Source organism: Lytechinus pictus, chromosome 12 (genome assembly GCF_037042905.1).
Source record: "Lytechinus pictus isolate F3 Inbred chromosome 12, Lp3.0, whole genome shotgun sequence".
Classification (NCBI taxonomy): Eukaryota; Metazoa; Echinodermata; class Echinoidea; order Temnopleuroida; family Toxopneustidae; genus Lytechinus; species Lytechinus pictus.
This window is the reverse complement of record NC_087256.1, coordinates 3,503,084-3,646,311: the sequence shown is the minus strand read 5'-3', so window position 1 is coordinate 3,646,311 and position 143,228 is coordinate 3,503,084. Positions and strand designations below refer to the sequence as shown.

The 143,228-nt window shown below is 35.9% G+C and overlaps 6 protein-coding genes across 8 annotated transcripts; 3 read left to right on the top strand and 3 right to left on the bottom strand.

The window, feature by feature from the left end:
- The first annotated feature begins 549 nt into the window (after window positions 1–549).
- On the top strand, window positions 550–17,781 carry LOC129273379 (G protein-coupled receptor kinase 5-like). The gene is made up of 8 exons (XM_054910406.2): window positions 550–2,527; window positions 3,455–3,544; window positions 4,239–4,327; window positions 5,240–5,359; window positions 6,417–6,554; window positions 7,313–7,450; window positions 12,967–13,098; window positions 13,367–17,781. Exons 1-8 carry the CDS (start codon window positions 2,323–2,325, stop codon window positions 13,385–13,387), a joined length of 933 nt encoding a protein of 310 aa, XP_054766381.2. The 5' UTR covers window positions 550–2,322; the 3' UTR covers window positions 13,388–17,781.
- Window positions 17,782–23,131: 5,350 nt separating this feature from the next.
- Window positions 23,132–37,693, bottom strand: LOC129273378 (short/branched chain specific acyl-CoA dehydrogenase, mitochondrial-like). Its single transcript, XM_064107927.1, has 9 exons — window positions 37,602–37,693; window positions 30,321–30,554; window positions 29,280–29,486; window positions 28,591–28,761; window positions 27,975–28,100; window positions 27,561–27,653; window positions 26,819–26,908; window positions 26,330–26,567; window positions 23,132–25,879 (listed from the first exon to the last, which is right to left on the bottom strand). Exons 1-9 carry the CDS (start codon window positions 37,629–37,631, stop codon window positions 25,800–25,802), a joined length of 1,269 nt encoding a protein of 422 aa, XP_063963997.1. The 5' UTR covers window positions 37,632–37,693; the 3' UTR covers window positions 23,132–25,799.
- A 3,189-nt stretch (window positions 37,694–40,882) lies between these two features.
- LOC129273377 (large ribosomal subunit protein uL24-like) lies at window positions 40,883–53,828 on the top strand. Its single transcript, XM_054910403.2, has 4 exons — window positions 40,883–40,935; window positions 50,336–50,507; window positions 52,517–52,657; window positions 53,517–53,828. The coding sequence occupies exons 2-4, from the start codon at window positions 50,340–50,342 to the stop codon at window positions 53,649–53,651; spliced, it is 444 nt and encodes a 147-aa protein (XP_054766378.1). The 5' UTR covers window positions 40,883–40,935; window positions 50,336–50,339; the 3' UTR covers window positions 53,652–53,828.
- Window positions 53,829–57,422: 3,594 nt separating this feature from the next.
- LOC129273374 (pyridine nucleotide-disulfide oxidoreductase domain-containing protein 2-like) lies at window positions 57,423–72,742 on the bottom strand. Of its 2 annotated transcripts, XR_010295348.1 has the most exons (15): window positions 72,576–72,742; window positions 70,689–70,891; window positions 69,590–69,683; window positions 68,979–69,052; window positions 68,520–68,675; window positions 67,918–68,071; window positions 66,914–66,975; window positions 66,361–66,458; window positions 65,370–65,511; window positions 64,620–64,827; window positions 63,999–64,155; window positions 63,437–63,591; window positions 61,096–61,202; window positions 59,167–60,194; window positions 57,423–58,564 (listed from the first exon to the last, which is right to left on the bottom strand). XR_010295348.1 is itself a non-coding variant. In XM_064107926.1 (14 exons), the coding sequence occupies exons 2-14, from the start codon at window positions 70,863–70,865 to the stop codon at window positions 60,009–60,011; spliced, it is 1,770 nt and encodes a 589-aa protein (XP_063963996.1). In that variant the 5' UTR covers window positions 70,866–70,891; window positions 72,576–72,742; the 3' UTR covers window positions 58,742–60,008. The 2 variants fall into 2 exon arrangements, 1 of the variants encoding a protein (XP_063963996.1); XM_064107926.1 differs by lacking the exon at window positions 57,423–58,564 and having other exon boundaries at window positions 58,742–60,194.
- Window positions 72,743–73,290: 548 nt separating this feature from the next.
- On the top strand, window positions 73,291–81,493 carry LOC135156124 (V-type proton ATPase subunit e 2-like). The gene is made up of 4 exons (XM_064107490.1): window positions 73,291–73,536; window positions 76,926–76,973; window positions 77,900–77,990; window positions 79,203–81,493. Exons 1-4 carry the CDS (start codon window positions 73,439–73,441, stop codon window positions 79,212–79,214), a joined length of 249 nt encoding a protein of 82 aa, XP_063963560.1. The 5' UTR covers window positions 73,291–73,438; the 3' UTR covers window positions 79,215–81,493.
- A 1,072-nt stretch (window positions 81,494–82,565) lies between these two features.
- Window positions 82,566–102,644, bottom strand: LOC129273373 (cilia- and flagella-associated protein 99-like). Of its 2 annotated transcripts, XR_010295256.1 has the most exons (17): window positions 102,592–102,644; window positions 99,457–99,570; window positions 98,708–98,852; window positions 97,666–97,760; window positions 96,891–97,003; window positions 95,966–96,057; window positions 95,310–95,395; window positions 94,806–94,886; window positions 93,741–93,982; window positions 92,985–93,189; window positions 92,129–92,270; window positions 91,660–91,712; window positions 90,771–90,911; window positions 88,264–88,427; window positions 86,687–86,864; window positions 83,720–84,530; window positions 82,566–83,218 (listed from the first exon to the last, which is right to left on the bottom strand). XR_010295256.1 is itself a non-coding variant. In XM_064107488.1 (16 exons), the coding sequence occupies exons 1-16, from the start codon at window positions 102,613–102,615 to the stop codon at window positions 84,375–84,377; spliced, it is 2,031 nt and encodes a 676-aa protein (XP_063963558.1). In that variant the 5' UTR covers window positions 102,616–102,644; the 3' UTR covers window positions 82,566–84,374. The 2 variants fall into 2 exon arrangements, 1 of the variants encoding a protein (XP_063963558.1); XM_064107488.1 differs by having other exon boundaries at window positions 82,566–84,530.
- Window positions 102,645–143,228: the final 40,584 nt, after the last annotated feature.

The window sequence follows — 143,228 nt, the reverse complement described above, 5'->3', positions numbered from 1 at the left end:
CTTTATAACTCATGTTTACATGTATCTTGACTTGTCATTTATATTGTGATGAATTGTACAGATCTATATTGTAACGATAATTGCCCTATTCATTATATGATTTATTCACAGATAGAGCTATATTAATCCTGTAGATAGATTTAAAACCAATATTTAAAAAAAATATAATTTAGAATGAAGAATCAAACTATCAATCGGAAGACATATTGGCCCTGACTCATAAAAAAATCAAAGTTTTTGTGGTAGTTGCCATTATTGCAAGGTCATGTTAATCACATCTTTATGAAGTGGGACCCTTATTTGAATCATATTGTTTAATGTGAGCAACTGAAATTTGCTGTATTTTTTGCTAACACTGCTTTTTAACTGGATATACGCAATGACCATGCTTGTTGCGATAGATAGCCGTCCCACCTCATGATGTCTCCTGTGTGATACGTAGATACATGTAGTACACTGTCACATTTCATTGCAGTATAGCACATTAGGCGGTGCTGCACCATCCCGAGTTTGCTCAATCTCGAGATTTTAGCCCGATCAGCCCTCTTCGCGATTAATCTCGAGATTCAAGAAACCCCGTCTGCACCATCCCACGAGGAGCTATATCTGCTCGAGCGAGGCAACAAGCCCGATATTCCGGGCATGCGCACTTTCGGATCTTGGAGTTTCAACGGCCCGCGCTTTTGAATAACTTCCCGCGATATGCAAGCAATGAACTCCTTTCACTAGTACTTTCGCCGAATTCAACCGGTGTTATGCAACAATCCTTTCAGCTCAGCGAGTGAAGAAGTGATGTATTCTTCGTGAAATATGATGGCGGAGTAGGAGGCAACGACAGAGAGAGAGAGAGAGAGGGAGAAGGAGGAAAGAAATGCTATTTGCTCACATTTTGCGAAGGAATAAGACAACACTGCTGTCAGTGTTGTTATTGAATATGACCATCGTCGATGCGATGAGCGCCTCCCCCTTCGGTCTGGTCTCTCCCGGGGTCTCTCCCAAAATCCATTCACTGGTGGGGACACCATCGTTGCTTATGAACGCTATTCGCATGTATAAAGTTGACTTTCGCACGTGTTTATGTTTTGACCAAGGCGGAAGTGGAACGCGAATTGCATTATGGACTGACGTCATGAATAAATTACCCCGAGTCCAATCTCGAGTGCGTCTGCACCGACGAATTAGCGGGATAATTCGTAAAATAGCGCGCTATTTTGCAAATAAACCCGAGTTGACTTGGGATTGCAATCTCGAGATTAATCCTACGAACTAGCGCGATAATTGCGTCTGCACCGCCAACTATCTCGAGATTTTTCAGATCGGGATAATTTGCCGGATCAGAAATAGCGCGCTAATTTGAAACTTCGGGATGGTGCAGACGGCCCTATTGTTTTCTTTTGATGACATGACAGCAACCTTATGTTTGGTCATGTGATGCTATATTGTCCAATCACTGAATAGGATAAAGTATATGAAATAAGACACAATCATGTCTATTCCTTTGGGATGAAAGAATAATTGTATTTTCTCATAAACCTCATTAATGGAGGTGGTGTCAATTTGCAATATAATTGATATTGAACGTCTTGGAAGTCTTTACATGAGGTAACATCCCTTCACAACATTTAAAAATCATGAAGATTTTGGCATATAACAGCTAACCACTTATTGATTAATGAACGTGCATGTATGTGCGCTTTAGCATCAATTTTCAATTTAAATGGTTTTTTAAAAAGTTCATCATGTTTGTGCTGACTTTTATTGAATTTACCGGTAAACCAAGTTCATCGAGATGCCCCCTTAGAAATGACCACATACCTCATTTTTACTGAAATACTAACAATTTTTAGGAGATTGTTGCAGGATATGACATGCTATATATTTATTATGTAGAAAGGCCTTCAGGTTTGAATAAAGAGCTAGGCTTTCTAAACATTCCTTTTCTCTTTTGACATTATAGTCACAGATCCTCTGTACATTCACCTTGTGGAATTGTGGAGGTTGGTCTTGTGAATACTTTTGAAATAAAAGAAGCCCTGTGTGGGGTTCTGACAATTATGATCTCATGCTCTACATTGAGAAGTCTTTGAGCTTTAAGGAAGAGGAGGCTCGAATGAAAATTCTTGCCTGTCCCTTTTAGATGAAAGAAGACGCTCACATTTGGAAATTATCTGAAATTTCATATATGAAGGTTAAGAATTGTAAGCTGTGAAGTAGAGGCACTAGATTTCCTCTGAGTTCCTACTTTCTCCTGTTTGATATCACAAAAAACATTCTTCATTTGTATTTTATCGACTTCAGGTTAGTCTTGCCTATGCCTTCGAGATGAAAGAAGCCCTGTGTTTGGTCCTGACGATTATGAACGGAGGTGATCTTAAGTTCCACATACACAACATGGGCAGTCCTGGGTTTGAGGAGGAGAGGGGTAGGTTCTACGCGGCTGAGATCCTCTGTGGTCTTGAGGACCTTCATCGATTAAGGATCGTCTACAGGGACATGAAACCTGAGAACATCCTTCTCGATGATGATGGTAAGTCTTATCGAAAGAATCTTTACCTCAGTTGCATAACAACAAGGTCTAGATCAGACATGGTAATACAAACCTCAGCTATATAATTATTATGGTAGTATTGTATCTGTTGACAGATTTTATTTTCATCCGTAATAGAGTGAATAGTAAAGAGATCATATTTGTGATAATTTGAATAATATGCTGATGATGTTCTGAGTTCTAGGTGCATAGTCAGAGGAGAAGGGGGCGACTGAAGAAGACATGGAAGCAATAAAGTGTACATGTTCATTCTTCACCAAAATTATTACATAGCCATTTTTCTTTTTTTTAATGTGATTTTAAACCATGAGAAATTCTGAAACCACACACCACCCTTTATAAACATGAATAGCTTTGTTTTTCCTCCTCCAGTATTGTAGATTCAAACCAAAACCAGCATTATATTGATGTTGAACGCGTCAGGATATATACCTCTCCTCCCTTCTTGCTTCATTTGATTGTCATCAGATTATATCATCTTGAAAAAGAAAAAACTGATACAATTCATTGCTTTCTTTTATTAGATTTTGTAACATGAATGATACAATCAGCTGTACAATATACATATTAAACAGTAATCCTATATCAACCCATGTACATTGTACTACGCGAGCAAATGGGACGCTGAATGTCAAACATGTACCGATGCACACGTACTGTCCGAAAAGTACCGTCCATAATGTACAATTGCATGGTCAGGAACAAGGTGACGTCTCTAGGAAAATAAGGATTCAAATTAGGTGAAAAAAAGAGACACTCTATTCAATGAGGCATAGCCAAGTTGAACAGTTCATCTTTTTTTCACCTTATGCTAAAATCTCGGACCATTGCACTCATTCCTATTCGCTGTAGATATATAAAGCAATAGTAATTATTAGTTGTATCCTTTTCTCACCCACCCTTCAGGTCATGTACGTATCTCTGATTTGGGTCTGGCAGTGGAGATACCAGAGAATGATACCATTAGGGGTAGAGTGGGGACAGTTGGCTACATGGGTAAGTATCATCGTAACATGAATTATTATCTTTTTTATTGTGAGAAACTAAGTGTATAGTTATTTATGATATTCAAAATAACATGATAATATTTACTTCTTATTGAGCGCTTTTTTAAAAGTTACAAAGCGCTAGAGAAAATACAAAAATAATCACACAATACGAAACAAAGGACAGTAATTGCCCAACTTGAAAAAAAGAAGCCCCTCCTTAATTAACATAAAGGGGGAGGGGGAATCATATATATATATATACACCTATAGTTCTACCTCAAGGGTAATAATCCTAATCATCAAATAAGCAAAACAATATTGACTACCGGGTCCAATCCAGACTATCCAGTGCAATTGTATGGTGAATTCTTTGTGCATGTATTAGATATACAGGTTGTGATCTGTCATTCATAGTTCTAATTCACATTGACAGGAGACAAACAAAACATTGAATTTGAGCTTGTTGATATCACAGTATTATAGCCAAATATGAATATGTAGCCAATTTGAGATCTCTTGGAATTAGTTAAGAACTTCCATTTCCTTGTATCTATCTATCTATGAGGCTAACTTTTGTGAAAATTTTCAGTGATATAGTGCTGTTATTATATCTGTGCATTTATCGAAGTGTAATCTTCTAGGATTCATTTTTCCTGTTTTTATTGTAATTTTGTCTCCATTTTTATCTGTAAATGATTTAGCTCCGGAGGTGGTGAGGAATGAGAGGTATACATTCAGTCCTGACTACTGGGGACTAGGATGTCTGATCTATGAGATGATTGAAGGAAGAGTAAGAAATCATTCTTTCTTTCATCTGTTTTTCTTCTATCATTCTATCCTTCATATCATGTTTGTATAAAGCAGCAAGGCTAAGTGTTCTGTAACATCACATCACAGTAGAGTATATTCATTAAGTACTTATTTAATTGAGATACAGTGAGTTATTTTTCTTAATTGCAGCATGATATTAAGGCTTTGTGGCTTTAACAATTGCAGGTGTCTTTGATTTTGTTACGAGAATCTCAAAATGGCCAAGGAGTGAGTTACGTCCCATTGTCAACTTTCACATGTACACACTATGTTTATAATGTGACATTAATGCACTGTAGCACTGAGTTTAAACACAAGTTAGAAAATCAAACGTGGGTCTTGAATAGGTGCTTTTGATTGGATGAATACCAAGTTGCAATTGATTTCAATGCTTTATGAAACAGGCTCCTGATGTTTTCATTATGTAAACTTTAATTAAATCAAAAGGAAAAAAAAATCCCTATGCTATCCCGTCAAGAGTAGATATCAGGGCCCCGTCTTACAAAGAGTTGTGATTGATCCAATCAACCACAACTATGGACGGACAGCAACATCAACATCTAAAAATATATGTTTGTTTAATATATTTGCCAGAATAGATGTATATGCATACATTCATCATTCTCTTAAAAATTCAGTGTGATTCTCTTTGTTTACTAAGGAGATTGTGCAAATTTCCTGTAGAAAAAATTATGGTATGGATGGATTTCCATACAGTTGAGAATGATCTGATCAGTTGTAACTCTTTGTAAGACAGGGCCCAGAAGAAGTGCTCTACTTAGTCTTTATAAGCTGTAACATTGCTTCAACTGTAATATTATTAGATTACCATTTTCTTGTCAATTATGATGATGTTGTCATGATAATCATGTATTTCATATCTTTGTTTCAGGCTCCATTCCGAGCAAGGAAGGAGAAGGTGAAGAGAGAGGAGGTTGATAGAAGAGTGAAAGAAGATGATGAAAAATACAGTCAGAAGTTCAGCACAGATGCACAGGATATTTGTAAAAAGGTGAGCAACTTTCTGGAGAATGCCTTTCCTCAACTTAGTGTCTATTTATTGATCAAATTCAAGTGAATGCAGGTCAAAAATGATTTTAAAACTATTACCTTGGGGCCTTTTCATAAAGGACTTGCGGTTATGGTAATTTTACCACAATGGCAAGTACCATGGAAACAGGGCTCAGCAGCCAATCAAAATAAAGGCTGCCATGGTAGTTATCATAGTGGTATTTGTTACTGTAATCATAAAGCTTTACAAAACAGGTCCTTTGAAGATGATAGCCAAGGTGTAGATGATTTGGCATTCTGTGGTAAATACATATTTAAGTATTGCTTTCTTGCTTCTACTGATATGCAGTTACCTATATTCTGTTTGAAATTAATATTCCAGTAGTGTAAGATCCATAGATCTGTCAAAGTCTGTGATCGTCATCACAAGTCATTGTCTTGTAGCACTGAATCAGTTGTCTAGGGACTAGTGATTTCTGTATACAGTGCTAGAAAGGTAATAGAAGTGGAAAATAAAAGGTACAGGTCACAAAGGCTCTCCTTAAAATTTTTGACCATTCATATTAAGGCACTGCACACCTTACGACTGTTCGCGATCCGATTTTTGAACAAATCGCATTTTGCTCATTTTCTGAAAACGTGAATGGAACATACCATTTTATTTGAGGTTAAAATTAATTGAAAGAATACTAATATAACCATTTTGAAAGATTGCAAGCCTTTATTTTGGAGCAAAGGCCAAATTAGTTTCAAATCGTAGCCAATCGTACAACTGCTATGACGTCATTACGACCAGATATTAAATTTGCTTTTGTTATAAGGATGATAGCATAGTCACAGATTTGAATATAGGTATTCGTACGATGATTTCGAACATTACACAGTAAGATATTCCAAGTCTCAATATAAGCATCAAAGTCTACTACGTTTTATTTCAAAATTGAGTCGCAGACCAATCGCAAGGTGTGCGGTCGCCTTTAAACATATGACATTTCTCAACTTTCAAGAAAGTCATCAACTGATCACTGTTTGCCACCTCTGTCGTATCTTTTCTACAGTTGTTACAGAAAGACCCATCATTAAGAATGGGCTTTGAGAACGGATCAGCACAGACTGTCAAGGATCATCCTTTCTTCAACTCAATTAGCTTCAGCAGGCTTGAAGCTGGAATACTAGCTCCGCCCTTTGAACCAGATGTAAGTTCTCTTTGTGATTCTCATGTTCATTTGTGGACTACTATGTATGTCATACGAGTCTGCTTTGTGTATGCGGCAAATAAAGACAGTGGAGTGAAGCTCTGTGATAATCAGCACTTGTTTAAGGACAGAGCCTGCCTGCTCTCCTGGCATAAGGTGTAGTTTTTTGGTTAAGAACAGGTGATATGTCAGGCAACAGTCTAGTTTGGGCATGCTCAGTGTCCTATCTTTTTTTTCACTCCACCGACTTTGTATGCTGTGAACACAAAGCAGACTATTATAGTGTACATGATTAGCAGTCCACTAGTCGATGTGCAATCAATCAGTCCTTATAGATAAATATAAGTTCTGGGCCATGTAACACATCTTTCCAATCAATAGTACATTTGATACAATTTTGATTTCATATAGATGCTTTGTGGTACACTTTGTATCTTTCCTGGACACATGTCCTGAATAGGGCTTATACAAACTCAAGAAGAATATTCTTACCATCCTTGAATGATGAGTAAAACTAAAATGCAACAAATGTGCAAGGATGTATATGACTGAAAATTTATTATTGGAACCTGTATGCTTCATAGATTCTTAAGTACACAGTATCTAATGAATAGTGTTCTTTATTTAATTTGCTTATCTCTAGTGGTCATGTTACAGAAATAGTCAGTTGTATTTTATGCAAGAAAGAGGAATTAAATGCTGGTCCTGTTGTAACGATTCCTGTCTTACCAATATTCAAATATTGTTAATCTTTGTAGAAGAGAGCTGTATACGCAAAAGATGTGCTGGACATAGAACAGTTCTCAACAGTCAAAGGAGTAAACTTGGACCAAAATGATGACAGATTCTACACCAAATTCAACTCGGGTAGTGTAGCCATTCCATGGCAAAAGGAGGTATGTTTACTGCACTGCCATTGTCTTTGTGTAAAATGAATGAGCATCAGCATATGACTTTTTCTGATATCTGCTGGCTCCCACTAATGCCAGCCTTGCTGATGCTAGGACATAAACCTCTGTTCTTCTAATCTGTTTCATAGCCTCTGACAGTCGACACCCCTCATTGGACATAAACCTCTGTTCTTCTAATCTGTCACATAGCCTCTGACAGTCTACACTCCTCATAGGACATAAACCTCTGTTCTTCTAATCTGTCACAAAGCCTTTGACAGTCTACACTCCTCATAGGACATAAACCTCTGTTCTTCTAATCTGTCACATAGCCTTTGACAGTCAACACTCCTCATTGGACATAAACCTCTGTTCTTCTAATCTGTCACATAGCCTCTGACAGTCTACACTCCTCATAGGACATAAACCTCTGTTCTTCTAATCTGTCACATAGCCTTTGACAGTCTACACTCCTCATAGGACATAAACCTCTGTTCTTCTAATCTGTCACATAGTCTTTGACAGTCAACACTCCTCATTGGACATAAACCTCTGTTCTTCTAATCTGTCACATAGCCTCTGACAGTCTACACTCCTCATAGGACATAAACCTCTGTTCTTCTAATCTGTCACAAAGCCTTTGACAGTCGACACTCCTCATAGGACATAAACCTCTGTTCTACTAATCTGTCACATAGCCTCTGACAGTCGACACCCCTCATAGGACATAAACCTCTGTTCTTCTAATCTGTCACATAGTCTTTGACAGTCTACACTCCTCATAGGACATAAACCTCTGTTCTTCTAATCTGTTACATAGCCTTTGACAGTCTACACTCCTCATAGGACATAAACCTCTGTCCTTCTAATCTGTCACATATCCTTTGACAGTCAACACTCCTCATAGGACATAAACCTCTGTTCTTCTAATCTGTTACATAGCCTTTTACAGTCGACACTCCTCATAGGACATGAACCTCTGTTCTTCTAATCTGTCACATAGCCTCTGACAGTCGACACTCCTCATAGGACATAAACCTCTGTTCTTCTAATCTGTCACAAAGCCTTTGACAGTTGACACCCCTCATAGGACATAAACCTCTGTTCTTCTAATCTGTCACATAGCCTCTGACAGTCGACACTCCTCATAGGACATAAACCTCTGTTCTTCTAATCTGTTACATAGTCTTTGACAGTCGACACTCCTCATAGGACATAAACCACTGTTCTTCTAATCTGTTACATAGCCTTTGACAGTCGACACTCCTCATAGGACATAAACCTCTGTTCTTCTTATCTGTCACATAGTCTTTGACAGTCGACACTCCTCATTGGACATAAACCTCTGTTCTTCCAATCTGTCACATAGACTTTGACAGTCTACACTCCTCATAGGACATAAACCTCTGTTCTTCTAATCTGTCACATAGACTTTGACAGTCTACACTCCTCATAGGACATAAACCACTGTTCTTCCAATCTGTCACATAGACTTTGACAGTCTACACTCCTCATAGGACATAAACCTCTGTTCTTCTAATCTGTTACATAGCCTCTGACAGTCGACACTCCTCATTGGACATAAACCTCTGTCCTTCTAATCTGTCACATAGCCTTTGACAGTCGACACCCCTCATTGGACATAAACCTCTGTCCTTCTAATCTGTCACATAGACCTTGACAGTCTACACTCCTCATAGGACATAAACCTCTGTTCTTCTTATCTGTCACATAGTCTTTGACAGTCGACACTCCTCATAGGACATAAACCACTGTTCTTCTAATCTGTTACATAGCCTTTAACAGTCGACACCCCTCATAGGACATAAACCTCTGTTCTTCTAATCTGTCACATAGCCTTTGACAGTCGACACTCCTCATAGGACATAAACCTCTGTTCTTCTAATCTGTCACAAAGCCTTTGACAGTCTACACTCCTCATAGGACATAAACCTCTGTTCTTCTAATCTGTTACATAGCCTTTGACAGTCTACACTCCTCATAGGACATAAACCTCTGTTCTTCTAATCTGTCACAAAGCCTTTGACAGTCTACACTCCTCATAGGACATAAACCTCTGTTCTTCTAATCTGTCACAAAGCCTTTGACAGTCTACACTCCTCATAGGACATAAACCTCTGTTCTTCTAATCTGTTACATAGCCTTTGACAGTCTACACTCCTCATAGGACATAAACCTCTGTCCTTCTAATCTGTCACATAGCCTTTGACAGTCGACACTCCTCATAGGACATAAACCTCTGTTCTTCTAATCTGTCACAAAGCCTTTGACAGTCGACACTCCTCATAGGACATAAACCTCTGTTCTTCTAATCTGTCACATAGCCTTTGACAGTCAACACCCCTCATTGGACATAAACCTCTGTTCTTCTAATCTGTCACATAGCCTCTGACAGTCAACACTCCTCATAGGACATAAACCTCTGTTCTTCTAATCTGTTACATAGCCTTTGACAGTCTATACTCCTCATAGGACATAAACCTCTGTTCTTCTAATCTGTCACAAAGCCTTTGACAGTCTACACTCCTCATAGGACATAAACCTCTGTTCTTCTAATCTGTCACAAAGCCTTTGACAGTCTACACTCCTCATAGGACATAAACCTCTGTTCTTCTAATCTGTTACATAGCCTTTGACAGTCTACACTCCTCATAGGACATAAACCTCTGTCCTTCTAATCTGTCACATAGCCTTTGACAGTCGACACTCCTCATAGGACATAAACCTCTGTTCTTCTAATCTGTCACAAAGCCTTTGACAGTCGACACTCCTCATAGGACATAAACCTCTGTTCTTCTAATCTGTCACATAGCCTTTGACAGTCAACACCCCTCATTGGACATAAACCTCTGTTCTTCTAATCTGTCACATAGCCTCTGACAGTCAACACTCCTCATAGGACATAAACCTCTGTTCTTCTAATCTGTCATATAGACTTTGACAGTCAACACCCCTCATTGGACATAAACCTCTGTTCTTCTAATCTGTTTCATAGACTTTGACAGTCTACACTCCTCATAGGACATAAACCTCTGTTCTTCTAATCTGTCACATAGCCTTTTACAGTCGACACTCCTCATAGGACATAAACCTCTGTTCTTCTAATCTGTTACATAGCCTTTTACAGTCGACACCCCTCATTGGACATAAACCTCTGTTCTTCTAATCTGTCACATAGCCTCTGACAGTCTACATTCCTCATAGGACATAAACCTCTGTTCTTCTAATCTGTCACATAGCCTTTAACAGTCGACACCCCTCATTGGACATAAACCTCTGTTCTTCTAATCTGTCACATAGCCTCTGACAGTCTACACCCCTCATAGGACATAAACCTCTGTTCTTCTAATCTGTCACATAGTCTTTGACAGTCTACACTCCTCATAGGACATAAACCTCTGTTCTTCTAATCTGTCACATAGCCTTTTACAGTCGACACTCCTCATAGGACATAAACCTCTGTTCTTCTAATCTGTTACATAGCCTTTTACAGTCGACACCCCTCATAGGACATAAACCTCTGTTCTTCTAATCTGTCACATAGTCTTTGACAGTCTACACTCCTCATAGGACATAAACCTCTGTTCTTCTAATCTGTCACATAGCCTTTGACAGTCAACACTCCTCATAGGACATAAACCTCTGTTCTTCTAATCTGTCACATAGCCTCTGACAGTCGACACTCCTCATAGGACATAAACCTCTGTTCTTCTAATCTGTCACATAGCCTTTGACAGTCGACACTCCTCATAGGACATAAACCTCTGTTCTTCTAATCTGTCACAAAGCCTTTGACAGTCGACACTCCTCATAGGACATGAACCTCTGTTCTTCTAATCTGTTACATAGCCTCTGACAGTCGACACTCCTCATAGGACATAAACCTCTGTTCTTCTAATCTGTCACAAAGCCTTTGACAGTCTACACTCCTCATAGGACATAAACCTCTGTTCTTCTAATCTGTCACATAGCCTTTGACAGTCAACACTCCTCATAGGACATAAACCTCTGTTCTTCTAATCTGTCATATAGACTTTGACAGTCGACACCCCTCATTGGACATAAACCTCTGTTCTTTTAATCTGTTTCATAGACTTTGACAGTCGACACCCCTCATTGGACATAAACCTCTGTTCTTCTAATCTGTTTCATAGCCTTTGACAGTCGACACTCCTCATAGGACATAAACCACTGTTCTTCTAATCTGTTACATAGCCTCTGACAGTCGACACTCCTCATTGGACATAAACCTCTGTCCTTCTAATCTGTCACATAGCCTTTGACAGTCGACACCCCTCATTGGACATAAACCTCTGTCCTTCTAATCTGTCACATAGACCTTGACAGTCTACACTCCTCATAGGACATAAACCTCTGTTCTTCTAATCTGTCACATAGCCTTTGACAGTCTACACTCCTCATTGGACATAAACCTCTGTCCTTCTAATCTGTCACATAGCCTTTGACAGTCAACACCCCTCATAGGACATAAACCTCTGTTCTTCTAATCTGTCATATAGCCTTTGACAGTCTACACTCCTCATAGGACATAAACCTCTGTCCTTCTTATCTGTCACATAGCCTTTGACAGTCGACACTCCTCATTGGACATAAACCTCTGTTCTTTTAATCTGTTTCATAGACTTTGACAGTCGACACCCCTCATTGGACATAAACCTCTGTTCTTCTAATCTGTTTCATAGCCTTTGACAGTCTACACTCCTCATAGGACATAAACCTCTGTTCTTCTAATCTGTCATATGGCCTTTGACAGTCTACACTCCTCATAGGACATAAACCTCTGTCCTTCTTATCTGTCACATAGCCTTTGACAGTCGACACTCCTCATTGGACATAAACCTCTGTTCTTTTAATCTGTTTCATAGACTTTGACAGTCGACACCCCTCATTGGACATAAACCTCTGTTCTTCTAATCTGTTTCATAGCCTTTGACAGTCGACACTCCTCATTGAACATAAACCTCTGTTCTTCTAATCTGTCACATAGTCTTTGACAGTCGACACTCCTCATAGGACATAAACCTCTGTTCCTCTAATCTATCACATAGACTTTGACAGTCTACACTCCTCATATGTAAATCAGGTATCACTTGATTCCACTTTGTCCTGACAAATATTCCAAAGGATGATCTAATTACAAGTTATTTGTTCAAATATCTTTTTATTTTAATCCACAAGACATGGATAACTTTATTAGCTATACTTGAGATAAGAATGACCTTTAAATAGATGTATTAATGCACCATATAAAGGAACTTTGGCAAGAGCTGTGGCCATGTTTTGTTGCAAAGTATCCATCTCATCAACCTTTCCCTAACATTCCTCTATTTTTTTTAGAAGACAATAAAAAAATGGTTGATTGGGTAGCCACTGTGACATTGTGCATGTAGCAAAGCCATGGATGTGTCTTTCCTTGAGGTTCCCTGAGAAGTATACCCTTACCTATATACCAAAGTATACCATTTTCTATTTCATTACAGATGATAGAAACTAGTGTATTTACAGAGCTCAATGTGTTTGGGCCTAATGGCACCCCTACAGCTGACTTGATGCCTGATCTACCACCACCACCACCTAAACAAGGCTTCTTCAAGAGGATATTTAGGATTAAGGTTTGTATTCTCAAACATTTCAGCTTCTTATTGTTGTATCATTAGAGTGAAAAATATGTACATGGTCTACAACCAGTCAAATATTACATAACAGGGTGCAAAAAATGCATAGGATAGGTAGAGTGTTGATCGTAATAAAAACAAGTTGTCTAAAGAATTGTTAAGATTCATGCAAAAGAAAAGAAAAAAAGTAAGTTCGATCTGATTTTCTATTCTTTTTTAATGATATGATTTCACCAAAATTCTTTTCTTCCTCTCTTCCTCACAGAGCAGCGATGACCGACAATGACACCTTGCCAAACAACCCTCCTGAGCAAGCGAGGGCGTTCTCATATTTCTAAACAACTGGCCGGCTCAGCTCTCGACTCAACTGGATTGAAGTAAGCGGGACCATGCTGCTTTTTAACATTACCTTATGAACACAACACAGGGCTGTCAACACTGCCACTGCTCTTGAACGTCTTGTGAACTTGACTTTGTAGGATGTACAGCGCTCTATGTGTTTCCTGACTTCGCTAAAATTGCATTCTTCTGAGATGTCCTCTACGATGCTGTTTGCTTCGCTTTTCTGAAAAGAAATCTTTGTTAGTGCAAATCACGACTACACATCGCTTGATTACACTTGATTGTAAGTTTTGAAATAGTCATTGGATGGCTGACACAGCAGATAATTTCACATGCCAAGCACAATGATGCATTGAAGTCAAAGACACGTTAGCAAGCAAAAATGTATGGTATATTTCACAAAAAAGAAGTTTCTAGCTCTACAGCTTTGTTCACACATGACAAATAAATCCCTTGGGGTCTTTTCCTACTTTAGTGTGTATTAGAGTAAAATCGTCAATAGAAAGAAACAATGAACATAAGATGTTCATAATATTGATCAATTGACTCTGGTATTCAAACGAAAAATTGGTGTAGGAGCATTTTTGTAAAAATACAAATCTATCTGTGTTCTGAAATGCAAAACTGTGAAGGGTACAAGAAATGTACAAGCCTGATTCAAAATACAAAACATGCCTATTTCATATGTGAACCAGATCACTCAAATAGTCAAATAAGTGAGCTCATCATGTAAAAATGAGTGGCTTCCTAGGAGAATCCTAAAAGATTTCTTGATATTGAATGCTCACAGTGAAAAAGTTGTTGAGTATATAGAACCAAAATCCAATCCCACGATGATAAATCCTCGTGTAGCACATGGAAAACATGCGGTGAAATGAAGGATTCCAGCTCTTCGCGCATTGTCTCAGGAGAAAGGGGCTGTGCATCAAAGTGCTTAAAGTACACCACCAAAGAGCGTCAGTGGGAACAGCCTTGCTGAGAACTTTTTTGTTTTGTAGATGACTACTGTCAGGGATTTGACGTGAACTCTTACCTCGCGTTTCAATATAGATTCCTTCAATTATGTTTTTTTTCTGAGGCTCTGTAAATACAAAGACCAGTATATCATACCTTCTTCTAGTATATCTGCTCAGTGTATGCTTTTAATGGTAGCCAAATCTTTTTTTGAATGAAGGAATATGGTGGTTTACATGTCCTTTGGTTTTCTCTTAAATTGCTCCACCTATTACTATTGCTGCAAGTATGTTGCATATTGGTCTTGTCTGTCTGTCTGTAGATAAGTACTTTGCTAAAAAAAAAGTGAAATATCATAGATTTTGAAATAGATTGATAAATCACACATAATAAAACCTACGTTATTGAACTTTGAAAGATCATTTTCTTTGATGAAGTAATTTCTGGAAGCTCTAGGTTTTCTCAATCACAACCCTTGAATTATCTCACCCTTTGATTTAAAACAAATGTTTTCTTTGAAAACTATACCTGTATTTTTTAACATATTAAATGGGTTAAGTGACCCAACTCTTATGGCATACATCTATAAATTGAATTTAGACAAGGTCTTGCAAATCTTATGAATGGAATTGTTGGTAAACCTATATTTGAATAGGATTGTGTTTTGAGTGTGTCTTGTGAGTTACAGTGGACCAAAGTATTCACTCCCGGTGAGTAGAAACAATTCTTTCTCTTGCCTAAGATTCCTCATGTATTGATACCATTTTTTGTTTTTAAATGTAGACTTATTGAACCCAGCATGTCAATACATTATCTGTTTACTGTAAATTCCTTTCCCAGTGATGTGTAGACTATTCAAGCCCGAGTCCTATTGCCTAATACTCAATATTGATGGAAGCATTGCTATTGATAATAACACCCATGGAAACCTTTGATAATGAGTTTTATTTGATGGGAGCTCGGCTTGTAAAATCTAGTTCTTTTATTCAAGGTTCCTAGTTCGTTATGTCTTTGGACTGCTGAGAATAAGAATGGCAACGTTGATTGATCGCAAGTGTCAGACTATGGAGGGCACTTGTCAAGAAAGGTGCAATGTTTCACTAGGTCAGTGCATGGATAGAACACAAATTTTGGAGAAAAAAATATTCACTTTTTAAGGTCTATATGCATTAAGAGACACCCTAAAGTCATTACAAGTACAGGGAAGTGATTCTTTGCTTATGATTGCTGAGACTTTGTGAGGGTTTCGTTAATTTGAGAGTTAAAATTTAATTCCCATGCATTGATTCCATGAGTCTGTCTTCATCATTTATGATTCATTGCACCTGTGTAACCAGTCCCAAGGTTATGTCTGACTTTATATATTGACATTTTTAAGTGCCCTGTGTTACAAAAATGAAATACAATCAATCTTATAATCAATTTTAGCTCTTTGTTACATGAATTGACATAGACGAAGAATTATATCAATCATAAGATTAATTGTATCTTCTATGTTAGAGGGCATGAATTTCCTTTTCTATAAATGAAATCATTGATTGGAATACTGACTATGCCATCATTCTTTTTGATACTTGAAACAGTTGTTTGACAATATTTGCTTTTATTAGGTAAGAGAGAAACAAAATAAATCTTCAGATCTACTCTACAAGAAACCCAATCTCTCTTGGTATTCTGCCAATTATGTAGTAAAATTCACATTTTTTAATGCTGCACAGACACCATATTCTTTGCCAATGTTCCCTTTGTAATTGCAAAGTATGGAAGACACCATAGGATTCAGTCTCAAAGACTGACCAAAGTGTGATATCTTTAAGATAATGAATGTTTAGTGGTGCTGTAAGATGATATAATTTCTAAAGATTCTTGATTCAAAGTTGCCAGAATACAAAAATAGCGTTAGACCTTTGACAGAAGTGCTATGTGGTAAAGTAATGTCTTGACTTAATAGTCGGTTTACTCCTAGTTGTAAAATCACTTTCTTTTTAGCTTTGTGTGACAGATAGATTAAGAGGTTACGGGCTTGTACAATGATAACTGGAAATATGAACCACCTAGTAAGCTGTTTTGTTGATTGAGGCTATGCATTTAAAATTTTAAAAGAAAAAAAAAGAATAAGATGATGTGCAATCGATTATTGGGTACTGTTTTATGATTGACAATAACCGGGTGATTGGGCTGTGATGTACATGTATGTAATGTTTGCAAGTAAAATTATAGATAAGCACAGTTATTTTTTTGTTGTGTTATTTTGTTGTTTTTAAGAGAGTGTCTTTAATGGTTCTATCGTCTGGAAGGGCTAATCCGTATATTCTCTCTTTTAAAAAAAGGGAGAATCCAGACTATATCATGATTTGCAAAATGTACTTTTTGAAAATCTCTGTCGAACATATTTGAATGAACACGGTTTGCTTTGTATTTGTTGCAGTTAATGCCTTTTGATTGTGTAGAACCCAATATCCAAATAAAAAATGTATCTTTCCCTTGTCATGAGAATAGTTTTCTGAAAGGGAATATTTCATTTTCTATCTTTCAATATTAAGAGGGTTTCTTTGTAAGTGATCTTTTTCTAGTCTCTCACTTCATGAACTTGGTACCTTCATTTCTTACGATTTGCTTTGAAGTTTAGCTTTCTGTAACTACATTGATAAAGACTTGTTAAACCAGGGGTGGTAATGTAAGGGCTGATAGGCAGTTTTCATGTTTCTAAAGATAACTTTGAAAGAATGAAGGAAAAATGAAAAAAAAAATATGGAAAAGAAATTGTATGGTGGTGATAATTCTATTTCTCATTTAAAATATGAATAGATTTCACCTTGTGTCTCCATTGCTCCGGTGCCCCCTCCCATAATTCCTTTGCACCACCCATACTCACCTGAATTTTAGTGTCAAATTATGGTGCAAATATCCAACTGATTGAAATGCCTGAATTTTAATAAATATTTTTGTATTGATCCATAACATTTTGCTGTAAGGAGATAGGGAGATGCCTTCAACTTGTGCAAACAAATTATACCATGTGTATTGTCACAAAGTTTTGCATCCAATTTGATCAAGCCTTTATCGTAGTAACATACTTTATTGTCCTCCCTCTCCTTATTTCCCTCACTCATCATTCTTACGTTTTTCTGTCTTTCTCTCTCTCCCTCTCCCTTCCCCTCTCTCTCCATCTATCTATGTCTTTCTGTCTTGATCTCTTACTAGGCTTTCTCCCTCTTTCTTTCTCTTTCTCTCTTTTTTCTTTTAATTTTCTTTTTTTCCTTTCTTTTTCTCTCCCTCTATTTCCTGCTTCCCTATCTCTTATCCCCTCTCTCTATTTGTTACCTCCATCTCCTCCTTATGCTAATTCAGCTCCTTCCTTTTCCATAACCCTCGCCAGTTACAGGTGACAAAAACAACAGTCATACAATTAAATTGAGTGATTGAAATTTCTGAGATTCCCACAGATTCTCACATTTATTATTTGATTAAAAATTGAAATAATCGTAAGAGTTGCTGGTTTTTCATGCCAGCTCTCCTACCAAATAGTTAAGTGGTACTGATTTTCTAGTTGTGCAAATTTTGAATGGAAAATTGAAGAATCTTTTGTGATGTAACATAATTATCTTTTGGTTTTTATTATATCCTAGATAATGTACTATAAGATTGAATGTGATTTTTCTTCTACCATGGGTGCTGTATTGAAATATTTAATGTTTTTTCTGTCCATACTACGATCAACTATAAATGTACAATGTAATTTCTGGACTGCTTTGATATATGCTTAAATGTAAACTTGCAATTATGTAAGGGAAATTCTAAGATATCCCATGTAATAAAATCTCATGCTAGCGTACCACATGTAGCTAAAAGTCTTGCAATTTCAATTTTGTCAAAGCAATATTTATTTTTTCCTTGATTTTTTTTTGCATTCTTTTTTAAGAAATAATAGTTAAAAATCTTGAATTTTGTTAAGTTGATCAAGGAATTTACAGCCAAAGTTTTAGGTGTATTTGTATAGCTAAACAACTCGGTCTTTTTGGTTTCCCTTTGTAAAATATGTGTAATATAATAATGTAAGAGATATGTAGAATTAGAATTGAAATTTACGACTGGATCACATTTTATACAAAGAAAGAAAATTGTTCTTTTGAATATCATTGCTCGGAGTAGTATGTGTGTATTGTAGAGACAAACAAAATCATTGAAATAAGAGTATCCAATTGTTGACATTTTCAGTACAGTCATGATGGTAATGTATTACTGCTACATTGCTCTGATATCTTTTTTTTTTTTAATCAAGAGCATTACCAGTGATATATGATTTGTATTGCACCCGTACTAGATTTGCCTTTTGTTTTCAGAGGTGCAATGGTAGAGGAAGAATGTCAAATCCAGGATCTAGAACAATTACGCCTATGCACTAATGTCCTTTGGATAGGAATTAATACTCTTGGTACCTCACAAATGATGTAAGATCATAACATTGGCAATGTATTCTACTCAGTCAGGTATCAATAATGAGTTTCTACTATTGGCAGGAATTTATTCCTTGAAATGCAGAGCATTTTAACAGATTTTCCTATAAAACCAAGATAATTTGTCAGACTTTATATTGTACAGCACTGAAGGACTTTTGATAAAGTGAGTGTTAGGCACTTTTTCAAGTAAAATAAGGAGATGGGGATCTACCACGCAAAATAAGTTATACTGTCGTAGGCAGCCAATGGTATCAAATATACACCTAAGGTGTATTGGATAAATAGACAAATATGGATTGGTAATCAAGCCCAGTTGTATTATGGATCAGTTGATTAATTTACAAAAATCACACTTATTGCCACTGTTAAAAGCAGTATGATTGACTGCACTCATTTGAAAATCGACTTTTGAACCCAGGGGGTATATCCCTATGTGGAATAAAAGAGAGCAGAGGGTTATAAAGCTGGCCATGATGTTATGCATGACTTTATCAATGATTGGAACATGTCCTTGTGTAAAATGAGATACAAAGAAGCAAAACCCTGATGTTTGAACAAATTGGGATATTGAATTTCGTATCTCTATTCATGTTTCAGCATCCTCTGATTTACAACCGTATACCCATGAACAGGTTTGCTTTATAAAATGGCACTCATGGTTATAGAATTCATTGTCAAATATTACAATCACCAACACATCATTGACAAGAGGCAATATTGAGTGATTGATCATTTTATTTTTGTCTAAGCAAGTATAGAAGTTTAACTACCCCCCCCCCCCTCCTCACCACCCCCCCCCCAAATTTGTTTGGAATAGTTGAAGTTGTAGATCACTGTTGGACACCTTCACTAGCTCTCAATGGCAGATCAAAACAAATAAGCACAAAATGTTTGATTTACACTTAAATTTGTTCAGCCTTCCGTACAAAAATTCTCATCTCTCGATATCTTTTTTATTACCATTACCCATAAATGTTGTCTACTTTTCCCCCCAAATACCTGAATGTGACATAAATTATATGTGCCATTTACATACAAATTGAAAATAAGATGAAAAAAAAGAAAGGAAACAAGAAAAAATATATATTGCATTCAATTGCCCTGCTTTGAACAATCAGAAATCAGAAAAATTCTAGAGGCTATTGGTAAGTTTTGAAATACTATTTCCTACCGTTCGAGTTGGTAGTTTGATAACCTACTCTAGGGAATCAAACTTAATTCTCTGAAGAATCCTAAGATCTCACAGATAAAAATTGAAAAATAATAAACAACATGTATGCAAGGTTTGTGAGGTTGGTTTTCTAGATTTTTTAAAAATCCAATCAATACTTAATTTTGACCGAATGAATGATTGTTCTGTCACATACAGCTTATCTGCAAAACATTTCCACCACTCAAACTGAAAAATGTAGCTGCATTGTGATTGTAACTGCTATTGCACTAGATTGAAATATCCTGGCATGATTATTTCATTGTTTCTCAAAATATAATATCTTTTTATTCGGATGAAATTTGAAATTTCAGGTAGTATGTAACTGACTGCAAAAAAAAGAGAAAAAACACATGTGATATATGTACCTAGTGATGTTCTTTGTTATTATTTAAATGCTTTTGTAATAAATATAAAGATGGTACTATATTATGATATATAGAATAAAGAAATGATAACAAAATGAAAATGCGAAGTGTGTGTATATATATAAATAAATATATATATACCTGATTGGGTGACATGGGCCTTTTTCAGTTAATAGTCGGGCACTTTTAGAAGATGAAATGACGGGACATGGAATTGATCCATGGACTCATTAAATGTGGATTGGTTTAGCCTATACATATTGTAATTATCTGTGAAACATAGGGAGAATATGTTGTATATGAGATACATCTGAATCTACCTGTTCAAGTTTATGTGGATACAGAAGAAGAAAAAAGGAGAGGAACTATGTTACATAAGCCTTGAAAGAGGAAGAAAAAAAAGAAGAAAATAATAAAATCAACTGTGCATCTTTACATACATGTTGTGTTAATAGTCATCCTTTATCGGGAATGTGTGTCATTGTGGATATGTGTGGAAAAATTGTAGTGTAAGGGTTGTGATTTGTGTCTCTTTTATTGTGGGTTATGGGTTCAAATCCCACCTCTTGCAATAATTGACTTCAAGTTTGTATAAGATGTTATTTACTATTTACCTGAAATTTCTACCTTTAGTTCAATTTTTTTTCCTTCGACTTTTACATTGAATGATATTCACTTTTATATACACTGTATAGCCTGCAGGCACAGATCCTTGGGTGTTCGCAATTTTAATAGTGTTTGATGCAGAGTCTGAAGTAGTGAGACTAGTTTCACTATGTACTGTGGCTGGCTCTCAGAGTTTGGCATCTAGTCTTCACTCTAGACATGATATAATTGGTTAAAGTGTCAAATGTGAGTCTATGCGTGCAGACTACACTCCATCTTCTTCATCATCTCTCTCTCCCCATCTTGCTCTCTCCCTCATTCAACTCTCAATTTCTATCCTATCTCTCTCTCTCTCCCCATCTTGCTCTCTCCCTTGTTCAACTCTCAATTTCTATCCTATCTCTCTCTCTCTCCCCATCTTGCTCTCTCCCTCATTCAACTCTCAATTTCTATCCTATCTCTCTCTCTCTCCCCATCTTGCTCTCTCCCTCGTTCAACTCTCAATTTCTATCTTATCTCTCTCTCTCTCCCCATCTTGCTCTCCCTCATTCAACTCTCAATTTCTATCCTATCTCTCTCTCTCTCCCCATCTTGCTCTCTCCCTCATTCAACTCTCAATTTCTATCCTATCTCTCTCTCTCTCCCCATCTTGCTCTCTCCCTCGTTCAACTCTCAATTTCTATCCTATCTCTCTCCCTCTCCCCATCTTGCTCTCTCCCTCGTTCAACTCTCAATTTCTATCCTATCTCTCTCTCTCTCCCCATCTTGCTCTCTCCCTCATTCAACTCTCAATTTCTATCCTATCTCTCTCCCTCTCCCCATCTTGCTCTCTCCCTCGTTCAACTCTCAATTTCTATCTTATCTCTCTCTCTCTCCCCATCTTGCTCTCCCTCATTCAACTCTCAATTTCTATCCTATCTCTCTCTCTCTCCCCATCTTGCTCTCTCCCTCATTCAACTCTCAATTTCTATCCTATCTCTCTCTCTCTCCCCATCTTGCTCTCTCCCTCGTTCAACTCTCAATTTCTATCCTATCTCTCTCCCTCTCCCCATCTTGCTCTCTCCCTCGTTCAACTCTCAATTTCTATCCTATCTCTCTCTCTCTCCCCATCTTGCTCTCTCCCTCATTCAACTCTCAATTTCTATCCTATCTCTCTCTCTCTCCCCATCTTGCTCTCTCCCTCGTTCAACTCTCAATTTCTATCCTATCTCTCTCCCTCTCCCCATCTTGCTCTCTCCCTCGTTCAACTCTCAATTTCTATCCTATCTCTCTCTCTCTCCCCATCTTGCTCTCTCCCTCATTCAACTCTCAATTTCTATCCTATCTCTCTCCCTCTCCCCATCTTGCTCTCTCCCTCGTTCAACTCTCAATTTCTATCCTATCTCTCTCCCTCATTCAACTCTCAATTTCTATCCTATCTCTCTCTCTCTCCCCATCTTGCTCTCTCCCTCATTCAACTCTCAATTTCTATCCTATCTCTCTCTCTCTCCCCATCTTGCTCTCTCCCTTGTTCAACTCTCAATTTCTATCCTATCTCTCTCTCTCTCCCCATCTTGCTCTCTCCCTCATTCAACTCTCAATTTCTATCCTATCTCTCTCTCTCTCCCCATCTTGCTCTCTCCCTCGTTCAACTCTCAATTTCTATCCTATCTCTCTTACTCTTTCCCCATTCTCTTTCCCTCTCTCTCTCCTCCCTCCATCCTTCACTTAATATACATTTCTTTACTGGGAGGGGGGGGGGGGTATATTTTACAAGTTAAGCTTCATGAAAACAATTTCCCCTACAAATTGTATTGCGATACAAATGATAAAGAAAGCTCCCTCCATAATCATGCATTCATAAGGCCCTTGAACAGGCCCTGTTGCATAAAAGTACTTTGCCATCCAAAGGTAACTTGACTGGAATCCTTGATTTTGATTGATTGGTGATCAGCGTTACCATGGTAGTTACTTGTATACAATGGGGCCCTCCGATGTTAATTCAAGTTGGTAGGGAATTCCTGTACCCCCTTGTCAAACTATCTCTATAATATGTCCACATACTTTATATGTTTCACTCATTGAAATAATTCATACACTGAGTTCATAAATTGAAAATAATTCATTGTCATTTAATGTTTCTTTACATGTACACCACAACATTTGATAAATATACTCTTTTTATACATGTACATTATTTATAACAATATTCCCAAGATACCTTGGAAGGATGGTGTGTCTCTGTGAGTCCTGACATAACAGATTCAATTCCCAAATTTTCTACATGTATATAGGGAACTGGGAGAGTTTCATGAAAAGTTAAAGGTGACTTAACCCCCCCCCCCCAGCTTTGTGCATCGTACAATAAATCTCATAATACACGGTGAAAATGTACTACTTTGCAAGTATCATTGAACATATTGTGTACATAGGTGTATTTCGAAGCATGAATAAAAGCCGCACTTAACCCTAATAAAAGATATTCCAACAACCACCAACATCATGGGACATTCCTCTGCTCTCAATATCAGAGTGAAATACATAAAAATTTAAACTATAACCTTTACCTAAACCTGAAACCCAAATGCAGCCTCATACCAAATATAAGCTAATCATGAAGCTGTGTAATAACAATATAAGAGCGAATTAATTTCACACTTTAATTTCCAATGAATGGTATATATCCCATTACCACATTGACAATAATTTCAATGTGATTACACAGTAAACATCATTCATCAAGCATTACAATAAATCTTCCTTCAATCTTTGGTAACATTCCCCCTCCCTACCCACATACAGGCATTTCATTCCATCTTTTTTGTGATTGACAGTTCATTACCCTTGTCGTATAGAAAAGATCACATTGAATAATAATATGAATACTATGAATGGATTTAGAACAACATAAAGAGACTACCAGGCAATGAACATTTCCAAACTGATACTTGTACCAAACTTTTTTTGTTCACATCTTCTAAAGATATTTATTTCAGGAAAAATAGATGGATAAGCACAATAAAAAGGAGTTTTTTAAAACTTTTCAATGCGAGCTTTAGAAAAGCAATAAACAAAAACAAAAAATCATGGTGTTCATAACACAATGACTATAAATATCATCTGGATGGATACCACATTATGACATGTACATTATATTATCAGCCAGAAAAGAAATACTTAAAAATTATTTATCACCTGCAAACGACATCTTCAAAAAATTCTTTGGGTATGTTACGTACATGTATAGCATAGAGATGAGGTATAATACCAGTAGCAACTTAAACAAAACACATCAATACTTTGGGCTTTATCTGTATCATTTTTGTTTGAATATCACTATACATTAGACAATACAAATCACCAAGGTGGAACTTGATAGTGAATACAACATAATTTATAGGTCTCATAATTGTAAATAATAATAATAATATTACTAATAATATGCAACATGTATGTAGTGCTTATACAATGATTCTACATGCTGCATACAATTAACCCAGCTTTAGCCAGCTACTCTGATAAAGCATTCAAGGAATTTCTTCTTAACCAAATTACCGGGTGCCCATTTACTATACCTGGGTAAAGAGTAGCAAAGAGAAGCGCCTTGCCACAGGATGCTACTGCCGAGGTGGAATTTGAACCCCGGACCTTGAGGTTCAAAGTTAGGAGACTTATCTACTGAGCCACAACACCTCTGTAAAATTAAATATGCCAAGTTTTGGGTGGGGTAGTATACCCTAAAAAATTGGTTTAATTTAACAAATTATAAACTATTAAATTTGATACTTGAGGTTTGCTGCACCTCAATGTTCAGAAATGGTGACGCCATCAAAGAAAACATCAAAGATACACTGTATAAGTGGGCAGAGCAGTTGCATGCACCAGCGCACTTGGCCTGAGAGACACAGAGATTATTTCTTGCTGAAAATTCTTTATAGTATGGTGGCAGGCTATTGCGACATGAATTTTCTATTGTGGATATCTTGATGCACAACCGAATGATTTATTCTGTCAAGCTCAGTCAATTCCTGTCTGTCATATAAGTTGCAATCATGATAACACTGATTTTAATAAAAAAAATCATGGACAAATATTTTTCTGAGGTACAATTTTTTCACCAGGTCACCAGGTTAACACATGTTCCCTTTCTTGTCTATCAAAAGCTTTGATGTATTGCTGAATATATACATAAGGAAAAGATATGTTATACTTCTTTACATCAGTATAGTGAGTGTGTGTCCCACCACTTCAATGCAACTCTTTGAAATGAAATGCAGCTATACCATGCTTGTTATCAGATTTCCATGACTATACTTTCCTACCAGCATGATTCAATTATTTTCAAAACCACAATAATTCACTTTTATATAGCATTTATTACTCTGGAACAATGTCTCTTAATAATATACAGATATTTATTACCATGCCTGTGAAACCACAAAACATCTGTTCAAACAAAGTCTCCAGTCAGTACACATTGCATAAAAGACACATTTTACCTATAAAAAAAATCTTTTCAGATATTGGGGAGGTTACAATGAAAGCAACAATCATTGCTAGAAAAAAGCACAATTCAATTTGGGACAATTCATCAAATTTCACATAAATACATGTATATATGAACAATTTATTGCAGGCTTTTAAGACATTCAACTCTGTCACAGTTTGATTTTCTGACATGGAGAAGAGCTACATCACTGTTATTGTTCTTACTCATATCAGAAAGTGTTATAGCACACCTCCACTGTCCATGTATATACTGCTTGATTTGTAACATCCTCATTGTCTCAAATATTCCTCCTTGATCTGCTTTGCTATTGTAGACAGCTGAATGTTATTGGTACCTTCATAAATTGCACCTACGGGAAAGAGAGCGAGAAAAGGAGAAATTAAATTGATTTGATTTTATTTACTTTTACTAATTGATTGATGGACTAGTTGCAATATAAATACAAAATAAAAAGGTTTCTTAACTTTAAAACTGATTGATTTTTAGACTGGTCACTGCACATAATCAGATCGTAAGTAATATTAACGGTATCTTTGAAGGGGTGGGGTTTTGACAAAAAACCTTTGAAATATGGATAGTTCATTGAATTTTCAGTGAGTTTTATTTCTTTCCACCAGTGAAAGTTAAATATTCACACCTGAATTATCATCAACAATCTATTTCAAAGTGAAACGTTTTGTCACAATTGAGATTTTAAGGAAATAGCCACACTTTCATCTGCATACTTGCTCTCATGTGCTCAGCTTTCACAAAAACCCCCACACTTTTTCTGAATTATAAGATCATTGACCACACCCACCTATTTTACAATCCCTGTAGAACTTCTCAACAGGATAGTCTTTGGTGAAACCGACCCCTCCCATCCACTCTATACACTTTGCTGTTGTAAGGGCGGCGACATCGGCTGACAGGAGCTTACACATAGCTGCTTCCTTGATGAACGGCTGGCCAGCTTCCCTGAGACGGATGGCGTTATAGACCATGGTCCGAGCTGCTTCTATCTGTGTGGCTACATGGGCCACCTGGTGCTGCATGCTCTGTGGGTCGGGTGACAATGGATACATAGTTTAAGAATCTTCATGCAATGAAAAAAAATCAGAATGCAGTATCAGATTATTTGTGGTCCAGCCTTCAATTCTTTTTTATTAAATAGGCTGTGTGTAAGGTTTACAGTGTCATCAAACACTTTTTGATTTCTCATCTTGTCATCTGTGTGGGTGTGTATGTGCGTGTGTGTGATCTGCAACATTTCAAGATGTGTTTCAAACAGATATTATGGATATCTTACCTGAAAGTCCCACAGCTTCTGTCCAAACTGTTCTCTCTCCATGATATAAGGCACTGTAGCATCCATACAGCCTTGAGCTAGCCCAATCATCTAGACATAAACAAAAGAATAAAGACAGGGAGAAATGAATAAACCATCATCATTATTATCATCAAATAATCAACATTTTAAAATAGCCCAAAGGAGGGATATATGTTTAAGTATTTCCATTTTCAGACACAAAGGTCATGAAAAATTTGGGCTATGTTCATTAGCAAGAATAATAAAAAATACTATATATCCATTTACAGCACTGATATCCATCAATGTGATGAGATAATACCTCAGCTTATCTAGACTACTGACTGACACATTAAAACCTGGGCAGAAAATGGAAAAACAATAATGGATAAGGTACTTTATTCATTCATAAGTAGTAGAAATTCATTAAAATTTCCTTCCCTTCTAATGATGTGATTCCTGTGAATATAATTTTTGTTTTTAAATAGATTTTGGGTGAAACGAATTTGAAGTTAATGTTAACTCACATTTTCCTTGGAGGTATTTATTTGGACTGAAGAGCATGATAAGTGCCAATGCAAATACAAGACTGCATGAAAAGGGAAGGTTAAGAAAAAGCCAATTCATTTATCTCCTCTCACAAATCAATTTTCACTGTGTGCTATCACTTAGGCTGCTATTCAAGACACTTTTGTGCAATACTTTAAATTTGTTGGACTAACCAAGAGATTGATTTGTTTACCTGTGCTCCGATACCTATCCTTCCTTCATTGAGCAGCTCAATAGAGATCTTATAACCCTTTCCTACTTCGCCAAGTACATTGCTTGCTGGAACCTGAAAGTCAAAGAGAGATCAAATAAAGTGTTTACATTGTATCCAATGTGCAATACAAAGCAAATAATCATCTTTTTATTTTCCAAGATTTGCTTTGGAAAGACAGCTTTATCCAAAGCCCTCAAAAATGATAAATAAACAAAAAAATAAAAAAGATAAATATATCATGCTCTTAACCTGCTCTTAACATGTGATACGATAGAGATTTATTTTAAACTTCAAGAAATGACATGCAAGTCATATCAACGTTGTCTCTGTTTTTCAACCAACACATAAGGTCACAGCTGAAAAAAAAATTAAAAGAATGGACCAAAATCTTACCCTGACATCTTCAAAATACACAGGGCATGTTGGTGATGCTCTGATGCCAAGTTTGTTTTCAGGTTTACCGATAATTAATCCTTCTGTATCCCGATCTACCAGGAAAGCTGTAATACCCCTATATCCCTGGATGAAGATAAGATTGAAGAATACAAGGAAGACTCACATCAATACATGAAGATAATAAAGAAAAAATTGTCAAATGATGGGGGAATAGAATAGCGAGGAATTTTCATACGGAAGACTTATTCAGTAGTACATTACATCCCCTCAATAAGAGTTTGCAGAGCACAAATTTAAACAAACTCCTTACTCAATTATTTTGGGTTCTCTAACTCCTAAATGATCTTCAGTGTTTAGACTCATTACAACATCTTATACAATGTATACAAACAATTCGAATAATATAATCATATAATTTTGATTGGTCAGGCTTTCTGCTGCTCTGCATTTTGATTTGCTAATAAGTCTTCCATGAATAGTATTGATGTTTTTACCACTGTACATACTTTTATATTGATTATGCATAAGCCACGAAAATTCCTTGAATTAACCAGAACTTTACAAGCAAGCCATAACATTCCAATCTTCAACTATTAGGTAAAATTGTGATTACCTTTGTAAAATCAGCATTTGCAAATACAAGAAATATCTTTGCAAAGGTGGCGCTTGAGATCCAACATTTCTGTCCACTGATGACATAATCATCCCCATCTCGTCTGGCTCGGGTTTTCATGGCAAAGGCATCGCTCCCTGATGATGGCTCTGACAAACAAAAACTTCCTACCTGAAAACATTAACAGAATACAAGGGTATCTTAACAACTGTTTCTGGACATGAATGTCTTCAATATCATTTAAAGTGATAACTAAGTAAGAAATTATTTTGTAGAAGAAAGAAAAAATTTTGTCACTTGTCACAAAACTATACAGGTCTGGGATGGGATATTGAATCCACTATTTTATTCAAATACATGTAGTTTTACCAGTTTTACCAGTGAAATTATAATTCCAAGTGCAGAGTTTGAACATGGCATGGTAGATGTGACCCAAAGTCATCAGAAGAGGTTCACAATGCAGGCCAAATACTGCATCATGATATTGTCTGGTATATATCATATGAAAAATATTGCTTTTGGGCATTCTGAATATGAAAAAAATGCCATATACCAAATATTTAATTCATTATTCACTGAGAAATGTATATCAGAATAGAAAGAAAAGTAAGATCATATTTACAATTACTGATGAAATCCTTGAAAATTTCCAATATCTGACAAGTAGACATACTGTCGTTTTTACTCACACTATCTGTAACAGCCATAGGTAGATACTTCTCCTTCTGTTCTTTGGTGCCATATTTTCTTAGAGCCGTGATGATGAGAGTATTATGGATGTCACAGCAAACACTGATGGCTGGGTCAACCTTGGATAATTCCTCTATCACCATGTTAGCTACAGCAAATGAAGACCCTGGACCTCCGTACTCTGGCTCCACCTCTATACCCATGAACTGAAGGTGAGGAAGAGAATGAAACAGGCCTTTTAACTCATTGTGAAAGTTAGACTGCCAATCACAATTTGTAGTCCGTCCATCCATTAATTCATCTATCCATCCAGCCATTCATTCATTCATTCATGCTTTATCTATTTCAAGTGATAAAACAAGGTCGAGGGTAGTCTGGTTCAGTTGTAAAAACGATCTGTAATATCATCCATCATATCAATTTTGACATTCTTTTAGTACATAAAAATCATATCAATTTTTACATAGTTTTAGTAAGTTTGAATAAGTTAAACATTGTCAAAGAGTGAAAGCTAGCTGAAAGGTGGGCTATTTTTAATAACGCTAAACATTGCCAACATGGGTAAGCACAGATGGGCATCTGTTGTATCATTTTGTCGCTTACTGAGCAATCACTCATTTGGTACACAATTTCTCTCTGTACATGATCACATATAAACTCTTGGTCATTTTACTGCATATTGTTCATTTTGGGTTGATATCATAGCTAATCCTAAATGGTATGTAGGTGTGAGAGAAATAATATAACACAACATTACCACCTCAATTCCCATGATCCAGGCATACAGATAAGATGAACAGCTATCATATTCCACACTTAAGATTCTATTAACAGTCAAAGGTGAAAAATTACTAATCTAGCTTTTGATTTAGAGCATAGAATGAAAACATTGGTGGGATCATCGCTTTGATCTACCATGACTACCGCTCCTCTGCATGCGTATAGTAATAAATTCACCAGAATTAAACCATAGATGGAGTGACCGGGAATTACAGGCCATCGCCTTCTTCCTGTACCAGATGATGATGATGAAGACTCACCCCATGTTCAAACATTCCCTGTAGCACATCTGGATGAGTATCACCTTTAGCATCCATCTCCTGGACATACGGAGCTATCCTTTCCTTGGCAAATTTGGCAGCGGCCTCTTTCATCATACTCTCCTCTTCGTTGAGATGAGTGACAGGTAGGGATAAATCTGCCGCTGCAGACAGGGTGGACTGACATCTCCGTGCAGGAGTTGACAACAGAGACTTGGTGACATTTGTCAGAGCCTGGTAAAGAGAAGCAGAAGACATTCATCATAGAAGAGACAAGATGTTAACATCACTGAGCCGTAACAGGAACAATGCACACACACACATACACACACACACAAAATGAATTTAAAAAACTCCCAAAGTAATATGCAGTCTTCTATTGATTGATATTAAGAAGCTTATACAGTCTTGAACACGGCCATTTATAAATTTGACCAATGGATAAACTTGTTTAGCCGAGGGTGGGTTCGTAAATTATGTGGTTGTGTGTGTGTACAGCAAAATACAGTGTAGTTGAGTATTATGGTGAAATCAAGAAACACCGGTCACTTTGTACAACAGCGCTAGATCTAACGTTAGTTAAGGTCTATGCAGTCATGCACCACATTTACAATGTATAGCAGCGAGTCCAAAATTTGCATGTGTCCATACTTTGCGGACGGTCATTATCTAAAAAACTATTCAATATCTTTTAAATCTGACATCTTCAACATGAAAAGCAACCTAAAATTACCCTCTAGCATAAGATTCTTCAGGACGAGTTTAGTATTCATGAAAATATTAATGAAAGATTGGCAAATTTGTCACCGTTAGTCCCTGTTCCGAGAATCTGAACTTCTCAACAAGCATCATGATATCACAGTAATGTTGTAAATCGGATCAAAAATCAGATCGAAAATCGGATCTGCAGTTACATGTAAGCTTCTAAAATCGAAATCGAATCGAAAATCGAATCGGCGATGTTTAAAAACAAAGGAATACATCAAAATTTTGTTCGCGGTCGCGCACATCTTTCTGACAAAGTCACAAAGACGAATGCATTGGAATGGAAGTCGCCAACATGCGCGGTCGTTTGGAACATGTTTTAAAGGGGTTTTGAGGTGCTATTGCTTTAGAATAAATCGAGTGATTTTCATGAGAAAGATAAACGAAAGACGCATCTTCCGAGCAAAGGCGCAAAGGAAAATAAAATGAAATTAATTCTCATAGTTCACTCACAGGTTAATGAACGATCGGCGGGACATCTTTTATAACTATTTTTAGGTGCTAGCGATTAAGAATTATTGGAATGATCTCTTGATCTCGTACGACGCATCATCTTTAAGTCGCAAGTGCAATTAAAATGTAGTACAAGACGCAAGCACGCACGATGATTTGAAATGTTATTAAAGTGTTTTGGGTAGCTAGCGTTTTTAAATCAATTTATTACTAATTACTATCTTGAGAACTGAACTTTTGATATCTAGGAAGAAATATAAAAGCATCTCCCGACGAAGTTGCAAAGACAAATAAATTGAGGTTGAGAAGATGTAATAATCATAAACGATGTAAGAGAGTAACTCAATGAGCTCTGTCAGTAGCATGATCTTTAAAAGATCACGGCGGGGTCGCTATCACCACGAGGTTGAAAATAAAATGTATATCATCATAAACGATGTAAGAGAGTAACGCAATGAGCTCCGTCAGGACCACGATCTTTAAAAGTTCATGGCGGGGTCCCCTATCACCACGAGGTTGAAGAGAAGATTTATATCATCATAAACGATGTAAGAGAGTAACGCAATGAGCTTCGTCAGTAGCACGATCTTTAAAAGTTCACGGCGGGGTCCGCTATCACCACAAAAGATGTCTATCATCATAAAGGGGGTAAGAGAGTAGCGCAGTGAGCTCCGTCTTTAATACGACCTTTCAAAGTTCACGGCGGCATCCGCTATCACCACGAGGTTGAAAATAGAATGTATATCATCATGAACGATGTAAGAGAGTAACGCAATGAGCTCCGTTTGTAGCACGATCTTTAAAAGTTCATGGCGGCATCCGCTATCACCACGAGGTTGAAAATAAAATGTATATCATCATAAACGATGTAAGATAGTAACGCAATGAGTTCCTTCAATAGTAAGATCTTTAAAAGTTCATGGCGGGTCCGCTATCACCACGAGGTTGAAAATAAAATGTATATCATCGTGAACGATGTAAGAGAGTAACGCAATAAGCTCCGTCAGTAGCACGATCTTTAAAGGTTTACGGCGGGGTCCGCTATCACCACGAGGTTAAAGAGAATATGTCTATCATCATAAAGGGGGTAAGAGAGTAGCGCAGTGAGCTCCGTCGTTAATACGACCTTTCAAAGTTCACGGCGGCATCCGCTATCACCACGAGGTTGAAGAGAAGATGTCTATCATCATAAACGATGTAAGAGAGTGACGCAATGAGCTCCGTCAATAGTACAATCTTTAAAACTTCATGGCGGGGTCCGCTATCACCACGTGGTTGAAGAGAAGATTATATCATCATGAACGATGTAAGAGCGTAGCGCAGTGAGCTCCGTCGGTAATACGACCTTTCAAAGTTCACGGCGGCATCCGCTATCACCACGAGGTTGAAAAGATGTATATCATCTTAAACGATGTGAGAGAGTAGCGCATGTGATCTCCGTCAGTAATACGACCTTTAAAAAATTCACGGCGGCATCCGCTGTCAGTATCACCATGAGTTGGAAGAGAAGATATCTATCCTCTTAAACATCGGAATAGATAATACCGCGTCTTTCTCCCTGAATAATGCGACCTCTAAATAGCTAACTTAGCACCTCAAAAACCATCTTGAAATATGTTCTGAACGATCACGCACTGTTACTAGATCTACGCCGATTTTTTATTTTCGATTTTTTCCTTCAAGGGGCATGATCCAAGATCGGCAAGTGATCGCCGATTGTGGTGAAATCGAATGGAATCGGTTGCCGATTTCAAAATCGGTTACAAGCTTACCGGTATATCACATCACATCAGGTAATAGATGAATAAGATTTCTCCTGCAGATATCTGGTCTTAATGATTGCTACTATCCTTCTATGGCTAATTTAAACTTGAATGTGTGTCTGGAATAAGTGGTATTTAAATTTCTCATTCCACCAAAATTTGTCAATTTGATTTTTAAAACTTTCCAATGACTTTCCCTCTACCAATTTCTCGAGGTAGATTGTTACAATCTATTACAACTCGCTGAGTAAAAAATTTACTCCTAACATTCAGTCTTGATCTTTTCATGAAAAGTTTTCAATGGTGTCCTCTGGTTATGTTCTGCACTGCAGGCGTAAAAAATATTTCCAGCAGAATTCCAAATTGGCCCGTCAGAATTTTGAAGACTGCAATCATATCACCTCTTCTATGTGTATGTCGATAATACAATGAATGTAGATTGAGTGCTTTCAAACGTTCCTCATAAGGTAGCTCTTCAACAAGCTTTGCTGCTCTACGTTGCACCATTTCAACTTTATCTTGGTCCAATTTATACCGCAAACGCCACAGAATGTTACCATATTCAAGATGAGGTTGTACAAGTGTGGTGAACAGAATGGGAAGCATTTCCTTCGATATTCTCTGAAATATTCTATTAATCATTCCAACAATTTGATTTGCTTTGTGCACTTCATTTGCCATATCCTGGTGGAAATTTAATATCTGATCAATAATTACTCCAGGTCCAAGGTCATTTTCACTCATGTCTGACTTCAACTCCTCTCCATTCAATATTTAATTATTTTGAATGTTTTTCTTTCCCATATGAACCACTTTACATTTTCCAACATTGAACTTGAGCTGACATCTTTCGGACCACTTAGTTGCATTGTACAGGTCGATTTGGATAGAAATATGATTAGCTGCAGAATTCACTTCTCCAAAGATTTTTGTATCAGCAATATGAATTACCTGATTACTGATCACCTCAGGCAGATCATTAATGAAAATTACAAATAACACAGGTCCTAGCACACTGCCCTGAGGAATTCTGCTTATGACTTTATTCCAAGTTGAACTCACTCCATTGATCACCACCCTTTGTTCTCTACCAGTGATGAAAGCTTTATCCACCATATCCTTATTGAGCAATCATTAGTGTGGGACAGAGTCATAAGCCTTACAAAAGTCCAAGTAGATAATATCTACTGGTTTCCTCTCATCAAATAGTTTGATGATTTCTTCCAATGCACAAAGCAGTTGTGAAATACAAGACTGGTCAGGTGTGAAACCATGTTGTAAGTCAGCCAGAAGGTTGTAAACCATCATCATTTTGCAAGTAGATACCATCCAAAATGTGAGTAAAACATGGTACTGACCGATTCTATAGCATTTTGCCGTCCATCTGATATAAACATCTCCCCTTTTGTTTTGAGCTTGGGTTTTGTTTAAATCTCAACAAAAATTTGGTTCGCGAAATTAGATCACAAACACATTCAGCACGATTTTAATTCCAGCTAGCACAGCTCACATTCATTGATCAAAATAGAATTTTGAGATCGCGATATCCCTTGACCTGGTACTACTTCACATTTTTCATCAATAATTTTATAGAGTAACATGCCCAATATTCGCCATGTTAAGTTTTCTGCAATATTTTTTGTTCTAAAATTTCTTTTCACAAAATATTTGCACCAATGTTTGTAAAATACATTTTACTATTTTTAATTGCAACTTTCATTTTCAAATTCCATCTCAATAATTCATAAAATCTTGAAATGAATCACATTTCATGGCCGAGATTTGACATCCCAGCCTGCCCTTCGTTCTGCATACAGTAGTGCATGCGCGAGGGTCCGATAGCAGACCCTTGCGCATGCAATGTTTTTAATCGGCAGCAAATTATTATATTACGTGTGAGGAACTCGATGTTGGCTCTAATTAGTCTAAACCACCAATTTTGAGGCTAACCCCCGACAGATATGGAGTGAAATTAGGATGAAAACTGAAAAGTAAAATATTAATCTTCTTATTCTTTTAAATAAAATTAAAAATAGTTTCGGTGTAGGATTTTTACAATAAATATGCATTTTTTCCCAGCTTTGCCACTCGGAGAATTCAGAGCGAGTTTTGGACCCTTGATGTTCGGGTAAGTGGAGCTTAGTGTAGCAGTAGTGAAGTGGAGTGGAGCCTGCACGAACAGTCTCGAGGTAAACCACTCATGGGATCAATGCATCTCGCGTGCGAAGGATTCATATGCACATGGTGCACGGGAATTTTTCACACCCTTTTTACTAAAATAACTATGCCATTCCTTTTAAAATAATGTTTCTAATTGTGCTATGACACTTACCGAACCATATGGATCGTTTCTTGTCTTCTCTTTGGTGTGTTTTTAAGAAAAAAAGCATTTTCTCGTGATCTTCATGTAGATACCGCAGGGTCATCGTGGTTGTAAACTTTTGCTTAAAGAGGGCGCGCGATATTATTCACAAGATGTTTGTTTACGGTTCTGCAGCTTGTACTGCTAGCTGCATTTTAGACGCTCAGCATTATTTTCCTCTTTCTGTTTTTTTTTTGCTGTCAAGCGGTATTTTCTATTGTAGCGCCATCAGCGATGATGAAATGTAAAGAGTCGCCTTGAAATGAAGAAAAATTATGTCACATTAATTCGTTAGTTTGTTTCCTATTTTTTTGCACTTTTTTCTTCTTCCTCATCTATGATCAAAGGTGAATACCTTTTTTTGATATCTGTTCTAAAAGCTGGACATTTTAAATATTTTGTTCAAGGAAATAAATCAACAGGATAGTAATCAAAATGCGATAGAGCTGCCCGAGCTGAAAATTCTGATACAAGGACTTGAAAATAAAACATTCTGAGCACTTTTTATAACCATGATGAGGAGACCTATATATTTTTATGGCCTCCTTTTCCCTCTCTCTCCTCTACTTTTCCCCCTCCCCTGATCTGTCTTTTATTGTCTCTCCTTTCCTTTCCCGCCCCCTCCATTCCCTTTCTCCCTTTTTCCTTTCCCTTCTTTTCTTTCCTTTCTCCCTCCCCTACTCTTTTCTCGCTCTTTCCATTTTTCTTTCTCTCTCCCTTCCCCTCTTCCTTTCCTTTGTTTTCTTTCTATTTTATGGTCTCCTTTTCCCTCTCTCTCCTCTACCTTTCCCCCTCCCCTTTTCCTTTCCCTTTCCCTCTCCTTTTTTGTGCAAACATTAACACGAATATCTTGCTTCCTACACACACACACAAACGCCCGCAATCTAACACACGTAATGCGAAACAATCGGGACATTATCATTTTGTTCATATATATATATGTATATTTTCTCAATGAACATTTTCATCTATTTAAAGCTTTGAAAATTATTAAACAATGATTCCATAGGCGAAATCTCAATGATCATTAGGAAGGTACTTTACCCATTTTCATTTTATGTCATTGTGATTATTCCATACTAAGGCAACATATTTTGGATATAAAAATACGTGAAGGATATGTTCCTCTTCTGTTTTATACTTTAACAGAAAACATTTTGTTCAACCAAATTATGATTTGTACTTCCAAGTTCCATGTAATATTTTCATTGGAAAATCTCTTAAAGGTCAAGTGCACCCCAGAAAAAATTGTTTGAATAAATAGAGAACTATGTTGATTTTTGGTACAATTTCCTATTATGCGCCGACGACTTGAATCGAGAATGTTCGATAGGAAAATTTCGCATTTCGATTGTTGTTTGCGTAATTTCCACCGCAGTACGAAGGGTGACTAAGCTAAGCCTAAGGACGGACCGAGCGAAGTATCCTGGTTGAGATTTGGAGGTAAGCGATAAAAACACTTTAATAAATAATTTATAATTTCTTTTTCAAATAAACTTACACCATACGATCAAGATTAACATAGTGGACAAATATTGAAAGGTTTGGCGTAGTTTAGTCCCTCACATTCGTGTGATGAATGAAAACGTCAAAATGCACTAGTATGAAATCACATGTGTTGTGCGAGGTTAGTATACTAACCTCGCATGTTGTGTGAGTGGAGGTAAACGAACCCTTGAGCATGTTGAGTGTCTTTATTGCCCAATAAAAAGCCCAGCTCCGCCGCGCCGCTCCGTGTTCGGCCAACGAGCATGATGCATTATGACTATGAGTATGAGCGGCAAGGCGATGTGCGTGAAGCGAATATTATTTGCACGTTTAACTTTAAGCAACAAGAATCAACACATTGCCCATACATTAGATTTCCAATATATATTTGAAATCAAATCTACAATGATGACTAGAATTCAAATACTTAAACTAGACCTTTATACTCACAAAACTTTGACGACAAACTCGGAAGGCCATCTCAGCTCAGTGATTATACAAATCGCCTTTATCTCACGTAATCTAATCAATTATAACACACAAGGCATTAGCCATACGCTACAACAGGACGAGCCCCCAAATTAGTCTTTATTCCAATCGCTTCAATAGGCAACCCCACGGAAATAATAAAATAAATATTTCCGTGGGCAACCCCCGGGGAGCGTTTCATGATTGGTTGGTTGCCTAGGTTTCATGAGCCTAATTACATCAGGAGGGCTAAATATATTCGTTCGACCCAACTCATTCGAATTTGTTTTTCAATTTGATATTGCTGATTGACAAAAGTGTATGAATATGATTCAAAATCTAACACTGATTCTAGAAATGGTAACTACTGAACTTCATTTGCCCAAATTGGGAAGATATATCAATGATTTGGAAGTATTTTTGGACTGGCAGAAGAATTGGGGCTATTTTACTGTTTCAATTGATGAATTTGATCCCATCATAGTTATTTTCATAAATGGCGATTTAGAGTGGTACCTTCAAGTCAAGAAGGTAAATTAGTGATGCAACTAAGGAGGGGGGGGGGGGCTGGCTGTAAATGGCGATTTATTTTTAAAATGAGCTGGCTACGATACGTATACCCTTCTCTGGTCAGATAAGGAATGTCAGATATATATCCTATCCACAGGTACGTTCGACCCTCTAATTTCACATTTATTTTTTATAATTTGTTCAAAAGTGCCATTTTAACACACAAGTCTATGGAGTTTTACGCGCGAGACACCTATAGGTAATACAGGCGAATTCCCTATACCTTGAACATACCGTAGTGTAGTGGTCTATATTAGTGTGGCAGGGTTTGGGGGGGGGGGGCTTTGTAGCCCGTTAACCCTATTTTGATAGTCTCTGTTTAAAGTTGAATAGTGTGTACGATTTGATGGCTTCTTCAGGGAGTTTATTCCAGCTATCAATAACTCTTTTGCTAAAAAAGTGTTTCCTTATGTCCAGTCTGAAATGAGTTTTTTAAGCTTTTGAGAATGACCTCTGGTACTCTTGATACGTTGCTTTCTGGAACATGAAGTCAGGATTGATGTTATCGATCTGTGTAGGCTTCAATGAGATCACCCCTCTTCCGCCTATGTTCCAAATGTTGTGAGGTTTAGTCTTTTCAATCTGGATTCATAGGGTAGATCTCTTAATTGGGGTATGAGTTTAGTAGCTCTAGTCTGCACCTTTTCAAGGACTTGAATGTCTTTAGATAGATATGGGCACCAAGCTTGCATACAATAGTCCAAACGTGGCCTGACAAGGGATTTGTAGAGTTTTAGGATTACATCTCTACTTCTGTAAGTGAAATTCCTTTTGATCATTCCCAAAACTCTATTGCCTTTCTTGACAGCTGCGGCACATTGGGTTGAAACCTTGAGAGACTTAATATGTATCCATACACCAAGATCCTTTTCTTCTTGGATGGCATACCTGCCCAAACTCCTCAGCAAACAATTTCTAATTGATATTAATATGTTTATAGTCATCAAGTGGTGCAAAATGGATTTAATGGCTTAGCAAGGCTATATCAGGTGAGGTCGATGTGTATGTAAGCCTAGGAATGTATATAGACTGGTCAATGAGAGTCTATAGGCCTCTTTATGTTCTAATTCATCATTGGTTTGTGCTAGTGTATGATCACCGACTTAAAGGACAAGTCCACCCCAACCATTAGTTGATTTGAATAAATAGAGAAAAATCCAACAAGCATAACACTGAAAATTTCATCAAAATCGGATGTAAAATAAGAAAGTTATGACATTTTAAAGTTTTGCTAAATTTCACAAATCAGTTATATCCCGGGGGGCGTTTCATGAAAGGACTTGTCGGACGTTTTATCCGACAAGTCCCATTTTATCCGACAGTTACCCTAGGAACAGTGCCTCTCAGCCAATCAAAATCATGGAAAGATGTCAGATCTGACAACTTGTCGGATGAAAATATTGATGAAACGCTCCCCTGGTCGGTGTGCAAATGAGGAGACTGATGACGTCATCCACTCACTATTTCTTTTGCATTTCATTATATAAAATATGACATATTCTAATTTTCTCCTCATTGTCAGGTGAAACAAAGAATAATTCATCCCTGAACATGTGGAATTAGCATTGTTTTAATACTATATGGTTCAGTCGAGTTGGTCCTTATTGTCAAATCTGTAAAAAAAAAAAGAAATATTGTATAATTCAAACAATAAAAAACAAAAGAAATAGTGAGTGATGGACATCATCGACTGTCTCATTTGCATGTCACTGAGATGTGCATATAACTGTTTTGTGAAAAATAAGTGAAACGTTAATATTTCATAACTTTCTTATTTTACATCCGATTTTGATGAAGTTTTTAGCGTTTTGCTCGTTGGATTTTCTCTATCTATTCATATCATCATTTTTCTGGGGTGAACTTGACCTGTTAAAATCATTCATTGGAAGGGGGTAGAGAGGAGATAGAACTTTGTAAACTTTACTGAAGAGAACTAGAGTGGTACCTTCAAGAAGGTATTAAGGTAAGGTATCTAATAGTGCTCAACTAAGGAGGGGGGGGTGGCTGTAAAAGGCGATTTATTTTTAAAATGAGCTGGCTACGATACCCTTAATCTCTGGTCACGGATAAGGAATGTCAGATATATATCCTATCCAAAGGTAGTAAACGTTCGACTCTCTATTTTCACATTTATTTTTTATGAATTTTTCAAAAGTGCCATTTTAACACACAAGTCTTTTACGCGCGTGACACCTATAGGTAATTCACTCATCAGTGGTTAGGTTACTATACTGGTGATCTATCCCATCGATATCCGATGATTTCCGCCCTACCTTCAAATTAGATAAGTGTTCTGAATCTGAATCTGAATAGTTGGGTCAGCAAAATGTCGTTGGGATACACATCCACGCTAACGTAGTGGAGAGAGATAGTGTTATTTGATAATATCTATATACATGTAATGATAATAATAATATGATGGTGCAATACGGAAATCTTGATTTAAAGAAAATAACATGATGGACAAAAATTGTCATTATTATTTTAAAAAAAATAATTCAGCGTGCAAAGAGTTAATTCTCCTTCTATAGCCCTTTCTTTATACAACATTTCCCCTGCATCATTCCCCCACCGGCACCGGGGCCACACCATCCATTCTGGATTTCTTCTCACTGCACTTTATTTCCCTCCCTGAGATTTACATAAAAGCCATGTGCTTGGAACTAAACTAATTCTATGACGTAACGAGTGTGGTGGGTGGCCAAACTCATCCTCTTTTACGGTGGCCTGAAAACTCCGTTGTAAGGTGTGTTGGTACCCCTCACAAAATCGATATGAAAAATACGTATTCATAAACCATCCAACATTTATAAAGCTTTAATGAAATCTTAACATTTTTCACTTACAGATGAATGCTATATTAGATAAAGAAATAGTGAGGATTTAATGTATTACTCGTTCGTTTATTGCCAACTATGTGAAACCTGTCCTTGCCCCACGTACTGATATTTGTGTCAGTGGATTGGAAGGGGTGGTATTCCTGTGTCTGTGAATTAACCAGGCATTTATTGCCAAAATGTAACCATACATTGGTGGCTGTGCTGATTTTTTCAGTCTTTCTGCTACTGTTTATTTAAAATTTGCTGCCGAATCAAAAATGGTAAACGCAAATTGCGCATACGGTATAGGCCCACTCTGGGGCTACACCGCTATTCCAACGCGTGTTGGAAAAGTCGACGCCAGACGGGTACGTTTTGGCCTTGAATTTCCAGCAAATTAATCAAAATTACGGCCTAAATTTAGGTCTATGTTATCAATTATATACTAATTTCATAATTATAATGTAAAACGGGTACTCACGGGTTCTTTTCTTTCCAAATTTTGTGTTTTCATCGCCTCTTCTGGCCAACTCTTGCGATGGATTTTGTCGCCATAGGATCCTGTACGTGCAAATCCAGGGCGAGTTGTCACATGACGCTCGCGAGTCTCTAGGGGTAATGGCCTTTAATCAAGGCGTTCTTTTTGCTATAATTTTATAATGACGCTTAAATATCGAAATCAATGTAGGGTAGACGAGTCTGTGCAGGGGCATAACAGGGGTATATAAGAGGGGGCATAGTACATGTCGCATGTGGAAGATAAAAGTTACGTAATGTAAGTCCCGAGCACTAGCGTACCTAGGGGGGGGGGCAGTCTGCCCCCCCCCCCCGATGAGTCACAAACCCATGCAAATTACATATCTCTGCCCCCGGCCCGGCCCCCCTGACGAGCTTGAAAACCTATTTTGCCCCCCCCCCCCCCGACGAGCTTGAATACCTATTTTGCCCCCCCTGGCGAGCTTGAAGACTTTTTTTTTGCTTGTCAAATTTTTTCTGGTACGATTGAAGACCTTTTTCATTGAAGAGCCTTTTTTTCCTTTTTTTTTGCTTGTCAAATTTTTTGGCGGCCGATTTTGCCCCCCTGTGGAAAATCCTAGGTACGCCATGCACTGCCCGCGCTACATGTATGTTGGTAGCCCTGGGACCTCTGGATATTAACTAATCCAATTTAATTACAGATGGCAGATTTTTTTATTATCTGAGTAGCCCCCCCCCCCCCGGATTATTTGTTCTCACATTACTTTCCTTTTTAAATTTCCTTTCGTTCTTTCTTTCATTTTTCTTTCTTTCTTCCTTCCGTTGCTCCTATGTTTTTTTTTCAGGTGAAATCCACTCGGGGGATGGCCAGCCATGCCCCCATCTGTTTATGCCTCTGAGATGTAGGCTATACTCATGATCTTAATCTTCGATTTTCCAAAGTAGGGGGGTGCAATTTCTCAAGTAAAATTTGACAACCCCCCCAAAAAGGTTATCACAGAAAAATTGTCATTTTGTCTCGCGTAAGATTTGACAAGTAAAAAGAAAAGATGGTTACTAAAAATAAAAGACTCATTTTGTCCGTGTAATATTTGGCAAGCCCCCCCCCCCCCCCAAGTTTAACATATCGGAGGCGCGATGGCTCAGTCGGTAGAGCAGGGGTTTCGGATTCCGGTGACCCGGGTTCGATTCCCAAGTGGTGCGCTAGTGCCCTTAAGGCTTATCCTCATTACCAGGTCCCTCGGAGAGGACCTTAAGCCGTTGGTCCCCTGGTTGCTTGCTCACAGGCATTCGTGCTTTTTTAGCAGTCAGGTAAAAAATCTCGATATAACATAACATTAAAAAAAAGTGAAGGTCATTTTGTCCTGCGTGAAATTTTAAAAGTAATAAAAAGATGGTCACTAAAATTGAAGTTCATTTTGTTTGTGAAATATTTGGCAAGCCCCCCTCCCAAAAAAAGGTTTTAACTAAAAATGATTGAAGGCCATTTTGTTCCTCTTAAAATTTGTCAAGTATAAAAAAAAAAATCACTAAAAAATGAAGGTCATTTGTCCCACGTAAAATTTGACAAGCCCCCCCCCCCTAAAAAAAATGAAAGGTAGCTGATAATGATTGAAGATCATTTTTTCTTGCATAACATTTTACAAAAAAAAGTGTGTCACTATTTGGCGAGCCCCCTACCCTCCAAAAAAAAGGTTTAATTAATAATGATCGAAGGTCATTTTGTCTCTCGTAAAATTTGACAAATAAAAAAAAAGTTGTCACTAAAAAAAGAAGGTCATCTTGTCGCGCGTTATATTTGGCAGGCCCCCACCCCCCTAAAAAAGTTTGTCATTAAATATAGAAAGTCGTATGTTCAAAGTAAAATAAATTTGGGAAGCAAAAAAGAAAAGGACAAAAAAGAGCAAAGAATATGAACAAAATATCCCCATTACAAATATTGCTGTGATTCTCATAAGGAGGTGGAGGGGGGGGACTTAACTTTGTACGAACGACATTTTTTTTTTACATCCAAAATATTGACTATGAATCTCAAAAGGTGGAACGGGCCAGAAATGCTCAACCCCCCCCCCCCCCCCCCCCCGATCTGCCATTGATTCCAATCGATAATGACTTTTCCCTGCAATACTGATGCTTGAAATCAAGATACTGAAGATTGATATATTGTAATATAAATTATGAACGTCTGACAAAAAGATAACCAACCGATCACCTGACCGATCAGCTGACCAGTACGTGAATCACATCGTAGTTGATCAGTCCCCACAGCGTTTGGAACGCTCACCAAGAATTCAAGAAAAAAGACTGAAAATGTAAGTTTAACCTCAATCCATTAAATTTCAAATGTCGTAGAAGTTTCCTTATCATGTTTAAAACTAATAAATACCTAAATTGTTACCATCCACTATGTATTAAGGCGTACATTTGCCAAAGTTCTTGGGTGCAAATAGAAACGGCAATGTCTAACCGGTTTTATCACTGATGTCGCCTATGAGGTCCATACATGTAATGTTTGGACCTCATTGGTACTAGGAGTGTATAGGCCTAGGGCCTAGTCACGTATTGTATTACCGGACACTCTGGGCTACACCGCTATTCCAACGCGTGTTGGAAAAGTCGACGCCAGACGGGTACGTTTTGGCCTTGAATTTCTAGCAAATTGATCAAAATTACGGCCTAAATTGAGGTCTATGTTATCAATTATATACTAATATTACTAATTTCATAATTATAATGTAAAACGGGTACTCACGGGTTCTTTTCTTTCCAAATTTTGTGTTTTCATCGCCTCTTCTGGCCAACTCGTGCGATGGCTGTTGTCGCCATAGGATCCTGTACGTGCAAATCCAAGGCGAGTTGTCACATGACGCTCGCGAGTCTCTAGGGGTAATGGCCTTTAATCAAGGCGTTCTTTTTGCTATAATTTTATAATGACGCTTAAATATCGAAATCAATGCATGTAGACGTGTCTGTGCAGGGGCATAACAGGGGTATATAAGAGGGGGCATAGTACATGTCGCATGTGGAAGATAAAAGTTACGTAATGTAAGTCCCGAGCACTAGCGTACCTAGGGGGGGGCAGTCTGCCCCCCCCCCCCCGATGAGTCACAAACCCATGCAAATTACATATCTCTGCCCCCGCGCGCCCCCTGACGAGCTTGAAAACCTATTTTGCCCCCCCCCCCCCCCGACGAGCTTGAATACCTATTTTGCCCCTCCTGACGAGCTTGAAGACCTTTTTTTTTTGCTTGTCAAATTTTTTCTGGTACGATTGAAGACCTTTTTCATTGAATGCCTTTTTTTTCTTTGTTTTTGCTTGTCAAATTTTTTGGCGGCCGATTTTGCCCCTCTGTGGAAAATCCTAGGTACGCCATGCACTGCCCGCGCTACATGTATGTTGGTAGCCCTGGGACCTCTGGATATTAACTAATCCAATTTAATTACAGATGGCAGATTTTTTTATTATCTGAGTAGCCCCCCCCCCCCCCGGATTATTTGTTCTCACATTACTTTCCTTTTTAAATTTCCTTTCGTTCTTTCATCTTTCTTTCTTCCTTCCGTTGCTCTTATGTTTTTTTTTCAGGTGAAATCCACTCGGGGGATGGCCAGCCATGCCCCCATCTGTTTATGCCTCTGAGATGTAGGCTATACTCATGATCTTAATCTTCGATTTTCCAAAGTAGGGGGGTGCAATTTCTCAAGTGAAATTTGACAACCCCCCCCCCCCCCAAAAAAAAATAAGGTTATCACAGAAAAATTGTCATTTTTTCTCGCGTAAGATTTGACAAGTAAGATGGTCACTAAAAATAAAAGACTCATTTTGTCCGTGTAATATTTGGCAAGCCTCCCCCCCCCCCCAAGTTTAACATATCGGAGGCGCGATGGCTCAGTCGGTAGAGCGGGGGTTTCGGATTCCGGTGACCCGGGTTCGATTCCCAAGAGGTGCGCTAGTGCCCTTTAGGCATTCATCCTCATTACCAGGTCCCTCGGAGAGGACCTTAAGCTGTTGGTCCCCTGGTTGCTTGCTCACAGGCATTCGTGCTTTTTTAGCAGTAGGGTAAAAAATCTCGATATAACATAACATTAAAAAAAAGTGAAGGTCATTTTGTCCTGCGTGAAATTTTAAAAGTAATAAAAAGATGGTCACTAAAATTGAAGTTCATTTTGTTTGTGAAATATTTGGCAAGCCCCCCCCCCCCAAAAAAAAAAAAGGTTTTAACTAAAAATGATTGAAGGCCATTTTGTTCCTCTTAAAATTTGTCAAGTATAAAAAAAACACTAAAAAATGAAGGTCATTTGTCCCACGTAAAATTTGACAAGCCCCCCCCCTAAAAAAAATGAAAGGTAGCTGATAATGATTGAAGATCATTTTTTCTTGATTAACATTTTACAAAAAAAGTGTGTCACTATTTGGCGAGCCCCCTACCCCCCAAAAAAAGGTTTAATTAATAATGATCGAAGGTCATTTTGTCTCTCGTAAAATTTGACAAATAAAAAAAAAGTTGTCACTAAAAAAAGAAGGTCATCTTGTCGCGCATTATATTTGGCAAGCCCCCACCCCCTAAAAGAGTTTGTCATTAAATATAGAAAGTCATATGTTCAAAGTAAAATAAATTTGGGAAGCAAAAAAGAGCAAAGAATATGAACAAAATATCCCCATTACAAATATTGCTGTGATTCTCATAAGGAGGTGGGGGGGGGGGGGGGGACTTAACTTTGTACGAACGACATTTTTTTTTACATCCAAAATATTGACTATGAATCTCAAAAGGTGGAACGGGCCAGAAATGCTCAACCACCCCCCCCCCCCGATCTGTCATTGATTCCAATCGATAATGACTTTTCCCTGCAATACTGTTGCTTGAAATCAAGATACTGAAGATTGATATATAAATTATGAACGTCTGACAAAAAGATAACCAACCGATCACCTGACCGATCAGCTGACCAGTACGTGAATCACATCATAGTTGATCAGTCCCCACAGCGTTTGGAACGCTCACCAAGAATTCAAGAAAAAAGACTGAAAATGTAAGTTTAACCTCAATCCATTAAATTTCAAATGTCGTAGAAGTTTCATTATCATGTTTAAAACTAATTAACACCTAAATTGTTACCATCCACTATGTATTAAGGCGTACATTTGCCAAAGTCCTTGGGTGCAAATAGAAACGGCAATGTCTAACTGGTTTTATCACTGATGTCGCCTATGAGGTCCATACATGTAATGTTTGGACCTCATTGGTACTAGGAGTGTTACCGGACACTATTATGATTCCGGACGCGCATATTACTGCGTTCTAAAATAAATTCGTACCGTAAGACTTCCGCAATTCAATTTCACAGAGCAATACATAGAACAAGATTGCAAAAACAAGGCGAAAAATCCAACTTTTACCTAATTATCTCTAAAAATGACAGAAAATGCTTAAAATATCATATAACATAGTTTTGTATTAACAATTGATATATTTTCTAATGGAAATATGGGCCTGATTTGCCGAATTTCAATCTCGTCCACTCCTTGATCGATCAAATGATGAGGTGTGGTGTATGTGGGTGATCGTCGACGGCTAGTTCTCAAGGTACCCGTGCGCGAGGTTTACCGTGAGTAGAGCCGTCGATCGGCAGCGCATCGATAGAACTTGATGAGCGTCACGATACGAACGCGAGCATATTATTATTGGAAAGTGCCATGGAACATGCAGCTAATAAGACAAAATAAAATAAGTTATCAAACACGAATTTATTACCAACATCTGCTCAGATTCGATATAAAAAAGCAAATAATACTTAGAATTTACTCATGATATGATATAAGAAGAAAAAAAAAATCACAAAAATTTGTTCTTACATCATTATAATCAAGGATATCTTTACCCGTCCGGCGCGCGTCCGGAATCATGATGTAATTTGTCGCGCACGAAAATAATTGTTTTTCGTGGAGGGGTATGCGGCAAGTGCGATGCAAAGAAAATGGTTGGTAAATATAAAATAATTTCATCATATTCATAATTTTCAGAATATTTGGAATAGCAAGTGTGAATTTTTCTTGATTGTATTTCCTCTAGTTGTCATTTTTAAAGCACTGAAATAAAGGTGTCCGGCAATAGGATACACTGCCATACTCGGTAGGCCTACCCGAGCAATTCGCGTTCGCCATTTGGATTGAATTTTGGATTCAGCTGTGCCAGTGATTGAGTGAATTAGGCTAGCCAGGAGGCTTCTAAGTTGGAGAATAAAAATCATTTATTAACGTAAGCTTACTCTCAAAGATAGCCAGGATTGACAGGAATTCCTTCGGCCTTCCCATTCATCTGCACTTACTGCTCAAAAACACAAAAACATTAACTTTCGCCCCCGAGATTTCTTTCCTAAAGTTTCCTTTAAAAAGATCTAGATGACAGATCTAATTTTACTCTTTAGCCCTAAAAAAAATACAAATTCATTTCCGACATTTCTACACTATTGATTTTATTTTTCAAAAAGAATTCATCAAAAATATAGAAAAATATGAAAAATGGAAGAGACTTGTCAGTAGAAACTAAACGCGCACGGCCAATATGGGAGACTCTCTCCAATAGGGGAGACTTGCTTTGCAAAAGGACAAAAGAAACAACTCCAACAAAAGTATGATTTTTTCCACCCAAAATTTTGTCTCACTGAGGTCAGAAGCCCATTTGTTTTGTGTGTGAATGACAACAAAATTCCTTATCAAAATAAAAGTAGACGGTGAATTTTTAAAGTAGACGGTGAAAAGGGGTAATTTTTCATGAGGAATCTGCTTATCACATTTTTATTTGCCGCCAAGGTAATCCTTTTGCCGCAAATGTAAACAAAGGAAATTGGACTCCAAAACTGGAGACTGTCTCTGAAATCGGATACCCAAATTCTTTACAAAAGTCTCTGATATTGGAGATAATCTCCCACATTGGAGACAGTCTCCAATAGTGGCCGTGCGCCTCTACTGCTTGTCAGATGTTTACGCCGCCATCTTGTCTCCTATTCTTCCCGAACGTTGCGCGTGCTTGGTAATATATTTTGTCACAGCCGAGCGAGAGTGCGTTGTTGTTAAAGTGCGACTTAAGCTGATGCTATTCATAGGCTTATTCACAAGGCTGTAAAAAACGATTGCAAAAATTGCCAATTTCTTTGTTTCTTGAACCTTCCTGCAATCCTTTAGATCCATCCAAAATTCATGTTGAGACATCAAAGGCTAGACAAATTCTGAAAGTGATAGTGAGGTTGTGATGTGGGGAATGTGAATGTTTTTTCTTCTCCTATGCTGAGAAAGACACAGTAGCCAGGCATAATATGTTGATATCGTAATGTGATGTATTGTATCGTACTTTGCAATGTACAAGAATGGCAGTGCTGTGTGTGTGTGTGTGTGTAACATTGTAAGGTGAGTGTGTAAGTGGCCAATGTCAGAACCTTACTTTCTTGCTATCATTTGTAGATGAATAGATCAAGAACAGCAAATTTCTGTATACCGGTAAACTCTTTATACTTTGAAATCTTAAACCTTGATTTTCATTTCTTGGTACCTCAAATATGCATGCAAATGTGAGAAGGATTTAGAAAGAGATTGTGATGATTTGTTGTTGTTGAATAGTCCAAAGTTGGAGGTGCGGTTAATCCACTGGTGCGGGTTATAGTCCGTTACGGTATATCTTTTTAATGTAAAGCAGTAGAAACAGGATTGGATATCTATTACTAGATATCCAAGTCCTTTGGAAGCGCATAGAGACATTATTCATAATCGTGATATGCGCTATACAAGAACTGTTTATTATTATTATTAGATCTAGAGTAGACCGACATTTTCCATTAGAAATGTTAGAGTTGATCAGCCTAATTTGCATATCAATGAGCCATAAATATTTTTGTCGGGTGTCCTTATTTGCCCTATCAAAATGCGGCAAATGAGGCCTTCTGATTAAAACATTTTATGTAGCTGTATTCAAAGTAAAAAATTGTTAAGTTGTGTTGATACAATCACTAAATATTTACTGGTAGCAATCATATCATTAACACTTAGTTATTCACCAAAACACCCCCATTTATGGATTGATTTTATCCAATCCAAATTATCCAATATTATGGGGGAAAAAAAGATTCTATGATTGTGTTTTCTACTGTCACAGAACTGTTATTGTGTATCTGTGTGTTTTATTGGCAGTGGACACAATATATATAATCAAGTGTGGTAATGTCTAAACTGCATTCTAAAGTTTTAACAGATAGAGTTTTAAGTATACATTAATCCGGGTTGCCTCATTTGTCCCATCGGACATGTGAGTTCATAGGCATCCAGTCAGAAAAAAAAGGGAAAGTCGTGAACTTTACTTCAGTTCTGGCATGCACAATAATACCTAAAACAAGTAAACTAAGATACCTAAAACAAGTTAACTAAGATAAATTTGATACACATTATTGGGTGGGTACAGTACTCGCCTCTCTATAGTGGCAATGCCACTTTCAAAATTTTGATTTTGAGGTGCTGCTGGGTTTGGTGCTCCTACTGGCCATGTGCACTGGGTTGTGAAGTTTGTTGATATAGTTTATGAAATGTGGACATAGGGGTAATCAAGTATCACTGACAAGTCTTAGGTGGCATGATCATGGTCAAATGTCATTTAGGGTCAATGATCGTAGTATTGTATCATCATATGAAATGTGTTTTTTGTGAATAATTATTTTAAAGTAGTTTTCAAAGTCAGCACTGCTGCTATATTGAATCACATAATGCAGGTGAGACTGCCAGAGGCGCTCCAATAAAACTGAAATTCAAATTTTATTAATTCGGTATCGGTAAAAAACTCTTTTATCGTTTTTTTTTCACTACAGCACCATGAAGCGCAATCCATTAGTGTCATCCTCAAGGAGGAAGAACCGTAAGCGTCACTTCAACGCCCCGTCCCATGTGAGGAGAAAGCTGATGAGCTCACCTCTCTCCAAGGATCTGAGGTCGAAGTACGATGTACGCAGCATCCCCATCCGCAAGGACGATGAAGTCCAGGTGAGTTATCATAAATTTATATGATCAACCTCAGTAGTACACTTCAGGGAAAAGAAATATGAATTCTATAGGCAAATTCACTCATGAAATACTCAAAAGGGCCCCCTGAAATTCCCCATTCACTGCAATGCTAAAGTTTATCCAATGTTGCAGATTTAGGTAATCTTTTGTGAAAAGTAGCCCCAAAGAATAAAAGAATATTTGTTGTGTGGTATATTTCTTTGGCCTAACCTTTGTATTTGTACATTTTGTTGTGATTCTTGTTGTCAAAGCCCTGTTACGTGTCCTTATCCAGCTGATTTTTCAATTTATTTTGATGGCCAGCAGGATTTTATATAATGAATTTGAGAAAACGGAAAATAGTTTTGATTTGCTTTAGTTTTGATTTGCTTCAAATCACATACAAGAGACCACATATTATGTTTGTATTCACGTAGCGGTTGTTGAAAGTGCAGCTGTTATTGATAACCTCTTTATTGGTAGTCCTATAGATCATTGCATGTTTTTGCTACTTAGCGATAATCAACCTTTCTCTCGTTGCCGACAATACCCACTGATATTATGTAGGGACAGTGATTTCCGCGAACGGACGGAATTGACAGAAACAGCCTTTTGAAAGTGGCTTTTCAAATGGAAAATCACAGAAAACATATTTTTCCTCAAAATGCACAGAACAGCAACAGGAATTGCTCCAAAATCTCAAAACACAAATACGTACTAGCCATAACATTCACATTCACAAGCGCAAGCCAATGTAGCGACCAAAAACAAGTACCAACTAACGAAGAAGGCAGCACACAGCCGTGTGTTGCTGCCCTCTACGTTCGAAGATGTAACAGCACGATATCAAAATGGTGGATAGTAGGCTTGGGCATCAGAGCCGAGTAATCGAGTCTACCCGATTCTTGTCACCAGAGCCGAGGAGTCGACCCCCTTTCTTTCAAGGCTCATTACTCGAGCCTGAGGGATCCACTCTACAAGAGAACAGATTTTGTTTTATAACAACCCATAAAAGCCCTGTTGAAGGGAATTTCAGACTTTATAATTGCAGGCTTAAATCATTGTAAGGATATCTAATACACAAGTTAGTTTAATGTGCAGTTGTGCCAGACCATGGCTCTTTGTCATGTAGGGGCTGTGCAAGCAGACTAATCCAAACAGAACATGTCTGGCTTCTCTTATCTACTGACCACATAATTGCCCCCTCCAAGATACACACTTTCAAGGTCTCAATAACAAACATGAAACCCAAAAGGTTGGTTTGAAGAAGAGAAAGATAGAGGAGTATCTAATATAGAAAGAGGGAGGGAGAGAGAATGAGAAAGAGAGGAGGATATCTTGCTAGTGTACACAGTAGCTCCATTCACTTTATGGACATGAAATGAGCTCGGTATGTATCTCTAATTCACTAGTGTGTAAGTGATGGTGGAGTCGACTCCTCTTGGAGCCGAAGCCTTAGGTCAGAGCCGGAGTCGGTTCTGGGAAAGGTGTGAATCGCCCAAGCCTAGTGGATAGGAGAAAGTCCGACTGCTCAGAACGATGTCCAAAAGCCCCCAAATTATCAATAAAATTTCATCCAACCCTAAAATAATGCTAATAACGTGAAAGGTGAGGATGTATTCATGCTAAGTATGTTTGTTAAAAGATGTTATGTACTCGTTTAGATTCGATGAACGTGGATTTGTATTGAGTATTGTGACATCACTGATCAATGCAGAAAAAATGTGTATTGATTGTGGTCTTTTGTCAAAAGTTGTCAATATCGGTAAGATATTTTTAGCGATATATCGACAGAGAATTTTTTACCGATAACAGCACTAGTTGTGTCTATAGATCTAGTCTACCTATATCTTAACACCATAATGTCAAAGCAATTTTTCAAAGCATATAATACAAACAATGTATTCTTTTCCTCCAAGATTTTTCATCCAATTCAAACAGATTACTGTGTTCCTTAGAGGTATAACTTTGACAGAATTACATGTATTTAATTTGCTTCCTATCTGCAGGTAACTCGTGGACACTACAAGGGCCAGCAGATTGGCAAGGTTGTACAGGTTTACAGGAAGAAGTTTGTGATTTACATTGAGAGAATCCAGAGAGAGAAGGCTAATGGTGCCCAGGTCTATGTAGGAATCCACCCCAGCAAGGTAAGACCACGTTATCGGTATTGGTGGTGATTAAAAAAAACTTATTGCCAAGAAATCATAAATACTTGTAAGCAAGCAACCAGAGGACTGTCTTGAGGCTAAAGTTCCTCTCTGATGGTCCGGGTAGTGAGGATACCCAGTGCGCCAAGTAGGAATGGAGGATACCCGGGTTACTAAAATCCAAAACTCATGCTCGACTAATTGATCTATCATGTCTCCAGGTGGATGTTTCAATAAGCTGTTGATAACTAACAACTTTACAAACGACTGGTGATCCTTTCGCGTGGTAAATGATGTACGCAAAATTTTCATTGATGTTTAAGCATACAAGATAGGATCACCAGTCGATTGTAAAGACGCTAATAAGTTAATAACAGCCTTATGAAACATCCACCTGGTTATCAATCTGATGATGTTGGTAATGTTAAACAAATCAGTTCTGGGGCAGATGGGGGCAAAGAAATATTACATAGGTGTTTGCTTGTAATGTTAAATCAAAGTATGCTCTTGTTGTGATGTCAGGACACAATTGCTTTTACTTTTGAAATGCACTCTGTATTGACATCAGGTGTGTGTTTCATCAGCATTTATATTGGCTAAGAAGCCTTATTACTTTGGTAACTGTCGGATAAAACGTCCGACAAGTCCCATCATGAAACGCTTCCCTGGGTCCCGTTTCAGAAAGACTTGTAATAACAAGTTCTAAAACAAGTTTATTATCAGCTAATCAAATTGAATGATTTCTATAGCTTTAAATTGTAATTTCAAATTTGCCATTATAATAAGTTTCGTGAAACGGGTCCCTGACTGTGAGAAAGCCTGATTCTGAATATAATATTTCAATCTTTGATTGTTTCAGGTTGTTATCACCAAACTGAAGATGGACAAGGACCGTAAGCTCATCCTGGACCGTAAGGCCAAGTCTCGCCAACTCGCCTCAGACAAGGCCAAGGGCAAGCATACAGAAGAATCGGTTGCCATGGCTACGGAATAGATCCAACTCGCAAATCAGACTCTTTGATATTTTCTGGAGACACATCAATACTCAACCCACAAACATTTCTTTACTGGATTGCTTCATGGATCGGTCAAGATCTTGATACACACTAACTCTTTGGTTGTTGTCTTTGTATGGTAGGCAATAAAGTATGGTCATCATCAACACAACAAATTTTTTGTGACTTTTCAGTCTGATTTCTTGTTTGTGATTTTGTAGTCTTATTCTTGGTTAGTTATCACCAGGAATGAAGTCGAGGCCAGAACTTCTCCTCCCATAGACTTTGTACACGTGATTTGGGACGAGGCCAAGGTGGACAAAATCTGGCCTTGACTACAGACCTGGAAATCAGTGAATACTCATGGAGGCCATTCTTGGTCACGTGTGTGACAAAAATTATGAAAAATCATGACCTTAACTAGTTATAAATCTAAAAAATTTAGAGATTTATAACTAATTATAATGATTTTGAATGTTTAGTTTCATTTTCATTCTATTAAAATTTCAAAATCATGCTTCTGTATGAAGTCCCACATGTGACCCACATCTTTTGACCTCTGACCGTGAACCTGTATGTTGGAGACGGCAAAATATATTTCCGAATGATAGCTGACTAAACATGTTTGTTAATGTTATATAACCTGTAAATTACTAAATCTCTGAAATTTTTAGATTTATAACTAACGTCAATATTTGTCATAATTTCGGTCACACACGTGACCAAGAATGGCCCATGTACATTTAATTCTCCAATGAATGAAAACGAGTAGGCACAGAAGGCTTTTACACTTCAAGACGGTTCAATTCTTGAAAATTTGAAATGAAAATGAATTTAGTTTTGGATCATTGAGTGCAACACATTTGAGAACCAAGTGTTGCATACTCTAGACCCATTGATTTGATTCCTACCTTTCCATGTACAGCAATCACCATTATCCACATAATCCCTTCAAGCAAACAGTGTTTTATGAGGAAGATCAAACTTTGGGTTCACTCTTTTCACACTAATGGACTGAAAATGAACATGATGGTAATTCACTTTACTCATTCTGTAGAGCATTCCCACAAGCAGTCATATTGGAGGATAAAACAATAATATAATATAGGATTTGTATAGCGCACGTATCCACCTTGCTAGGTGCTCGAGGCGCTCTTATATTACACCGGCTAAGCTAGTCTACCGATTCTGGTGTGCACAGGTTTTTGAGGAATTACTTCCTGCCGGTACCCATTTACCTCGCCTGAGTCGAGTGCAGCAGTGTGGATAAATTTCTTGCTGAAGGAAAACACGCCATGGCTAGGATTCGAACTCAAGACCCTCTGAAAGGCGAGAGTCAGAACCACTAGACCACGATGCGCCCAATAGAACACCTATTGTATCACAAATACAGTTTTATGCACATTACTCCTTCACCATTACTGCCTGCATGTGGGAATGTTCTGTGGCAGCCCAAGGACACATTTCACAGAATAGTCACATAACCTTAATTTTTAATTTCAGTTTATTCTTTGACATTAATTGTTCATATCTGTGTTTGAACAGAAAAGTTGAGGTTATTTTGTCCAAGAGTATTGCTAGATTTAATAAGGTTATGTACCTGAACAAATGGAAACTGGATGATTGTACTAGTATTACACAAATTTTCCGTAGACCCTTCTATACAGGCTCATTCCCCAATGCAGACCTGCCAACCAGTACGTTTTTGCAACGAAAATACGGCAGTACGTTTTTTCTTTTAAAAATACGTTTTTTGTAAAAAAACGTAAATCGTAATTTATTGAGAAAAATAATCTCTATATGTCTCTATTTCATAAAACGTACACAAATATGGTTATTAGATCAATGTAATTTCAGGTAACTTATTTTTTTTTCAATCATTTTGTTAAACACATGTTTTGATGTTGTTTTTTTTCATCTGCAAGAGCAGTGCGCATTTGAGCTTGTATGCAGCTTGAGCGCCGCGATGAGCGAGTGCGCCAAGCATTTTATTATGAAATACAGTTTTTTTTATCACAGAATACAGTTTTTCATTTCCAGAGGTTGGCAGGTCTGCATATTTATCTCACACGGTAAAAATACTGATTTTGGGGGATAAGAATACTGAAAATGCAAAATACAACTTGGCAGCTCTGCCAATAGGTTAAAGTACTTTAACTGCATAATGGATCTCACTTAAAATACAGGGATAACCTAAGCTTACAAAATAAAAAAACTGGAATGTCACTGAAAAGTACTTAAAAATCTTATTAAATCCACAATTTGCCCTATATTATGAAGATATCAATATCCCATTAATGCAAAAGATTGACATAGCTTAAATATTTCAATTGGTGGGGTGGGATACATTTATGGCGCAGTCACATTTCCCCTAAGGCGGCTGTACGGCGAGTCGAAAACTGCTATTTGTACCAGCTACATATAAGTGGTTTTAATAAAATAAAACGGCTGTTTTTTACTCGCCGTAGGGGAAATGTGATTGGGCAATTAAGAATGGTGGAGAGGGGGAGTTCCCTCCCTAATGGCAAAGCTTTTTTAAAGATGAAAATTTACAGAAGCAGGTTGGGTATAAGATGACTAAAAATTGGACAAAGTTAGGATAAAAGTTGCGATCTCTATGTAACGATATGGATGTGGACAATTGACTACATGTTATTTAAATGTCAAAATGTATAATATATAAAACATACATGATATGTATGCAAAATGCAGTCCCAAGAGGCTTTATGACATATTTCAAAATGTACTACAATTTAGATAGTTGTCTATATGCATATTTCAAACATTCTTTTCAAAACCAAACACCTTTTCTTTATTTTTGCTTACACACATGAATGTTCTTTTTTTTAAGAACATGAATTAAATTTATTGGGTAAATTAACAATCAAAATTAACAATCACAAAGGTAAATTGAAACTTTCACATGAAAGGGAAAAAAATAAAAAACACCTTTGAAGTAATTTTTGAGAATGTGTAAAGCAAGAGCAGTCTCCATAAAGGTGAACATTCTAATCTGCCATCCCACAATGAAAGGAAACAACTTTTTTTTTCATAATTGGCCTTTCTTAATTTGGGATATTTTATGAATGTTCATTGCTTTGATGCTAAAAAAAATAGATGCTTCAAAAGCAAATAACTATAATTCCACCTGAAACAACAACACATGTTCCCTATTTACTGAAAAAAATAATTCCAGAGTTTCTTCCTTTTGACATGAAACAGCAACAGACCTATAGGTCTACTTTACAAATTAGCCTTAATAAATATGCAAAAGATAACCTTTTTGCAGCACACAAAAGCATCATATCAATATACCTTGGCAGTGATTGCAAATTGCATTATACTTGCATCATCATCAGGGAAGGTTTCATTCACTTTCATGAAATCAGTTTGTATGTGATAAACTTGAAAACTTTGCATATGACTGGCTCAGAACAAATTTGTAAGTGACAAAGATGCCACGACACTTTATTGCAATGTTATTTGCTAATGATATCATCTATACTGTGAAAATATTTCAAAGCTTTATCATAGTAGATGGAATTTGCCCACTATGGTGTGATCTGTTACTTGGCAGAATATTACAGTCCTTCCTTTGGTGTATCCTAGACTGAGCTTACAGTAAACAAAATAGCGGTTCACGTCTAATATTTTTGACGGCATATACTCTATCATGGTTTAGTAACACACCAAAATACATCATAAAGAGGCACTCAATTCTAAGTGTATAGAGAATTATACAAAATTAATGAGAAAAAAATGGCATGAAATTAAAAGAATAAAAGGTAGATCACCTATTAATATCTCACACAGATAAACACATGAAGTATTGCATCTTGTTCACATACAGTACTAGTATTTCTTTATACTGTACCAGATTGTCCAGGCAGTGATATTTCATATGAATGTACAATGTGATTTAAAACAGCATCATAAAGATTCAGAACATAATTTTAATTTACTGCTGCTTCACAAAACTGTAAAAATATGGAATGCAAGTATGTACTGTATTGTCCCCAAATAAGTAATTGCTCATATATATACATTTATAACAAATTTGTTATAAAAAATGTATAAATCTGAATTTGTATACAATCTCTATAATGAAATATAACACACAAAAATATATTTATATATAAAAAATATATGGAATGTCAGACTATTAATACTAAATATGAATTATTTTTGCAGCAAACAGCTCATGCATGTCACCCGTATTTGTAAAATTGACATTCTACAGAAGATTCAATCACAACTGACACATTGATTACAAATAAATTTTAGGGTATCAACAAAAGTTATAAGCCCATGATTAATTACATCTTCATAATATTCAACCCGACATTCAACTGTCCAATTTATGATAAATGACATATTATATGACACCTAGATAGATCCTTGGCATTTGATTGGTTGTTTGATATCGATCATTCGGACCATTTTACAATGACGTCATCGACCGTGCAATTTTGGATCCATACGTTTTTGTCCATTGCACATACTCATTGTATACGCGACATACTTACGCGACAATCAACAGACCGAGCTCGCATTGTATGGTCATATTTTGCATCGAAACTGATAAATTTCCTCTGAAAAATAATCTAGTTTTAAGTGTCATATAAACCAAATAATGAATGTTCATTTGTGCAATGGACAGAATACTTCATTCGTTGAGATGAAATGAATGATCCATTCAACTCGGCTACGCCTCGTTGAATGGATCTTTTCATCTTTCACCTCATGAAGTATTCTGTCCATTGCACTCATAAACATTCATTATTTGTATACTGTTCAACAAGCTAACAATACATCAGTCAGAACCAAAATTGTGATTGATTGCAAATTGTTTTCTATGGTAAAAAATGTTGTGGTTCAAATAGTTCACAACTGCAAAGATACCAACTGCTTTCTTTAAAGGTCAAGTCCACCTCAGAACAATGTTGATTTGAATTAATAGAGAAAAATCAGACAAGCACAATGCTGAAAATTTCATCAAAATCGAATGTAAAATAAGAAAGTTATGACATTTCAAAGTTTCGCTTATTTTCAACAAAATAGTTATATGAACGAGCCAGTTACATCCAAATGAGAGAGTCGATGATGTCACTCACTCACTATTTCTTTTGTTTTTTATTGTTTGAATTATACAATATTTCAATTTTTACGAATTTGACGATTAGGACCTCCTTGCCTGAAGCACAAAATGTTAAAATAATGGAATCCCACGAGTTCAGGGAGGAATGAAACTTCATTTCACATGACAATGACGAGAAAATAAAAATATTCCATATTTCATATAATACAATACAAAAGAAATAGTGAGTGAGTGATGTCATCAACTCTCTCATTTGGATGTAACTGGCTCGTTCATATAACTATTTTGTTGAAAATAAGCGAAACTTTAAAATGCCATAACTTTTTTATTTTACATCCGATTTTGATGAAATTTTCAGTGTTATGCTTGTTGAATTTTTCTCTTTTTATTCAAATCAAGTTTTTGTTGGGGTGGACTTGTCCTTTAAGTAGTGTTACTTTTCTTATTTAGGAGAGATCAATACTTTGTTTCTTTTAGTCCTCGCTCCTTAAAATACTCCACAGCTGCTCACAGATAGGCATCAGTGTTTGTATGATTATTCTTAAAGAATATTCCATGCCCTTCTAACTGGTTAAAAAGGCTCCATTAAATTTCAAAAGTGAAATCCACCCCAAAAGTTGATTTGAAAAAATAGTTAAAAATCAAACAATACTGAATGTTCCATCAAAATCGGATATAAAATAAGAAAGTTAACACATCTGTTTTTTCAAGTTTAGGCTGTTTTGCTCAATTTCACAAAACAGTTATATGCATATCAGTAAGATATTAATAAACCAATTTGGTGTCACACACACACAGTATTTCTTTTGTAATTCATTGTATGATTTATACAATATTTCAAGTTTTGCAGATTAGATAATAAAGAATCTCTTCAATTAATCACAATAGGTTAGAACAATGGCTATTCGCAATAGAATTATCAAGTATGCATAGTGTCCAGGACGTGCATATAACTTTTTTGTGAAATCAATGGAAACTTAAAAATTTCACATTTTACATCCAATATCTATGAAATTTCCAATGATATGCATACTTCTTTTTACTTGTTTTATTAAAACTAACTATTTGTTATGGTAGACTTCCCTTTTGATCTTCTTTTATACAGGGTACTGATACCAACATCGAAGAATTCATGATCAATTGCAAAAACGTCCCATCCAACCAAATTACCAACTTTTACTTTGTAAGATGATCGAAGATCAGTCACAAAAGAGCTAATCTGAATCAATCACGAATAACCACAAGAACCAAGATATCTTCAGGACATATCGGCCTTGACCACCAATGCAGCATTCCTCCCTGGTGCACCCATTACCCCACCCCCTGGATGAGAGCCACTCCCACAGAGGTAAAGGCCCTTGATGGGGGTACGATAGCTACCACAGGACGGGAACGGGCGACTGAAGTACAGCTGATCCAAAGACATTGCTCCATGGAAGATATTCTGAAAGGAAAAATGAAGAATGAAATACCCAAGTAAAATAATTAATTAGCAAAAGCCTCACTTATTATTGAATAGTAGCCAAGATTAAATCTGTATAACTGATGGTTAATGAGTGGTTTATTACTCTTTACTGTCTTGTTGGCTACAAAAACTAAAAACCAAACTAAACTAAATACAGTGACCGTTATATTCCTTTGTTCAAATTTGCACAATGAAAAAGAACCCTTTATACTATAAGTGAGAAGTCAAGGGACTTTGTACAGCACAATATCAACTGTCTACATTGATGTTATCACTACCGTATCGGATAAGGTAATGAAGCATACATGACTGGACTTGAATAATTCACAAAATTAATGGAAAGTCCAGGAATCTCCTTCAAACATGAGTTCAGTGTCACTTGAAGTAGTGCCAATGCACCAGTGGAGGATATACAAGAGAAAGACAGGAAATCGCCCTCATGACAACCTAACATTCCTAACTTGAATGCTTTGCGGTGACTCTTTTTTTTTTCAAGAGTTACCGCTAGATCTGTCACAAACAATATTAAAAAATATACAAAAAAGATCAATATTAAGATATTTGTATTTAAGGTATAATTGCTTGTTGTGCCAAAAAAGCAGGCCTTGAAATGAAAGAAATATCCCCCAAAATTAAGCGATTACCCTAATGTGAAAATTAATAAAAATAAAAAAAGCCAGTAAAATGAAAATTAATTCAAACCCTGCAATACACAATTATACCTGATGCTCCATAAGTGTAAGCCTCTTTTGGCAGCATCTTTTAGTTTGAATTTTGTTCATTATCTTTTCATTTTCATCTGCCCATTTCTCAATACCCCCCCCCCCCCCCCCGCCATTCAATAACAGGAATAAGTATTGGATGCAAAGATACTACTTACCCCTCCAGTCAGCCCAAAAATTCTCTCCAGCTCAGGAGGGGGAAGGATATCCCTCCCAACAACACTCTCCTTAAAACCAGGGGCATACGCTTCTATGCAATCAAATACTGCAATAACACAAAAGAGAAATTACTTATTTAACAAGGGGGAAAGAGAGTTTAAAGAAGAAAAAAAAAAGATCGAAATAAGGGATACACTACCATGCATATCACCCATATGCCTGTTATTCAATTGCACCAAAAATAAGGTCAAAGTTCATTGACATTTGACCTCAATCATAAGATGTGCAACTTTCAAAACTTAACCTTGGTTAACATTTTAATGTCAGTTACACCTCTGCAATTAAAAAAAGGCACCTATAGGTCTCACTCTGCTAGACTGCTATTTAGGCGAATTTGGGAATTGAAATGCTTTCTGTTATGGACCCTGGGCATCCTTGCCTCATAATGAGTTCCTACAAAGATTGCAGTGAGTCGTGCCATTGCATTTCATGAAACATAAAATGGAGTAATCTTCTCACATATTTTTATTTGAATGGGTCTCTATCAATCAACTTGTCATTCCACTCTATTAATGTGGCATGTCAGAATCTGACGTTGCCCATCAAAATGTGTTCCCTTCTCTCTTGGAATCAGCGTGTGATATCAATTGACCGTTTGCCAGTAGCATTACTATAAATCCATGACGAAATACCTCCATTTGATGACACTATACCCCATTTTTTCTCAATGAATTCTCTTCTCCGAATACGAAAACCATACTGCCACAGGCATGCAATGTAATTATCAAAACACCTGTTTCTTGACCTCGGTCCGAAGATAACACAACAGCCCGAGTGCGGTCCGAGAAAACATGTCGCCATTTTTTATTCACTTACTTTCCTTATTTCGAGGTTGATTTTCTTCGTTCGAAATTGAAAATGGTCTAGCATTGAATTTCTGAATACAATATGCCTTTGAAAACATGATTAAATATCGAATACAATAATTTAATTCCGAAGGTCCTTCTACAGGCAGAGAAGACTTACGTAATACACAGCTGTTGTTTATCATTTCGTCCTTGGCTCAACGCTCATAATCTGGCCTGTGGGGATTACCTGGCCAAGCGGGGTTGATCAGGCGGGTGTTTCATAAAGCTGTTCGTGAGTTAAGAGCGACTGCATGGTGATCATGTCTTGCGGTAAATGGTACAAACAATTGGCGATGATCACCAGTCGTTGTTAAAGTCGCTCTTAACTTACGAACAGCTTTATGAAACGACCCCCAGGGCTTGGAAATGATGTTTTAGATTTTCAAATGCAAAATGGGGTGAAATACCGCAGTTTGCCATCTGATCTGCGGTCCGTTTTCAAACGGGGGTAAGACGTAATGTCATAGAGAGGAACGTCAAGCACTGGTGTCCACATACACTCTTTCTTGGACAGCACCATGCAGTAAGGGTGAATGTCTCTATAGCCTCTTGAGAAGGATGTTACCCAAGAAGGGTGTGGCTCTAGAAGCATATTTGTTGAGTAACTATTATTTTATCATAGAGAACGAGAGGATTATGCCATTTTACGGACATTGACAATGCTAGTACAAGAACAGTCCATAAAATCATCATTATTCTGAACAAAAGTCACATTTCAACAGTTTCCAAATGCTGTTGCATCGCCATTTATCAACAAGGCTCAGTCTGTTATTCTTTCATTCTTTCTTTTTCTTGTGCGCCTCAGAATAGAATATTTCTAGATATATGGCACCATATATTTAAATGCCTATTATTATTACCCTTATCATCTGAGCTGGTAATTTACAAAACTGTATTGCCCTAGATTTCATAAATATCGGGAAGGAATAGGTATATTATTTGTATTATTTTCTGCACGTACTGACTTTGCATGCAGAGATGATGCAAAATATACCTTTGTATTTTCCCTGGTCTCACATCCGGGCATCTGAGGATGTGTAGAAAGAGATCCACGCAGCACAATATACATCATAAAGTCAATCAAGATGAACAAACGCTGGATACTGCGACATTTCAAGTACTTAACAATGGAAAGCTTGGAGGCACAGCCTTCTCAACATGAGAAAATAGAATCACATTCTTAAAGGATGAAATACCTCAATTTTCACGATTTTGCTCTAGATGTCTGATTTGGATAATAATAAATACATTGACTGGCTCTTCTTTTGGGAAACATCAAATTTAATGCCCTTAAAAAGGAACCATGTTGCCCTTGTCTAAAGACTCGGGGCCAATATGATTCTGTTGCGGGTGACATATTTGAGGTTCCCCTGAAGGCCAGTCAATATTATATAATTATCATACATGTGCAACATATGTATATGCAACCTACCTCTATCACAGTACATATTCTTAGTCTCCTCATCCCATTGTCTTCCTCCACTGAGTTCATATGGGGTATATTGAGTGAAGAGAGAGATGACATGACAGCCCTCGGGGGCCAGGGTAGGGTCCAGGGAGGAAGGGATGCACATCTCTATCATAGGTCTAGCAGACAACAAAAGAAGAAAAATAGACATCTTCATCTCATTAGCTGGATTACTTCATCAAGAAAAAAGACAACTCAATTGTAATGAAGGAGCAGTTCAACGTATGTCCCATATCCTATATTTGGGGCCTTGCAAAGTGATTCGTTTTTGTTTTAAGGTTTTAATGCTCTCAAATTCTCATAAGGCTTATCAATTAATCCCACAATATATATGACAGTTGCTAGAGTAGCAGTGCATCTCGGCCAATCAAAATCAAGGAAGTTGTCAGATCTGACAAATTGTCGGACAAAAAATCTTGGTATCCAGTGATGTTTAGAGAAATTTTCATTAGAATAATTGCTATATTTCGTTTTTCTGATCTCCCCCCACCCAAAGAAAGAAAAAAACAGAAAGAGGATTGCTTACAATTCAGGTATTTCCCCAACCATTGCACTGTCGTAAGCCTTGTTGAGGAGATCAGTCCTTTCACAATTTAGATGGATGGTTCCAAAGTGGTTTGGTCCTGGAGTGTTATCACTATTGTTTGGCATGGCAGTGAAGTTTGGAAGTCTGTCCACAGCAACTGTTCCAAGAATTGAAACAAAAATCATATTATTGTTTTATCTAGCATGGCATAAAAATATAAAATCTGTTGGCAGGACCTACTATTGAATTTATTAGATATCTTTGATAAATTGCAAAAAGACAACTTTTTTAACATAATACAAATACAATACCTTTTTAACATAATACAAATACATGATTTCCATTTAAATTTGTATAAAGAAACATGTGGCACATTGCTATACAAATTGTATGATCATACACAAATGCATATGGACACAAATATTCATAATAAAATATTAGGTCTATGCTAAATGAAAATATTAACACCACTTAACAAACTCTCTTCCTCCTGTTAATATTAGAGGGGAAAATAAGATTGCCCATATGGAAATATGATTACACCCCCCCCTAAACATTCTCTCATCCTACTCTAAATCTATAGACTGTAAAATACCGCTGGCATCTGTCTCATACACTTACCATTTATCTTTGTAACAGGTGACTTGAAATCAAATGAAGACACCTCTTGTCTCAGCTTCTCAGGTAATATGCCAGAAGGAATCAAATCCAGGAATGTGATTTTGGGAGTGGCATTAGATAAGACCATCTTGCTCTTGATCTCTGTACCATCTTCTAAGACCACTCCACAGGCTTTGTCATCATCAGAGATGAGCAAGGAACTTACAGGCTGAAACAAGAAGAATAAGACGTTTACTTTCAGATGTTGTGTGGTATAAGTGCATCCTGTTCAAGAGGTTTCTGAGTATAGCCATACTCTGCTACATTTAGGTCCCTGTAGTTTCAGTAACATTAATTTGCAACCACAAAGCATCAGCTCACAACTTTGGCTTCTTCTATCAAATTGCTATCACAAAGCATCATATTTTGCTTCTTTTTCAATCAGACCTCCAAGGATTTTTGCCATTAATTGGTCAAATACAAAACTAGCATAAAATTGAGTGTTTTTTTTAAATGGAACTTGATACTTTCTCATCGAGAAGTAAAATGTTTTATTGTAATATACTAGTAACTGGGTTTCTGATGTGCAAAATAGATAATTCATCACCTCTTGATTTCTATTCATTTCCTCGGCAGACTAAATAATTGTATAGGAAGGTAAGCTACATCCAGCTTGCCTTGCAAGTAATAGTTTGACCATCATATTTACAAACAGTGATTAATTGCTTGCTAATAACTGTCTTTCATGCCGTACAATATTGAGAGTATTACCTTTTCAGTAAGAATGGTAGCTCCATGAGATCTTGCAGCGCTGGCGATGGATGCAGAGACCGCCCCCATACCACCTTCAGCGTACCCCCAAGCTCCTTTTACTCCATCTATCTCTCCCATTACATGGTGCAATAGCACATATCTGTCAGAGTAGATAATATAAATTGAGAGTATTTGATATGAGATGGTCTTTGGAAGTTTGCATGGTCATATAGATGACAGAGATGAGGTTTACTGTTCACCATATGTGATCCTGAAGAGGATTGTTGGAATAATGGAATACAGATCAGTTGATGAGAAATAAAAATGTAATAGACCGAGTGAGAATTGACAGGTAAAAATTAGTGATGAATGGAAAAGTATAAAATCCTTTTTAGAAAAGGACTGTAACCAGATAAGTTGTGATGGCTTGGAGCAGGAGAAGAGAAGAGAAGATGAGGAGCCTCAGTAGCGGAGAGGAGATGAAATGATAGGTTGTAGAGGTGAGGATAGGTCAGACGAGTCTCGATGCAACCAACAGCTTGACTGCCTGTCATCAGGAGTAATATGGTACAGTAGGGTTTTTCGATGAGAGTTCCCACATTTAATGTTCACTTTAAAGGAAAATTCATTGAGAAATCAATGCGGTTTAAGAATGTAGATTATTTTTGTAAAAATAGTGATGTTCTAAGCCCGTATTCAAAAGTCAGGTTTATCTTAGACCATGGTCTAACTTTGTTATATATATTATGGGAAGCCAAAAATGTCAAAAACATTGCATGTTTCTTATGTTTACTGTGATCTTTCCTAATTCTTTAATGGTGAAAACAATTATCTTATTAATATTTCCCAGACAGTTAAGAATGATTTGAGAGTCAAATAAGCTGATACATTGAACTTTTATTGTGGGATATTAATGTCAAAATTAGCTATCCATAGTTAAACCACAACTTTGAACCAGAGTTTAAATTAAACCCGACCTCAGAATTGAACTCCATAGAATGTAACTTACCCGCTTCCTGGTGTATCAGGGGTCAAGAATGCACCAATCACAGAGTCTGTAGCTAGAGTAGCCTTCAATGGCTCCGATTCAAACCAACTATCAAGGATCTGAATAAAAAAGGAAAAATAAAAAAATAAAGAAACAGATTACACCACCAAGTTGTCACCTACAATATCATGAATATCTTTATTCATGTACCAAGTACTAAATACCCCCATAATTAAAAAAATATTAACAAATCAGTCTGGCAGTTGATAGATAATAATGGTTCTTTAATGTGCTATATTACTATTGTATGCACTTCAGTTTATATAATCTACTTTCATATGACAAATTTTCTCGTCAATTCATGCTACAAACAAGAAATTATATCTCTTATTAATAATAGTAAATGGACCCTACACTATATGCAGCCAAACTGTATGCCTCTACCATTGTCAATTATGAAAGACATGAAATATATCATAATCATCATTCATCAATATATGATTTATATGATTAAAGATAGAGATGCACAGCCCAGAAAAAATGTAATGAATAAATATATCAAATTAGATGGTACCTTATTCATAGGAGCTGTTAACAAATTGTAGAACTCAGGGATGTCTTGACCAAGTTTTTTGCCTATTGTGAATAATATAGGATGGAAAGAGAAGAGATTATATACAGTAGCCTACATGAATATGATACAATTATCAGATTTTCAAGCATTTTTGCTTACAATGGCAATCCATCTTCTGCTACTGATTTTATGCTAAATGATATATGCCTGATTTATTGTCAATATATATTTGTTATATTTATGTTATATTATATTGATATGTAGAAGAAAAATAAATCAAATAAAAAAAATTGTTCTATTTGAAAAGAAATGTCCAATAAATCATTCATGTTAGCAGATATGTATTAAGTGTTATCTTCTTTTGTATGATGCGGATGCACCTGAAACTGGGATCTTTTATCTACGCAAACAAGGCTTGTTCAGACAGGACATAACAAAGTTTAGAAACAATGCTCAACAAAAACTGTCTTGAACAACACTAATAGGCAAGGAGGCATAAAAAAAAATTGAGATAGCACAGAAAAACTCATGACATACAATATGATTCAAGAAATTACAGTGATGTAATAATATCATTTGACCAAGATTAAGACAATTTTGCTATTTGAAGAATAAAGGGTGCGTTTTGAGCAGTAGTGGAGTGATTTGTCTAAAAATGTTTCTCCAAGCTTTCAAAAAAATTCTCTCACCAAGAGATATACCACCAGTTTGAATTATAAGGCCTAATAGATGACCTTTTAGAAATTACAAGATTTGCTTCTATCTTGACAGTAAAATAAACTAATTATTATTTTTTTTATTGTTAATCATCATCAATATTTCAATCTTATGAATGTCATACACCCCCTCAGAACATTTCATGAGGCAAATTGTCAGTGATTTTTTTTCTTTAACTGACAATGGCAAATAAACTACTATAAATCCCTTGCATCTTATTGCTTGAATCCAAACCAGTCGGTCAAAAATCACAGGAGAAGATGGAAGGCACTTCCTTGAATACTGACCTGACTGGGCGATAGACTTGACAATATCAACCATCTGCATCTTTTGTTTGAATGATGTACGGCTGCTTGGTTGTAGGTCAAGAGGAGGGTTGTCTAGGAGGGGTCCAAGGGCTCCAGCTATCTTGGTGAGATACTCATCAAATTTATGGTACACCTATGGATCATTTCATGAAATGTCTGGTAAGTCAATATGATTTACATTGAATGTAGAAGGGGAGGGGGGTTGGTCGGATATGGGAATACCTTACTTACCGGTAAGTACCGTAGACAAGAAGGAAGAAAGATGATATAAAGAAGAAATTCATGAGAGTACAATTCACATTAAAAATTACTGATAAATTGTCTGAATTAACAATTCCAGTGGATTTACAATATTCCAGGATAAGAAGGAAAAAGAATTGAGTGATCATATCAATTTCTTGATTCCTTCATTTAATTTGTTATTTATTTATTATTATTATCCAATTTCATAAGGGAAGCCCCATCAGTGGGGGGGGGGGGGGGGTCAATCAGTTGGGGGGATCAATTTTCCATCAAATGACAACTATTTTTTCAATTAGAGGGATACTTGATTTAATTAAGAGAATATCATCCAAAATTACCTCAGCATCTTTCTTAGAGAACTGTGCAATCTGCTGCTTGGTAAATTCCTCATCTTTGCTCATGAGAAGAGATCTTGGTCTTCCATTTGGACCAGGTTCTTCTAAGAGAGGGGTAAATGCATGATCACTCCTCAGATGAACTTTCAAACCATGTTTCTACAAGAATTTACAAAGAAAAAATATGTATTTGAATATCAATACGGAATGATCATACAAATATTCATGCACATCACTTTGTTCCATTTATAAAACTTCAGTTTAATATTCACTATCATTCTTCTTGATACTATTCTATATTTTTTTTTATTTTTCTTGTTTTCTCATTTTCCTGTTTTGTCATCACTTGAAAAATCATCGGGAAGGGTCGGTGCACCCCTGTAGCACCAAGTCTGTTTATCCCAAATATTTCTATTCAATTGCAATCAATGTTTCTGTTGTCAATGCAATGAGGGGATCTACCTTCAACTCAAGATCTTCTACAATGATAGGTCTCAATAAACTCAGCACATACGAACATCTGGAGAACTTGTAACCTGTTTAAGAATGATAACAACAGGATAGAAAATGTCATAGATCAGACACTTTATTTTAATTCAACAAATCATTGCAGGAAGTATTACCATTTTTTAGCCTAGATCTACAAGAATCACCCTACATCATTTTTACTTATTGCCTTTCCATAATCAAGCAGGTATCAGAGCTGTGTTATACATGGTATTGGTGGAATTATTTGTTGCATGGAATGTCTACCAAGCCGTAATTTTCATGGACAATTTCAATAAAACCTGGACTATGAACCAACAATTAACTAGTCATGTCAATAAGAACACATTAATGCTTCATTTCTCACTTATAATTGCTTACAGCACCTTTGTTTGGTTATCAGAGATTAATCAATGTGCCCATCCCCCACAAAAAATAATAACAAATAATTTTTTTTTAATCCCACAACAAAGCACATATAACTACAAAAGAAAAGAGGAGAGAATAGAACAAAGTATGATAAAACAAAACAACACACAATAAAATTTAAAATACCAAATGAGACAAAAAAAAAAAATCAAATTTACCAGGAACAATTTCTTCAGTGACTGCAGCACCACCAATAACATGCCTTCTCTCCAGGACTAATGTCTTTAATCCAGCCTTCTGAAGATATGCAGACTGTAGGATGAAAAATGACGTTAACTTTTAATAACTTGATGCCACCTCTAAGAACCTACTTGATAATCCTTTCAGACCACTCGAGGTATACTGCAAAAGAATCCTCGCTTTTGATTGGTTGTTGAGCAATTTTGTCATAGTAATTGTCTACCGGTACTTGCCACATTTATCATAATATTATTCCATGGAGGACAATTGCCTATATTTTGGAGGTTAGCAAAATAGCTTTTGATGCATATTGCATAGCCCTGGAAAAATACAAATCAAGTACCCCTTTGAATTTAATCATAGTTATCTTTCATGTAATTCTAGAAAAATAGTGACTATTTTTTTTTAGTACTTTAGTTGGCAAAACAAGTGAAACCTTGAAAAAAAATGTTTTCTGATTCAAAATGATATATTTCAAAAGTACCGGTACATGAGAATACAAAGAAAATGCAGCAATTATAGGAAAATATTAATGTAGCAAATTTCAATTACAATACTCTTTCAAATGAGGGTTACAAATATGCAACAGTCATCTTATCTTTAGGTTTAAATCCCACTGCTGCCACCACACTGAGATTAAATTCAGATTATATTTAATGTACAAAAGAATTTTAGCTAAACAACAGCATTTTGAAGAAATTTACAAGCAAAACATTATTTAAAGAGCAGAATGATCCTAGTATTTATAATTTGCACAAAAAAGAACTATAATGAAAAAGCACAAGTTCAAGGTACTGGAATATAGAATGAAAATTATCAGCTTGTAAAATGAGATGATGATTCAAAACAAAACTTCTGCTTCAAGTCAACTGACACATACATGTTATATGGAAAAGATGCAATTAATCCACACTTTTCTCCTGACCACACCTTCTCTTGAGGCAGAAATCAATATCCATTAATCTTGATAGAAAGCATAGGCCTGTGTTAGACTATAGATCATTATGAATGCAAATACACCTTTAGAATCAAACATTTTGAGATAGTTTGTTTTGGTTTGATAAATAACAAACTTACAGCAACCAAGCCATTATGTCCTGCTCCTATGATAATGGCATCATACTCCTTATTTAACGCACTACTGTCATTCTGGCTTCTTATGGATGAGGCACTCAGGTGTCTTGAAATATGACACAGAGGTTGTTTCACCTTCTGGCTCCTTGAGATCTGATGCCTAATAACCCTGCTCAACATGACTATAACCTGAGAAGCAAATATTCCTATTTAAACAGAAAAATGGAAATAAAGAACAGTTAAGTCTAAATAAGTCAGTTCAGTCGGAATAAGTCAATCGTAATTTGCCCAAGTCAAATCAAATTTAAGTTGCATCAAATATTTGTCAATTAATGCAAATTCCTACTAAAAGAGTAAAAAAAATGCTATTTAAAGATTTTGATCCCATACTTCGTTTTGTTTTTGGGTTAGTTTGTGACATGGTGTTAATGTTAAATTACATCCTGTTTAGAATGCTTGATTTTATGGAGATTTTGAAGATACAAATGTTAATGTACATGTATTGTAAAGTAAGTTGTTCCATTTTATGGTTTTGGTTATGAAAGTATGTTAGTGCCCCTAACAGTATGTTACACATTTTATGCAATGTTATGTGTGTTTATATTTTCAGGAAGGTGCACATAGGTAGTTGTGATGTTTATATTACCAGGTTATAGTTTTGCTGATAGGTAAAGATGAGATGTTTTGATAATAATTATTTAAAGTTTTCAACATTAGCATTGTAAGGGTTTGATATTTGTATTATTAAGAATATCAGAAAGTTTGTTTGCTAATAAGCATTATTTATTGTTATACGGAATTGGTATACCTTTTAGAGGTTGGTAGATTTTTATTCTTTAGGGATATGGCATTGTTTATTAACTTTTGTAAGATAGTACCTGTTCACATGGAATTAGAAGTTTAATACTTTGTTACATTGCTAATGATTTGTAATCACCAATACATATACAGTCTTAACACTTGGAAGGGAAAAAGACAAAGTGGTCACGCCAATGTTTGTTGTTTATGCTATAGCGCCACCTTGTGGTGGAGTAGTTTTAGCGTTAATACCGTTAAGGCTATGATCGTTATTCGTCCCTTGTCGGCGCCGCGGTTGAAGTCATGAGCTGCCTATTAAATTAAGATACAATTATACAACTATTGTGAGTGAAGTGTCATTCCTTTATTGTCGTTGGTTGACCTGCTAAGTTTGTTGGCTATACACTCATGATAGTAAAATGTCAGAACCCCATGTGGTTATTCCTGTCTAAAATGTTGCTGCCATTTTGGTCATAAATGACAAAAACTAATTTATGGCTCTAACTTAATTACTCAGAGTTCTGTCATATTGTCCATTGATTACTGAAAAATGCTGAATGAATTAAGCTTAAATAAAAAACGATTTTTTTGAGAAAATGAAATTTATTAATCACTAAATGAATACGTGAAATCTCGCATATGATCGCAATAAATAAAATTAAAAACAAAATTAGATCTGTTAGACTAGGTCTAGTATTACTATTTTAGTAACAGTGAGTAGATGTAATTCTAAAAAAATTGTTTGTCTTCTTTAAACCATCTGCAATATTTTTGGGGGGGCTTAATTTACAATAAACTTTTTGTCAGGGTGAACTTCAAAGGTGCACAGACTTGGGACCCCCCCCCCCAACATGCTCATACAACTTTCATGATTAATCATGACATAATCTGGTATGCCTGGTCCCAGTTTCAAAGAAATCAAGCAAATCATGCAGCCCCAACCAAATAGTTGTGACGTTGTACTAGTCTAGACTAGAGTAATAAATATGAAGATCTAACGTTACATCTTTACTTTTGTCTTATACTTTTAGACACAAACAAATGAAGCAACAGTGGAAAAGCTGGAATACTACTACTAGATAACTAGATTACCAACAGATGTCGACAATTATCTCTCCTTTGCACTGGTCCTGCTCCTGACTAAGAAGTTACTTAGCTCAAAACTGCATGTATCCAAATCTTTGAAAGTATTCTCCTGCTTGGGCCCTGCGATGATGGCCTTAGCTCCTCCTTGCTTGACAAGCGCCTAGTTTGTCAATAAAAGATAGCCTACATTAAGCACATCTATTTTTTATTTAAAAACTAGGAAATATAGAACTCGTAGTTTGGAATTTCTGATATAATTGGTTGCTTGAATTTCTATTATTAACTTTATATTAAATTGTAACAATCATGTAAAAAAAAATTTATAAAGATTTTAGATTATTGAATACTATCAGTGGCATAATTAACAGAATGACAGCTTTAATAAGACTAATCCTCACGACTGAAAAAAAAGATCACATGATCGATCTTATATTATATTAACTTGGGGCCGATTGCACGAAAGGGTCTTTCCAAGGACAGTCTTTCGTGTCGCCCATCTTTTATGATACGCCATGTGAAACGCATTTCAAATAAATTATCTGCAAATATATTTTATTTGTCCGTTAAAATAAACAAAATATCTGTTTATAAAATGATGTGATATCTCATGAAATTGTATAAAATTTGATTTAAAAGCAAGCTTACGAATTTTATTTGCTTATCATAAATTTCAGAAACACCCCGCTTATAGCGCATCATAAAAAATGGGCGACACGAAAGACGGTCCTTGGAAAGACCCTTTCGTGCAATCGGCCCTTGATCTCTTTGATCAATTGAACACGCAATTATTTCATCTGCAGCTAGTTGTATCAGGACGAATTCGGAACAGTGACTTGGAAAACGCAATAAATTCAATAAAAAGACGGAAGATGGCATCTGCTTGGATTACTGTAGTTGTTCTTACTGGTTTCTGGGGTGTCATAGGAATTATAGTTCCATGGTTCATTCCAAAAGGACCGAATAAAGGGTAAGATTTTGGCCTTTTTATAAATCACTTTCCCGTCTCTCGCTTTTCAGGGCACTCCCAGCCGAGATCGAATGACTGAGCTGAGGCGCACTGCGCCTGAACTTAGCCGCAGTGCAGTGGCGGCGGAGCCAGGGGCCCGTTTCTCAACACCTGTACAAGTTAGTCATATCTTTATCCACCAACCACGGAGTTAGTTCCAATCTTACTAAACCCGTTTCACGAAGGGCTTCCTAACTAGAATCCCTTGATATCGATACTATCGGTAGAAAGAGCAGAGGAGACGTAGCCTTACTTAGTCACAAAATAGCATAATTTTTGAAAAGCAAAAATGTGATAAAACTGCAATTATTGTGATTAATTTGGAAATACATCTAATAAAAATAATAACAGAGGCAAAATATGAACCATGCATACTTAAACCTAGACAGCTGGCAGCCGTCTGTTTCGAGGAGTTTTTTAACTTTTTTTTAATTTTTTATTTCTCCTCGTACACAGACGGCTCGCTAGCGTACAGCCACCATTAGGGGACTTGCAATGCAAAATCCCCCCGTCGGGGCTCTTCAATTTTTGTCTTTAATGAATAAAAATTTTGAAAATTAACGCGACCAAAATGCAAATTAATATTCCCTCTTGGCATTAATTGCTAAAAAACTGAGAAAAATCAAGTTAAAAGGAACAAAAACAAGTGACTTACCTCGGCTGTCGCGCAAATTCACTTCCCCGTTTTATCCGATCGTAAGTACATAAACATATGGCCATTGAGTCCCCTGTACAGATCACGCTAGAACTTCGGTCTCTGTATTTGGTGAGTGAAGCCAACGGAGTTCAGCTGAACAACCAACATAACAGAGACCGAAGCTTTTGGTCTAACTTAAACCATGAAGACTTGAGCATTCAATTGCTGAGAAAAACAAATTATGATTATATCATTTCATGACTAAAAAATCACATGGGGACAATGAGATGGGTATCCCCGGGAAAGTAAATTTTGATAGTTTACGAAAGTAAACCACAATTGTAATCTTTGTAAAATAATGATAATTATACGTTTATTTATGGTTCCAAACATCATCAAAATATAGTTTAACTTACATTTTTTTTTTACATACCGAAACACACGATTTGACAAATTCTTTGCATAAATTAGAGATAGAATTTATCAAAAATGTTGATAAGTGTTTGAAAACGACGAATACGAGTCCAGTTATGGATGACCTGACGTGGTAGAATCTTTATCGATAAAATTACTTTACTATTTCAAAATGAGTGGTTTTGTTGCGTTTTACCAACAGTTTTTATAGTTTCTGTGCGTTACAATTATTATTGAATGATCTATCACACCTGTTTTGCAATGTAATTTCAACTTCTATGAATGATTACGTAAGATTACAATTTTCAAATTTCGAGGCAATTTTGCATGCCATAGTCTACCCACGTGATGCCACTACGTCATTAAGAAAGAAGTTATGACAGGTTCGGAGGTGTCATAAATATTTAGTGAGGTTGTTTTACCCGATCTTGGTAAAGAGGGCTTCGTGAAACGGTTAGCGGACAAGTAGCTCACTATCTCCGATTTAGTCAAGAAGTTAGACTTATGACGGTGTTGAGAAACGGGCCCCTGGTTATTGCAGCTGAGCCCTTGACTGAGCTGAGCTGCTCTCTGCTGGTCTGAGAAATCTAGATCATGGCCCGTTAAACCGACATTGAATAAACTATGTAGGGGTCTACAATGTTATACCCAATTTAGGCTTTAAGTCATTTGGATACATGAGACTGCATGCACATCATCACATTCAGCTGCAGTGACCGCGATCTACAAAATTCATAAAGCGCTTTATACAGATGTTTCAAAATCAAAGTGCTAAGATTAAGAAAGGGGGAAAAAAGGAAGGAGAATTTTATACAGTACATGTACTAGACATGCTGGATATCTCGGTAAAAGAATTAGAACTGAAAGTGAAAACATCATTACGAAAATTTGTACATCAAATTACTTGGGTTTAATTTAATAAAATTAACAATAAGAAAACGATCTTGAATTCCATGTTTTGTTTTATTTCGTTTCTTTCTTGTGTGAGAGAGAGAGAGTTGATTAAGAGTACAGTGAATGCGAATGATGTTTCTTTACATGAGAAATAAGAAGTCGCATGTGTAGCATTACTGAATGTTGTGCCCCTTGAAAAAAAAAGCACCATTGTTTAATACGAAAAGGGTGAGGGAGTTTAGTTTATTGAGTCTGGATTTTCCAAGAATTGGGGGGGGGGGGGGGATAACTAGCCAAGAAGTATGTGGAGAGTAAAAATCATCTGCTATTAAAACTAAACAAGGTTACAAGGTACTTAGTATCAATCGCATTTCGCACAAAATAACTGCATATGCCTTTTTTTTTTTTGCTCAAGTGTTTTTAACTAGTGTCAATGGCATAATTTTGTTTGACAGATTTTTTGTTTATTTCCCAGTTTTCCTATGGCAAAAGTTTTATGCAACGGACCCCTGATTTTAGAAAGAAATCTTTTTCTATTCAATGGTCATATACATGTTGACCTCTAGAAGATAATTTAGCCAAATTGCATGCACCAGTAATCAGTGCTTTCAACCTTTGCCCTTTTTTCAACCAATTGACAGCATTCTCTTCATATCCTGAATTATGATTTTTTTAAATCTAAATCAGAAAATCATAACTTATTGAGAAAATTATATATCTTTTATAAAATTTACATTAATATTGCAGGAATGATGTAATTTCAGGCAAAAAGGCTAAGGTCAAAGGTTATGTGGTGGTCAATATTTGAAAATAAAGTTTCGAGGTGAAATCATACAGTTATGGGGTTTACACCTTATGGTATACTGTTTCTCATTCCCAGAGTTTGGCCAACCATTTTAAGGCTTGTGTTGACAAATTCCTTCTTGTTTGAAATTTCTTTCATTTTCCCCATTATGATTACTTTGTCTGGTTGCGCAAGGTTGGTAGCGACATGTATTCGTATTTGGTAAGAAATAATTATGTAGGTTGAATCTCACCTTGAGTTAGTTATGACTTTGAACAAACTTGATTTAAAGATATTTGTATTAATTTCTTTATATTTTATTTATAGACAAATCTAATTCTATGCTTGTGAGGGTTTAACAACTTAAAGAAAAAAAAGAGGGGTTATGGTCTTTATTCCAGAATGAAAATATATATCAGCATGGCTTTAAGTTTTCCAAAGCTATTCTGAATTATAATTTCTAGTTTCCCAACGAGCATTACAATGTTAAAGTGAAGGAGATTCAATGGACAGTTTATGCATGTGCTATTATCACATATACTATCAAAGTCTCTTTTTACCATATTGGTGTATGATTTACAGTGATAAAAAGTATTACACTCTTTTTCTCTCTTTTTGTAGGATCATTCAGACTATGCTGGTAATGACTGCTGTTTGCTGTTATATGTTGTAAGTATATGGTTTTATGGTTCTAGGGTTACATATGGCATAACCTACAGAGAAATTAGAAGATACGCTCCCGTTGCTCTGTTAGCTAATTTTTATAAATTTTCCAGCAATTTCATTACGTGTAAGTTGTGTTAAACTTGAATCAAGTACACAGTGTATTGTAGTACATGTATTTTGCATACATGCCCATTTGATCCATAAAACACTGCCATAACTCTAAAGTGTCACACTTTTCCTTGTAATCATTTTGTATTATTAAGTTTTCAAGCATTTACATGCACAACATAAAATCAATTAAAAACAGTTATAAGGTTTTTTTTTTACTTCATAGGTTCAAGACCTCAAGGCATAAATTCTTAAAAATTATTGCTTTCTTTTCATTCCATATTGTTGTTTTTGTTCATAATATCTCGGCTATCTAGATGATTTTTAACCGGTACATCAAAATATGAACACCTTTCACCAATTCTCCAAAAGTAATTGGTTGCCAATCCGGAAGCGTATAGAATTTAAAATACTTCTTCTCACTTGGAAAGTGTTAAATGGTTTGGCACCAACATATCTACAAGACCTTGTCATGCCTTATACACCAGCTCGTAGCCTAAGATCATCACACCAGCAACTTCTTAAGACTCCCAAGACACGTGTAGCATATGGTGCGCGAGCTTTCTCTGCCTCAGCACCTTCTCTCTGGAATAATTTGCCGTTATATTTAAGAATGATACCATCACTGGAGACCTTCAAATCTAAACTGAGGTCTTATCTTTTCTAACAGTATTAGTTATTGGCACTTAGACACTCATCCAAACTTTCTTTCTTTTCTTGTGCGCCTCGGAATAGAATATTTCTAGATAGATGGCGCTATATAAATGCCTATTATTATTATTATGATTCTTAGAGTGTGTCTCATTTGTATTCTTATCCAGATGGTTATGTACATTCCTGATGCAGTTAAATCCCCTGATTGGACCAGAGTTAGAAACAAAGGTTATAAGGGCTATCAAGTATGAATGGGAGGTAAGTAACGACGACCAGTGTATAGAATCATTGATTTGTTTTCAATCAGCACTGATTGGGTTAATGTGTGGGTATGTTAGACTTTATTTTTATGGACTGCCAGTTGCCAACACTAATCAAGTGCAGATAATATCATCTCATTGTGAAAGCCACCCCAAAATTGACTTGCCATGAAATAAGAAAAAGCCAATAATATTGATACAGGGTATGGAGTTAATTTCCCCCACAATTACATTTTCTCTTAACTGAATATTGAATAAAGAGAATGAAAGCTAGCTAAACATTGAAAATTCTTATCTAGTCAGGACTTAATTATAAGAATGATTAAATAACTGGATGTTGAGGCTGTGTAGTCTCATGTGATTTCTGTTGTAAATATTCCACTGTTTGTCAATTTTTTGTTATCAGCTGTCATTTAAGAGCTCTAGGTAACTCAGTTTGCATGGGATTTGTATCATTCCATGGCTTCTAAAATTAATTGTTAGTAAATCTGCCCCATGTATATAGTGACAATGAGCCTATGAATAATGCATTTTTTGTATATCCCTTGTGTAGTCTTCAATACATGATTTACTATAGAATTCCATGAATGAAATAACAAGAACATAGAGCAAAAGAATATTGCCCCCTAATGATAACAAGATTCAGATGTAATTTTGAAGAGCCCCCATTAATATGATATTTTTTCAAGAAATACAAATGTGCAATTATCAGTAAGTAAAGAAAAACAAACACAGACAAATGTTGGTACTGCATTGCACCATGTCTGAAGTTATACATGAACATGTACATGGATCTCCTTTTGATACAGAATTTTCTTTTCTTTTTAATTAATCTCTATTCTCTTAACATGAATAGTCCATTAAACAAAACAGAATTTGATATTATATGGATGTACTCTTGGATTGTTATGAGTGCAACCAAATGACAGTAAACCAAACTACAGAGTAGTGTAACTTCCTGCCAACAGAATCACTTCCTTTGTTGGTCTTCCTACTATGTACATGGACTATAAAATGATTAAGCTTACCCTTTGGTGAAGTTTAAATCAGCTTGATTGAATTATTGTTGGTAATTCTACTTCATGGATTTTATTATCATGATGAAATTAGAATTGATCAAGTGGACAGTTTTAAGAGATTTAAAGTATTGTTGAATGTTGTATAATTGTTACCTTTTCCAGTGAAAGAATTGACTTTTAATCCTTTGCAGGGACATGACTAGGATCATCTTTTATACCACCTCAACAATTCTGCCATCTTGGATTGGATTTAGACCCCAACCCCCTCCCCACCCTACGATTCGGCATGAAGAAATAATTCATTTGGATGTACTGACTTGGATGGACAATGCCCAGTTTTGGTAAAACAATACAGTGCAGCCTTTTTGATGTAGAGGATAGAGAACGTAACTGCCCATCTCAAACTGGAGCAAACATTTATAAAAAGAATGATACAGATGGCAACAGCTTGTAATGACAGTTGACCAGCTTTAATATCAGTTTAGGAGACAATATCACATTAATGTGATATTACAATGTATGAATATTTAGCCATGCCTTTCAAAAATGGTAATTATCAGTTGAGCCCTTTTTGGGTTAGATATTGTTCACATTGGACAGGTTGAGAAAGCTCTTGAGTTATTTTACATTTCCAGATTCAAATAAATGTTTGCAATGAAGGGAAAGCATGTAGCAAGATATGCTAGGCATTTGAATTTGAATGAATGACAGTGCATATGATCACATTTATTGCATTGAAAAACATTGTGTAAAATATCAGATTTTCCCTCTTAAAAAAAAAGAAAAGCAAAATGTTAGAAAATTAAAATCATTGAGACTGATTAACTATTTAATGCATTGAACTTTTATATGAAATTCAAATTCACTGTTGTTGCTTTCCCATGTTGAAGAATAGTACAAGTGCATGATCTATGAAGCCGGTATTGTTGCATTCTTAAAGTTCTCCGGTTAAGTCCATTAGTACCAAATCTTCCATGAGCTAAATCAGTTTTAGAAATTTAGAATTTCAGATATATGTAATTATTTAATGTATCGGTAATTACGTACATACATTGTACATGTACACTTAGTTACATTTGATAATTGATGCCGTATATACTTTAGTGAGTTAGTTTACCTTCATATTGCATGTCAAAAACATTTGTGCAATTTTTCACTTGAGACATGTAAATTATTCTTTGATTTTTCTCCCATTCGCAAAGTGAAACTGTGGTTGAAAAATATTTTTTTCTTTAAGTTGATCTTGTTATGTACATGTAAGCAATCTTAGCAAGGTATGTAGTTAGAGCATTGATAATATTTGGATAGTGGTGCATTATCATGTGCATAATAAGTTTAGTACTATTAATGAATGTAAAATCTGTTGCAAAATGTTTGAATACTTTGTGATCCAATGATAGAATAGCTTTTAAAATATTGTCCATTAATTGACGAAGTGTAATAAAGAAAAGCCCTTTGTTTTCATAAATATTACATGTAGTTTATTTCAGTCGCAGAATGGAAATCAGAAAATCAAAAAGCATTGAATTGCAAACATGGTTGTGATTTTTTTTTCTCTTCAGACTTAAAATTTATTAGGAGCCTACATGTATATTGAGCTATTTATGAATAAACAGGTCTATTCATCTGTAAGTTTGGATTTGAATGATGAAATACTTTCACGTTGTACATTTTTTTCATGGATTGAGGGAAGAGACACCATGTTTTTAGACTCTAGATAGGAATTAATAGTTTTTGAAGTACCAAACTAAATCAAAACGCCTTTGAAAACTAGATTGAGGTGTTCCACACAAGTTTGGTTAGGACTACTTTGAAATAATCAATACATTCAATAATGATGATACAGTACATACCAATGTAAATGGGTCATAGGAATGGTTCCATTTTTATGGCATACCAGATCTAAAAACCTGTGTATCATTTGTATGAGGCAAATATCTTCTTATGATCTCTTCAACAAAATATTGGTGTCCTTGGGTTTATCAATCATTATGGTGTATTGCAATTTCAGACTGAAAGTCTATTGCCAATGGCAATGATGTATGCATGTGGTGTTCATTTAATGTTGTAAAAAAGGGTTAATTTGAACTCCAATAAATTCATGAAAGATTTCAAGATCAAACATGAATTACTATGTTAGAAGACCTTCCTCACATTGACCCATCAAAAGTTAGCCACATCCGAATTGATCTTCACTGTGAAAGTGAATAGTTGATAACTTTGTTACATGGACATCTTGGAATTTTTGGACCCAATCTGATGGAATTACCCAAATGCAAGTTACATTTTTCTAGCAATTTAAATTAACAATTCAAATTTAGAATTGTAACACATTACCAAGGTTCTAAGTTTGATGTATATCATTTTTTGTGTGTCCTTTTCATGAAATTCCATAGTTTAATTCTATATTATGTAACTCATGTATGTCTTGTACATGTATTGTCAATATATGTCAATAAATATATATATCTATATAGTACAATTTTTTTTTATTGTGAAGACTAAGTGTAGATTAACTGTGTTTGCGTTTCTCAATCAACATTGAACATATTATATGATCAGCCACCCCAAAACCAACAATCATGAAGTCGCCCAAAATGAATTAAAACATTTTCACTGGGCTTGAAAAAGCACATCCTGAGCCTTAATAAAATCCTTATAACCTGTCAAGATTGATCAACAATAACCCCAAAAGTACTTGATTGAATGCAGAAACAAATCCTTGAGAGCTTCAGAAATTAAAGAGAAAATTGAAGTTTGGGTTTACTCAAGCATTGAATGTGCACTCTCGAAGAAGAATTACTCTATAAGAAAAACCTATTTTCTAATTTTTACTTTTTGAAGATGAAATAAGTATTTTGGCTAGTTAAAGGGAACCTTCAAGTTCCTTGTTGGGTTTTGGGGTGGCTGGTCACGTATGAAGTCAATTATCTTTACTTGGGGGTATCGCAAGAAATTTACTTGCTTATAATTGCAAATACACATATTTAATTGCAAATTACATGTATCAGTGGGAATATGCAAGTGATGGATCAATTTAAACTAAAGCAAAAACATTTCTACTAATCTCAAACCAATTGCAACACCCTTTGATTTGGGACCCAAGTTTGATATGAAAGTTACTTGCAATACCCCCTTTAACCACACATATATTTTCAATAAATTTCGTTTAGCCATGTTGATTGTATAAAGTGGAACATGTACGTTTTGACATCAAACTTTCAATGTTAGCAATCCATCTGGCACACCTTTTCCTGTCGGTCAAAGGAGTCGGGATCGCAAACAACCTTTTTGAGAGAAAGCTTGTGTTATTTATGGACAACCAAAATTGGTAAATGAAAGTCACATGTTGTCGTTCTGCTAGCTTGAATTTTACTATCAATAGCGTGCTTTTATTGAATAAGTTCAACTTTTCCTTTAAAAGATGTGAGAGACTTGAAAAAAAAACCGAACCGTTGCAATGAGACCTCCGAGCATTTCCCCCCCCCCCCCTCCGACCTAGTCTGGTTAAGTGTTGATGTAGCATGCAACAAAAAAATAACAGTCACATGTAATACATTTTCATTAAATCTTTATTTCACATTAATGTACAATATTTATTTACATTGCATAATATATATCATTCATATACATGTATAAACATCAAAGCATGCATCATAGAAAACAGCCTTGATCTGCTTCTGTAAATAATCCACGCACTTGTATTCTAACTGTAGTTGAACAAACTTCAGTTCAATAAAAAAAAAATTGTCCTTTCACTTGGGAGTTGTTACTTATGAACACATTGCAGGGCGTGATTTATATTAACAGCTAACATAATGGATTCTGATTGGTCCATTAACTGTCCATAGATTCTTGATATTCATTTCAGTTGTCGGTGAGTCACTTCTCTGTCCTTGATTGAATGATACATTCAAAGTTGTATATAAATTCACAGAAACTTAATAATTGACCATATTCTAGAATTTGGCTTGGGCAAATTGCTGCGTTAATTTTTGTGAAAACAGTCTGTAGTGAGGATTGTTCTAGCATGAACACACTTCATTACATGCGTGTCGCTGAGAGAAAACATGCAAATTGTTCCTTCAATTAAGGAACAAATGGAATGTTTATATTCTATTAGGAAGTGGCATCTACTTTTGATGTAAACTTCAATGGATGTTTGTACAAAACCCGGGAGGGGGGGGGGTGTTTCACAAAGATTTAAGTATGACTTAGATTCGCACTTAAATGCCTAGTTGCGCGCGTTATTAAAGGCATAACTGCATTGGTCATATCATGCAGAGAGGACGCGAAGTACTGCGTATTGATTGCGCGTTGTTTTTCAGATAATAATAATAATATTGGTATATTTACCCAGGGAAGCCACTTCAGTTCTGAAAACTGTTCTCCCAGCGGGCCCTGCTATTATCATTACCCTGGATTTAGCTGGGCTGCCTAGGCGCTCAAGCATTCCAGGATTTCTTTCTACCGGGTACCCATTCACCTCACCTGGATTGAGTGCAGCACAGTGTGGATAAATTTCTTGCTGAAGGAAATTACGACATGGCTGGGATTCGAACCCTTGACCCTCTGTTTCAAAGTCAGAAGACAAATCCACTGGGCCACAATGCTCCACTTTCAGATACGCGTCAGCATTTAAGTCATACTTAAATCTTTGTGAAAAACCCCCTAGGTGTACAATTCTGCGTTTTCTCATCAGATTTATAAAGTATCTTTTTTAATTGAGATCTTCTTATGACAAAATCTCCAAGGTGCACAATTCTTTCTTGGAAAAGAAAGTGATCTTAGAACAGCCTGCCTTTTCTACGAAACACTCATTTTCTCAAGGTCAGGAAGAGTACATACTGAGAGAAAGTATGTTCTTTGAAGACCATACTCATTTCTCAGAAAGAATTACAGTGAAGTGTCTACTATAATTTGAATGATTGTGACAAAAAACAGACAATGGTGAACTGTTAAACATACACACTAGGATGAATGTAACTCAGAAAATGGGGAAAATAAATCACGACAGTTGAAAGGCAATCTATAATCTTCTATGCTTCATAGTGATTTCAATATAGTCATAATTTTAATTGATAAATAATTGTGCAAGTTATGATAAATAAGTTATCTTATATTCTCAGTCTTAACTAATTTTACATAGCTATGTTTGACAACAGAGTGAAACAATAAATTTCACAATATGGAATACCTCTCATGAATACAACAACCAAATTCATAAATGACAGATCCACTGCCATTTAATATAAATTTAATTGAATTGAAGGATAATTTCATCATTTCTGACAATTTATGATTCATCATTAGCACATGAAGAGGAATATAATCCTAGGCTTAGCTAGCTTTACACCCTATTTTCATGATGATACTGCCCCTGTAGCCATCTGTCTTGAACGCCCAAAAGAATTCAATCGTTGACCAGCAACATCTGTAGGTATACCCTGGGACTGAAGAGAGGCTTGCTTCTCACGACGGCGCTCTAGCTCCTTCCATCTGCTGTCTTCGTTCTTTTTCTGAAAATTCAAGAAAAGTACAAAGACCATTATGTAAGGTTAATCCAGCACGGACAGTAACTGTCTATTACAACACAGAATACCAGAACTGGGAGAACCATTTCATAAAGAGATACAACTATGGCAATGTTGCCATTATGGCATCTAACTGGTTAAAGAGTTAAGCAGCCAAACATAATAATGGTTTCCATTAGGCCTAGTTTCCATGTTAGTTACAATAATGGCAACGTTACAATGGTTACGGTGAAACAGGTCCAAATAGACCCCATGTAAGATAGACACACACTACCAGTTTAAACAAGTAAAAAACAGAATAAACAAGATACCGGTAGGTGGTTATCGTACTCCTGCCCATTTAAAAGTGTGCTAAATACCATGAGTACTGCTTTCAAACTGAGTAAGAAATTTGATCAGTGATAATTCCCTGTCACAGTTTTGCATTACCATGGAATGCATTAAAATCTTCATCAGAATACTAAGACACAAGGAAAGGTCAGCAGTCAGTAATACCTTCCAAAAAACAATATTAAAGAGCACTCTTGGGCATCGGAACCATGAAACTAACAACAACAAGTGGAACGCCTCTGGCAGTCTCGCCTGCATTACGCAATTTAATATAGCAGCAGTGCTAACTTTGAAAACTACTATAAAATAATCATTCACAAAAACTTCATTCATATTATGACATAATACCAAGTTCATTGACCATAAATGACATTTGAACGGAGACTTAAGACTGTCAACTACACCCATGTCCACATTTCATTCACTCTATCCATAAACTTTCAAAGTTATGATGGCACTTCAACAATTACATGTACCCCAACATGGCCTAAGTTTATTGACCTTTGACTTGGTTTTGTGACCTGAAACTCACAGGGGATGTTCAGTGATGCTTGATTACTCTTATATCCCAAGTTTTATGAACTAGATCCATAAACTTTCACAGTTAGGATGGTAATTCAACAAATACCCCCAACACGGCCAAAGTTCATTGACCTTTAATGACCTTTGACCATGGTCATGTGACCTGAAACTCGTACAAGATGTTCAGTGATACTTGATTACTCTTATGTCCAAGTTTTATGAACTAGATCCATAAACTTTCAGAGCTAGGATGGTAATTTAACATATACCCCCAACACGGCCAAAGTTCATTGACCTTAAATGACCATTGACCATGGTCATGTGACCTGAAACTCGCACAGGATATTCAGTGGTACTTGATTAACCTAATGTCCAAGTTTCATGAACTTAATCCATAAATTTTCAAAGTTATGATGGTAATTCAACAAATACCCCCAAACTTGGCCAAAGTTCATTGACCCTAAATGACCTTTGACCTTGGTCATGTGACCTGAAACTCAGGCAGGATGTTCACTAATACTTGATTAACCTTATGTCCAAGTTTCATGGACTAGATCCATAAATTTTCAAAGTTATGATAGTAATTCAACAAATACCCCCAACTTGACCAAAGTTCATTGACCCTAAATGACCTTTGACCTTGGTCACGTGACCTGAAACTCGAGCAGGATGTTCACTAATACTTGATTAACCTTATGCCCAAGTTTCATGAACTGGGTCCATATACTTTTTAAGTTATGATGTCATTTCCAAAACTTAACCTTCGGTTAAGATTTTGAAAATAATTTTCCCAACATGGTCTAAGTTCATTGACCCTAAATGACCTTTGACCTTGGTCATGTGACCTGAAACTCAGGCAGGATATTCAGTAATACTTTATTAACCTTATGTTCAAGTTTCATGAACTAGGTCCATATACTTTCTAAGTTATGATGTCATTTCAAAAACTTAACCTTAGGTTAAGATTTGATGTTGACGCCGCCGCCGCCGCCGTCGGAAAAGCGGCGCCTATAGTCTCGCTCTGCTATGCAGGCGAGACAAAAATGATCAGGAAAGAAAAAAAAACACGGTTGACAAACAGTATGCAGAGGGAGAGTTTTTACTTGAACATGGTGTGGTGGCTTCAACTTTCCAGAGAGAGGGATGAGATTTGGAAAGCATTGTCCCTGAATGATAGATTATCTTGTCATTTAAACAAAAAGATGATTACCCCCAAAGATATAATACAAGTCATTATCATTATCACAACCATGCTACGACCTATATCAATGAACTGTGCACAAACCAACCTTTTGTGTAATGAGTGTCTTTGTACGATTTGCAGATTTCTTGGTAGGTGAAATCTTCATCTCCTGAGTGGTCTTGAGTCTCTCTTGTTTCCTCTGATCGAGTTTAGCTTGAAGATCCTGAAGCTTTGGATCTTTGATCTCAGCCTTCTCCACTTTGGCCTTGCGTTTACTCTCCAATCTATAAGTTAAAGATGACGTCAAAAGTCTTTATTGCATCAACCATAAGCAACAGAACAAATATGGAAACACAGATGGAAACCACATTTGGTGTAGATGTAGAACATCCATCATATACAAGTGAATCTGCCAGAGTCAAAGCTTTTGGGACCACAGAATGCTTGGACTAAGAAACTATTTGACTTATGGAAAGTCCATTTAAGAAGAAGAGCTAAGCTCTTCACTCCTCAATGGTAATTTCTGTGTGACAAACCTATAGAAGCAAGAAATGAGACATGTCTTCAATGTGTGAGAGTGGCTTGACTGTGACAGTGGATACAAAAGAATTAAAAGTTTCCATCTCAATTTCCAAATCAGTGGATTTAAATCTGGAAAACCAACAACCAAGAAAATACACAGTGGCAAAGAACAATTCACTCACAATAAGGGGAAAATAATATTCCAGGTGGTAGCAAATAGCACCCAGAAACTGTCATATATTTCAATTCAAAATATAACTTGAAATATACAAATAGAGAGAAAAAATGGCACAAAACATGTAATTTTCCACATTTTGGAACCTCTGTTAGACTACTGGTAAAAGGGCTCCCCATTCTTTAAATTTATATACTGGTACCTGGAACAAGAGAATCATCTGTCCAAATAAAGCCCTTTCAAAACCAATATATTTTCATAACTAATCTATTGCTGATCATTATTACAATTCACTTTATTAACCACATAGAAAAACATTGTTTTTCAATAGTTTTACAGTCCATAAGAAGTAAAATACAAGCGTCTTTATTCCTTCTTATATTTAGTTTCAGTCATATCCTGTTAGAGACAGAGCCAGCATATATGCGGACTGGATTCCATTGAAAATATGCATTAAAACAAAATAATTCAGTCTCCAACGGGGTAATTGCTGGATTATTTCTACTAAGAAGCACATGTACAGTTGTGCTCAAACGTGAATGAACCCCACCACAAAATGCACTCTCTCATGCTGAGTGTTGAATGTAGACAACAACACTGCAATGTTCGGCGAGCCCAGAGAGACAAATATAATACTTTATCACCTAATTTCACAATCAAATATATAAAACATGGCTGAACTTGAATACTTTAAATATGTTCATTTTCCAGTGGGGTTTACTAATTTTTGAGCACCACTGTAGCAAGGGCGGAAATCTCTCCCCAAAGGTAGGGGGACAGGGGCTGGAAAATTTGACAAGCAAAAAGAAAGTTAAGGTCATCTCGTCCAAAATACATATTTCAATTCGATTTTGAATGATGTATTTCTTTCCATCATAAAAACACAAAAATAGTAGGGGAACATTTGATATTGTATCCCCCCTACTATATTGGGTAGGGGGATGCGTCCCCCTACGATTTCCACCCATGCCCTGTAGTCTACTCACTTCATTGCTGCTACTTGTCCCTCAGCAGCGCGATGTTTAGAGATTTGTTGTAGTTTATCCATCAAGAAACGATCTTTAGCTTCCTTGGCTTCCAGGATCTCATCTCTCTTGCTTTCTCTCTCTTCTTCTTCAGCTATCCTTAAAAGTGATACTCTTTCTTTCAGCTGAAATTGAAATATATTGGGTAAAACATGATCAACAAATTCAATATTATCGAGCTTTCAGATTATACTTATGGAGTATATAGAATTTCATTTCATGCACAGACTCTGCTAAATATATTTTAATTTATTTACATCAATAATTTATCTACTACTAATAATAATAATAATAATAATAATCCGCTTTTATATAGTGCTTAATGCATTGGAAAACTTTGTAGTTTATATACCAAGCGCTTTACAGATATAATATAAGTGAAATATAAAGTTCTTTTGTCTATATTAGTTTTTTTAGGTCCATCTGCTTTATGTTTATTAATGATAAAATGTTTATTTCATAACGTCTTCTCTAATTCATTACTAACTCAATTATGCTTGCAAAACATAATTAGAAAGAAAGGCAATGTCAACAAACTCTCGGCTAGCCATTCAGCACTTAAAGTATGAAGATCGGGTTACAGCTCTATGAAACCTGAAATTGACCATTTTTCATATTAACAAGAATCACGTGTGATATATCGCTAAGATTTCCCATCTGTAAGGATATGATTGCCATTTGAGAATTGTGGGTATGCTAATTGACAGCAAAATTATCAGTGCCTGGGAATGTCTGAGAGGCACAATGATTAGAAAAATAGTTTCAGCAACAAGGCCCTGAACTTCTTATTTCATTTGAAGAGCAAACCAGGGTTGTAATAAAAAACGTTTTTTATAAAAAAAAACAAATAAAACGTTTTTTATTGATTTAAAACGTTTTAAATCGTTTTTAAACGTTTTTTTTCCACGAATGATGCAATTTTCCGTAAATCAATTAAAATAGAGTCTGATTTAAGCTCTTGATATTTTAAATACACTTTTTGGAGTAAGTAAGAGAAGACTACAATATTTGTTACTGAATTTCCAACAGAAAAGATCATATTTCCCCAAAAAAATTACTAAATCATGGAAATTGAATGCCAAAAATAAAACCCCACCAAAGATGACATTTCATAAGTTTATTCCTCATACATGTACATATACATGTAGTCCCGGGGTATTTTGAGTCTTGTCAATTTGTGGGGGGGGGGGGAGAAGAATTAACACAATGGAAGAAAATTACATAATGTAATCTATGGGGTTTCAAAGCTTAATTTCATAAAATCAAGAAATGCTTTATTTCATTTGAATCAATTATGCCAATTTTAGATTAATCCATGATAATTTTTTCAATTGAAGAATTTAGGTCAATTGCATATACACATGTACATGAAAGAAAAGAAATCAGTATAACAAGTTTTGTTTACTTTATTTTTTGAATGGAAATCATTAGCAATAGTTTAATTAACAAAAAGTACAAATAATGATACAGATTTTGGCAAAAATTTACAATTGGCTTTATTCATGAATCACGTTTTTAAGCAATTAAGGTCTTACATGCACTTGTTGTGTAATATCATAACCGCATACCCATGCATGCATCCCAAAATAGTCTTGAATGATATGGCATGGTCCTGTCATGTGTATAGATTTATCATATGAATTTTGAGGGGGCCATGCATTGAGGTCCACTGGGATTGTTAGGGTTAAGGTATACTAGCTGATTATCTTATACTGATTAAAGTACTTTTCTTTATCTTTACAAAGCGCAAAGTTTCACTGCTTTCGTGTGTACCTCAAGAGTACGATGTCAGTTTAACAATCTATTGTCGCCTTCCTGCACAAAGGCAGTTAACACGCACTGCGCATCGCCTTCTCGCACAGAGGCCGTTAGCGTGCACTGCACGTCGCCTTCCAGCTGAAAGGCCGTTAGCGTGCAACAGTGCGCTCTTATTGTAAAATATTATTATGCTTGTGCAATTACTACTACATGTATGTATTTGAGCTTATTTTAAATAGAGTTTCTTTCCCTGTCCAAAAAGTGAGCACATCACTTAGATATGTTTGTTGAATGAGAATATTCTTAATATGGATTGATGTACATTATTGAACTGGGAAGAAAGGAACATGACAAAGCAATGGAGAAGAGGAGAATAAAGGGGAAAGAGAAAGAGGAGAAAAGGAGTGGTGTTGAGAAAGAGTTTTAATTAGTTAGAAGAAAATAGTACACCACTTTAGAAATAAAAGTATGAAAATTTTTTTTAATCTAAAATCACATCCATGCAAATTTACAACACACAAGCCTATGCGGTGTTTTAAAACACGTTTTTTTTGTAAAAAAAACGGGTGTTTTAAAACGCGTTTTAAAACATGTTTTAAAACACACCGTTTAAAACGTGCCAACCCTGGAGCAAACATATTAGAATAAACAAGCTCTAGCTCAATTTTGACTGATGATAGTAATGCTATAACATACAGGGTCAATCTTACCTCAGCTATGGACATCTCAGAGAGGAGGGCGTGGCCTGCTGTAGCCGTCCAATCAATCAGCTTGGTCCTGTCCTTGGGCGCCGCCTCCAAAGCTCGGATCTGCTGAATCAGGTCTATCTTCCTCCTCATCTCAGCTTCCGCCTAGATAATTAAAAACAAGGGGATAATAAGTTCCTAAGTAATAAAAATGGATATAATATTTAATAGTGATGTACCAATCAGAGATTAGATAACATTCATAGGGAAAGGCAACATTCAGTAATTACCCATTAACAGGTTTTATCCAACATCCAAAATAGAATCTAATTTTATAACCAGCAAACCTGCTGCAATGCTCTCTATATATTCCAATACTTACCTAAGACTGTAAGTATCTCAGTTTCACTAGCTGGCAAATGCCCAAATTAAGTCTATAAGAATATCTTAGCTGGGACAGCCGATTTAGATAAGCTCTACAGATGGAGTTCTATTACAGCTATTTCCAGAGTTTTTTACAAATTCTAGTGTAAGCAAATTGATATTGACTCTCCATAACTAATACTGATGCAATTTTACCATTGATACATCCTCAAAGATAACATTCAAAATTCCACAACAAATCATTGGATAAAAAAAACATCAATGGTCAGTACGCTATGTGTAAGATTGCAATGGTAGACAATCCTCAAATTTTAGCTATTATTTTACACAAAATTTACACAGACTTCAACATATTCAGATGTCAAAAACATAATACATTGTAGGATAAAATATTCCGACAGTTAAAAAGAGATATTCTATATTCTGTTGGTGATGACCTATTTGAACATTATTCTCAGGCTTTGCACAAATCAAATCATGAGCGTACATCTTCATGTGCTCCCACAGGAGTTTGGATATTGATACTTACTTCTTCCAAAGCTTGCCTCAGGAGTTCCTTGCTTTCTTCACTCACTTCCTCAACTGTGTGGAGAGAATACAAACAACAAACAAGGTTACCATTATGTTTCTGAAAGAGTTTCAATTAGGAATGCATTCAAATCACACTTAAATTTCAAGTTGCATGCTGTATATAATAATAATGATAACATGTTCCATATACTTTACTGCGCTTGATACTTGGCAACATAGTTTTACCCCAGCTATAGATGAGCAACCATATAGGCGCTGAAGCGTTCAAGGGATAAATCCTAACGGGTACCTGAGAGCCACTAGCGCGTATTCATCAATGAGATTATGAGAAAGTTATCGTCTGTGCGTCTTGCTAAAGCATGAATTCTAATCATATTAGGAACAACAATCCAATGCCTCAATTCAATGCCATAGGAAACTTTCATTACAACTCCATGTAAACTTTTGATTAGTTCTTGACAACTTACCCAATTTCCTGTTATACTCCTGCATCTTAACCTTTGCTTGCTTGGCATTCTGGTGTCCTGAGATGATATCTTCTACCACTCTCTTCATCACCTCTTCCTCTTTCATTCTCCTCTCTACATATTTGGCCATCATATCTTCAGCCTATAAAAAGAGAAGGGAAATATGCAAATAAAAAAAGGAATGAAGCGAAATGCTAAAATTTGCTAAAAGTCAACATTCCGAATTCACAGAGAATTTAAAAGAGAATTCAGTGATCATGGTACAGGGGATATCTTAAAAATTATATTTTTCAAGCTGAGTGCAAGGTTTGATAGAAGAGTATACAAGTTTACACCCTATCTGTTGTATGTACATTATTCAGGTTACAGTCACTACTTCATTTATTTATCATTTATTTATTTTATTCACGTTTTATTTCAACAGGGTAGCCCTTCCAGTTAGCAAACTGATTTACAAAGGGGACCTGAAACACAATAAAAACAACACAAGATTGATATTACAACATATACACAAAATATGAAATGGAATGACAATAATACATACAATAACAAATATACAATATGAAAAAGCTTACAAAGAAAAAAAGAAGCAAAAGCAGCTTTAAAAGAAAAAAAAGAGCCTCTAAACAATTACAAAATGTAATGTTTTATTTAAGTCGGGTATCCCTAGCAGTCATGAAATACTGCTTAACTTGGGGGACCTGCATGACATTAAAAAATAATAGAAATACAAACGTTTCCATTTATTAGCAGAAACAGTGTTTTTCATTTTGAATCCTAGAAAACAAATTTACAAACTGCCTTCATTATACTTCCTAGGGTAGGTAAGATGGGAGTGATTATGACATAATTATACCTCTTTTTTCATGATGAGAACCTTCTCTTTATTCTCTTTAATGAGTGACTGTCTGGCCAAGATGGCTTCTTCGTGGCTGAGTTTGCCTTCAAGTCGTTTCCTTTCAATCTCAGCAAGCTGTTCATCGGTATCCTTCTGTCTCATCGATGTCTGCCATTCTAAGAACTCAGAAGCATCCTTTGCTCCGGCCTCTAGCTGCTCAAGCCTACACAAACACGTTTAAGCGGGAATGTGAATTTTGTATTTAAGAAAACTATTGTAAAAGCCTTGAGTTTCCATGGATGGAATGTGTACTCGTGGCAGAAAGTAATAATAATCAAAATAACAACAATAACAATAACAACAACAATGATAATAGTGGCCACTTATGTAGCGCACAGACTCAGATGAAAGGCATTTTGTTGACATTGCTCTTGCTGTCATTATTTTTTCACCTTTTAAAAAAATTATTATCATATACTTTCCTTATTTCAATATTTACTTATATCATCATACAATGATAATAATAATACAATTAATAATCTTTTGATGGCATACATCCTTTAATAACATAGAAAAATACATTTATGTTTACTTTGATGTTCTTTGTAATGAATTCCTAAAAATTGAAATTCAACAACAAACCTGACTGTTTTATCTGTCTATATACATTAATTCAACTAATTCAATTTTTCCGTGACTACGAGCATTAATTTAATAAGATTTATCTCAATTCTAAATCCTAAAATCCTCGGCATTTTTTAAGCAAATACTCACTTTCTCATTTCATCTTCTTCCCTTTTCTGATAGAGTTGTCCTTCCCTCAAAATGGCTGCCATATTGAGTTTGATGGGAACATTATTAGAGACTGCTTCAGGAATTTTTCTTGCCTTCACTTTGTTGAATTGGAGCTTACTCTCTTCATCTTTCAAGATCGCTGCCTTACGGATTAACGTCTTGTCTGACTTTTCAGCACTTGCACATGAAAACTGAGACTTGGCTGCATTAAGTAGATTCTCCTAAGTTTGTAGCAATACAAAAAATTGTCAAAAACTACTTCCTATGTTTACTGCATGGAATTGAAACTGAAGACAAAATTTGCAGATTTTAAATCCTCAAATTTATATTTTTCAATATGAAATTATCAATTTTAATAGAGGCTAAATCCACTAAGAAAATAATCAAACTCATTATGGCTTATCGTCAATTAAATTTTCGATTTTATTCCACAACTCTTAAAAATCTCAAACAATATATCAAACTAACATGAATTACATACAAGACTACATACTAGGCATAATATAAATAACCATAATACATATTGGAAATTTTCAAATTGTCACTTAAAACTCTTTTTTTTTCAACACTAGCATAGTTTTTTTTTTCTTTTTAAAGGATTCATTGTTTATATTAGTCAGCCACGTGTGCGCTTTGAAATACCCGTATAAAGTGCCCTATAAATTTTGTTATCATCATTTTATGACGTCAAAATTATGCTTGAATAGATTTTTGGTCTTCAACTCAAGATTATAGTTTTTACATGAACTAAAGTTATCCCTGACATTTATACTAGAGTTTTCTATTGCCAGCTACAGTTCATCCTAATAACCACTTAACAAAGGACAAAATCAAATAATCTTTTCAAGCAACATTGTTGATATATCAAAGTCAAACTAAATCAGTTTCCACTGTTTAATGTGGCTGAAAATCGGGCAATAGACTTGATACAAATTTGTGATTGAAAATGGGGAAAAGATTCTGGCTGAATTTTGCAAAATTCTATTCCTAAAAATTTACATCTGGGCTGGAAATAATTCCTCTATGATCACCACATTAGCCTACCTCTGCTCTTTTCCTGTTTCTTTCTTTTGCTTCTACAACAAGGGTATCTTCTCTGGGGAGATTGTATGTCGACTTTGGAACCTGTGTATATAATAAAATGAAATCCACTTATCAAGGACGTCAAATATTAAAAGATATTTCAAGATAATGTTGTACAGGCACATAAAGACGGCAAAACAACAAAAATATAATCACTTGACTTGTAGGGATCACCTACAAATGTCATAAGTATTCAAATAATATGGTAGGATGTAATCAAACTTACCTAATGTTTGGTCAGTACTGAACACACGTCTGGTGTATGGTCTTTTTCATGCTTTCACAAGAGCTAGACTTACTTGCAGTCTTACACAATCTTGAGTTGGCGTTTCAGAAAATAAATTCTGAATATATATTTTCAAAGTCAAATGACTATTTTTTGGTTCAGTACACAAGGCTTGCATTGTGAGTTCTACTAGGTTATAAGCTGGGTTGTAAATGGTAAAGAATCATTGGATCACTCACCGGTTTTGACTTTTTGACCTGTGGTATCTTGTCTGGCACCGGTACACTCCTGGGTCTCGGTTGAGTAATATTGAATGCTTTGATCTCTGTTAAGTTTAATAGTAAATTTTAAAGAATGCATTTAATAGTCAATGTTGATTTTATTATCCCCAACAAAAATATTTGTACACATATAAACAAGGGCCTGAGTTTTTTTTTTCCATGTGACCAGGGTAATGTACTTTTCTGTTATGCACTCAAAGTTTAATGCCAATTGAGAGGAGAATATTATAGCAATCCTCCTAAAAATTTATTCTGGGTGGCTAACATTTACATTCTGTAAGCATTCTTGATGTCAACAATTTGCAATGATAACAAAATTACTACGACTACTACTTCTAACTACTACTACTACCACCACCACTACCACCACCACCACCACCACTACTACACCTACTACTACTACTACTACTACTACTACTACCACCACTACCACTACCACTACCACTACCACTACCACTACCACTACCACTACTACTACTACTACTACTACTAATAATAATAATAATTATAATAATGATAATAAAAATAATACTACATGTACTACACCAGCAAAGTATAGTACATTTAACATGTTAATATCTTTGTAATCATTTAAAAAAAATCAAATAACAAACCTGTTGGTGTTCTGACTTTGCGTTGTGTAGCTGATTTGTTGGCTATCTTGTTTTCAAGCTGCTTTATCAATTCACCAAGCTCAGGTAACCATCTGAAAAAAAGAAACAGTAATAGTATTATATATTATTGTAGAACTTGTATTCTTGCTCACATGTGGAGGCTCAGTAAACTTCATCTACAATATCTGCAGAGAGTAGAAGATGTCATGTTCCTCATGATGTACTATGAATCTTGGTGTACAATTTGTTTCAAAATGTTAAAAGACATCATGGGGGTGTTTCACAAAGATTTAAGTATGACTTAGAGTCGCACTTAAATACCGAATTGCGTACGGTATGAAAGGCTTGATCGCATTGGTCAGATCGTGTCATGAGGACGTGCACTAATGTGTAACTATCAATAAAATCGCGCGTTGCATATCATGTACGCGTCGGTATTTAAGTGCGACTTAAGTCATACTTAAATCTTTGTGAAACACCCCCCATGTATTGTAGATTAGTCTAAAACTACAAGTACAGTATTTAAGATTTGCTGATTGTTTAAGTTAAAAGTATTGATCTTTACAGCTACAATGCAGGTAAGCAATATTTAGTGTATGTGCAGAAAATATGTTGCACTATTATGATAAGATAAAAGTGCACTGTACCGTGTACTACAGAGAATTGGGCATTTAACAGATGGTGCAATGTAATGAGAGGGAGAGGAGGGAAACATAATTCATGTAAGTAAAAAAAAAAACCTCAGAAAGGTATGAGGATTCAGGAGGAAAACAGGAATATGGTGAAAATGGAATGAGATTGAATGAGTAATAAAGAAAAATACAAAGAGGAAAATAAAATGTACCTATTTGGCGATCTCCAAGACAACTACATCAGACAGACATGAAGGCTTTACAATTAACCATTATTTTAATGAATTACAAACCTGAGAATTGGTGAAATGAGTTCCACCTGAACGTAAGAGCTCTCATAAATCTTGGTCCATTCGTCTTTCATCCAGGTTTTCAAATGTGTCTCATCAAAGCTGAAGGCCAGGTACTGAAAGACAAACCGTTATCATTAATGAGGAAGGCTTGGGCTGTCCAATGCATGAAGTAGGTGTACTTATATCATAGGTAACAATAAAATTACGTTATTAAACTCTAGAATTACTCAGACAGACATTGTCTGATGCATCAAAATCTACTCTCCCAATCAGGATATTTAATAACAAATATTGATCAATCATAGACGGTTGCAACAAACAGTACTTATTACATGTAATTCATAATGCTCTAAAGCTCAGATTTAGAGCATTATTAATTGATTCATGCAAGTACTGTACTTAAATATTTTTGAACAAAAATATAATCCTTAACTCTTTGCCTGCCATGAACATAAACCCTCCTGTGCAGCTGTAATTTTAGGGTACATCCTTAAGAAGGATTTTGCATTGACTACATGGATGCTAATTCAAGTAACAAGAAATTTGACTGGTTTAGAAAGAAAATATTTGTGTGTAACCTGTTTAATGTACTTCACACATTGTGAATGTGTGTAATAAATTACATTGATACACTTAATGCACTCTGTGTGTATTGTGAGTGAAATGTGACTTGGGTCACAGTTGGCAGTCCACTGTATGTTACTCCAGTCAAACAAAGCAGGCAAATAAGGACACATACATAACAATTAAAGAATAAAATAAACTTGCGACTTACTTTGTGCATTTTATTGACATCTTGTGATCGTATAAACTTCCTGTAGTTGGCCATTCCAAGTTCATCTAATCTATACAGGGCAAGGTAACTCAGTACTGTAACAAAACAGTGATACAGGTAAAAAGAAACGAGTTAACTTTATGAACTGCATTCAAAACAGGTATATATTGCAGTAACATGTAATACTAGTAATTGTGAGTGTGCATATATTTTTTTGCTATTGAATACTTGTTCAGATAAGGGCTAGGTTTGGGCCATTTTACAGAGCTGAAACTTTCCTACCAATGTAATGCTGAAACAGAACAAACCACACACATACTTTTAGTTTCTATATTGTCAAATTTTGGTTGGAAAAGTAAGAGTACTGACTGTGAATTTTTATTTGATTTTTTGTTCCAAAAAGCCATTCATTTCTGGGATCATGTATAAATTTCCCAAAATCAGAATGGTCTTTTATGATAGTTTTGTAAAAATGGAATGGTTGGCAAGTCTGGTACAGTTTTGTTAAAAATGGAATGGGTGGCAAGTCTGGTACAATATAGTACATGCTTTGGCAGTATCTCTTAATTCTGAATACTAGCAATCAAACAAGATATATTATCAGAAATACAAAATGCAAGTACAAACTTAATTGGAACAAGCTACAATACAGTACATGTCTTTTCTGAATACAAATGTACTTTTACAAAGCTTGATCATTACACCCTATATTGACAGTGCAATGAAAAATGTTGTCAACATAGAACAAAGAGACAAACTTAAAATGAAATTTGTATTCATGTATTCAAAGTCATTCCATATACATATTTGATATGTTTATTAATTGTTGTCAATATGAGGGGCAGGAAGCTAATCATTAAAGACTAGGAAATTTATGTGCCTCTATGGGAAAAAGATATAATAAAGGGTCAGCGTTATTAAGAAAAGAAAAAAATAGGAATCATAAGTTTAAGATGAATTATGCAAACACATAATCCAGACAATACTGAGGTAGCAGGTTTGTATTCTCATTCATCTCATTATTTCACTTTCTCTTTTGTACCTGTGTAAAGATTTTTGTCAGCTCGTAAGCAATTCCTGCCATCTCTGACATAGAACGCTTTGACGATGACCTCCATAATCCGACCATGTCGCACGCAGCCAGCAAATACCTCAGTGATGAAAGATCTCTCCACTTCATCTAAAACCTGTTGAAATTGTCATGAATGTGTACATTATCAGTAACTGCTCAATAAACCTGACCACTGCATATAACAAGGGTACTTTTGCACAGTGAGCATCATGTACAAGGATTTTACTGAATCATCACCACATTCCCTCTCCCAACAAAAAAATGTTCCTACCTCACTTGCTTGCAATTTCCATGAACACGATAATTTCTAACAATAAAATATCCATATAGATAGGCCTACTCCTTCAGATATTAGAAATAATATATGATACATAGGTGATTTTTTTTTTTAGCTGGGGGTGGGTGATTTGAGACCAGGTGAAGGGATAAAAGTCTATGATTATGAAAGCAGTGTCATGACTGAAAAGAACATGTTATCTGCTCTACTGTACATCATAAAATAGATTTCAATGAAAAGAGTAAAATAAAACTTATATCAAAAGGGAAGACTTTTTACATACCTCTACAGGTATACATTTGTAAATCAATGAAGAAGGAAAATCAACATATTTCGCAATATCGCACATTGGTCAAAATACTAGCTTTAATTTTGCTCTTCAAAGACAATACAAATCTTAATTAAAATGGTGTGATAATAGAAGGTAGTAAATATAACTTACTTCATGAGCATTCAAGTATCTCTTAACATGTTGGTCGACACCAAAGGCTGCAGGATCAAAGCTATCCAAGATGGCCACACAGTGGCTGAGAAGTGATCCATGGTTATTCATTTTCTGTCATTATAAAGAAGAGTACAACAATCAAACACAAATTAATTACTTCAGATAGAACTAAGAAACAGAACTTGTTGCACTTCATCACAGCACAACAGAAAATAAAAAATAAAAATAAAACCAAGACATGAAGTAATATTTGCTTGCAAACATGCATGCATTCACTTGGTTAAATAGGCTTAATTATGGACTGTCAACAATGACCCAATTATCACCTTTTTATTGGACCTCTATGAAGAACATAGCTATTTTGTTAATGGCTCTGAACAGAGTGATAGATCCATAGAATTTCAAGTATTTATTGTGTTAATATTCACATTTGTTTTACATAGTTCATGGTTTTGATGGTAACTAAAGCAAAAATAAACCAACCCAAACCAAAGGAAATGATCACCATTTTCCCAATCATCATCATGACAAAACCTAAAATAAAATATTTAAGGCATTTGTCATTATTCAGTTTAAGAATTATTACTGCTTGATCAAATGCCTATGGGCTTATGAAGCCAGGAATCACCAAGAATGAATTATGTTTATGTTCAGGATTTGTAGGATTTGTATTTTCCATTTGTATTGTATAAATTTTGTTTTATATTACGGTATACAGGGCCCCAAGTACAACAGTATTTGACTACTGATGGGGTTACCCTGTATAAATAATACCAAATAAATTCAAAATAAATAAATTATACATGTAAACTATCAGATTACATGTATGTTGCCAGATATGATAGAAAAATTGTTACCCAACACTGAACCTACTCATTAGGGCTCCGCAAGAGCAAAGATTTGGTAAACAACTCACCTATGATTTGGTACTTTTAAAATATCAGCAATTATGCAGCAAAAAATATTCCAGGTTCTCCCCTGTTGAATAACTTTCTGTGATACTATTTCCCAATATAATATCTTTTTTTTATTTACTATCTAGTGTAAAATAAAATCATATTAATTTTTGTTAAAAGTATTTAGACTTTTTAAAGATACCGTATTCTTTTGCCAGATCATCCAAATCTGGCATTTTGATTTGTCAGTACAAATATATGGCAAAGCATATAGAAATTTTGGTTTCCCCATCTAATCATCATATGCACATTAACAAAAATCATTGACTCAATACAATTTCCATGATATTCAATTTTTTTGGATTGCTCTTTGGGACTGATGTTGCCATAAAAAAAAATGAAAAGTGGCCCATACCATGTAACTTCCAAATTATAATAAATAGTGGAAATTTATAAAATCAACTAATCAAATAGAAATAGACAGGCTGGATATCAATCTTTTCTCTTTTTTTCCAGGAAAAGAACTTAAAACCACATACCGATGGGGTTGGATTGCAAGATGACAGAGTATATAATCAATGTTCGATCAGATTTTAAATATCTGTACTGATTTTGTTCATGGTTACCCTCGTGCCAGTCAAATATATTGCTGTACACACGCGTGACCAAAAAATTTCCAAACACCCCCTAAACGAGTTTTACTCTGTGTGCAAAATAACCCCCTAAACAAGTTTTTCGCGGGCTAATTTATTTACACATTTTGGCCCCTGAACAAGTTGTCGCCAAAATATGACCTCGTTGAAAAAACTTTAAAAAAACATACCCTAACCACGTTTGGCTAAAAAAAAAGCTTTGGGGAAAAAACATGTACCCTAAATACGTTTGACCCCGCGATTGACCATTGACCAGTCTTTCAAAACCACCCTTTTTCTTGAAAATCAGTGTTTTTGATACCCTTAACGAGTCCACGCGCGGACCGCGTGCAAAACTGAAAAAAACACCCCTTTAAACGTGTTTTTTTTGTCACGCGTGTGTACAGCAATATATTTGACTGGCCCCCCCCGGGATTTGGGTCAGGTGCATGGGCCTACATGTACCATAGGTCATGATACAAAATTATTTATTCCAAGATTAGTCACTGAGAAACATAAGAAATCTTCTTACATGAGAACACATGTAACACACACCGCAAAACACACCGAAGTACAGGCGCTATCACTCACCGAAAAACCCCGCTGAAATGCAAATTAATTACATCATTGAAATTGATTTATCTGGCCATATTTCCAAAGCATGCCACGGATCATTTTAAATTTGGGAACCGGGTCCCCGAAAATGCACTAAAAATGAAGAAATCTGTGATTTTTTTTTTCTGGCTAATTTATGAGAGCAAATCGCTTGCCAATTTTGTGTATTTTTTTGGCTTTTCAGCAGCCAAAAAAATAGTAAATATCAAGTAAATTGATGCGGCAATCAAAAAGGAAAGCGGGCCAGGACGAGAAACATCACTTTTTTACATTTTTATAGCCAATTTTTGAAAATAGTAAAAAAATTCATGCAGCGGCCAAAATGATGCGCGCGAGGATGATCAACTACTTTCTTTTTTTACTTGGCCTAAGTAACAAACAAGGCAAATCTTTTGATCCCTAACTTCAGTCCATATCAAAATTACGGCGAAGCCGAGCCCAAGCAAAGTCTGACTGAGAATTTGAACGATAACATCAAGAGACAAGATCGGATCCGAACAGCATCATCATCATGAGCATTTTCCCGGGCCAGATCTTAATTTGGAAAAGTGGTGAGACTGAGAGAGAGAGGTACCGGTATATAACTGACCTTGAAATATGACTGAGAGACTTGCCATGATATTTGCAAACAATTTCTGGTGGGGAAATTTGCTCGAAATCATCGGCCGGTGCGAAACTGCATTAGCGCCGATGCTCGGCCTCACTTTACTTGAGCTTGCAATGCAAGGGTAAGGCGGCGGAGAGCGGGGCGCGGCGCACTGACCCTCGCTAGTCCCGGCTGCGCTGCAGCAGGGTTGCTTGAACATTCGCGACAGGCTGGATAGCAACGGAGACAAAACATTCAACAGAATGTGAAGTTTGGCAAATAAATTCCATTTTTCTTAGCTGAAAATGGCCTTGAAGGAATAATCATCCATTAAGTAAAATAATTCACTGTCAATTAGTATTGAAATATGTCACAATGTACTGTAGAAATGGTGAAATCTTACCGTGACTCGGAATCCGGCTTCCATTTGTTTACCCGAGCAACTATAATTAAGGTGGTCTTGAACACGAAAATAGAAAATGAAATAATTTGAGTTAAAAAACAACAACCGGGATTCGCTAATTCTACTATATAAATCAAAGTCAAACCCAGGAAAATGTTGATTTGAATAAATACAGAAAATAAAACTAGCATAACGCTGAAAATTTCATCAAAATCGGATGTAATATAAGAAAGTTATGACATCTGAAAGTTTTGCTTATTTTTGCACAACTCAGTGACATGCAAATGAGACAGTCGATGATGTCCCTTATTCTCTATTTTTTAAATATTTTTTTTGAACTAGGCAATAATTCATTTTATACAAATTTGAAAATAGGAACCAACCTGACTGAACCATATAGTATTAAACATTGCTAATTCAACATGTTCAGGGAGGAACTTAATGTTTCACTTGACAATGAGGAGAAAATTAGAAAATTTACATATTTTAGAAAAACAAAAGAAATAGTGAGTGGATGACGTCATCACTCCTCAGTTTCCTCATTTCCATAACGACCAGGATTTTAACTGTTTTGTGAAATTAAGTGAAACTTTAAAAAGTCATAACTTTTTTTTTACATCCGATTTTGATGAAATGTTCATTGTTATTGCTTGTTGGATTTCTATCATTTTATTCAAATCAACTTTTTGTTGGGGTGAAGGGTCTACTAGCCATTTGAATAATGGAGCGAAAAATCAATAAGCTACACAAAGCAAATCAGTAAGAGAAACCCAAAATAAAATAATCAATTGATGAATAAAATAATCAATTGAATAAAATTAAAACAACTTAGCAAAATTTGATTTTCGTTAATTTCGGGAACGTATCGCGTGAAAACTTAACAATGGGATAGAGTAATAATGGCCCTGGAAAGCGGGGGTGCTGAAGCAACCCCACCCCAAGATTTGCCTCTGGGGTGCTGCATGAGTTACTCAACAAAGGCAGCATCCCTGGAAATCTGGTAGGTATGGTACATAGTATAACTTAAATAAAACTCAGCTTCATTTTGTAGCGAATCCCCTTTTTTTTCTTGTCAAATTTTCTCGTGACCAAAATAACCTCATTTGGTTGTGAAAGGTTTTTTTTTTGGCTTGCTTGTCAAATATAAACTAGCACCCTTGTTTAAAAAAAAAAATCGTTCCCAGTGCTATGGGGGGGGGCAAAATGAAGGGTAAATATTACTTATCCAATATAGTCTACAGTGAGTTCAAATGACAGGTCGGAGACAAAAGTATCGCTAACAGTATCAGGAGTTAAATAAACTATATAATGCAGCACAATATATATGTCACGTATTATTATAGATGTGCAATAAACAAGATTTTAATTTGTGTATGAAATTGAGAAAATTAGAGATGACAGACTGCCTCATGGAACTGTTTAGAGAGTTCCAATGTTTGGTCAAGTGTTTGCAAGTGAGTTAATTCTGAGCTGAGTTCTAACTGGTGATACATAGTACAAAATAACTTGTCTCGATGACTATCTGTGTATTTGGTTTTCCTTAACAAAAATAGATGCAATCCCCATCGGGTACTCCACCCTTCTCCAGCTGATACATGAGACATCTGATATAAAGACGATATACTACCATACCTTCAGCATTTAGTTTTTATCAAATCATTAATGAGTGTGAGCGTGTGTATCAGCAGCCGAGATAATTCTCATTGCTCTCTTTTGGATAGACATGAATTTGTGAGATTCGGCGGTTGTGCCCCCTCCCCCGGCAAGCACACCATAATATAAGTAGATCTAGGCCAAATTAAGGAAGAATACAAAGTTTAATAATGTACATGCTTTGGTAATACAACCTTCAGTTTGTTAATCACACCTACATTTTTGTAGAGTACTTTATATAAATGGGATGCATGCACCTTCCTATACAAAATTACCATCAATATAGAAAATTACACATTGATACCTTTTCAATATTTACCTCATCAATATCAACAAAGCAACTAGTACAAAATTAAGGAAGAAATGCCATTTAAAGAATTTCAATTTTATTCATCTCATACTCCAAATTAACATCAGCACACAAATATTCATTAGCCACTTAACATAAAAAAATTACATTCTACTGCAATACAGCACCTGCATCTGCATTGTATACCACTTGATCAGTTATGGGCCGCCATCAGTTTCAAGCTTAACAGCTCACGATGACGGTCTCCTGCGTTCATTGGTTAATGTTGTTTTTTATTATTAAAAAGTAAAGTATATGCTCACATCATTTTTCGTTCTAATTATGTATTATGATTGTATTGTGTACATTGTGGATTATTTTGTATATTGCAAACGATGTTAATACTTCAGAGGAGGCGCGATAGCTCAGTCGGTAGAGCGGGGGTTTCGGATTCCAGTGTCCCGGATTCGATTCCCAAATGGTGCGCTCGTGCCCTTTGGTAAGACATTTATCCTCTTTATCAGGTCCCTCGGAGAGGACCTTAAGCCGTTGGTCCCCTGGCTGCTTGCTCACAGGCATTCGTGCTTTCTTAGCAGTCAGGTAAAAAACCTCGGTATAACAAACCTCGGTATAACAAACACTTTTGAAAATGTATTATTGTGAAAGTAGAAATTAAAATAAAACAAACAAAAAAAGAGAAACTAAGAGGAAAGGTTGATTATGTAACATTAGTCCCTCGTATGGTTAAATACCTATTGTAACTCTAAAAAAAGGAACAGTTACATTTAATTGAAATTGTATGAGGGCAAACTGACTAGAACACACAAGAAAGAAAATAATACTAAAATATACCTTTCCAAAATAATCAGTGGGAAAAAGAAAAACATTATTAGGAAAAACGCATGAATGTAAGGAGGGCAGATTAGGAGAACCAATGAGTTAACTCCTTGGGAGAACATACAAGGTGAAAGAAAGTATGATGCTGCGTATCACAATCACATACACACTTAAAATGTTTGGCAACATACTGTCCACTGTATTGGGTAATGTATGTTGGTAAAAATATATTCTGGGCAATTATCATCTAATTGAGCAAATTTATTACCTGCACAATGTGGGCAGATTTTAACCAATAGTTGTGTGGACAGAATGTTGCCCAGGGTTGGTTAAAAGCTGGGCATTTTTTGCCCAACTATTTAAAGAGTGTAGGAAAGAAGAGAGAGAGAGGAAGAGAGAGGGAGAGAGAGGGGGAGAGAGGGGGAGAGAGGAAGAACACGACTGAACATTTTAAACGATGTACAAAGTAAATTAATTCAATAAATATAATTTGAGAAGAAGCTTCTTTGAATGCATTTGAAGGGAGAAATCCGTGTGATTCCTTTAAAGGATGGATCAATTTCATTCGAAAATTTGGGTCCAATGAAAACGATAGTTCTTTGAGCAGACATTAATGCTCTTGGGATTGGGAAATGAAATTCTCTAGATTGCCTAGTGGGGTAAGAATGTGTTTCGTAACTGATTTAAAAAAGCGACATAACATGTGGGGGTAACGAATTATGTGATAACTGGAACATGAATATTCCAACTTGCAAAAATATACAAATCTTGTACTCTAAACTATTATCTTGGAGAAATAAGTTGTCCATACATGAACGAAAATAGATTTAATGATCAATGGCACATCCAGGGGGGGGGGGGGGCACAGCCGACCAGTGCCCCTTTTGAGAGGCACAATAAAAATTTGTAATGTAAATATGCCGTTATAACACAAGTGTGCCCCCCCCCCTTTGAAAGCGAGGACCTTTTTTTTGTTGCTTGTCAAATTTTTTGTGGACGAAATGATGGTAAATTTGGGGAGAAAACCTTTTTTTTTTTTTGCTTGTCAAATTTTCCTCGGGGAAAATGTGCCCCCTTTTGGAAAATCTTGGATCCGCACCTGTTATGGATTATTATAATTGTCCTAAAAAACCCTGATACATAGGATCAAAAACTGTCATTCATACACAAATAACGATCTATTGGTGTCTTATGATTACTGTCTCTGTGACGCATTTAGCTCAAGTTATGCCCATTTTTCTCAAATTCAAAAGTCCGTTGACTGCATTGCTTGCTTTCTGTTAACTCCTGTGTGCACAAAATAATTTGCTAAATTTTACATTCAGGATCGCTCTATACAAGTGGTCATTGAAACCAACCCTCATTGATTTCTAAACTGTGGTTTACATCTCCAAAGTTTTAAAATAGTAGCTGTAGATATAATACTTTAATACTTTTGGACTGGTATTTTCAAACTATGAACCTTATGTTTAGCCCATTTCTAAGAACCAAAATGAGAATTTCATGAATACGAACAAATTGAAACCGTACGATCACGTTAAAATAAATTGACAATTTATTCATAGAAGTCATGAATCTGAAATTGATTTATTCTTACACACTGTACACTACATGATTAGGTTATAGATAAAACAATCGAAATTGACAGTAATTCTGCAACACTTATCGACAACGACTTCTTCAAATACGTGAAACAGAGATCCCGGGGGGCCACTACCATTGACGAGTGGATACCATGCGCGACCATGGGGTCTCGAAAAGCACCCTAAACACGTATTTTCCATATTCTGAAAATGCACCCCTTAACAAGTATTGGCGTCTGAAACCCTACCCTTAACAAGTATTGGGAACAAAACTATTCTCTTGGCAAGTATTCCCTGAAATGAACCCCTAAACAAGTATACAACGATATTTTATTGTTGTGTTACGGGTCCGTCGGTCGTCGGTTTTACCTAATTTACACACCATTTGGTTTAGTATACGGCCCCACCTTCCTCACCTCGCGTAAATCGGGACTCTAAACACGTAGTGTTGGGGCAAAAAGGACATCCTTTATACAACATTTTAATTTTGTTTTATCATCCCCGCAAATTTGACCCTAAACACGTAACTTTCCTAGCGAAATAGATACCCTTTTTTCATTATTTTTGTGTTTTTGACACCCTTATCACGTTACGTACGTAACGTGCCCTGTCTTAAAAAAGACATCCTTTTTACGTGTTTTTTTGGTCGCGCATGGTATCCACTCGTCAATGTAAGTGCCCCCCCCCGGGACAGAGATATAACCAGTGGATTAATTATATTCGATGGCATCCATGGCATTATTATTAGTCCCACAATGAAATAAAGTTTGCTATACAGAGGGTCAGATAGACCATAATGAAATAAGATAAGTTAGTTCGAAAATAACCATAGGACTGTACATAGGCCTACAAACCTAATTTTAATGATCGGACTCTTGAACCTTCAAAATAACGAACTTATATCATTTTTCGGATTAACTTATCTTCAGAATGTCAAAACTTATTTTACTTAAAAAAAAAACTTATGACTGTCCCCTCCCACGCAATGACTGTAATTATTTTACCATGAAATATAATTCCTAAATTCATTTTATGTTCTATGTTCAATCGTTGCATGGAAATAAAATAATCAATCAATCAATAAAAAACTAACCTTCGGATTGAAATCTCGGCCAAATGAACTTTCGAAATTTTGAACCTTTGGATTCGAACAATCTGAATAACGTACTTTACCTGAACTATACCACTACTATAATTCACTTTACTCTACCCCTTTACTATAGCTTTTCACGGACTTTATAGAGTAAATCAAGAAACACTTTATGACTCGCATTAGTCTAAACATTTATGGAAGAATGAATAAAGAAAGAAAAGAAAAAGATGATGAAAGCTGAAAGGAACAAAATGTATGAAATTGACCTTCACATAATTATGTTCAATAGCTATATCAATCAATCAATCAATAATTGCAGATTTCTCGTAAGGGGTCTTTACGTTTGGTCGGACTATGGCGCTATAAAGCATCAACACTAATAAACTATCTGATCCCTTCCACAACCCAAATATAATAAATAAATATATAATGATAGAAAAACAATTACAATGAATGTATTTCAATTATAATGACACTTGTAATGATAAATCAATCAACCAATAAATAAATTAAATTAAAAGATATGATCAAAATCATTTACAAAGCTAAAATAAAATGGTTTCTCTTGCACTGTTAATTTTTTATGTTCTTCAGGTCAGTTGCTCATTTTCAAGGTAATGACTGGTTACAGTCTGGATGTCAACATTGACCATCATAATGAGTCTTTTTTTATTGCGATGGTCTGTACATCTTCTCATTTTACTTGTTCTATTTTTAGTGTATGCTCTATATAGAAATTCTTATGGTCTATCAGATCGAATAAGTAATAGATACCAATCTTCTGTTGGGACCTGTCAAACCCTATTGCAATTTTAAACTATGAAGTATAATTTCTAACCACATCGTGAGCAAACTATGTAAAATTTTGTAAAACTGCACTATCACTATATTGATATTAAATTAATTGCATGATTTAATCATTAAAAAAATCATATTAAAACCAACTTGAGCATTCAGTCTGACCTCAAATCAATCTGCTAAACTTTTGAGAGATATTCCAAACTGGTTCCCTGAACCGGTTTCCAGTTAGTTTTAGAAAGTTTATTGAGAACGAAGTCATAGTTACTTTTACTCGAAAAAGATGTAAAATAATAAAGCTGGTTATTTAGAGGGGCGGTATAACCTATCAAACATCGATCAACTTCGCTGAACTATGTCAACATACCCTTTATTCCTGTTTAAAAAAAACATCACTTTTTACAAGAATATCTGACATATTGTACTGTAATGATGTTGACATGGTTTATCAGCCCATCTGACATTATTCATCTGATCAGTCTCATCAGTTACCAGAATAGCTACACAGTTCTCATCTCCGGAACCATTCGGGTCACCATCTTGCCAATATGTTATGTGCCAAAATAAGAAATGAAAATTATAACGCCTTTAGCAGTCTCGCCTGCATTGCGAGATTCAATATAGCAGAAGATGGAAAAAATACTTGATTACCCTTGTTTCGTAGAATAGATCAATACAACTTTAATTGTTGACAGGTGATTGTTGATGATAATTCTTTAAAACTTAACGTTGATAAAGATTTATTGTTGATACCACTACATGGAAAAAGTTCACCGACCCTAAGGACCTTTGCAGATAGAGAGTTATCCGCGGTTGACCTCATTTCAAAGTTTTATATAGGTGCATATACTTTATAAGTTGTGATGATATTTCTAAAATTCAGCCTTTGTTAAGTTTTCAATATTGACGACGTACGCCACCGCCGTCGGAATAGCGGCGCCTACTGAATGATACCAATGATATTTCGCTTCATTATTTTGTATGTAAGTACATCCTGTAATCTGAATTCAAATGTTTCTCAAGACACTTCCTAGGAAAAATGACACGGAGGTAATATACCGTGAATCAGATTATCAAAGACTCCTTCTTTGAATACAATGCATGTCCTGATCAATGTTTCGTGTAAAATGATGGTTTACTTAAAGTGAACAATTCCCCACCCCCCCCCCCCAAAAAAAAAAAGAGGAAGAAGAAAACGATAATAATGAGAACTAAAAGTAAAAAAGAAAATATAAACAAAATATCAATATATTAATGCAATAAATGAACAAAAAAAGATAAGTTAAAGAATCGCACAAAAATATAAATCTGAATAGATGATAATATAACATATAAGAGGGCTCCTCATAAAGGTTATGAAAACCTGTGTGATTTGAGATCGCTCAATGTAAAGTGAAAAATAACCAACTCAAAGGCAAAGGAGAAAAATTAGGATAATTAATTCACGGGAGAAAATAATAGTCACTTCAGTTAACAACACTATCCGGGAAGATACAAGCAACGAATATGGTTCTGGAGTAAAAATTGATATTATAAGAAGACATATACTGCAGTAATCACAATCCATTGTTTGGGGCAGGGATATCCCAAACATTTATAAACAGTGATAAAGTATATTTAAAGTTCTGGTAATTCCTTCCTTATGCATGTCATACAATTTCAATTCATGAATGGGTGCTCTAAAGAGTTATGATATGGAGGATTATAAAAAAAAAAAAAGGGGGGGGGGGGGCATGTACACCTCAACGAAAAGTTGACTTGAATAAAAAGTGGAAGATCATAGAAGTATAATTGCTAAAAAAATAATCGAAATCGGATATGCAATAAGAAAGTTATGGCATTTTAAAACGTCTTTTATTTTGCCAAAATACTCATATGATCAATACATTAATAAAGACAAATTAAAGAGTCGATGATGTCAATTATTAGTCTGGTCTGTTAGCGAAATTATGTGGACACGGTGGACAAAAGCATGATTTTTTTCTCCAGACCTTTGTTTATGTATAAGAATTAAAAATGGGGTATGCTCCAAAAAATCTGGCTGCAGGAACATAGAAAAAATGGGTGAAAATGTCAGAATTTATGAGTTTAGATTGGTCTGATATATAGACTAGCGGTAGTGCAAAACTCAATAGCAGTGCATTATTTTGCATTGGTTTAGTTCTTGAATTCAGACCCTTTTTGAACAGATGTTCTGTTTGTCCTCACATCTCAATGCACCAAATATCTGAATGCAGATGCTAAACAAGCCGAAGGGTGGCAGTGGAGGGGGTTGAATGTTGGTGTGTATGTAAATATTTTGGTCTTGGGGTAAAGATGTGCAAGACACATTTTTTGCATGTGTTGGAAATTGTGTTGCCATGGTAACAGTGTATTATGAGTTTAGATTGGTTGAAGTCGCATTCACTGTCCCTAAATCACAGTAAATGCGAGTTCCTCCTTTTTGGTTCAAAAGCGCAGCTGAAAAAATTGAATATCGTCTCCATTTCCATTTCGGGTTATACAGTTCCTTTGTCTGATTCTTGCCGCGATCTTGGCGCTATGCTTGATTCACAAATCACCAACATCTGTAGATCGGTTCGCTACCAATTACGTAATATCGGTTTTATCCGTAAATATTTAACTCGTTCTTCAACAGAAAAGATTGTCCATTCGTTAATTTCTTCCCGCCTTGACTTTGGCAACAGCCTTCTCTACAACCTACCAAATACTTCAATATCACAGCTACAAAAACTACAAAATGCAGCTGCACGCATTATTTCTGGGACAAAGAAACACTCTCATATTACACCTATCCTTCAGAAGCTTCATTGGCTACCGGTCAAGGAACGCATTGTTTTCAAAATCCTTCTCTTGGTCCACCACATTATTTACGGAACTGCCCCCCAATACAACATATCCTTATTGCACCAGTACCAACCAATACGTACCTTACGCTCTTCCAACTCTGTCCTTCTTCAAATACCTTCTTCCAAGAAATCCTGGGGGGATCGTGCTTTTGCTCACGCAGCACCCACGCTATGGAATTCCCTTCCTTTGGTCTTGAGGAATTCCAATACTACTTCATCTTTTAAAACTAACTTAAAAACCTACTTGTTTAACACTGCATTCTGAAGACAGGCATTCATTTATCTATTTCAACTTCAATTTTTCTTGTTCTAGTTCACTTGTTTCTTACATTAAATTATAATTCTAGCTCCTCTTTTTCAAGCGCCTTGAGCATTTCAACTAAGTGGATAATGGCGCTATATAAATCTCATGTATTATTATTATTATTATTATTATTATTATGGCAAAAATAAGGTAAAAGTCTTGCAGTTAGAACTACTTCCTCTGTTTTCATCCGATTCTCATGAAATTTGGCACACACATTGGTCTTGAGGTGAAGATGTCTAAGACACATTTTTGTGTGTCTTTCAGAAATCTTGTTGCCATGGTAACAACATATTATATAGTGAAAATTGGGGAAAAAATACTTACAATTCAAACTGCTTCATCAGTTTTCAATCAATGCTCATGAAATTTGGCACACACATTGGTATTAAAGTAAAGATGTACACGGCACTTTTTGTGTGTGTTTCAGAAATTGTGTTGCCATGGTAACAACATATTATATGGCAAAATTTAGGTAAAAACGTAGCAATTTGAACTACTTCTTCAGTTTTGAACAAATTCTCATGAAATTTGGCTCACACATTTGCCTTGAGGTAAAGATGTGCAAGAACCATTTTTTGTGTGCATTTGTCAGAGAGTGCATTGCCATGGTAACCACATATGATATCCAGAAATGCAGGAAAACTCATTGTGGATCAAACTACTTCCTCTGTTTTTAGTCAGTGCTCATAAAAGTTGGAAGAAATATTCATCTTGGGGTAAAGATTCATATTAAATTTTAAATGTCTTCTAAACCACTTTGATTCTCGTATTTTTTTTTGAGGCCCACCTACCCAAAATTGAAGAAAACGTCAATTTTGATGAAAAAAAAGTTTCATGAAATTTGAACACATAGCTCTGAAGCAGATTCGCAACAAGCTGTTTGAGAACTAATCTGCATTCGGAAATGTCCGGTAAATGGGCGACAATTAACTACATACACAATATGCATGCACATGAGGTTTACATTAAAAAAGTGTACTTAGATTTTTTTTGACCCAAGTAGACCGATCGGACAAAATATTTTAACATGTTCAGACAGGTATATGTGTATACTATATAGTTTTCCCCTATTTTTTTTTCTCTCTCTCTTCAGCTTATCGCGGCCCACCAGTGGGCCGCGAAGCACCGGTTGAGAAGCGCTGTTCTAAACTGCATTAAAATATTCACGCCAGATTGTGGGGGTATTAATCACCTTCAGTAATATTTCTAGGTTTTGGGGGGAGGGGCTGGACTGGTCCTTAAAATCTGACATCAAAATAAAGAAGGTTAAAGGCGGTGGCCATTAGGAACATAAACATGATAAACACTCTTAAAATAAGCATCCCCTCAAGGGCATAGGCTGGGGGTACACTGGGTGAATGTGAACCTTCCGCTGAGGCAGAGGAGTTCCAACACTGGCAAGCGAAACGAAATGTGTACCCCTTCTACTTTCAACAGCTGATTTTCCAAACCTTAGTTCCACCTCCCTAAGATGTGCACCCCTCCCCATCTGCCCATACCACTTTTAGTTCTACCTAGCTCCCATGTTCAAACCAGTCTACGCCTTTGTCCCTCAGGGGTCTTTGCATTTTTAAAGCGAGACATTACTCCTTTTTTTTGGGGGGGGGGCTTTAGAAAATGACCTTATAAAAGTTAAAGGATTATGACTAGGAACTTACCCCCCCCCCCCCCTTAAAAGGTAAGAAGAGTCCTTTGCACTTCAGACCATTCATTTGAAGTTTAATGCATTCTGCTTTGATAAAAAATTGTTTACGGTACCCAATTAATCATTATTTATTTCTATTCTCCTACTGAGTCTTTATTCATATTCCATTTTAACTTTATCACATCACTCTTTATTTTGAGCTTCACCATACCATCTCCTTTTGTTTCCTCTCTCCGTTTTTTACTCTCTTCTCTCTCCAATCATATTTTTTCTGACATATTATAAAGTGTACCTTTAATAATGCAACTAATTATAGAAATACATATATACACAAAAATCTCTGCACTTGTTTTAGAAATAATTCACTTGCAAATCCATGACTCAATAACATACCATATCAAAAATATACATATTTGCACAATAAATTTTAGCCTTCCATTTTCTTTCATTTAATTTTTTTTCAGTATAATTCTGTGACAGCCCCTGCTTTATACATCTTACATATCCCATTGTCAAAAAATGAATATTATTTTTCAGTAGCAAAATTGTTGGATGCAAACTCTGACTGTCATTAAAAAATGCAAATAATTTTCCATTGGAGTAAAGACAAACTTATTCACTGTTCATTGAGGAAATGAGGACTTTTTTTTTCTACATATAATTATATTCTAGTCATATCCCTTTCAGATGGTGGTAACTGCAGGAATGGGAAAACTTAGTGACAAAACTAAAATTTTCACAGAGGATTTTCGGAAAATAACTAAATCCATTTTTGTCAAGCAACAGTTATTCCATTCTGAATGCTGCAACCTTGTTAATATGAATTTGATGCACCTTTACCAAAATAAAATATCATGACAGTCATTTCTTCAATTCTTTAAACTAGACATTAAATATTGCTGATAGTATTATTCAGGACAGAGTGTAGCCAAAATGGAGTTTAAAAGATTATGAAGAAAAAATGTCATGGTATTATATTTCGGTGAAGGTGTGAGCATTCAAAATGGAATAACTGTTGCTAGATAATAATGAATTAAAATAGCAAAGAAAAATGAGGGAGACAAAGAGGGGGAGAGAGGAAACAAAACAAGAAGAAGGTATGGTAAAGCTCAAAAGTGCAAAAAGTGATGTAAGAAAGTCAGAGTAGGAACTGAAATGAACAAAGACTGAGTAGAAGATAAATAAAACATTGATTATAAATTGGGCACCGGAAATGATCTTTTATGAAAGCAGAATGTTTAAGGCTTTAAATTAATACGCTGAAGTGTAAAGGATTTTTCTTCCCCCCCTTTTTTTTTTTGGGGGGGGGGGGTTAAGTTCCTAGTCGTAATAATTTCCTTTTACTCTTTATGTGGCAATTTTCTAAAGCCCCCCCCAAAAAAAAAAAAAAAAAAAAAAATGGAAGGGCTGCTTTTTTAAAGAGTGTTTCAGTTCCTAATGGCCATAGCCTTTAACCTTCTATATTTTTATGTTGTCAGTTTTTAAGGACCTCCTCCGCCCCCCAAAAAAGAACCTATAAATATTATTGAATGTGATTAATACCCTGCGCTATTATATGACGTTAAAGGGGAATCCAATCCAAATAAACACTTGCTTTTAGAGGAAAAGGGAAAATCAGACAAGTTTATAGGTCGAAGTTTGAACAATATCGGACAAACCATAAGAAAGTTGTGAATATATAAAAGTTGTAAACATTGGTAATGACTATACCCATGAAGACTTCAAATTGGCCGCATATGTAATGTCATAGTGATGTAAGAAAGTCAGAGTAGGAACTGAAATGAACAAAGACTGAGTAGAAGATAAATAAAACATTGATTATAAATTGGGCACCGGAAATGATCTTTTATGAAAGCAGAATGTTTAAGGCTTTAAATTAATACGCTGAAGTGTAAAGGATTTTTCTTCCCCCCCTTTTTTTTTTGGGGGGGGGGGGGGTTAAGTTCCTAGTCGTAATAATTTCCTTTTACTCTTTATGTGGCAATTTTCTAAAGCCCCCCCCAAAAAAAAAAATGGAAGGGGTGCTTTTTTAAAGAGTGTTTCAGTTCCTAATGGCCATAGCCTTTAACCTTCTATATTTTTATGTTGTCAGTTTTTAAGGACCTCCTCCGCCCCCCCCCCCAAGAATCGCCTCAAAAATTTCTAGAAAACTTTCCTAATATACAATTATTAAGTGGACGAAATTCCAAATTGATATCATTTTTAGTCACAAACTTATAATGTCTCAAACTTGAAAATTCAATTTTCAGAAATTTAGCTTTTTTACTGCATATCGGAGACTTGGATACACTAATGTATTTTGCCACATTTTCAACCCAGAAAATGGAGATAGGCCTTAATAAAATGCGAAATTATCTATTATTTTGTTGTTAGAATTTACTACAATCCCTTTATTCTACAATATAAAGTCGGTTGATTTAGTTTTCGAAAGAATTAAGACTTTTGGCCAAAATTTTTATGTTTTTGGTAAAAAGAAAATGCACATGCACTGTTATTAATCAGATTTATTATGAATATCAGTAATAAATGCACAATCTCAACATTCGATATGAAAGAGGATGTATCAACGAGAATATTGGCAGGCTTCATGCCTCCATGAGTATCTTCATTTGCTTTAGAAAGAAGGAAAATATGCTGAATGTATTAAGCGATTTTGCGCTAAAGTGAGGCCAAAAAGCAACCTCGGTGTGGCAGTCACACCCATGAAAACTATTGCAAAGTGGTGAATGGTATGCCATTCAAATAATACAATAGCTTGGATCAGCCTCTCGCATCGATTGTGTTGGTATGACTAACACACTTTAATGTACAGTATGTAATGTGCATCGTAATAGAAATGTATCTGATTCAGAAGGATGTAAAGGCAAAAAAAGTGTTTCTGTTACATCATAAAGAATTTATTTAATTAAGTCTTTTGAAAACAGTTATAAGATACACTAGCACTGCAGGTAATAAAGATGAAGTTCTGACACATCAATACACAACTGAAGGAACATGTCAAAGCTACCTCCACCTTATCTGTATTTTGAATTTATGGCCTGTATTCCAAAATAAGGTTTATTTTCCAACACGTTCTAACTCTTTTCTAAATTTATGAAGAGCCAAAATTCTGTTTATTGTATATCTCTTATGTTTACAACTCTGTTCCGTTTGCTTTCATAATGAAGTAGTTCAAATTGCAAGGTTTTTACCTAAATTTGCCATATAATATGTTGTTACCATGGCAACACCATTTCTGAAACACACACAAACAGTGCCTTGTACATCTTTACTTCAATAGCAATGTGTGTGCCAAATTTTATGTGTATTGATTGAAAACTGATGAAGCAGTTTGAATTGTAAGTCTTTTCCTAGTTTTCACCATATAATATGTTGTTACCATGGCAACAAGATTTCTGAAAGACACACAAAAATGTGTCTTAGACATCTTCACCTCAAGACCAATATGTGTGCCAAATTTCATGAGAATCGGATGAAAACAGAGGAAGTAGTTCTAACTGCAAGACTTTTACCTTATTTTTGCCATAATACACTGTTACCATGGCAACACAATTTCCAACACATGCAAAAAATGTGTCTTGCACATCTTTACCCCAAGACCAAAATATGTACATACACACCAACATTCAACCCCCTCCACCGCCACCCTTCGGCTTGTTTAGCATCTGCATAATTCAGATATTTAGTGCATTGAGATGCGAGGACAAACAGAACATCTGTTCAAAAAGGGTCTGAATTCAAGAACTAAACTAATGCAAAATAATGCACTGCAATTGAGTTTTGCACTACCGCTAGTCTATATATCAGACCAATCTAAACTCATAAATTCTGACATTTTCACCCATTTTTTCTATGTTCCTGCAGCCAGATTTTTTGGAGCATACCCCATTTTTAATTCTTATACATAAACAAAGGTCTGGAGAAAAATTCATGCTTTTGTCCACCGTGTCCACAAGTAGGGTATTTTTTACGCTAACAGACCGGACTATATTCACTATTTCTCCTCTAGTATATAATATTTCATATTCTGCATAATTGACAATGACACTTTATCAAATCACAATTCATGGTTACAACAACGGAATTTCCGTTTTTCCGAATTCTCTCACCTTCTGGGAGAAATCATTCTTTGTTTCACATTAGAGTGAGCAGAAAAAATTGATGTTTCCACATCTGATAAAAAAAAAAAAGAATTAGCGAATGTGTGACGTCATCGTTTCCCATATCGACCTGGGTCCCGTAACACAAAGGTTAGCGATTGATCGTACACTTGGCTTTTACGATTGATTGTACATTGTAGTCAATGCAATCAATCGTAGAAAAATGTTTTACGATCATTGCTAAGTTTTGTGTTACGGGGCCCAGAATGCGATTATAACTGTTTTCCGAAATTAAACAAAAGTTTGAAATGTCACATTTTTCTTATTCTACATCCAAATTTGATGAAATTGTCAGCGTTAATCTCATCTGATCTTTCTCTTGATTCAAATCAACGTTCTAGTATGAAACAAAAATTAAATCCAAACCGTACATACTGATTATACTTTGCCGAGTTCCTACGCCATCCACATCACAAATGAGTTCCCCTTCGATTTGCTTATCGTTGCAGTTGATCCAAACACCCGAAGTCAGGTTCCGACCTTTCTCATTGATGTCTTGGATCTCTTCATCAGTTTCCACATAGAGGAGAGATGGTTTCTTGACTCCGGTTATCGTAGGTACACCTTGTAAGTTGCTACAAAAGGATTTCGCCTTTTTCCAAGAACGTGGGATATGAAAGTGGTAGCACTTGAATGATATGCATTCCCAGTGGGCAAGGTCAGGATCCCGGGGGGGCCACTTCCATTCACGAGTGGATACCATGCGCGACCATAGGGTCTCGAAAAGCACCCTAAACACGTAATTTCCATATTCTGAAAATGCACCCCTTAACAAGTATTGGCGTGTGAAACCCTACCCTTAACAAGTATTGGAAACAAAACGATACTCTTGGCAAATATTCCCTGAAATGAACCCCTAAACAAGTACAGGAATGTTTTATTGTTACGGGTCCTTCGGTCGTCGGCTTTACCTTATTTGGTTTAGTACGACCCCACCTTCTACACCTCGCGCAAATCGGACTCTAAACACGAAGTGTTGGGGCAAAATGGACATCCTTTATAAAACATTTCAATTTTGTTTTATCATTCCCGCAAATTCGACCCTAAACACGTAATTTTCCTAGCGAAATAGACACCCTTTTTTCATTATTTTTGTGTTTTTGACACCCTTATCACGTTACGTACGTAACGTGCCCTATCGTGAAAAGGACATCCTTTTTACGTGTTTTTTTGGTCGCGCATGGTATCCACTCGTCAATGTAAGTGGCCCCCCCGGGGTCAGGATCTAAAATTCAAAGAAATCCATTAAATTGGCATTTTATAATATCTATTAGGATAACCATTGTAAAAAAATAAAATACCCCGTCCATTGCCATGGAAGTGGGAATTATTCCCTTTCTCCGATGTATAAGGACTTATAGCTACAAGAGCATAAGAAGTTTATAGATATTTAATTACTTATTTTTCTTAAAGGGTTTATTACTTAAATACTTAATGTGTATATTGATCCTATTTTATCATTCCTTTGAGTCTGAGCGAGGAGATCGAACAAAACACAAAAACCTTCTTTTCTAAATTGATTTCACCATGCATAATGCACAACTATTAGGATCTATAATTTGTATGATTAAAAGATATAAATTGAAAATGATAACTATAATTTTATATCTAATAAATAATATAATTATATTCAACCAAAATATCAACCTTGAAACCAGGGGGGGGGGGTGGGTGATTTATACAGTCCCCCAATAACAAAAAACAAATAAGATATGGACCTTACCATGTGCCTTATACATGTATTAATATTGTATACATACTAATCTTTAATAACCTGGTTAAAAATCGATTGCAAATTAATTAAACTTTATCATAATTTCACCTTTTTTTACCCGAGGGCATGCAGGGTGAGAAAACTGTTCAATTAATATTGGTACAATTAATGAATTAATTAATTAGTGAATGACAATGAAAGCATATAAATGATATCGTTCTAATCATGTTTGTTTATTTGTTTATTTTTGCTTCTTCTCACCCATAACAGGGGGATCTCCATATAGCTCCATACGAAGAGCAATTCGCTCATTCCATGATATAGGTAGGAGACGAATAAAGCGACATACTGTGGGCTCGGGGAAAGCGTTCTTCACAACAGTGTCGCTATCTTCATTACCTTCAAAAACCTACAACGACAGTAAACAGATACATTCTTTATTTCCTCGAACATGTGGAATTGTCATTTTTGTATCGCGTTGAAGAGCTTCCTTATTATCAAATCTGCCAAATTAAAACATTGTAGGCCAATAACGCACACAAGAAAATAAATGGTGTGTGACATCTTCGACTCTCCCATTTAAAACCGTGTGTAACTTTTTTTTTCAGTGTTAGTGTTATAAAATTATATATGCTTGCTATTTTCAATCATTTATTTCTTCGTCTGCACCAGCCCGAGTTTTCAAATTAGCGCGCTATTTCTGATTCGGTTTTCTCCGGATTTATTGGTCCAATCGTAGTACAGTCATGTTGTGTACAGAATAAAATTGAGATCATGTTTCTGGTCACTTAATTTTTACTTCATTAAATTGAAGCACCGGATCATGATTTTTACAAGTATTTTTTTCAGGGCTTCATTTTTACAACAAAATTTTCACAATTCAGGTGGCAAATAGAATCTTGAATCTCCGATATTTCACGGGCCTTGGCACGATTGTCAAGAGGGATTGTTTAATAAAAGTGAAAAGCCATTGCGTAGTTTCCTTCAGCAAGAAATTTATCCACATTGTGCTGCACTCAACCCAGGTGAGGTGAATGGGTACCTGGCAGGAATTTATTCCTTGAAATGCCCCAGCGCTGTAAAAGGCTGCGGGGCTAAAGCCAGGGTAATAATATCCAAGTCCTTTGGAGGCGCATAGAGACGTTATTTATAATGTGTTATGCGCTATACAAGAACTGTCTATTATTATTATTTATTATTAAAAGAAAAAAAAGGTCTTCACTCCCAAAGGAAGGTGATTTTCGTTAAGAAAAATATAATAAACACATAAACCAACAAAAAAAGTCTTCATTCTCGAATGAATATCACTTTTGCCCCCCCCCCCCAAAAAAAAAAAAAAATAGAGATATTGACAAGCAAAATAAAAAAGCCTTTATTCCCGAATGAATTAGATTTTTGTCAATTCTTCCCCAAACAAGGAATATGATTGTGACTTAGGTCTGTATTAATTTGGTAAACGATAAAGTACCCTGCTTCTCACGGCAATGAGATTTGTTAAAGCCTAATAAATGTTAATCAACGCCTGTAACAATTATATAAATCTGTATATAAGTAGTTAAACTAAAATCGAAGGAATATACATTTTTTTAAAAAACAAGTGCACACCTAGTTACAAATAATGCATATAGCATTTCCATTTATTTGAAAGCAGGATAAAAGAGCATTGTAGATTAAATGCCTTGCTCACGGGCATATATGTGCCGCGGCCGGGGATCGAACCCCGGACTTTCCATGTATAGCCAGGCGCCTTAGCTTAGACCACTCGGCCACGGCACCTCCTACATGGTAGCTATGGCAACTTGTCTGCTACCATCTGATGTTGTGAATGTGAATTTTTTTTTTTATAACTTAAAGGACAAGTCCACCCCAATTAAAAGTTGATTTGAATAAAAGGAGAAAAATCAAACAAGCATAACACTGAAAATTCCATCAAAATCAGATGTAACATAAGAAAGTTATGACATTTTAAAGTTTCGCTTAATTTCACAAAACAGTTATATGCACATCCTGATCAGTATGCAAATGAGAAGACTGATGACATCACCCACTCACTCTTTCTTTTGTATTTCATTATATGAAATATGAAAAAAATAATTTTCTCCTCAATGTCATGTGAAACAAATTTTATTCCTCCCTGAACATGTAGAATGAGCACCATTTGGACAGTTTATGATTAAGTCAAGTTGGTCCTTGTTGTCGAATCTGTAAAAATTGAAATATTGTATAATTCAAACAATTAAAAAAAAACAAAAAGAAATGGTGAGTGAGGGAACCATCGACTCTCTCATTTGCATATCACTGAGTTGTGCATATCACTGTTTTGTTTAAAAAAAATAAGCAAAACTTTAAAATGTCATAACTTTCTTATTTTACATCCGATTTTGATGAAATTTTCAGCGTTATGCTTGTTTTATTTTTCTCTATCATTTCCAATCAACAATTTTCTGGGGTGGACTTGACCTTTAAACAATACCTTGTCAGTTACTGGATTCATGCTAATATCCTGCAATGTATCAAATCCTATGCCATCTTTACTGCAGTTGATCTTGTAGCTCGTCACCCTATTCATGGTGTACTGGGAACCTTGTGTTGCCACTCCTCGTACCCGGTACAGGGTTAACAGATCAATCTGAATATTGTAAATTTAAAATTGATTTAGAACAAATTCATTAATCGAATTCGGTGAATCCTCTTAATGAAAACAAAACAACAAAAATAACAGTAATAATTATAACAATAATAATAATAACAAAATCACTGATCGATGTTACCCAGCCTATGCCATTAGTACAGTAATATAGTTTCCAACTTATAGAAAATACGATTTTATGTCTTTACTAGTCCAGATGAACTCCAACTTTTGTGAACACTGACTAAAACTGGGGAAGTAGTTTGATCTACAATGCGTTTTCCTGGATTAAAAAATAATAATGTAAGGTTACCATGGCAACACAATTTCCCCCAAATGCGAAAAATGTGTCTCGCACATCTTTAGCTCAACACCTATATGTGTGTGCCAAAGTTCATGAGCATAGGTAATACTATGAAGAGGTAGTTCAATCCGCATATTTACACGTTATTGTTGTAATATGCTATCTCAACACGGTCTCCAACACGAGGAAGAAATAGCTATTGCCAATCTATACATGGAATACGAGTTCTGACTCACACGCGCACACATTCTCACACAAAATATGTGTCTCGCACATCTTAACCTAAAAACCATTTAATGTGTGAGCCAAGATGGCAAAATTTCATGAGAATTGTTTCATGGACCTAGGTTCATGATTGGTTGAAATGAAAACTGATAAAGAAGTTCGAACATAATTTACCTTGTCATAATATACCGTTACCATCATAGGCAGATCTAGGGGGGCAGGGGGCCCGGGCCCCCATATTGGCGGAGCAAAAAAAAGGGCGGAAAGAAAAAAAGAAGGTAAAAGAGAGAAAAAAAGGAAAAGGAAAATAAGAGGAGGAAGACAAGTGAATAAATTAAAACGAGGAGAAGGCTTGGAAAATAAAAACTTTCATGTCACTATATGACATTTTCGCGCTTGCATTGCCTGATCGATGATACATATCTTGCTTAATATATAGGCTGATATGGAGCTTTAAATATCAAGTTGGAAGTCAATATACAAACATATTTCAACTCGGACATCGAGCTTTCATTATTTTGTTTGATTTACAAACTAATTTGAAAAAAAAAGTGCTTTGTAAAATGTCCGTTTCATGGTCTGAATATCAACATTTTCAGTTCGCGCTGCACGCTCGCGTTATTTGATTTGTCAAGTACCTATCCTCTTCGTGTATTCCATAAAGTTCTAAAAATATCCCTTTTCAGGTCTGATTGTCAAAACGTATAAGCTAGCGCTTCGCGATCGTATTTATAATAATTCTATAACAAACTTCTTTAAATCCCCCTTTCTTGATAGTTTATCAATGGAAAATTTCGGCTCGTGATTTGCGGTCGCATCAATTGTTATTTACCCAGCATCTTATTATTTATTAGAAACTAAAAATGTCCAGTTTTCGGGCCTTGATATCAACAGATTTCGCGCTTATTAGCATGGGTGTCGATCACGGGGGGGATGGGGGGGATATATCCCCCCCAATATTTCAAGTGGGGGGGATGGCCTGTATTATCATCCCCCCAATAATTTAGGGTAGAAAAATTATAATAATGATGATGATAAAATGATAAGTTTGATCATGATGATTATAGTATGCCATCAATCAGTTTCTTTCCCTCGCAATTTGTGTATATTGTTATTAAATGAAAACATTCTTTTTCAGGACTATTAAACAGATGGGTGGAAGTTCAAGATGAAAAAGAATGAAATTTTTATGTATATGATATTTTTTAACACATGACATAAAAGGACCCCAACGAAAAACAACTTTTGTTGATAGGGTGTTCCATCCCACCAGTGGTGAATGAATGAATTTTAATAAATCAATTAATTCAAAAGGGTGGAAAAACAAACGGGAGAAAAAGGGTGGCAAGATAAATCGTCTAAGGAATGACCATATAGCTATTAGAGTAATAGCCCCACCAATGAAAATATTTGGGGGGAACATATCGTTTTGCCCCCTCCCAATAATTCCGCATGTGCAACTAAAAATAAAATAAGATTGTAATGCTACACTGAAACCAGCAAGCGAGATTAAGATACCAACTCGATTTTGATCTAAAATCGTGCTCAAAATGTCTGCTTTTCAGATCGGAATATAAAATTTTTCAGCTCGCGCTTCGCGCTCGCATCATTTCTGTACCAAAACCCCATACTTTTCATGATTAAATAGGTGAATAGAATGTCCCGTTTTCAGTTCTATACCTCAAAAGAACTCCCGCTTCGATTTGCAATAATCTTTTGTTGGATATATATCTTGTTCTTTATTAAAAGCGTCCATTAAATTGTCTTTTTGTCCAGATCGAAATATTAAAATTTTCAGCTGACGCTTTGCGCTCGCATCTATTGTTCTTCTAGATACCCATCTTAATCATTGGTACCAAAAGTGCTTAGAATATCAAGCTTTCACGTCAGAATATAAAGAAATTTTAGCTCGCTCTCTAGTGAGATACATGTATCTATGCTCCTCATGAGTTACTACAAGCAAACCTAAACAGGTACATTTTTCCTGTTTTCATGTCATACTAAAAATTTTCAGCTCGCGCTTCGCGCTCGCATTGTTGGTGAGGTTGAGATATGTGTCTCTTTCTCATGATTCATATATATATATATATATATAATATATAGGCCTATGTGTGGGGGTGTAGGGGTGTGTGGGTGAGTTTGTTCGTTTTATATGATCGAGCGTCTTTGGAACGTTGATTCATGATTTTGCCCCCTCCCCCCTAATCTGAAAAATGGATCGATGCCCCTGTGTATACATCATGCTCAATCAACAGATCACTATGTACATGTTCCAGATAATTTTTGTCATTTTTTCTTTCGTATGAGTTTAGAATAGGCTTACTTGTAACACAAATTGAATTTAAAAAAAAAATTATATAAGTACAGTACACTACAACAATGAAGGAATTTCCAAGAACACCATGCATATCAATCACTCCCAAATGTCCTAACTTGTGATTTTAGTGGGGGTAATGTTGAAAGATCCCCATCCACAAGAACTTTTGTGTCATCATCCCCCCCAACCAAGAATACTGATCGACACCCATGCTTATTAGATTAATAAACATGATAATAACATTTTATGAATTCCTAAAAAGTGACCCTTTTTCAGGATGGAATATCGGGAAGTTTCATCTCGCGCTTAGAAGATGAATAGGAGGATAGTCATCATTTTTACATGATGACGTTCGAATGTTCTCAGAATGTACCGGTCCTAGGTCAAAAGAATGAATGAAAAAATTATCAGCTCGCATCATTTATTGAGTGCAATCCAAATCCACTTCACAATTTTCCTACACAGTGCTTGAAATAGTGCTTAAATTGACTTTTTTTTATCGGAATATCAATGTATTTAGAATGCCAAGATTCTATATCTAGAACACGCTCACGCATGTTTATTGAGATAAGCAGCTTGTTCTTTATCTAAAACGTGGTTAAATTATCCAGTTTCAGATCAGAATACAAAAAAAAATCTGCTCGCGCTTCGCATTATGTAAGTAGGAAAATACTCAATTGCCCAGTTTTCATGAATTACAAAGTACGAATGGAGTGTCACCTTTTTGGTATAAATCTGAAATTTTTATATACCTATCCTTTTAATGATTACAAGAAAGTGCTTAGAATTCCATTTTGGGGGTCAGAAAGTCGACAAAAATTTCAGCTCGAGCTTCGCGCTCACACTAATTTATCGTTGAAATATTAATCATGGCTATCTGCAAACAGTCCTTAACAGGTCCTTTTTCGATCAGTACAAAATGAATATTAAAACTTTCTGTTCTTACTTCGCGCTCACATCTTGTTCAGGATCACAAACATTGCCCAGAATGTTCAACTTTCAGGACAAAATACATGAAATTTCAAAAAAAAAATTGCTCACTATTCGCGCTCGCACTATTTAAATACGGCATATGAGATTATTATGTATTTATGCTGTTTTAAAAGAATAAAGATATAGGACTATATACCCCTCGAAATAAGCAAAAATCAATTTTGAGCGGCTGAAGATGGGAAAATATGGGTGAAAAAAAAATCGGACTCCCCCTCCTATTAGCGAAAGCTGGATCCGCCCACGACAATGGCAACACAATTTTCCAAATCAGGCGAATAATGTATCTTTCACACATCTTTAACTCAAGACCTATGTGTGCTTCGAATTTCATGAGAACTATTGAAAAATGATGAAGTAGTTCGAGTCGCAAGAAATGCAAGGGACCGACCAAACGACCTACATGCCGATTCCTTGTATATCCCCTTCAAACTTCGTTTGGCGGGAGTATATTAATGATAATAATGATACTTATAACAATGATAATAATAATAATGATAATAATAATATGAGAATGATCATAATAATAATAATAATAATAATTATCATTACCATCATCATTATTATAAGGACATAATGAATAAGAAAAAGGAAATAGAATTATTCATTCATTTTATCGAAAGTCTATCTGAATAAACAGATATCTTAGTGAATTTCTGAAGGTGCTAAGAGAAATTGTCTCGAAGGAAACCCACGTGCAAAACTAAATGTTTGCATTTTACATTTTTTAAGCCATTGGTGATCCAATTTCGCTCAACCAAATTCACTTGGTGTAATGTAGGATCAACATATTTTATTTTGTAGTAATTTATATTCCAATGCGGCATCTCTCCCACACTAAAAGTAGGAACATAATGATTTTTTAAGTATGAATTGTTACTGCACGTCACCTGTATCCATTGGTTTATTTTGTGAACAGCCGGTGCCCAAACTGAACATAGGGTTATACCATCTTCTCGGACTTCTCGGACTGTATATAGCGCACCCTTTGTGGTGAACAGTAGTAACCATCACGTTGGTTTGAACTTGAAGCTGTAAAACTTGAATCTGGAATGATTCCATTCTCAAGCCCCAATGGGCAGTCGAAGTCACCTGGTGAAAGATAATAACGAAATTAAAATTAATATTATCATTAACCCAATATGAAAATAGTCATATTTTTTTCTCTAATGACATTGAACTTAACTCAACAACAACAACAACAAAATTATAAATTCTTCCTCTACAAGCATCCATAATTTCGTAACCAGGAGGAATTAAAAATCCTATTACATTTATAAGTAATTTTATTCGCTACTTTCTGTGTGAAAAAAATGTGTAGGAGTTTTATTTGCGACTTTGGTGAGCACATGCAATCGCTAGGCAAGATTTTCACTTTTTAAAACGCAGAATCGTAATATCACGACACGATATAACGAGACACGTTGAGGAGGCTTGTAAAAGGTGCTTTCTAACACTAAAATCAAATTTTGTTAAAACCACATTTTCTTCTGGTTCTATTTTCAACATCATTCTTTACTTCACCGTTCAAGTTACGTTATCTTGGCAAGACGACTAATAAAGACTTATGTCGCCATGGTGAGATATTCTTGCGAAGTCTGCCACCAGAAGTTGTATGTCCACGTGGCGAGATAGATAGGCCTATCTTGCCAAGTTGATTCAAAGTGGCGTGATGCTATGGGCCAATTTCTTTAAACAATGCGAACGAGTAAAAAGATTGACCTTTTTAATACAAAATTTGTGTGATACATTTTGACATGATAAACAACACACAAACATTTATGAAGATGGTCCGCTCAAAGATCCCGAACGACAAGCCCGACAAACCACGAGTAACAATATTTAACCGCAAAAAAATTTAACTGCAAAATAAAAAAAAGAAAAAGAAAGAAAGAAAAATCCCCTCAAAAACTATATGAGCTGCTATAGAGCAATAATTATCGACATTCATTTTTTACTAGGCATAGTCAACTTCAAGAAAAGAAAATACTTTAGTATTTATTAAAAAAAACAACCATAAACACCCATCCAGTGATATGTTGGTCGAGGTATTGGAAACTGCAAACACCCGAGATATGATAAATGCAGGCTACGATTTCCACCAATTTGAGCTGGTAATCTTCTCAAAATCTTAACACCTCTACCAAGCTCATGTTTGTATCTTTTTTTAAAGACAACAAATCAACCATTTGTCAATCTTTTGTCCGTTTCAGAGCTTGTTTTAATCACTGTTAAACAAAATGTCCCGCCTTTTCTTTTTATTCCTAACAATTATTCTTGATATGTTTTTTGGTTTTTATATTGTTATCATGACTTGTGTCAGTAAATTGTAGATACTGTGATTCTCGATCATGTTGATGATTTATTATAAAAACGTAAATAAAAAAAATCATCGTACTTGATAAGAAACTCGGAAAACAATTCAATTAATTGGACTACTCAAAGATAAACGAATGTTGCAGTAAACACTGAATCAGGGGACTGTCTGTAAAACCAAGATTAGTTTTCACTATCTCATCGTATATCTAGATCTGGTTAGACTTACATGAAGTGAACTCTGTGAAATCATGAAATCCAAGCTGAAAAAAGGATTACAGTGAAAATCACCCGACCCAACTGCCGAAGATTAGAAATAAAGAACGAGAAGAAAGAATGGGATGACAATAACGGAAGCAATCAGGACCAAATATAACTTAACTTCGAGAGTTTCCGGAGGTACCGCCCAAGTATTGCCTAGATTTAGATTAAGATTTATTCATTTTTTCCGTTCACAAAACAAAACAAAACAAAATCAAAGTAACAATACATAGTCAAATTTAAAGTACAATATCAGTCGGAATAATGCATAAGAATTAGAAGGTATAAACAATGAGAACTAATGCGAACTAAAGTAACTTTGACTAATAACTATATAAAACAGAACGGAGGGGCTTGCCAAGAAAAGCAAAGCTTGTATGGGAGGCAAGCCCCTGTAACTTAGTTTTAATACGTAGAGACAACATTACAAAACTATAGTATAAAGGAGAGACGGAAGACAGTTTAAAAGGAGGCTATACAAAATATCGAAGGAAAAAACGAGAGAGTGACACAAATTAGAATAAATGATAATAGTAATAATGATAAAAATAATAATAATATGGTTACAATAATTGTGATAATGAGGGAGAAACAAAGAGGCAAATGTAGGGAGATGGAGGGGTGCAGGTACAATTGGAGGTGCAAAGAGGAGCATGGCAGGTGCGGGAACAGATCGGCAGGCAAGTTGTATCCTGGGAGGTTAAAAAAAAATCGTATTTTTTTGTAGTTTTAGTTATATGGTAGATTGACTTGTTTATGTAAAGTATTGTCCCTATGTCCATATCGAAGGGCTAGACCGCATGCACCTTTATTAGATAATTATAATTACATTGTCATAAGGCCGAATTTATTCTCGCTCGCTTCGCGCGCTCATGACGTTTTAAGGACACCGCACACCTTACGATTGATCTACGACCCAGTTTTGGAATATATAATTTGATGCTGATATTGAGACACGGAATATTTTACTCTAAAATGTTCTGAATCACATTAAAGATACCTTTGTTCGAATCTATCTCTGTGGTATCGTCCTTATTAGAATAAAAGCGAATTTAATATCTAGTGGTTTTCATGGCAACCTTGTGATTGTCCATGATTTGAAACTAATTTGGCCTTTACAATGATCAAAATAATAATAATGATAATGATAATAATAATAATAATGTTATAGACTATTTGGGGGGTATCATGTCAAAAAAAGTAAGATTGTACTGAAAAGGTGAAAAAAAACTTTGCTCGCTCGGGACTTTTCTGAAGAAAATTTTGCCACACGCCTCATGTTGTGCCCCCTCATTTTCTTTTTACTCATCACACTACACCCGCAAAGAGCTCGCCAACGCTCGCGTATACAGGCGTCCCCAACAAAAACTATACACTTTTGAAATGGCTGCCAAATAAAAAATATATCACTTTTGGAAAAAACACTTACATATATGGAAGCTAATAAAGTCAACTTTCAAATGACACCAAACAATTGGAAAACTATTCATGCTTGAGCGAGCACTGCCCACTGAAACAAAGGGTATGAAAATTAGGCTGGGCTGGAATTAGCCTTCCAATTTCTGTCAGTTTTTGAGAGGCAAATCCTTTAGAACTTGCAAAGTTTAAGTGTGTTGTGATAAATTAATGACCAACCGTGACCAGTTTTTGTTGTTTCAAAAATTGTCAAATTGAATTTTAATGCATGAGTGAACACAAATTACACTTTTTTGGGCAGCATTTCAACGTTATCATGTGGATCTCAGCAATGTGTTCATGGGAGTCGGGAGAATAGGGGGTGAGATAGGACTTAAGTGGAAGAAGTAGGTTGATGGAATAAGGGTCAACAGAACATGTAGCCCCCCTTTTTCTCCCGTTTTCCCCTCCTGTTGAGAGACTGATTGATATTGTCATGTACATGTTAAGTCCAGAGCAGAATGTTGATTTAATGATAAATTCTGAATTGGGGCATCAACTTATTCCTATCAATTTTAATCAACAATAAATAAACTCATTCAATGTGCAATGTGATCAATCAAACATTCATTTTTTCAATATATTATTTCATAAATCATCATAATCAGTCAATTTCTTGGTAATCATTCAATGAAAAAAAAACCTGACCATTAGCCACCGGTCACTTGGCAGTTAAGTTTTGAATAGGCTACAATCCAGGAAGTGAGACAGAGAGAGAATGAGCCGGGGAAATGGAGGTGGAGGGGGGGGGGGGGGGTACATATGACTTTTAATTTGTAAAAGGACACAAAGACGAGGAATGCCCTTTTAACCAAGTCTTACCACACCTCTTGCTTGTAACGGGTACCATCACATTACTCTGACTCTCACAAATACACTGGTGAGGTCCACAAGATAAACTTAAAATTACAATACCTGTTTACTCATGTATTAAATATCAATTTAGTAACTTATGAAATTTGTAGTGGCATCTACATCTGTAGGAGGTGGGGCATCTAGGTAGTTGGTATGGGCATCTACATCTGTGGGAGGTGGGACATCTAGGATGTTGATATGGGCATCTAAATCTGTGGGAGGTGGGGCATCTAGGCATTTGGTATGGCATCTACATCTGTGGGAGGTTGGGCATCTAGGTAGTTGGCATGGGCCTCTACATCTGTGGGAGGTGGGACATCTAGGATGTTGATATGGGCATCTAAATCTGTGGGAGGTGGGGCATCTAGGCATTTGGTATGGCATCTACATCTGTGGAAGGTGGGGCATCTAGGTAGTTGGTATGGGCATCTACATCTCTGGGAGGTGGGGCATCTAGGTAGTTGTGGGAGGTGGGACATCTAGGTAGTTGGTATGGGAATCTACATCTCTGGGAGGTTGGACATCTAGGTACTTAAATTTTAGCGTTTTTAATTTGACTCATGTGAATTGGTCATGAGCAAATTGTCAACCGAGACCGAGATGTTTACGTTGCCAAGCGATTTGTTGTTACACGAAGTTGGTGTGCACGACTCAGACGTGAGTGGATTACTTTCCTCATCGTTACCGATAGTCGGGCAGATATTATTTTCCCCCGACAAATTGCCATACGAACCTGAATGACCTGCCCTAGGACTAGTACGAGAGCTACTCTCAACACTGTCACCGAAAGTAAGATGAGCATCACCATGGCAACGCAAAATGACAGCGAAACCTGAATGAACATGAGAAGATTTAACCTCTTCAGACTCGGGGAGAATAACCAAGGATAGGCTTCTTACTACCAGATGAGCAGGGATCATGATACAATGCATCCAAACTCTCACCAGGAGGGTTTTGCTCGGTAATCCTAGTAACGGGTACCAGTCTAGATTCATATACCACAGATTTGGTATTTTCATTTTCGTCATATTCAACGATAGAATTACTGAAAATAATCTGATGCCTTGACGGACGAACCATGATGTAATTCCCGACTTTTCGTTGGAAGAACGCGAACGCTTATTTACGACGGTAGTTGATTTTGGAAGAGACTTTTGGGCCCGTCGTCATGGTCGTAAAACTCTGTCTTGCAATGCAAATTGTGTGACATGAGAATTTTTTCTCGTTTCGCTTCTTGAACGGAAACATTCCATTTGCGTTTCGTGTGCCAAATTCTGGTTGCTACTATGGTAACAGCGATATATCCGATTTAGGACGACTTTCTAAAGCCGCATTTAGTTCCTCCTAGAGCTCGAGAGGCCGCCCACTTCCATTGATTAGTGGATACCAGGCGCGACCACGCGTAAAATGGGACAGAGTGGGCAAGTACGTTACGTATAGGCCTATGTAACGTTATAAGGGTGACAAAAACGATGTTTAAAATACTGACAAAAGAATTTTATGTCCAATACTTGTAGGGTTTCACAAGCCAAATACTTGTTAAAAGATGCAATTTCATAATCTGGAAAAGACTTGCTTCCCTTGTTTAGGGTACTTTTCGAAACCCCATGGTCGTGCCTGGTATACACTCATCAATGGAAGTGGTCCCCCCGGAATTTGAATCTAATCCCCATTTCTGGGGAAAGTAAAACATAATGCCCATTACATCGTGTGCTAGAGGCGTATCGTTTGTGCAGAAGGAGTTAACAAAAGAAACCCGCATGTTCAAACGTATTGTATACGCTGTGTACATATCAACGCATGCAAAATGGTTTCGGCTGGAGAGGTGATCTGACCCATGGAATCAATTGCCAGTCATCCACCAATAATCCACATTAAATGCAATCGATTCGATGGACTGTAATGATCTATATCTAAGCCTTAATTCAGTAAGTTTTTCCTCACTCAATATGTACTCGATTTGTTTGAAAAACCAATTTCTTATCCATGTCATATTCTATTTTAGGTCCTGCATTTCGAATATCTCCAGCCATCAGTCGTAATACATGCATGTATGGTGCGGGTGTCGCGGGAAATAAATTTGCACACGAAAAGCAGATCTGTACGGCCTGTAACCCCCTGTAACACAAAACTTAGCATTGATTGTAGAGCAGTTTTCTACGTTTGATTCTATTGACTATAATGTACAATCAATCTTAAAAATCAAGCGTATGATTAAGCGTCAACTTTTGTGTTAGGGGACCCTAATATTAGCGTTCGTGAGGATTGCGAAAGGTGGCAATTGTCTAAGTACAACGGAACGCCTGGCCCTCACAATATAGGCTTGATTACCTGTAGCCTGTGTGGTAAGAAAACTATTTTTGGCCCTCAGTCCGAACCACGAGCTGCCAGCACGCCAGAGTTTAACACTAAAACAGGTAATACTAGGCGAGTTTTAGGAACGAGATGTGTGTTTAATAAAACTCTGCGGCAAAGAGACCGATGGCTGATGAAACAGGAATATCGATAACAGGCATAATCGATTAACAACATTTACAACAACAAACCATAATAATAAACATCATTTTAGCTGTTTACAATCTGCTATCTGTACACACATTATACAGACACTTGAGAGTTCATTTGATTGGATTCTATAAGAACGCATTTTGAAATCGTTACCATAACTGGTATCTATCTTTGATTCAAACAATTCCCCATCATCTTGACGCATGCCCCTTTTACGCCCTGGAAAAACAAAATAAACAGTTATAAAAGTATTTTGCTGGCATGTGACAGAACAGATCTTAGAGCGTCCTTTACATTAAAAAGTTTTCTTCAAATGCTGAATAGTGAATTTCACGGAAATGTATATTTAGGTGAAATCATTTTGAAGCTAGTACTGATCTTACCTTCACATCGTTTGCCAGTAAAGCAGAAGGGGCAGTGACACTCATATCCATCAATGGTCTCCTTACAGGTATCTCCATGAAGACAAGGGTTAGAAAAGCACGCTGTATATGAGAGATATGCGTATTTAATGAGACATAATATGCCAACATTAAATTTGGGGAGGGTCCTGTAAGAGTTTCTGGTCAATATGCATGGGTAGATAAATTGCGGCTATTTCTAGTATCTATTTCTACTAATAACAATTACATCTGTAGACCCGTTGGCATACCTACGGAGAAAGGTCGACCCTTCCATCAGCTGCCAAACAAAGAACAAGTGAAAAAGATAGATGGTTTGAAGGGAAACGAGGAGTATTCTAATGGTATATCAATCAGTGGGACGCTTTTTTTTGTATACTTATGAAAGGATTTAGTTTGCAACCTATGATGCAATTTGATATTACGGGTTACCAAGTTTCCACTCATAAAATGTTAGTAATATAAGCCGCAGTTGAACTTCATTTGAACCTTGCCTCGAATTTTTTTCAGTACAAAATTAATGATAAAGGTTTAACGAATACACAATAAAATGTATACATAGAAATCCAATCTTTCTGTGTGCTAGCTGAACACTTCTTAAACGCAGAAATCAGATGATTTCGTGGCACAATCAACTAATTCACATAGGATTCAGAAAAGTTTTATAATGAGCAAAAAGAAAGCCGCTCCCAATATAATACCATGGTTTCCTGAAAATGTACGTTGTTTACTTGCGTGTGGAAGACGGAAGGAAAGTGCTCTCTTGTAAGCAGTGTTGTTTTGGGAAAGGTGAGCCAGTTGTTTCATATTTAGTACCCATGGGATCAAATAGAATACTATTCCGATGAAATAACTCCTACTGTTAAAGAAATTAAAAATTTCCCTCACTAACTGGGATCGTTTATCGAATAATTGCATGATATACGCAGGGGTTTATGTATTTAATGATAAATCAAAGTAAAAAGACACAATAGTGATAAAAACATACTTGATTAGATTGCAAATGGGACATTAAGATAAAATAACAACAAAAGATGATTATTTCAAATAATTCAATAAATCAACAGCTTTGGCAACACTCTTATTTAATCATGTTATGAAATCAATGCAAATAGAGAATAATGCGTGACGTAACAATAATAGAAGTTTCCAAGCGCTACCATCCCTTTTCGGAAACTTCGTGATTGAGGCCGAAAAAATGTCTCTGCCGAGAATCGACACCGGGCACCCAGCTCAGAAAGCCGCGCCGGTGCCTAAACCACCAGACCACACGGACGGGTCGGTGGCTTGCTAAAAGCCCCCTCACACCTGACCGAATGTAGGCGGACGAAGGGTGACAAACGGGAAAAATGCACGAAATGCACGCGAATTCAACGAATTCAAATAAAATTTCCTTCAAATCATGCGATCAGTAACTATTGTCAAATCTTATCAACGAACGATAAGCGAAGGATATCGACTTTTCGGTTCACCTCTTTGAGTAAATTGCAGCCGAATGCAAGCGAAGGGTTGATTAACCCAATAAGACGAACGAACAATGAGCAATGGTTTAATATGCTATGCGATTAGAAACGAAGACGAGGGAATAGATTGGGCGTTCTTGTGTGTTTGTGTCATCGTGTTGCTTCGTCATGTTCGTTAAGGGTTCTTTCGAGATCGTTCCACTTTGGCAAAAGCGCGATGAGGGACTATGCGCGACAATAACACACGAACTATAAACGAACGATTACCGCAGACTAAATAAGAGATGCGAATTCAAACAGATGACCAACGATTTTTCAATTCGTCGGGAAATTTTAAACATGTTCAAAATTTCCGCGCGAATTTGAATAATCGCAGCTGTTAGTTCAGAAGGTGTACGAACCCAAACACGAAGGTTAAATATGATTTACTATCAGTTACCATTGAAAACGATTTTGAAAAAAATTCCTTTCGCCAGCCATCGCAAGGCATATTTCATGCAATTCGGTTAGGTGTGAGGGGGCCTTAAGGCAAACCTGATCCAATTTACGGACAGAATGATAAATAGATTTTCAAGCTCACCAACTATTTATTTTGTCTGGAAGAGATTGGTTTGAACAATGACAAGCTGTCATGCTTCAGCTGGATCAGAGCGGAAGCTCTGCATTGATACAATGGTCATGAAAGTTCATTTATATTCAGGGGTTGGCATAATGATTAAACTTTTGGTTGCAACACACGAAAGATCTTGAATAGTTACTCCATAATTTTCGGCTACATACTGCAGGCTTCCTCAATTTGATGAGACAAAAAAAATCGTCATACACATGTGAGTATACTAATAAACATTGAAAGAGTTTCTTGCCCTAAGTAATGTGATATAATACATGCATACATATACACATACATATATATATATATATATATATATATATATATATATATATATATATATATATATATATATATATATATATATATATATATATATATATAATATATATATATGTGTGTGTGTGTGAAGTAATACATGTACAACAGCTTTGGCAACTCTTTTATTTAAATATTGTGTGAAAGAAATGGATGAAGAGAACAATGGTAGGCGTAGCTTAAATCAAGGTTCCCCAGAGCTATCTACCGTTTGGAAAAATTGGTGATGCCGAAAAAATGTCTCTGCCGGGAATTGAACCCGGGCCCCCAGCTTTGAACGCCGGTGCCTTAACCACTAGACCACAGAGACGGGTTAGTGGCTAGGGCAACCACGATCCGATTGACCGTCAGATAGACAGATTTTCGACACTATACCAATTATAATTTCCTTTGTCGGGTGAAGGTGGGTTTTGAACAATGACAAGCCGCCATGCCTCAGCTGGATCAAAGGTATTGCTTTGATACAGTACACGTATAGGAGAAAGTATACATATGTGTGAAGTAATACATGTACAACAGCTTTGGCAACTCTTTTATCTAAATATTGTGTGAAAGAAATGGATGAAGAGAACAATGGTAGGCGTAGCTTAAAACAAGGTTCCCCAGAGCTATCTACCGTTTGGAAAAATTGGTGATGCCGAAAAAATGTCTCTGCCGGGAATCGAACCCGGGCCCCCAGCTTTGAACGCCGGTGCCTTAACCACTAGACCACAGAGACGGGTTAGTGGCTAGGGCGACCACGATCCGATTGACCGTCAGATAGACAGATTTTCGACACTATACCAATTATAATTTCCTTTGTCGGGTGAAGGTGGGTTTTGAACAATGACAAGCCGCCATGCCTCAGCTGGATCATATATATATATATATATACATGTAAGCATATGTATGTGTTATGTGTGTGTCTGGGTGGGTGAGTGCGTATGTGTATTTATATTCTAGAAGTCAGTTTAAATTTCGAAACACTTGAAAATGCGATATCCTGTTATGCATCAGAAAACCGATTTCTAATATAAATATATATATACATGTACATGTATATAGAATTTTATGATTATGTGCAGCTGTGCATCTTTATGGCTATTTTTCTCTTTAAGGACGTTCCACAGTTATGTTTGTGCGCATTATGATCTGCGCATAGTTTACACTCTGCGCGCTGACGTCACAATGGATGAACAGGTGATTAATAGCTGCGGGTATGAGCTGATTTTTCTCATCTTCTGCACTTTAACTGCAGATCCGATGCGTTATTTCATGAGGATAAAAAATTGAATTATTCCATGGACCATTCAAAAAAATATTCTCTACAATTTCAAAATACTTTACTCTGCAGTGCTGCCAAGAATCACGAATATTACCCCGAGTTTGAATAAATGGTAAAGTGGTTTTGATTTTTTCTTCACATAGATACTAAGCATTCGGCGCATTTTGGGTGTTTTAAAAAGCACATTTGCTCTAATAAAAATGCTGATAGTTTAAAAACAAGCACATGAACCCCTATTTTTTAATGTTTGTACCTCTTAGGTATACCTTCCTCTACAACTCTGCAAATTTTGGTGAAAATGACATGGATTTTGAATAAAGTGCAGCATTTATTGTACGTTTGTAGTTTGTTACTGAAATTTTACATTTTTTAGATTGGGATTTTGTTATCTTTTACGCCATTTTTAAGAACTGACAGTGCTGTTAAACTTAAAATTGCAAACAAATAGCACTTTAAATAGATTCTTTATTCTAATGATACAATTATTAACTCTCTTGCGAAATTTGATGACTTTTCCATGTATTTTGACCGAGTAATAGAGGTTTAAACTCATTGTAGTAATCTTGGGCGGTCTAAAAATGCCAAATTCTTTTGAATGCGCAATTCTTAAAAACATCAATTTGGGTGAACTTTGAAGCTCTATAGCAAAAAATCAAGCACATGGACCTATGTTAATTTTTGCATATTTCGAATATTAAGGTTCTAAAGTATCTATGTGCAAAGTTTGGTGAAAATGACATGGATTTCACTTTAACTGTGGAACGTCCTTAATTCCCCCATTCTTACCCCTCTCTCTCTCCTTTCTTCTGTTCCCCTTTCTCTCATTTTTTTTCAAAGTGCCCACTTTCTGTTTTCATTTCCCCCTCCATTCGACTTTCTTCTCTTCATGTCTACATGGTCTCTTCCATCCTCTTTCTTTAAGCGCACTAGCTTTCAGTCGTTTTTTTTTATTTCACCTGTATTTGCTATCTGCCTTTAAAACGTTTAACAGGTAAGCTATTTGCCAATTCCTTTTCATGTTGCATTGTAATACATTTTTCTTCATATTTCTTTCAAAATTTAAATATTGCCCAATTTATATGTCATTTCGAGTGTTCATTTATGTATTTTATATAAATGTATAATAGTGCCAGTGGAGAGCAAATTTCTATGTTTTAATATTGACCAATAAATGAATCTGAATATGAGCTGGAGGTACCTACCTGGCATCGAACATACGACATTCTGATCAATTCCTTTCATCTTGGGACGAATTGCCAAGGGATGATCAGGTGGTACTCTTTTAGGCACCAACTGGATGACGTCATCAGAATTTGGTGCTTTGATTGAAGGACAGGAGATCGTCACGGAACAATTATTTGCCTGATCTGCGAGAACTGGATGGAATCGATGAATTTTAGATTTAGAACGATCATAGAACATGATTTATTTTGGAATAAATACTTTTAAAAGCTTTTAATGATATTATAAATTACATTGTATTGAGTTATTTCCCATTTGATCGTTAAGAATTTCATCTAAGATTTTATCATTCAAAACTGTTGAATTGGTAGCTAACAAAGAAATTAAATTTTCAGGAGAAAACATGTATCAGTAATTGAGTCATTGTTGATCACTACCGTGTACATCTTAAGATTTCATTTGATTGACCTTATTCTAGATTTCATTGAATTAGGATAATTCAATTAGATTAGAAATTTGTAAAAGCTTTTTGGAAGTGTTTTTTATTCGGATTTGAACAATAAGTTGACAATGCCAACTATTTGTACGCATTCCTAATTTGAAAGGTTTTAATCATTGATTTAAAAAAAAATAGATTGCGATCTTCAATCCCGACTTATATCACTTTCATTTGAATCAACCAATCCTGTATTGCATTTTTATATTCTACATTTAGCTAAGAATCTTTAAAGTAAAAAAGAATGCCCTGAAATAACTGAATTGATTTTAAATATACGTTTTCTAAACTACACTTGTTAAAAAATGTGAAGCAAAATAAAAAAAAGTTGAATGATGAAAGTTCTTACCTTCAGTAGTCCCGATATCATACAGACCAAATAACACTCAAAAGAAGAAGAGAATACGCTTCCCACTTGGTGCCATCTTTTCCTCATTTCCTGCTTCTGATAGTGGTCGATCTTTCTTTATATACATGTATATTTCTTGATTTGCTTGTCAGGTTGTACGTGACGAAATGTACTTTAAATTTTGGTAACCCCCTTTTTGTCTTTCCGTTAATGCCCACAATCATTATATTGATTATTATGGCATATGAACATCAAGATTGACTTTGACCTGAATTTTGCCGGGACCGGCAGGTGCAATACACCGGGTGAACACCCTACTCTTTGACGAATAGTGTATTGGTTTTAACGTACATAGGTTGTGACTCTCCTACACACAGGACCAACATTTGCGTCCTTTCCGATGGACGGAGTGTTTTCCAACTGCATTCACACCTGCACTGAATACAGTGGTGAGGCACGTACGCTAACACACAACGCTATAGCATCAGATTTTTTGTTAGACGCGTTCCGGCATGAGCGGGACTCGAACCCCTCACGTTGAGATTTACGATCTTATCCGAAACATGCGCTCTAACCACTGAGCTACGCTGCCTCGCCCTTATTCTGCCACTGCCTTTATTAACATTAATTTTTTACAGTGCCATAATAATTTATCCATATAATCCAAGTGAAGTTATTAAAAATAAGGAAGGGCGCTCAATAGTGTGTGACGAACCTCACAGCTATCCCTATTTGCTAATGGTATGTATGGTTTAATAATTAATACTGGAATTTGTCAAATTAATTACTGAAATTGGTTGCACTGCAACAAAGCGCTTCATGGGAAGACCTGTTGGAGGTTGTTCAGTACATGTATCTGGATGGTTTGATATACAAATGCCTGGTGTGGCCAACTCGTAAATTTCTGGCAACAATGCATGACGTCGGATGTGTACTTAATTCATCTTTTCCAGGAATTGTTTAAATTTGGGGATTGTTGTAGCCTCCCTTTAGGTACTAGTATTTGGAAGCTTACATGCACATGCACTGGGAGCTTACATGTATTGTCTTTTTTTTATCCAACACTTACCTTAACAGTGTTTGTCAGCTTGTCAAAAGAAAGGAAATAGTCCAGGATAGGCCCCATAGACAAGGGGTCGAACCTTGTTTTTTTAGATATACAATGTTTTTTTATGGTTTCTTGTCAATTCGAGGGTGCTGATTCCGAATCTGAATGATGCCACTCTTGTAACCTTGAGCATTTTCCGCAAATTGGCAAAATCCAATATGGCCGCCAAAATATGCAAATTACCCATGAAAATCATAAAATTGCCAACACATTAGCTATAAAATGCATGTAGTTGTTGTGCAGAAGTGAAATACCAATTGGAAAAGCGATATTTGACAAAATATTTATTTTATTGATATTCAAAATGGCCGCCATAACCCCTGTATACTTTATTATGTAGAATATGAATGGGGAAAATATTTTTTCAAACAAGAGCACTATTATTGCATGTGATTGTGACCTGCGAGTGGACTACTGTCTGAAAACATGACTATTAACAAAACTATGTCATTTGTATACTATCTAATGTGATAAATGCTGTATTATGATATTCAAAATGGCTGTCATAGACCCCCTATACTGTGTACAATATATAAAAGGGGACAAATAATTTTCACAACCTTTGAATTTGTTTGACTTTAAAATGCCAATAACTGCGAAATATTGGTGTAACACTGTCTGACAACAAGGATTTCTAACGAAACATATAATTTCCCTTGCAATTTCGGTAATTATGCTGCATGTTGACATTCAAAATGGCTGCCATAGGCCCTATCTGTATTATGAACAAAGCGAATGAAGAAACTAATTTTCACAAGAGTAAAAACAATAAAATGAATGTAATTGTAATCTATACGAGTGAAATATTGTCTAAACACATGATTTCTGGCGAAACATATCATTTCATTTTTCATGCATGAGATAAATGCTGTATTGTAAAATTCAAAATGGCCCCTATGGACCCTTACAGTATTATCTACAATGTAAATGGGGACAAATACTTTTGAAAGAATTAGGATTTGCCTGACTATGAAATCCATATAATACTGTTGTATAAGGAAAATATTGTTTGAAAACGTGATTTTTTAAATGAAATATAACATTTCCTCTCCCATAGGTGATAAATACTGTATTTTGACTTTCAAAACGGCCGCACAAGCCCCTACAAATTCTGTAACATGCGTATAGGGAAACTAATCATCACCAGAATGAGAACCAAAAACGCACGTAACTATGTGATGTATAGGTAAAATTTGGTCTTGAACATGATTTCTGACTAAATACATCACATAATGGTTGAGAAGGTAATAAAGGCCTTACTTTGAAATTCAAAATTGCTGCCATAGCCCAAAGTAGTATGTACATTGTAACTGGGGACAGATAATTTTGACAAAATTTTTACTATGAAAATGGCTTAATTTTGATGTAAATGTTAAGTATTGTCTAAACCCAATGATTTCTAACGAAATATATCATAGCTTGTGTCATAAAGGTGATGAATGCAGCCTTTTAAAAATGAAAAATGGCCACCATAGTCCCTTATCTTAATATGTAAAATTTGAATGGGGAAAGATAATTTCCACAAAGAAACATATTGCAGCCATTTTGAAATTTAAATATAGCATTTATCACCTAAATAACATAAGAAATGATCTATTTGGTTACAAAATCATATTTTCAGACGATATTTCACTCATACATGCAACACCATATAGTCAAGCAAAGGCAAATTCTGTTAAAATTATATGTTCCCATTCACAAAGTACATAATATGCTTACTGTTAGGGCCTGTAGCGGCCATTTTGACTTTCAAAATACATTATTTATCACCTACCTGGCAGAATGAATGATATATATCTTGTTAGGAATTATGTTTTCAGACAATTTTTTACTCTTAAATCACAATTATATGCATGTTATGGTGCTGACTCATGTGAAAATTGGTTTCCCAGATCGATTGTACATAATACAGTCAATGTCTTTTGGCGGCCATTTTGAAAGTCAAAATACAATATTTAACACAAATATGAAACCCGAATAATATATTTCGTTGCAAATTATATTTGAAGACAGTATTCCACTAATTTACCACAAAAAATACGTTTTAGTGCTCACCTTGTGATTGTTTTTGTCCTCTCTCACATCGTAGATCATAATTTTAGGGCCTTTGGCGGTCATATTAAATATCAAAATACAGGGTTTATCACATACATGGCATGTTATATAATAAATTTCGTTAACAAAAATGTTTTTAGTCAGTATTCCACTCGTTTATCTCAACAAAATGCATTTTAGTGCTCACTCTTGTGATTTTTTTTGTGTCACCATTCACATTGTACATAATAGTTTTAAGGCTTTTGAAGGCCATTTTGAATATCAAAATACAGGATTTATCACATAACTGACATAACAAATGATATATATCGTTAGCAATCATGTTTACAGACATTGCTTCACTCATAGATCATAATTACTTGCATTTCAGTGCTCAATTTTGTAAAAATTAATTTTCCCCATTCATATTGTACAGGGGTCTATGATGGCGGCCATTTTGATATCAAGAAAATAAATATTTTGACAAAAATCATTTTTTCAGATATTATTTCACTCCGGCAGCACAATTGCATGTACTTTAAAGCCAATGTGTGGACAATTTTATGATTTTCATGGGTAATTTGAATATTTTGGCGGCCATATTGGATTTTGCCAATTTGCAGA

Excerpts from the sequence above, each read along its gene's own strand:
- LOC129273379 (XM_054910406.2), top strand. The coding sequence starts at position 2,323 with ATGAAAGAAGCCCTGTGTTTGGTCCTGACGATTATGAACGGAGGTGAT. Across the intron at positions 5,360-6,416 it reads CACAGGATATTTGTAAAAAG|TTGTTACAGAAAGACCCATC; the intron begins GTGAGCAACTTT and ends TCTTTTCTACAG. Across the intron at positions 13,099-13,366 it reads AGAGGATATTTAGGATTAAG|AGCAGCGATGACCGACAATG; the intron begins GTTTGTATTCTC and ends TCTTCCTCACAG.
- LOC129273378 (XM_064107927.1), bottom strand. The coding sequence starts at position 37,631 with ATGGCCTTCCGAGTTTGTCGTCAAAGTTTT. Across the intron at positions 30,555-37,601 it reads GAGTTTGTCGTCAAAGTTTT|GCTCTGACAAATGTCACCAA; the intron begins GTGAGTATAAAG and ends TCTCTTTACCAG. Across the intron at positions 26,568-26,818 it reads AGAAGCTGTGGGACTTTCAG|AGCATGCAGCACCAGGTGGC; the intron begins GTAAGATATCCA and ends CCCGACCCACAG.
- LOC129273377 (XM_054910403.2), top strand. The coding sequence starts at position 50,340 with ATGAAGCGCAATCCATTAGTGTCATCCTCAAGGAGGAAGAACCGTAAG. Across the intron at positions 50,508-52,516 it reads GCAAGGACGATGAAGTCCAG|GTAACTCGTGGACACTACAA; the intron begins GTGAGTTATCAT and ends TCCTATCTGCAG. Across the intron at positions 52,658-53,516 it reads TAGGAATCCACCCCAGCAAG|GTTGTTATCACCAAACTGAA; the intron begins GTAAGACCACGT and ends TGATTGTTTCAG.
- LOC129273374 (XM_064107926.1), bottom strand. The coding sequence starts at position 70,865 with ATGTTGAGCAGGGTTATTAGGCATCAGATCTCAAGGAGCCAGAAGGTG. Across the intron at positions 69,684-70,688 it reads GACATAATGGCTTGGTTGCT|TCTGCATATCTTCAGAAGGC; the intron begins GTAAGTTTGTTA and ends TTCATCCTACAG. Across the intron at positions 63,592-63,998 it reads GTTGGGGAAATACCTGAATT|ACCTATGATAGAGATGTGCA; the intron begins GTAAGCAATCCT and ends GTTGTCTGCTAG.
- LOC135156124 (XM_064107490.1), top strand. The coding sequence starts at position 73,439 with ATGGCATCTGCTTGGATTACTGTAGTTGTTCTTACTGGTTTCTGGGGT. Across the intron at positions 73,537-76,925 it reads CCAAAAGGACCGAATAAAGG|GATCATTCAGACTATGCTGG; the intron begins GTAAGATTTTGG and ends CTCTTTTTGTAG. Across the intron at positions 76,974-77,899 it reads GCTGTTTGCTGTTATATGTT|ATGGTTATGTACATTCCTGA; the intron begins GTAAGTATATGG and ends ATTCTTATCCAG.
- LOC129273373 (XM_064107488.1), bottom strand. The coding sequence starts at position 102,615 with ATGGAAGCCGGATTCCGAGTCACG. Across the intron at positions 97,761-98,707 it reads TGACAAAAATCTTTACACAG|TACTGAGTTACCTTGCCCTG; the intron begins GTACAAAAGAGA and ends GTTTTGTTACAG. Across the intron at positions 91,713-92,128 it reads GGAGTATAACAGGAAATTGG|TTGAGGAAGTGAGTGAAGAA; the intron begins GTAAGTTGTCAA and ends CTCTCCACACAG.